General features: G+C 40.5%; 1 pseudogene; it reads right to left on the bottom strand.

Moving 5' to 3' along the window:
• Nucleotides 1–89,540: 89,540 nt before the first annotated feature.
• On the bottom strand, nt 89,541–128,093 carry LOC147420132 (uncharacterized; annotated as a pseudogene).
• Between the last annotated feature and the right edge of the window lie 16,086 nt (nt 128,094–144,179).

Raw genomic sequence — 144,179 nt, 5'->3', positions numbered from 1 at the left:
CAACCATGACAGGTCAAAAGAACAGGACAACAAGTCAAAGCCAAAAAGCTCGACAAATCTGGATACCAAAAGCCTAGATCGGCCAAAAACAGATATGGATCAAGAAGACAAAGATCTCTAATGACAAATCACAAGATCCAACACCAAAACAAAAACAAGGAAAGCGTGCACGAACGGGTAAGAATATCACAAGGTCTCAAGCTTTCACAACTCAGGTTTGGGCTCCCAAGAAGTTGATTCAAGAACAAAAAAGTCAGGAATTCATTTGGATTCCAAAACAACCACAGTATCAACTTTCAAAGCCTAAATCCCGTCACCAACCAAGCGTACAAGGGCCGAAGCAAAGACCAATGTCGACTCACACAACAAAAAGATGGATCCCAAAGAAGTCTCTTCAAACACAAACGAAGCACAGGCAAGTATGGGTTCCCCAACGAGAGCCAACAACAAAACAGCCAATAATCGCGAAGAAATGGGTCCCAAAGAAGAACAACAAAACTGTTGTCAGTGCATCGCCGCTTGAATTCTTACATTATTCCTACGATTATAGTACAATTAGAAGAGAGCAAGTCGCTTCAATCAAGCAACGATACAGGAGCTTCAAAGACCATTACATTGCTTAGAATAGGAAGCCTCGCCAACAAATGCCAATAAGCAAATTGCTTATACCCACATCTTGCACAACATAAATCTTTTCCATGCATTGACTGTGTATGCATAATAGGGCTACATTACAAGGCCTGCATAGGCACAACTTTTAATTGCCCAAGCACAACACATACCCTTTGCGATATCCTGTCGTAAAGGATGACTCCAAATAGGAAGGGGGGAGGCATTCTGAATGCGGACCTAACATTATGACTATTAGAGGGCAATGTTTTTGTGAGATGCATTGAATTTTTGCATTTTATTGTGATAATTTTTTGACGAAATTTAGAGTATATGCCCTCATAGTAGTGTTACAGAGGAGTATGGGGACAAAATCCATATATGAGCCCCTAAGGACATGTGTATAGTGTACATAGCATTTAGATTTCTATTTGAATGATTTTTCTTTTGTTGAGTTGTTTTAAGATTTTCTTTGTTTATTATTAAGAAAAAAAAATCCATAATCCACATGAAGAAAAGACTGACAAGAGGCATGAGCACTACAAAGAGAAGAAGGTACAAGGAAAGGATAAAACTTCACGAAGTATGTCTCAGCAGCCACTACAATAGCCGAAGAACTTGTCACAAAGCAGTGTCAACATGCAACCGACAAGTCATACAAGTCAGAGTCGAGTAGCTAAGCCACAAAATGAGTGAGGTGTTAGTCCCAAAGCTTCAAGTAATATTCTCTGTGGTCTAAGCATCTTAGCTATTTTAGGTACTGCTCAAGCTGGAAGAGTTGAGCATATTTACGTTGTGTAGCTCATGCTGGTATAGGTGAGCAAAAGAGTCGAAGTCTAAGTACTTAAGTCTGGTGAAGTGAAGGAGAAGGTCCAAAAGACACTCACATACTGAGCACAGTGAGATACGAGTGGAGAAACTTCTACATCGAAAAACCTTCTTGGAAAGGTGGAAGCTATTGAGACATCTTTTGATGTCACATGTGCTACATTTATTCCTCGAAACACCCATCATCTCCTTCTTTCACATTGCATGCTTTTGTTGACAAATTTCTCATATGCATATAGAGTGTCCCATAATTGGCACTTGCATCAGGCACTCTTTCCGTGTTTCACCCAAGCACTCACATTTCATGAACATGTACTTCACATTCAACTGCTCAACTCCAATAAGAGCGTATACCAAAGGCATTTTTTTCCACTGGGTTTTTTCCCTTTGGTCATCTAGGTTTTAGACCCTAATCTAAAGACACCTATCACCATCCTCTTGTACATATTCCTTCTACATCAACAATAAGGAAATGCTACTCAAATCAATTGACAAATGAATTGGAGCACCAATTTTTGATCATAGCATACTTCTCTTGAATGGCGAGTTGAAGAATGGCCTACAATGACAAAGCTGCAGACAACACTAACAACATGATTACACAAGAACAAAGAAGTCCTCAATGATATAGAGCAAACATAAGGGTAATCAGAGGATCTCAAAAGTTTGTCCTTGATAATGCGCATCAAATGCTCGGCAGGGTTTTGAACCTCAAATTAGAATAATTAAGTCCTAGATTTGGCCTGACAGACAGACTTTGCATTGGAGTGCAACTTGGCCTAAAGAAGTTAAGGGTTTAGCCATACAATTTCTACAAAATCCTTACAAAGTTGTCACTGGCTCACAAGATTAGAAAGCCAATCACTCAATTCTACAGATTGTAGAAGTTGTTACTGAGAATCACAAATACTTCCGAATTCACAGATTTGCTGGAGCAAATGATGGATGGAGCTTTCTCTATCCATGATGATAAGAGTCAAGTTAAACGACATTGGGTTCTTTTTGAATTTAGATATGGCAGTAGACCTATAATGACAGAAACAGATGCTGCAGCTCGGAGCGTGGATGTGAAAGACATAAAGTTCGTCATCAATTATGATTTTCCTGAATCATGTGAAGACTATGTACATCGGATTAGACGAACAAGACAAGCTACTGCAAAGGCTATAGACTATACTTTCTTGAAAACAACAAAACGACAGCAAAGACCACATTGCCATCGACAATCAGGTCATGTCGGGGACGACATGTACGCGGAAGGGGGGAATGTTGACCATTGGGTCAACAACACAACATAACTTAAGTTTCGTACCAAAGTCTTATCTTTTGCGAGTTATGAAATGATGCGGATTATGGCTATAAACGTCATTTGTAATGAGTAGTTATTCTAGTTTCAGAAGCCGGGGTGCAATGGCACTTCCAGATTGTAAATACAAAGCCATTTGACCCTTTCAACCCCATTTTTGGTTAAACCTAAGGTAGCCTTAGTATATAAGGTACCTAGGTCATTTTGTAAAAAGACTTTTTATCATAATCAAAACTTAGCGCTGCCATCTACTGTGTGTGAGAGAGAAAGAGAGTGAGAGTGAGCTTCATCCTCTCGCTACGCCCGGCTCGCTCAACACATTGGAGATCTGACTGCACCATTGCTGTAGGCTCGAGGAGAGCTACGCGACAATGCCAAGCATTCCACGCGAGACGAAGCGCACACGCCGACGCATCTACGAGCTATTTGTGGCCGTAAGTGTATCAAACGATGTCTGTTTTCTGCATGCTAGTAGTCTATAGAATCGTGGCGACATAAGCTACGCATAAGTACTCATAAATTTCAATTTCGGGCACTTTCAAAATTCAGCTCTGTCATCCTACGCGTTTTCCGCAGATGGGTTTAGAGTGAGGGTTTTGAGTGTAGAAGCTTAGGGACAGGTGTATCCTAGTGAGGAGATGGTGTTCCTTAAGTTTCGTATGAATCTGGCATGATTAGGTGAGTTACCTTCCGTATGTGTGTATGTGGGTAGGTGGTGTAGTTCAGAGTAGTGAGGTTCTTGATTGTGGTATAGTTGGCCTTCCAGAGTGTTGTATGTGTAGGATGGTCTCAGCCTGACAAGCTAAAGAGATTTCCTCCGTGTGCCTATCGTGTCATCTATGCCTCGATTGACATTATGTTGATCTAGGTAGTGTTTGCATACACTTCATGGGTGTGTGAGTCTCTCCCGTCCAACACATATGCATCCTCATCAGGAACCACCTGACTATGCATCACCGTGTCAGCATCCTCTGGCAAAGGCATATCTACTAAGAATGACTGCAAAATCAAAAAATCAGCACCACTGCAATCACACACAGCTTTCTGAAGGACACTGTCGTCCTCAAACGTATCAGACACATCATAGAACAATGCATCGGTCTCTGGCTCAACTGATGTCACCTCAACTGATGACTGACAAAGCTGTGCATTCTCAGAGATACCACTGTCTATGTGAATATCACCACAAGACAAATGCACAACCTGCTCTCCATGCAGCACATCTGCAAAAGAGACACGCCTCATCTCTCGCTCCAAACTTGGCTGCAAATACATAGAGACTACACCGCCTCGTGTGTCAGAAATATGCAAAGGGTATACCAAACCACTCCTAGCACCTTTGGCTATCACCAGTGATCCCCTATGCATCTGAAATGACCACTCTCCAAGTAGTACACAATGTCCACTACTCTGCAAACTGAAGCGCTGAAATGAGACTCTGGCTGAGTCCTGGTATATAACGTACATCTTGTAGCGTAAGCAATGCACCGCTAGGTAAAGACATGCATACATCTCCAGCACCCTCTATGTCATATGTTGAACCATCAGCAAACTACACACAACCAAGTCTCCCACTAGAGAAAGAGCAAAACAAATCACGACGTGGCATCACGTGAAAAACTGCATGCTCGCCGAGTAGAAAACGCGTAGACAATGTGCTATCCCAAGACACAAAGTAGTCTGAAGGCAAGCTAGACTGAAACGTGACATGCCCATCACATGCGTACTCTCTAGCATCTATCCTCATAGTAGCACCATGCATCTGCCTCTTCCGCTGCCTCATACTCCTGAAGCAACGGCGCCTAATATGCCCCTTGTGGCCAGAATACCAACATGTCAGACGCCGTGAACAAAAATCGCCTCTCATGGCCATGCCAAACAATGGCAAACAATGCTCGAGATCACAAAATAATGCCAAACAATGCTCGAGATCACAAAACTCTCCCACCTGAGAGCAAACCACTATCTCAAGCAGACAAATTGAGCAAACCGTTAAGCTCACAAGCCTCTACAATAGGCAAACAAATTTGACAAAATTTTGGTAGAGTCTCCCTTGTAACTAGAGAAAAAACTCAACAGTAAATCGCAAATGGAGACAACACAAAATGCCCAAATGGCCAAATCCGGGAATGCAGTCGTCCGGAATCATCTCACAAAGTCATATAAAGAGCAAGCACGCTCTAGTCGGAGTACCACTCAACGGAATATTGACAAAACCTGTCAACTTGTTTGCATAAACAAGCTTCAATGGATGCACATAAACAAGTGCTCAATTGCGAGCATCAACCATGCATCCAAAATACTTAGCCATGATGGCTCCACATCTCACATATGTTCCCACATAGAGTATACATCAACACAAAACCATGTGCAAAGAAACTGTATACGGATGTGCCTTAGTACAAGAATCACATCCCAAATCAACAATGGCAAGTTAAATCAGCACTCAATGGACTCCACAATGTGACGTACATATCCCCAGACACAATCTACAAAATGATTTGCAGTATACAAGCCCTTAACTGTCAAATCTTTTGTGTCTAAAAAAAACGCAGGTTGCTGTAGAAAATTCAGAGATCAGAATTTCAAAAGTTGATATTACCATTGCATCCATAACGTTGACAAACCCTGGGGTAGACCCCTAGATCATATAGATCTGAGTCCGAGTGTGCAAGATATGCCAAAAAACACAGTTTTTTGAACCAAAAACGCAGCAAAAACTTGCTACTATTGCAGAAATTTCAGAAGTCAAATTCAGCTCAAATGGACATCACCATTGCATTTGGAGCGTGCCAAAACCCCATGTTACACCCTGACCTTGCATAAATCGCATTTCGTATGCAAAAGTTATGCAAAAAACACTGTTTTTGGGGCTCAAAAAATGACCTACGGAAATGAAAATCTGCATTCTTCCTGCAAATATGATTGCAAAAAAGCATACACACTTGCAATACACTCTTCCCTCAAGCTTAGGAATGTCCCTCAAGCTTCCATGAGCACAGATTTGATGGTTGCTCACCGATCTCAAGCTTCCACCGACAGCGAGCTCACCATAGACGAAAGCTCACTTCTTTGTAGCACTCCATCTGTGGCGAAGCCAAAGCTCTGATACCAATTGTGAGTGCGCGGATGCGATGCGCGTGCATAGAGAGTGCGAAGGGGAGAGAGGGAGAGCACGACACAGGATGTGGGGTGGAGCTCCCAAATCTCACTGTGTGAGCATCATGTGAGAGAGCTCCTTATTCTTTGTGTGTATAAAGAATAAGGAGATAAATGTGGGCAGCCGAACACTGACCGACGGACACGAGCAAAGCACGGTGAGGCACACCGCCTTTACCTAACAATGTAATGGTCCTGCTATTTGAGAAATTTAGCTATGACGCGTCTATAGTATGCACACATACCAATAAAGCTTCTTAGCTCATGTAGATTCCTTGGATTAGGCCATGCTTTTATTACCTTTAACTTTGAAGGATCCATACGGATACCACCTTGAGACAGTATATGACCTAAGTATTGAATCTCTTGAAGGAAAAATTCACTTTTCTTTTGGTTGAGAAAAAGCTTCTTCTCCCTCAATGCTTGAAAAATCACTTGGAGATGTTGCTTGTGTTCCTCCAAGGACTTGGAGTAGATGATGATATCATCAACCAGTGAGTTTGCGGTACGGTCTAAAGATTAATCAATTGAACGTGGCTGGTGCATTAGTAAAGCCAAAAGGCATGACTATATTATCATAAAGACCAAACGTTGTACGAAACGCGGTCTTTAGGATATCTTCATCCACTTTCCTTATTTGATGATAGCCACTTTTAAGGTCAATACTATTGAAGTAGGTAGAGCCTTGTAACTTATCAAACAGATCTTCTATCCGAGGTAGGGGAAATCTGTTTTTGATAGTGATATGGTTTAGTGCTCGATAGTCCACACACATACGGTATGTACCATCTTTCTTTTGCACTGAAAGGACTGGAGAACAGAAGGGAGAGGAGCTAGGCCTCACCATCCTTTTTTCAATCAATCCTTGGACTTGCCTCACGATCTCCTCTTGTTGAGCTTGACAAACTCAATAAGGAGGCTTGTTAGGCGGTGAGCTTCCTGGCAGAAGCTCAATGCAATGGTCATCATCCCCTCGTTTTGGAGGTAAGTTTATAGGGATATCATCAATGAACAGATCTTGGAATCCTTTTAGAAATTTAGACAATTCTAACTCTTCTTGATTCCTACCATTTACATATGATGAAACATTAGGATCTTTTAGGGACTCTTTGACAAAAATTATGTACACAGAAACTGAGCTCTTCACTGATTTATCAAAACAAGAAGGGTTTACAAGTGTTATAGTACAACCAGACTCACTAACATCTATATACATCTTCTTTTGCCTATAGGTGAAGTAGATTCTCCTTTTAGGGAACTTCATGTTGGCAGCCATGCGGTTGAACCATGGTGCCCCTAGGATAGCATCCTCATGTTGGAGAGGAGAGATGAAAAAGTATTCTTTGTTGACATAGATTTGGACATGAAGCCTCAACTCCCCAATCAAGGGAGTAATGGAGGCTTGCTGTCCCTTGAAAGTTGTGTTGGCCGTTACAATATCACCCATCTCGAAAGGTTGAATGCCCAACTTGGTGGCTAACTCCGTTGATATGAAGTTGTGAGTAGAGCTAGGGTCAAACAAGATGAAGGCATCATGCTCCCTTACCTTTTCCCGAGCATAGGAGAGTGGTGAACCTTTGCAATGAGCATCCTCTTGTGGAGCTTCGATGGTGGAAGCTCTAGGAGTCTCATTGCGAGCATTTCTCTTGGGGCAAGAACGATATGGTCCTTGCAAAAAGCTTCAAGTTCTTCGGGAGAGATTTTGTTTTCACCTCTGTAAACTCCCTTCTCCTTGGACTAATTGTTGTTGTTGGAATTGCCTTGGGAAGAATTCTGGGCATTGAATTTCCTCTTTGCATCATTTTTGTCTTTGTTTTCCATGGGCTTGACATTCCGTCTAGCCCCTTGTTGGAAATTGATGCGTGAAGCAACCATGGTGTGGTGGATTACTTCGATGATAGAATCAGGCCGTTGGGAGTTGACATGCTCAGCCTTCTCTTCAGGTAATCCCACACAAAACTGTTGCTTTTGCTCAGCAAAATCTATCTTTTGGAAGACAGTAGCCTTGAGATGTAAGTCGCAATACTTGTCTACATATTTCTGAATAGACTCATGGGAGAGGCGTTAAATTGCGCCATTCGGTAAGCACTTTTTTCTTTTCTTCACTTGCAAGGAATTGCTACATGATGGAAACTCCTAGAGTTTTCCATGTCTTTGGGGCTTCATCATTGCCACAGGCTAGCCCACCATTGACGAGCCAATTTATGGAAGTGCATAGCTACATGGCATAGCTCGGACGACTTCGTGAAGCCCTCATCTCCAAAGGCCGCATCAAATTGCTGGATGAAGGCCAACACTTTGTTGGTAGCACCAAAGGTGCTGTAATAGGTGAGAAAAGATATACTCTTTCCTCCGTCTTTGAACTTCTTGAGCTTTTGTGACCTTTGCCATGCAGGGTATGATTTACGATGTCCTCCCCTCTTGTATTCTCTAGGAGAATAGGCATAGCTTTTGTCGGAAGAGGAGGAAGGTGAAGAAGAAGGAGAAGAGGGTGACCTCTTTCTTGCCCTTTTTTTCCTTTGTTTCTTCTCTTCCCTTTTAGAGTGACAAGGATTGTGGGTTGATCGTTTCCTCTTGGGAGGAGTTGGCGATGGTCTAGACCGTCGTCTTCGTGGAGCCACATCTTTAGAGGAACTTAAAGTTTCATTACTTTCTTGCTCTTTGGATTCCTCCTTTCGTATGGGAGAGAGTCTTCTTTTGGGGGCCTCTTCGAGAGGCCTCCTAAGCTCTCTCTCATTTTGGAGAGGAAGGGTAATCCCATAAGCGTGACTTTGTTAACTTCAGCTTGCAAAGTAGGGTTGCCCATAGCTTGCTGCTGTAACCTAGTAAGACAAACATGGGGGCATCATCATTAGCACCTTCATGTGCAAAATCAAAGTTATCAATGTTCATTCTACTCTCTTGGTTATTGTTAATTTTGTGTACTTACTTAGTGCATGCTTTGGCAATTCAAAACCTTAGTTGCTACTCCTCTTAGCCTTTGAAAATCAGCACTTAAGTATCTACATCCACGGCTGGAATTGTTTAATTATAGAGAGTAGTGGAGTGGGTCTAATATTGCAGAGTTGTCGAGGGATAGCTCCTTTCAGACTTCTTATGGGTCAATAATGGTAAATCCGTAGGCAAGTCTAAAAAGACTCCATTATTAAGACCAAAGCTCCTGAGGTGTGCACCATATCCCACATAGTAGGCTCAACAAAATCGAATAGATCCCAGTCCCACTTACCCTAATATAATTAACAAAATCAACCATTAACAGGTTACTTAACGACCTCTCTTCTTAAGCAAGAAAAGAGAAACCAAATACTATGATACCAATGTAATGGAAATGGCCTATGAACTTTGAGAGTAGCGGAATTAGAAATTAAAGGAAGCACTTTTGTGAGAATACTTTGCGAGCATAGAAGGTGAACTTAATTGATGGTAGCAACATAAACATAGTATTTAGTTAACTTGGCATGCACAATACTTTTGCAAGAGAGAGAGTTTAGAGAATATGACAACAATTGAGGACCGGATTTATGTGGAGCCGGTACCCCCTCCAATAGGCGTTTGTATATAGTTTCTCACATCAAGAAAGACTTGGTACAATACAATCTTTGTGTTCCTTGTGACCTAGGTGATGCTATGAAGATGGAAAGCTTCATGCATCATGGGCATAACATGAAATTTGCAAAAAGCATTATCCCAAGCCTCAGTCCCAAGGCCTCAAACACCTTCGAAGGTGGAGAGAGCTAGTGGGGAATGAGGGTAGGGAAGAGGAAGAAGAAACATTTCATAGGAGAAATAAATAACTCCTCACTTATCATCACTCTTCTTGCTAGTAGACATAATAGCATAGCAATGAAGATGGAGAAGATGGAAAGCGTAAGCATTGAAGCATGGCTCTTGGTTGGATTTGCATTCCATAGCCAAGAGTGTTGGTGTAGGCTCTCGATTTCTCTACTATCTTGGAGAACGAGATGGAGCTCTTGCACTTTGCACTTCACACAATGAGAGTGTGTGTGAGAGTATATCCCCCAAGCTAACCCCCTTCTTGCTTTGGTCGGACCCCCCTTGTAGCTCAAGCTTGAGGCTCATTGGACCCTTGCAAGACTGGCCAATCACATGAAGGATGCATTACAAGTAACAAGGGCAGTCTTGGGACAAGTGTCCCCCTTTCCCCTTTGAGAGACAAGACTTGATAAATGCAAAAACAATAAATTAAATCAGCTAAATTATCATTGGACCTCTTGGGAGGCTAACCAATAGGCTTTAGGAACACCATGAGGGCAACATGAGGAGGAACTTGACAAGTGTCCTATATGCTTTCTTTGTACCAAGCTTGCCTTGTGTGAGTGTGTGTGTGTTCTCTCTCATCCCCCAAGCTTTAGGGATCGCCACCTTTCTTGTAGGGATGAGATTTGACTTTTGGACACCTTACTTTCAAGCACCTTAGTCAGCAAACATGACAAAGCACCTCAAGTTTGGGTAGTGTTCCCACAAGCACCTCAAGCTCCCTAGTCCGCAAGCATGACAAGTACCTTAGTTAGCAAGCACGACAAGCACCTTAGTCATCAAGCACAACAAGCACCTCAAGCTTGGGCTGGGGTTCCCACCTCAAGCTCATCAGCCCTAGCTTACCTAAGGTCGAAGGACTTTTTAACACTAACCTTTGGAGGTCTTCAATGAAGCTAACCCTGAGGTCTTTTAAGCTCCATTGTGTAGCCTTGCTCTTTGACATACCATATCTCATTTGAACCCCTTTACCATTGGCCCCATGGTGAGATAGATCTGTAAGCACATGTCTATATTCTAACCCTTGTTCCTGTTTATTCTCCCACATTAAATGATCAGTTTAATACGAGAAACTCATTTGGGTTGATTAGATATTAGATTTTATGACACCCATCATCTCCATGCAATGTGCAAACCGGTTTAAGGGTAGGCTCTTTGTTAGAGCATTTGCAGGGTTGTCATCCGTATGAACCTTAACTAGCTCAATGCGCTTGCTAGCCAATATGTTGCGTATCAATGATAACAAACCTCTGTGTGTTTCGACTTGGAGTCTAGGCTGTTTTACCCAGATGCAAAGTGAGGGTTTCTTGCCCACTCAAAGGCTGGTTGAGGAAGCGATGAACTATTTTTATGGGATGTAATACAACTAGGCACCTCCTCAATTGCAATAAATTTTCTTAGTTCTCTTGCCATACAAAGTCTCTTGGAATGCTCTTATAGGAGGATATGCTCAATAGAGCTTGCTGAGGAAGCTCTAAACTATCTTTCCTCATCATGGTATTCATGTCTACTTGTGTAGTAGACATTACTTCTTCCCTATATTTTTCAATGGATTTGCTATTGCTCTATGGACACAAAACAGGTCACACTCCCAGGAGATTTTGTGAACCACACAAATTGAGAAAACAAACTATGTCATCAATCACCACACTAGTTTGTTTGACCGGATGGTGAGGGAAGGCCTCTCTCTAGATGTAGTCACCTATGCTTGCAAGGGCTATTGGCTAAATATGTCATACTTGGTGGTGCTTTGGTCAATATGTATGCCCAGATGCGGTGCTCTCATGAAAGCACATAAAGTTCTTGATGTGAATTATCTCTGAAATGTCATCACCTCGAACACGTTGGATTGTAGGATATGCATAACATGGCTATGGTAAGGAAGCTCTGATTTGTTTTAACATGATGTGAAGGGAAGGCTTTTCTCCTCCAAATGCAGTCATTTTCGCTTGCACTTTGAAGGCCAATGGCCTTACACAAGCCATTGACATGGGAGATTTCTAGTCGAGGGATGTTGGCTAACGATGTCATGGTTGGTGGTTTTTTGGCCAATATGTATGCCAAATGTGGTACTATCACAAAAGCATGACAAGTTCTTGATGGGCATTCTCTCCAGAATTTCATCACCTGCAACGCGTTCATTGCACAATATGCACAACATGCTTGTCATAAGTAAGCTTGCCTATTTTTGCCGGATGCGAAGGAAAGGTCTTTCTCCAAGTGCATTCACCTATGCTTGCACCTTGAAGGCCTATGGCCTCATGATTCCGCTCCCCTAGTTAATAAATTTCTTAGACATGGAAATAGCATCGATTAATTTAAAAAATTTGGTCTTATTTTGTTTGAGAAGTGTTGAAATGGCACATACATTTTCCACTACTTTGCTCAAATTTAATTCTTTGCAAACATTGCTAAACGAAGCACTCTAGTTCTCTTCTTAAGAGACACACCATTTGCTTTGTGTGTGTGTGTGTGTGTGTGTGTGTGTGTGTGTGTGTGTGTGTGTGAGAGAGAGAGAGAGAGAGAGAGAGAGAGAGAGAGAGAGAGAGAGAGAGTTTTACCAAACACTGAGCAAATTTTTTTGAGAAAATAAAATAATGAGCGAGCCATACATCTAATTAAGGAAAAGATTGATTAAAAAAGGTGACTTGTCCACTTGTTTACAAAAGGAAGATAGTGTATATAACAAAATATTAATTTATACTCATACTGCCATTGAATAGATATTGAGAAATCATGACATGAAACCCAATCATCAAGGTTGCTTTGGGGAGAGTAGAGAGTACTCGTACTAACTAATGTGCACATTGACATTGAAAAGATTCCTTTGCATAATGATTTATAAGCCATCTCTCTAGAAACAATTAGACTGCAATAAAGTATATTTTAAACATATACTTTGCTTCAATTTTAAGTGAAATATAAACTAAAATTAGAAAATCACGACTTTAATTTTGCTTTTATATTTTGTGGACACACTTTGTTCTAACACTTTACGAAAGAGACGTGGACGTGACCTAAAACCTTACAAGGTATTTTGTGTCAAATCATAGAGTTTTTATTATTATAATATGTTGTGAAAGAGATGAATATGGATAATTTTGATGTGTCAATGTGCTTGAAATTCCCGTAGATCCTAGAAAAGACTAGGACCCTTTCGAGCAATTTTCAAATTGAATTTCAAAATTTTGACCAAATAATTGCGTCCAAAATAGCCTAAAACCCTAGAAACAACTATCCATACGTAATGGCCATCCATTGCGTATGGATAGTTGTTTCTAGGGTTTTAGGCCATTCTAGATGCAATCATGTGGCCAAAATTGTGCCATTCCATTTGGAAATTTCCCGGTGTCAAGAAGTGCACATTGCGGAAAAATCAAGCAAGTCGCAAAATGATTCGAAGCAAAAAACACACTTGAAATGAACAAAACTCTAGCCATGAAATCTTCACTCTAAAAAAGAACCAAGATCAACTTAAAACTCTTATGTGTGTGATGATTTGGTGTCGCTTCCAATTGCACAGGTACAATGCTTGTTTGCACTTTCAAAAACACTTACTTATGCCCTAGGTTCTTCGTTGAGGCCATTTTATGGAAACTTCACCACTTCCACAGACAAGCTCACACACCTTTTTGAGGAGAGAAAACCCTAATTGGATCCCCCACACACTCGAATACAGGGTAGGAACAATGCAGGACTGCACTAGCACGCCATGGAAGAAGACTGTGTATCCCTTCATAGAGAGGCTCAAAGTGTTGATCTCCCTCTTCTAAAATGTTCCTGCAGCACTAATAGTCATGACACTGAAAGTGATGTGGCATTTTGAGCCATTTTTGACCATTTTTGGTCATTTTTAGACTAAAAATGTCCTTTTTTGCCTGTGAAAAGCCCAACGAGCTGAAAAAAAATCTTAAAATTGTGGAAAAATCCTCTTGGGCTCAAACTACGTGTTGAAACTCATTTTCCCACTTTGAAACCTGCTATTTTTGGTTGAAATCGCCCGCACTGAAATTTCTAGACAAAAGGAGTATGCCATCTCCATGCAATTGACGTGTACATTTTGCATATTTTGATGTGATAAAACACACTATAATGCCACGTTTAGGACCTCACCGCCCCGATAAGGTATGTACATGACTCTAGCCATGGCAACATTTGATATTATGTACATTGTCACATTTGGTACCTCATATCAAAAAGCATAAAGACAGAGGTGAACATTTAAATTCACATTGTAAATGTGTCACACCACGACATCCACCCCTCTAAACCTGCACATCCTCTTGCATGTGCCACACATATCTCTTTGCAAGTCCAGTATTCATTTAAGTCAACATACATATGAATTTCATCATCACTTTCAGGGAATTCTAGTGCATCATCCTCTCTTTCTTCATTCTCATCCACAATATCTTCATCAGAGCCTTCATTTTGACTTTCTTGTGAAACAAAGGGATTTGTATCGCCTCTTCTTTTGAATAGTTTGATTCCTTCCCTGCAAGGGGAATCTTCATTTTTGTCCCATCCAACTCATGTAAGGTGTAAGTTGCATTTCCATGTACATGCTTGACCACATAAGGACCAAACCATATTTTTGAAAGCTTTCTCATTGTTGAATGTTGGTTGGTAAGAATATTGTCATACACTAACACCCAATCACCTTCCTCAACAGCTTTAGGTATGAGCCTATGCCTCTTATCAACTATGTCCTTATTCTCTAACGTGGCATCTTTTAATCGTGTTGCTGTAATCTCAATATCTTGAGGCCTTCTTTCTAGTTGTTGTATACGCAAAGCAAGAAAGTATTCCCTATTCATTCCATCTTCTTAAGGTTATACTCTATGTGGGAATTACATCCTCAATTGGCATTATAGTTTTTTGACCATACATCAACTCGAAAGGCATATAACCAGTAACTGAGCTATGAGTTGTACGATCAACCCATAAAGCATAAGGCAATAGCTTAGGCTACTCGCCTAGTTTTCCTTTGCAAGTCTTATCTGAAGCTTTGATGATAGGAGGATGTCCATGTTCTGATTTATCATTCCCTTCAGGGTTGTATGCAGTAGTGAGAGCAAGTTTAATACCTAACATATAGAGAAAAATTTCCTAGCTTTGGCGGCATCAAACTCACCCATGTTTGCTGTTATTTTCCCAACACTGCCATAATAGCTAATCACATAATTCAAGAGGAACTTACATATCCTTCCGTGCCTTTTGTTCTTAGAGCACGACCTTCAACCTGATTAGTCAAGTCTACTCGTGCAAGCACATGTATCTCATTTTCCATAAGCCCAACACCATTGTCACTAGATACAACCTACTTATAATGCATGGCAAATGGGTAAGTAGGGTGAAACCCATCACAATGACGTACATTTGAATACATTTAAAGGTTTCACAAGACTCCATAAAGTGAGATACATCTTTATACATACCTTTCCACACCAATACTTCTCTTTGATTATAGTAAATGTGGCGCATACACCTTTGTGTCCAACATAAAGACTCATGAAACTTTTTGATAAGCTCCTTTTGAGTGCCCTTATCATTCATAACTCTCAACGGCATTCCATTTCTTTGTTTTCGATGCTTCCACAAGTATCCATCTTTCAAAAAGTATCAATAGTCTTTTTTGCGTATTCTTTTGAACTCTTGATTAGTCCATTCTTTTTGCCTTGTCAAAGTTCTCAAACAACGTCCAATGAGCAACCAATTACCTTGATATAGGTCCTTTGTAAATGACTCAAGTGCATTTGATAGGCAAATATGATCACTAGTGGCATGAGAGCTACTATAAAACCTCGTGCCAACATCATCACTCTCGACAACCATTTTCTCTCCTTTTTCATATCCTTCTCTAGAAATCATGTCTGCAAACTGAATTTTCTTTACCCGCAATATGCTTAAATTCTGGGTTCAAAGACTTTATATAAGCAATCTATCTTAACATAGCAATGTCGGGAGTCGAGTAGCTTGTGATCATAGATTTGCACCTATCAAATACTCTTTATCACATTTCAATGTTGCGACTGCTCCCCATAATTCCCCTTTAACCTATGGATAATTGCATTGATGACCACTTAGGACCAATTCTCCAAATCTTACCACATATCGCTTACCATCTTCATCGTCTTGCCTAATCGCCCATTCGATTCCAGTGGGGGTAGTATCCACTATCACAATCACATGTTTTTCGCATTCATAGTTTACTTTCCTCAAAGTTGAAGACATAAGGAATGAATTCTTTAACTTCCTCATGGCATGTGTATGCATTTCTCTTTTTGGTTCTTTCTCAAGAGTTGATACAAAGGTTTTGCTACATGCACGTAATGTGGAAACTAAAATAACATAAAACACACATGCACCCAAGAACCTTCAAACCTCAATTACATTATACATGTCTTTTTCATTCTTTGAATTATATCAATCTTTCCTAGACAAGGTCTTCTACCATATGTCCGGCACATATGTCCCACTATAAGAACTTTATTCATACCAAACACTGACTTTTGACCAAACAAGGTAAGGTTCAATTTTTCCAACCTTTACAAGATCTTATCACAATCAATGATATGATTTTTTGCATACTTGCGGCACCCCTTGGGTCCAGAGGTACATGTATATCACTTGCATCACATCCTTTGATTTGCACATCATCAAGAAAGGGCATTGTAGTTTGAGGTATGAAGTCACATAGTACTTTCTTTGTACCATTCGTCATATGTGCAACTAAATTAGTTTCTCACTGAGGTAAGATTCACATCCTTACCAAACCCAAAGGTGCCCTCATGGTAGTCAAGTCCCTGCTTTCCATTGCTAGTTGGAATTTATGATACCCTGAGTACAAATCCCCCATAAAATATATCGCCCTTCCTACAAATGCCTCTGCAAACTCATCTACAATTGTTCTTGTACCCACATTTCTAATTGTAGCCTTATTCACAAGTTGCATATCGTGGATAAAGCATAAAGAACCATTTTTATTTGGAACCCTGAACCACTTGTTTGAATATAGAGCACAAGAAGGCTCCAAAATACCCATCTTGATCTTTTCATTAAGCAACTTAATGAGTTTTGGAAAATGAGCCTTTGAGACTGGAATAGGCCGCAAGTTCCAAGGTACATGAGGGATAGTAAAAATTACCATAAGATCAATAATGGAAGGATCAACACACCCTATCTCATGCGGCTCAAATGAAAAAGCCTTTCCATGTTTGGCAAGCATCTCTTCAAAGCATGCCTTTTCAGCTTCTGACAAACTATTCTTGCAACCAACCTTTAACTCCTTTAAAGAACCCTATGTAAACTTGTGCCCAATCTTGCTTGGGTCACGAAGACTAGGTTGCAAAGTAGCTTGCTCCATCTTTTCCTTGGTCTTTTCACAGAGGTAATGTCACTAACTTCACTTTCTTTGCCACAATCTTAGACGCAGTCTCCACTTGTACATCAACACCTTGAGCATTTTTGAAATCCTCAATGATTTTGTACATTTCTATAGAGCATACTTTCACAAACTCATTTCCTATATAAAAATTGCAATCCACTAAAGACTTCAAGTCTTGCATGGTATCCACAAATGAACACTCATCAAGCACACCTACAATACATTCATCATCTTCTATAAAACCATTGGTCCTAAAACCTTTTTGTACACTATTGACATGTTGTCTTTCACCGCACTACAAGTCCTCACACTTTGTAAAGGTGATAGATCCATAGTCTATCAATCCTACAAAGCCTATAGAAAACACCTCCTTTTCATATACATCATGCGAGAACTTTTCACTTATAGTACCACTGCAATCCCACTCTACAATGGTACATGGCCAGAACCCCTCATATCCCTATAGTCCTTGACTTCTTTATTTGTTTTTGGCAAGTGTTGGTCTCTTAAAGTGTCTTAATCCCTTTCATGATCCACACAAACAATAAGTAATTGAACTGCATGCTTCGCATCCCCTGCTCCTTATCCTAGCATAAGCTGATCCATCATCGATCATGTTTGTTTCCATACAAGTAGCAATGATGTATGGTTGCCCAAGTATAAGAGGATATGTAGGCATTTCTTGTACAAAGAAGTTTTGGTCATCTTTCACATTTCCTATAGTCACCCTTACATTTGGACAAGCTCCATTTAGCTCCCTTGATGAGTTATTTGCTGCATGGATCATCCATCCATGATTTATATCAATTGGCCATTTTCCTTCTTGATAAAGACTCTTGGACATGAGGTTGATCTCTGACCAATGGCTCTTCTAAGTCTCCCACTTTTACTAGGGTCTCAATAGTTGCTCTTGCCCAATGACTCTTGGAGTAATAACTCTTGTGAGTTTCCTCAACTTCATCTTCATCATCCAAGAAGTGAACCTGTTTTACTCCTCCTCTAGACTTGTAACATCCAACAATGGTTTCACTCACCATAAACCTATACTCCTTGTGCATTTACAGTCTCTCCTTCACCATGTACATGGATAGATTTAGTAAGAGGCTATTGCTTTCTCTTGATTATGTCAATGATCTCTTCATGGAACTCCTTTTTTGCTATTCCAAGGACCCCACCCAAGGTAAATTCAACCTTACTGTTCAAAATCCTCTCCTCCAAAATGTTTTTGAGATCTGTTGCTTCCTCTATATCGGATTGGAGCTTGTAGGCCACAGACCCTTTGCTATAGCTTTCATTGCTTCCTTCTTCTTTTCTTTAGAAGCTTCCTACATAGGCACTTCAAGTATAGGCATCTCTTGTGGAGAAGCTGCTTTAGGAGGCATTGTGTCATTTCTACCTCCACTCCTCATGGTCCATTTTGAAGGTTCTTCATCCCCATTCTCATGCATGCATTTCTCTTCAACAACGGTCTCATTGGATTGACATTTGGCAATGTATACATGCACTGACAAAGAGTCTACATGGTCATACCAACTTGTTTCTAGCCAAATGCAATCTCTAGCTTCATGGAAAACGTCTTTAGTCATTTTACCCTTCGTAGCAGATTCAATTTAACAATATCATCTAGGATAGATTTGTCACTCTTTGGAACCACAATAACATGCTTTGGGACTCTCAAGAATGCTTGGGGCTTGAGTTGCATTGACTATCATTTTGTCTCTTTGTCATTGTCGCGTAGCTAGCAGTGAAACTGCATCTTCAACCTCATTCCAATCGATCTTTAAGCCATGTTCAACATCCTTATCCTCAAGTAGTAACTCTAACTTCTCTTGAATCTCTTTACCTGCAACGTGCAAAAAGAGCTTTGTCTTCTCTAAGTTTATGGTAGCCTTTTCAATCCTTGATAGTTGATCATAGCATCGTTCAAATTCCCTTAGCAGTTCGGTAGGCGGAATTCCCTCTTTTGGCCGAACTACCCACTCTAGTAATGTTCTCCTTGTCACCCTTTCAGAGTCCTCCATAAAACAATATTCCTTCTAAGCTAATTTATATGCTTACGAAGTTCCCCCATGTTCCCTTACATGCTCTCTAATCTCAGAAACCACAACCGTGTCAGAACTTTGAACCATTTCTACTTTAGGCACTCAATGCAACTCCATCTCCTTTACATACAAAGATACTTTCTTACATCTTAACATAAAACTGATCCATTTTCTTTACCATTGATTGAAGGGATTTTTTTGAATAAAGCTCCCTTCTTTAAGCAGCTTGTTGTTGTTGCATAAGCACCGCAAAGGCTTGAAACAATTGCATTGTGACCGGATCAAACCACACCCCTTGTTGCTCCATATCTTTAAAGGTTTTATTTAAGGTCTTAATGTAAGATTTTGAACCCTTGCCCTAGCATGCTTTGCATCGGGTCACCAAATTTGTGTCAAGAAGTGCGTAGTGCGTAGTGCGGTTAGGAAAGCGCCAGGCTAGCCTTGAACTATGAGAGTTCGCAACAAAATCAAGTGAGTTGCAACTGATTTGAAGTGAAAAATAGACTTAGAATGAACAAAAATCCAGCCATGAAAGCTCCAGTCTAAAAAGGAACCAAGATCAACTCATCTGTGTGATGATTTGGTGTAGCCTCGCTCCAATTATACAGGTACAGTGCATGTTTGCACTTTCAAAAACACTTTCTTATGCCTTCGATTCTTCGTCGAGGCCATTTCATGGAAACTTCAACACTTCCATAGACAAGGTCACACACATTTTGGAGGAGAGAAAACCCTAATTGGACCCCCCACACACTTAAATACAAGTTAGGAACAGTGCGGGATTGCACTAGCACACCAGGGAAGAAGACTGTGCGGGATTGCACTAGCACACCATGATAGAGAGTCTCAAAGTGCTAATCTCCCTCTTTTGAAATGTTCCTTCAGCTCTAATAGTCATGGCACCATGAGTGATGTGGCATTTTGAGCCATTTTGACCAATTTTGGATCATTTTTAACCATTTTTAGTCCAAAGATGTCTTTTTTAGCCCGTGAAGAGCTCATACGAGCTGAGAAAAATCTCTAAAATTATGGAAAATCCTCTTGGGCTCAAATAAAATTTTGACTATCCTTAGATGCATCATTTAGACTGTGCACGAATCCTGTTATTTTTGTATGAAATCGCCCGCACTGAACTTTCTAGGCGAAACGAGTGTGCCATCTCCATGCCCTTGACATATGTACATTTCTAAAGCAAATTGGGCATATTTTAATGTGATAAATATGCTATAGTGCCACGTCCAGGGCCTCGCTGACGTATGTACATGACTACAATCGTGGCAACCGTTCTCACACATATGATATTATGTACATTGTCACATTTGGTCCTTCATATGAAAGAGCATAAAGTGAGAGGTAAAGATTTAAATTCACATTGTAAACGTGCCCCAGTATGACACCGAAAGGGTCTCGCATTGGTGCAAGACCTTTTCGGGTAGTTTCGCGAGCTTTTTTGGTCTAAACCCTAGTCTTAGGGTGTTAGAATGAAACATATAGACAATCGTTTCTAGAATTTTTGGGCGTTCAAGACGCAACAGTGTGTTCAAAATTATCAAATTTAAAAAACTATAAAAATTTAGATTGGTCAAATCCTTTTGAAGCTTTTACTTCATTTTGAGGTCAAAACTCTATCTCTAAACTCATAATGAGATGTATGGATATTTACTTTTAAAATTTTGAGACATTTTAAATACAATGAAATGATTAAATTTTATATTTGTTATATTTTCATCTATAGAAATGCTCAATGAATTACTTTGTATAAATATAAATATTTTAGGAGGAGATTAGATCATTTTTAAGTCGAACATCTCTTACTTAGGTGATATATGAGGCACATGGATGCTTCGTTTTAAAATTATTTGATTTTTTGCTTAGACTTATGTTTTCTAAACGTGCTCTTTTAATAAAACCATGTAACACCATCAAGACAATGTTCTCTATTGGTGTTTGTAATATCCTCTTATTTGTAGAAATCAAGAATAGATAGCTGCTAAAAGTAATTCAACTTTTGTCCTTTGTGTGGGCACTTTATAGGAATCTTGTGGTGAATAACAATTTTGTGATGAAACTACTTTTTTTTGCACGGTCTCTCATCTCTCTGGATGTTTTAACCATACGTTGTGTGGATGTCTTTATTTCTTTTATGATGGTACAATATCAGAGTTTTGGTAATCTTCGTTCAAAATTTTATTTTGCTTGCTTTTTTGTGTGTGTTGGAATTAGGGTTGTAGGGAAACACACACAGCTTGGCGAAGATGAAGAAGCTCAAGGCACACAACAGAGAGAATATAGCTTAGTGCACAATGGAAAGATAAGTTAGCCCTAGAATTATGGGCATATATAAAATGCACAAGGAAAAGGATCTCCTAGCGAGGGAAAAAATGCATGAGGGAGAGGATCTCCTAGTGAGGGAAAAAATGCCACGGTGGTCCTAAGTTTGTTCACACACATCACTACCTCATATATGGTAACAAATTCCCCCCTGAGAGTGATGTGGTGAATGAGAGATGGCACATAGTGCGTACGGAAGTGCCATGCCCTGAGGTAGGATCAATCCACAAAGGGGAGTAATCCTAGAGCTTTGTGGAAAGCTTCAAAATTCTCATGAGGAAATACCTTTGTGAACAGATATTCAAGGTTGTCCTATGTTGGAACATAACCCATGCTAATCTCTCTTGTTGAGAGTCTCTCTCTGACATAGTGATAATGCACCTTGTGCTTTCTGCGAGCATGACAAACTGGGTTCCTCACAACTACCAATGCACTTTGGTTGTCATTGTAGATGATGTTGATAGTGTCTTGTCCAACACCCAAGTTAGCCATAAGGCATTTGAACCATACCCACTCAATCGTAGCTATGAAGACTGCCTTTACTTAGCTTCATAATTGGAAGTGGCCATTGGAGGTTTCTTTTTCCTCAATCATGATATGCATAAATTGCCGAGCATGAAACAAAAACCACTTGTGGACACTTGCATGTCATAACAGCCAGCCCAATCTGATCCTGAGCCCGAAAAAGCATGTAATCTGGCAGCAATGATCCCCCCTTGGGATAAAACAAGCTAGGATGTAAAGTGCCACTCAAGTAGCAAAAAATACTCTTGACAGCCTGCCAATGCTTAGACCATGGGATGTGCATAAATTTGTTGACTTGTGAGACTACAAACTCAATATCTGGCCTCATACTGCATACATAAATAAGGCATCCAATACCGATACAGAGTGACATCGACAGGATCACCAACATCATGAAGACTCAATTTTAGACCTATTTCCATTGGAGTAGTAATAGGTTTGCAGTCTTCAAGTCCAAACTTAGATAGTAATGTCTCCATGTAGCTTGTTTGACACAAGGAAATACTAGAATCACACTACTTAAATTGTATGCACAAGTAGTGATGCAAAAGCCCCAAGTCTTTCATCTTGAAAGTAGCATTCAAATTAGCCTTCAATTCAGCAATATGTGTCTCATTTGGGCCAATAATCAGCAAATCATCTACATATAGAATGACAATGAGAAATACATCAACCTCACGCTTGACATACAAAGTGCTTTCAATTGGACTGTTACAAAAGCCCCGTTTAACCAAATGAGTGTGAGATTTCTCATATCAAGCACGAGGAGATTGCTTCAACCCGTACAAAGCTTTCTTACATTTGCACACTTTATATTCTTGTCCTTTCTTGACAAAAATCAAGAGGCTGCGTTACATAAACTTCCTCAAATATATCACCATTCAATAAAGCAATAACAATGTCTAATTGATGTACATCCTATCCAAAGTGATCTTCCAATGCACATAGAAAATCAATAGTAGTCATACAATAAGTGGGAGTAAAAGTCTTTTCATATTCTATGGCTTTCTGTTGTGGGTAACCTTTTGCAACAAGTCAAGCTTTGTAGCGATCAATATCACCATCTGGATTACGTTTCAACTTGTAAACACACTTCATACCAATGGCCTTTTTTCGAGGGGATGTAAAAAACATAAAGTCCACGTGTCATTTTCTATAAGTGCATCATATTTTGATTGCATGGTAGCCATCCAATTTTTTTTTAAAAAATTTGTGCTTCATCAAAAAGGTTCTTTCTCATCACATAAATTAGAAATAGCCAAAGGATAACAATCTGATGCATAAGATGCATGGTGAGAACCTGAACGAGTACGAGTATGACTAGAAGTAATAACATTGCAAAACTTGCAGTGACACAACATAACTAGTCTTGCTTGGTTGGCCTTGCCCTAGAAAGTCGATGTTGGACATTGCAAAGTATTGATGTGTTATCAAATCTTGTGAGATAGACACGATCTCTTTACATGTATTGGAGTGTAGTGTAGAAAGATAGGCATTGAAACGGCCATAGATAATTGAGATACAATTTAAGAGAGCTAAAGAAATAAATTTCAAAAGAAAGAGGAACAATTTAAGAGAGATACAATTAAATGAAGACATTCTCTCAAAGTAGAATACCACAAAAGTGACCACAAGCAGAACAATATCATGTTGTGTGGCCCAATCTCTATGCAACGCATTTACTTCAAACCACGACTTAGTGTATGGGCATTGAGCTAGTTTCAATGTGGTCTTAACTCAGTCCCTAGCTTTATGGCACTTGGATCGTAGCCTTGTGTGGATTGAGATCCTCATCTTTAGACTTGGCACAAGACACAATAGTGACTACCAAAAGTGCGATGCAGAAGTATAGTGGAGAGTTGGCACTCTATGTCCCAAAAGTAATAAGGAATGGAAGGTGTGCCTTGCCTTGTAATTTAGTGATGCATCCCAAGCAAATGTATACACAATGGGTCAGAATAGCTGAGAGATAACTAGATGGATAACCAATTTTCAGACTTTTTAGAACATGAAAGGAATGCCTCTTCTTGACTTTTTGTGAAAGTGACATGTTGACGTTTCTCATCAGCATACTTCTTGAATCTACCTTGTGCTTTTCAATCATTTGGATGAGGAACCTTCAATAAATCCATATGATCGTGGATAAAGTCCTAGACATGTTGAATTTTCTCAATAGCCAACCCCATCATAACCGGTGACTTAGGTTAAAAACCATACATAAGCATGAAAGGACTAAAATAAGTAATAACATGCTTTACACTATTATAAGAAAACTCCAAAATAGGGAGATAATCTTTCCCAATAGATTTCTTTTTGCTAACATATGGTCTTAGCATATTCTTTTGCACCTGGTGAACTTGTTTATTCTGCCCATCCATCTCTGGATGATTTGCAGTACTGAGATTGATTTGTACCCAAACCATTGTGAAACAGACCCCAAAAGTGACTATTAAGCTTCGGATCATGATCACTTACAATATTGTTACGCAATCTGTACATCCTTTGAATATTTCCAATGGTAAGTGGGAGGGTATGTCTATGGATAATATTGCACTTGTTGTGACTAAAAAGCTTCTTAATCTATCATAGCATGAATTTGCTTGCCACTGCAAATATGCGTTTGCTAAACACTAGGACCCACAACACCTATTTTGCATGTATTAGCTAAAACTTATCTGAGCCTACATTTCCATGATTAGAGTGTTTTGTGCTTACCAATGCTAATGGCTTAGTTTATGCTCATAGCATACATGAAAGCTGAGGGTATAAATGTGTAAATAGGTCTTTTGAAGAAACTAAACACTTCCCACCATAAATCGTAATAATTCATGATATACTAGGTGAAAAAATAAAACATTTTCATCAACATGAAATAGCCTTTGCTACCTAGGTATTCATAACTGCAACCGAAAAATTATTAGCAACCATTCGTAAATGTTGGTGACACTACTTGTTACATTAACAAGTCTTTCTAGATATCCCATAATTTATGGCTCTTAAAATCGTTCCCGATATTGCATGCTTGAAATGGTCTAATAAACAAATTTGACCAACACATAGGGACTCTGTCATGACACAAAATTAAATAAAAAGGCACCTGTGTTAGTCCCAGAGGCTCATTTACTCCACATATGAAATATATCTCATATAGTGATGTCTATAAATGTGACATCCATCAAGTACAGAAATACTTGTGTGACCCTCATAAACCTTGCTCGCATTGGCTAAACTTGAACTCCTTGAGTTTTTAGACCATGTTGTACACCATGTGGCTAACAACATGTGCAAAAGAATGAACCCCACCTTGTAGGCTTATGATCGTTTTAAGAGAGTAGACCACAAAAAGAGTGGGTAATACCCACAGTGGATACTCGATGGCATCATAACAAAATTATCAGGGATAAAGAAAAATTATCAAAGAAGGTACATGGTACAGTAACCTCTAATCCTTCCCATCACTACTACCCTTTAGCTATGAAGGACCATGTCACTTGCATCAAGAAAAGGTGTCAACACTGTTGCACAACCTAAAAAGATATTTGGGTTTATATCGTGCCCAAGAACCCTTGGTCTTGGCTTGGCAACTTGAAACCCTTGGTTGGCTTTGCCCATGTTGTAGGCGAGTAGAAGGTCACACACATACAGAATGGCACTACTTAAACCACTAGGTAGAGGGAACCATCATAGGCTACCATGCTACCATTAGTGATTGTAAGTAAATTGAGAAAGCACAAGTGTGAAGGGTCAAATAAATGACCATTAAAACTTATGAAGTGATTTTTCATTCACAAGTTGGGTCGTACCCAAAAATGCTGCTTCTACATACACATTTGGTGCTATAGATTCAACAATAGATCCTCTCAAGTTAAAATATGCACAACTGGATTGTTAAATTAGTCATATCTTCCTAGTAAAATAAGAAAAAGATTCTTAAAACCCAAAATAAATCAATCATACTAGGTACTATTTGGTTTTTGTTTAAGATATGCCTTGCATGGATGTAAGAGATATGCTTGAGAAACATAACTTAATCATGAATGTGTGGTTGCAACTCCATAGTGATGTAATGGAAACAAGAGATTGGTTGCCTTGAGTCTCTCACAAAAGATTCATGTTATTGCATGAACAAGGTTCTTGATAGCCAAGTCATGCCTGTCAACTGTAGAAGAACTCAATGTGTAGCACACTGTGCATACATACACAGGTCAAAGAATGTCCTTGATAGAGTATCTTGCACTTTAGAGGAAGCGTAAAATTTATTGGGTGGAATTAATGCCACCTACTAGCATGCCTTGCATGCAACTCATAAAAATAAGCCCTTGGCTACAACAACGACCTTAATGGTGTTAGCCAATCGATACTCTTAAGTGCCTCACACTATTGAGAACTAGCCTAGATACAATCAAGTACCTCAACCTTGTCATATGTTAAATATGAATTTGCATCCTAAGAATGAAGCCTTGCTTCCCATTATGGCCTTCAAAGCACCATGATTTTCAAGTCATGACTCTTTCCAAAATAAAGGGTAAAAACACATAAAAAATAGTAAAAACTTGAAAATTTCTAACCTTGTCGCCCATCCTGTGCAAGTTGTCTCAAATTCCAAAAGAAAATGCTTACTCAAGAATACATTTTGAATGGATTTGTAGTCATTACAATGTAGTAACAAGTACCAACTTCAGCTGGATAAACCTTTCTCTTTGTGCTTTGCCCTCCTAGCTTGAATGTCAAAGCTTTGTATCCAGCTCGTAGAGCTGTGGATTTTGAAATATTTGACTTTGGATTTGGCTCATAGACCCGGATTTTGATATGCTAGGAGCTCGTCCTATGTACATTGTAAGCCCCTTGGCTTGGTTCACGATGGCATCCATTGGATAACTATTCAACAAGCCCCCCCAAGTCTGTATGCTTATATCATATGTCAAACTTTGGAAGCTACCATTCCATATTCATAACAGTAAAGACTTGCTGCAGATTATGGCACATCGATAATGAAAGTTTATTGAGATGCTATGCTTGAAGTCTTGTGGAGAAAAATCTCAACTTGGGGCAAGCCGTGATAGCCATATTTCATGCAAACGTACCTTGCATCTTCACATGTTGTGGAACCTTGTAAAGTTCTAGTTTGTCCTACAAAACTCAAAATTTCAAAAAAAAAAAGAGCAAAATAATGTGATGTACCTTGTTTACTAAGGTCTCTACCAACTTGTCCCCACTCTTGCCTTTGAAATGACAAGGAAGGAGCATGCTTGCCACAATGGAAAAGCCCTTGATAGCACAAAGAGGATGCATCAATGACTGAGAAGGAATTCCAAAGCTTTACTGGCATGCAATTAAAATTAGACTTTTGAGGATCCAAGTAGATACACACAATAATGATCAATTGTATATCCCTTGGAGAGATTTGGCCCTTGGACCCCTCCTGCATGATCTCAGAAGAGAAAAATGTACCCCTTGACTTCAAAAAAGACATTTGGCCATTAATTTGGAGTCCATGCTTTCTTATAGATAGAGGCATTATGATTGAAGTGAAAATAGAATTACGCTTTGAGTAATGATTTCATCAAAAACTAAATCTCCAAATCTCTTCATGACTTCCTAGCTTCCGTTGGCTTCTAAGCTTGAAAATATTTTTTCCTTCTTGATTTTGATCCAATTGCATGCATTGAAATTGAAAATGCATCAATTATCTACAATTTTTACAAATTTGCAATGGATCTTGCTTCAACACCGCAAACCAATCTGGGAACATTGCATAGGGGCGGCCTCTTAGGCTACCCATGGGGCACCCTTGGGCACCTATTGCAAAAAGTAAGAAGAGAAGCCAAGAAAATTACATCAGAGCAGCGAGAGAGAGAGAGAGAGAGAGAGAGAGAGAGAGAGAGAGAGAGAGAGAGAGAGAGAGAGAGAGAGAGAGAGAGAGAGAGAGAGAGAGAGAGAGAGAGAGAGAGAGATGCAAAACCATGCAAAGCTTGTTTTTCTCCATGCCTTCTCCATGCCTCCCTTTCCCCTTGGCTCTGATGTTAGTGAAAGGCAAATGGGAACTAGGGCATGCTGTGATTCACCCAGCCACTCTCCTTAATAGGCTCCGAGCCTGCTTGATGGAGACCCCCTAAACTATACATGCTTAGCTAGACTTGCTTAGGGATGTGCCCCGTGGCCCTACCCTTGGTTTGACACTACTCTCATAATAGTCAGGAAAGACCATCCAAGGGCACCTTATATGATGAGGTGGTGTCCAATTTTGAGGAAATCACTTGTGCAACACTATTTTAATGGCTTCTATGATCAAAACTCTAAAAGTGTTTAGGCATATATGCTATGAGTGCATATTGTACTCCCATACCAATGTTTCTAGTGATGATATTTACACAACCGATGATAAGGTGAAGGCAATAAGGTTACGGGGATGTACCATTTGTCATGCCCAGGGCCAATCTAAATCAAGCTCAAGGGTTTGCCTATATAAGGGGCAAGAAGCTGGGAGGTGAGGTAGGTTACAACCTCCCTGGTCTCATAGTGGTATCAGAGCTATTGTAAGAAAATCAAGGCGTGGTACTAATTTTAGCAAGGGTTGCATGTGGAAGCTGTGGAGGAGAAGGCTAGGTGTCTTCATTGTGATGCAAGGCAAGAACACTATTCTCATAGGGCAAGGATAAGGGCTTGGAGGAAAAGGTAGGGAGGATTGACCTGCACCAACCTGCACCAAACTCGGCAAGATCACCCACGCTGGGAGTGTGCTGTGATCTAAGCATTTTTTGATTCATCATCCTTCTCTTTCAAGATATGTAATGTGCACCACAACCTTCTATCTCTCTCTCTCTCTCTCTCTCTCTCTCTCTCTCTCTCTCTCTCTCTCTCTCTCTCTCTCTCTCTCTCTCTCTCTCTCTCTCTCTCTCTCTCTCTCTCTCTCTCCACACACACGCCCCCTTGCGTTGCTCAATAGTTTTTTCATAGCTTGTTGGTGCCCAAGGTCAAAGGGGGAGCCACCCTTTTTACAAAAAAATCCCTCTATGGGAGGGTGCCCACCTGGAACACACCTTCCCCATAGTCAGTGGAGCAAGATGAATACGGTGGAGAGCAGAAAGATTTCAACAAAGGGTTGTAAAGGGTGGAAAGCAACCACGAAGGAGTGCTACAAAATTTTTGTCATTTCAAAGAATTTAAAAGAAAAATTTCCACCTTTGTTTCCCTCTTTTTCAACAAAATTTTGTACTAAGCTAAAGCCGACCATACCCAGCAAGCAAGATCTTCTTGCTATATTTTAATTGAAAGTCTTTTCTTCATGGGAATTGACACGGTCTTTTCCGAAGAGATTTAAAGCTTCTTGAAAAGATTTTTGATTGGACAAAGACTTTTGATGTTTGAAAGCAACATACAATTGATTATGAATTGACGCTATTGAATTAGCAAGGCTAGTCAATTTCTTCTATGATTGATTATAACCGGTTCCTTTTTGGTTTCTTCAGGCAACTTTTACCACAAGGTACTTATTTTCTCTTGCTAGCACATCACATTATGCCATGGATTCATATATTGACATGTATTGATTTTGAGAACCCTACCCAGTTTCGCCTACAATTGCTACCCCACAGTCGGCCACTATCATGGAGGGTATGAACGCAGCAACTAGGCTAGCTGATAGCATCAATTTGCTTGACATCCAAGAGTTTAGAGCATTGCAAACACGTATGACAATTTTAGAGTCTAATTTTGCACATTTGAATGTGAATGTCAATAAGATGTCTGAGATGGTTGTGCGATTTATGCAATAGTCCACCAAGGGCCACATTAATGAGGAGACCAGGGTTTTTGCAACACTCCTGCAATCTAGAGGGGCTACACCTTCTCTCTAAAAAAGAGGTGGATGACTTGTTAAAGAATACCAAGCCACAAATTTTTTGAGGAGAGGAAAAGAAGTGCAACAAAGATACTACTAATTTATTCCTGAGAAAATGGGATGGTATTCACAATTTGAGACGCACTCCAGATCTATTCAAGGCATTGCAAACAAGTCTAACACTAGAGGGTAAGGCCTACAGATGGTGGATGCTGCTCAAGGAAAAGGGCATCATACCACAGACTTGAGCAGCCATCGAGGATGCGTTAGAAAAGATTTTTTGCCCATAAAAAATGAAGCAAACAAAAATTGGTATGCATGGATCAAGTGCTCCATGTATCAATATAAGACACTTTTGGAGTATATCTCGCACTATCATGATGCGATTCTCAAGTTGAAGGGTCTAGACACCTTTTAACAAGTGTATAGGTTCATTCGTGGGTCACCACTAGATCTTAAGAAGCATGTTAAAACCCAGGACCCCAAGAAAATTGAGGAAGCTATAATGCAAGAACATATACATGACAATCACATATAGTCCACAAAGGGGAGTAAGCCCAAAGCTTTGTGAAAAGCTTTGAACTTATCACGAGACAATGCCTTTGTGAAAAGATCACAAGTTGATATCTCTTACTAAGAGTCTCTCTCTGACATAGTGGTAATGCACCTCAATGTGGTTTGTGCGAGCATGAAAAATTGGGTTCCTTGCAACTACCAATGTGCTCTGATTGTTATTGTAGATGATGTTGGCAATGTCCTGTCCAACACCCAAATCAACATAAGGCGTCTGAACCATACACAATCAACCGTAGCTGTGAAGACTGCCATGTACTCAACCTCGCAACTGGAAGTGGCCACAATAGGTTGCTTCTTGCTCAACCATGATATGCATGAACTACCGAGCATGAAACAAAAACCACTCGTAGATACTCCTGTGTCATAACGACCATCCCAATATGAGTCCAAAAAGGCAAGTAAATTTGGTGGCAATGATCCCCCCTTGGGATAAAATAGGCAAAGATGTAAAGTGCTACTCAACTAGCAAAAATCCTCTTGACAGCCTACTAATGCTTAGACCCTGGGCTATGCATAAATCTACTGACTTGTGAGACTGCAAACTGAATATCCAACCTCGTATTGCATACATAAATAAGGCATCCAACAAAATTTTGATACATAATGACATCGACAGGATCACCAACATCATGAAGACTCAACATCAAATTGGTTTCTATGGGAGTGGCAATAGGCTTGCAATCCTCAAGTCCAAACTTACATAGAAATGTCTCTATGTAACATGTTTGAGACAAGGCAATACCACCATCACACTGCTTAAACTATATGTCCAAGAAATGATGCAATGGCCACAAATATTTCATCTTTAAGTAGCATTCAAATCAGCCTTAAATTCAGCAATATGTATCTCATTCCGACTAGTGATTAGCAAATCATCCACATATAGAACAACAATGAGAAGTAAATTGCCCTCATGCTTTACATACAAAGTGATTTTTGTTGGACTGTTACAAAATCCTCGTTTAACCAAATGAGTGCTAGCTTTCTCATACCAAGCATGAGGAGACTGCTTCAACCCATACAAAGCTTTCTTACATTTGCACACTTTATCCTCTTGTCCTTTCTTAACAAAATCGTGAGGTTGCATTACTTAAAATTCCTCAAATATGTCGCCATTCAAGAAAGCAATAACAAGGTTGGATTGATGTACATCCCATCCAAAATGAGCTGCCAATGCACATAGAAAACACACAGTAGTCATACAATAAGTGGGAGCAAAAGTCTCTTCATAATCTATGCCCTTTTGTTGTGCATAACCTTTTGCAAAAACTCGAGCCTTATAGCGATCAATCTCACCATCCAGCTTACGTTTCAACTTGTAAACTAATGGCCTTTTTGCCAGGAGGTAAATCACATAAAGTTCATGTGTCATTTTCTATAAGTGCATCATATTTTGATTGCATGTCAGCCATCCAATTTTTAAAATTCTATGCTTTATCAAAAGATAGAGGTTCCTCCACATCACATAAACTAGAAACAACCAAAGCATACCAAGCTTATGCATTAGACGCATGGCAAGAGCATCCAATTTATTGTCATGCAAAGTATCCACACCAACCATTTTGGCATACCTCTAGCTTGCTAATTCTCACCCCTTTCCACATCCAGTACATCATGTACATCCGCATGAAAAATAGGCCGATCCGTAGCATTTCAAAACCCCCCATAGGCTGTATATTTGCCTCATTGGAATTTACATTTAAGTTTCCACCACTGAAAAGAGGCAACAAACTGCCAAAAATGTCCTGTGAGCTTACGTCACTGTCTTTAATACATGACAACAAGGGCTGAATAGAATCCTCCACAAACACAACATCTTGTGACACCAAGATACGTTTCATTTGTGCATGATATAACACATAACCTTTGCTCTTAGCATTGCAACAAAAAAAACAAGCATTTAACAACCTTATCATCCATTTTTTTGCGCTGCATTTGTGGCACCAAAGCATCAAATAAACAACCAAAAACGTGCATGTGATTAATAGATGGCTTCCTATCATGCCATGCTTCATAAGAGTCATAGATTGCAACGATTTTGTAGGACATCTCTTAAGTACATAAGTAGCACACATGATGGCATCAAGCCAAAAAGGAATGTGGCAAAGCTTGACTCTTGACCATATAACGTGCCATCTCCATAAGTGACCTGTATTTCCTTTCAACAACACCATTTTGCTGAGGTGTATATGGCACTATACATTGGTGTTTTACCCCATGACTAGCCAAAAATGCATTAAACTCATGTTACATATAATCCCCTCCTCGATCTGAACGGAGGGTGCCCATAATTCATCTAGAGACATTTTCAGCCATAGCCATATATTTTGGAAGCACATAAACACTTTGGACTTAGCTTTGAGCGGATACACCCATGCATTCTTGGAGTAATCATCAATGAAAATCACAAAGTACAGGTACTTGCCTAAGGACAGAGTTTGCACAGGCCCACAAACATCACTATGCACAAACTGCAACCTCCATGTATCCCTTATTGAATGATCATTTGGAAACTTTGAATGTTGCATCTTACCCAAAATATAGCCTTCATAAACATGCTTCAGGTGCTTCAAAATGCGATAAAGAAGCAACCATATTAGGTTTCTACAAATGTAGCAAACTGGAAAAATTCAAATGCCCAAAACTTGCATGCCAAATTTTTGCATCTAAAACAACCTTTGAATCCACAACTACATTTGCAAATTCTTGCCGACACTTGTCTTACAAAGTGAGCTTATATATCCCACACCACAAAATACCAGGTGCACTAATTTCATCATCAAACCTGAGATCATGAAGTGTACATTTTTCATCCACAAATTTGACATCAAGACCAAATTTAGCAAGTGCAAATACAAACAAAAAGGTCTTCTTGATCCTAGGTACATAAAGTGCATCAGCAAGTATGAAAGAACTGCCATTCATAGCAGTCATCACAATCTTTCCAACTCCCTTGATTGGATAAGAGGCATTGTTAGCACAAGTGACCATATTTCCATGAGGAACAGCCTCAAGAGAGGTAAACAAGTCACGATGAGAGGTGATGTGCTTTGTAGCGCTACTATCAAAGTACCACACACGTGAATTTGTAGAATTCGACATACATGCATCATGGACAAAAGGATCATAAGTGCACTCTACAGTAAATGCCCACTTTGCATCTACATTAGCATCATAGTCTCCTTTCACAAAAGATTCTACATTTGCTGCACTTGTAGTGGAACCAGCCTCTTTCTTCTTAGCCTCTTTTGCCTTCAAATTTGGGCATGCTTGATCAAGTGATCATTAGCTTTACAATAATGGAAACACATCTTCTTCTTGGCTTTTTCACCAAATTTCCCAGATGAAGTGCTGCCAACAGAAGCATTAGGAACATGTGATTTACCACTTGTAGAAGAACCATGAGAAGTGGCTACATTGCTGTTATCAATTTTTCTTTCAGCAACAATAAAGGCCTGTTCAATTGCACACTGTTTAGCCTTGTTTCTTCTTGAAAGTGACTCTTGTAACAATAATGTGCATAATGCTTCAAACTTGACAACATAAGGATTTCCTTGGGTCATAAGTCTCCAAGTACTAGCAAAAGTTTGGTAAGAATTTGGCAAAGCATCAAGAATAATCTGGACAAGGGAACTGTAAAAAAATGACTTCTCCTGCAGAAATAAGTTGCTCATTAATGTCCTTGATACTAGCAAGGAGATTGTTCATTTCATCTTCCTTATGCATAATCTTCAAAATGGATCAATTTTCCCTAGACTCCTAATTCCCACCGCTACAAGGTAACGATGATTAACGGCCATGATACCGAGATATGGGATACACAAGTAAAGGATGTACCATTGGTAGAGACTCAAGGGGAATCACACATTCTTGAATTTCCAAGTCATGAATATGGATTGAGAAGATGAGGTTCTCAGTCAGGAGTGGTTATATGGGTCAGGGTCATCATTAAAATGTAGCTATGAGCATATTAGTTTGATGTTTGAATCTAATGGCATGCAAGTGCTCTTGTTGGGGAGAAGGATGTTCCTTCCTCACCACTTATTTGTACAATGAAGCTAACGAAGCTCTTCTCAAGATGAAATAGAAAAACTCCTTTTGTGTTACTCACTATGTCATTTTTTGTCAAATGTTGATAATGTTTTAAATGATTGTTCCTCAATGCCACATTTTTCTCTCTCTTCTCTTCCATCTATGGCTACTTCTCTCTCAATAGAACAAGAAATTTTTTCTAGTAAATTAAAAGAATTATTAATGGAATACAAGAATGTGTTTCCAAATGATTTGTCATTATGGTTATCGCCAACATATGCTATGCAACACGGCATTGACGTGGCCCAAATGTGGTTACAAGCAGTAAGGTAAGCCCATAAGTAAACCACCCTATAGAATGAGTCATTCTGAGGATACTGAGGTGGAATGTCATCTTACTGACTACCTTAGTAGAGGGTTTGTACAACCTAGTTTTTCACCATGGGCCTCTCCCAACTTGTTTGTGAAGGAAAAGGATGATAGTATGCACATGTGCATAGATTACCATGGCCTGAATGCGATAAATATTAAGAATAAGTATCCTTCTGGGAGTGGATGCGTTATTTGATAAACTCATCCATTCTCATATTTTTACAAAGATAGATTTGCAGTCAGGGTATCATGAAGTACACATTAAGCTTGTTGATATACCCAAAACTGCTTTCCAAACAAGGTTTAGATACTATGAGTCTTTGTTTATGCCCTTTGGGTGGACCAATGTGCCAGCTACTTTCCTGATGCTCATGGATAGTGTCTTGAAACCATAATTGGGCAAGTTTGTTATCATTTTCCTCAATGATATTCTTGCGTATAGTGAGCACTTACAACATCTGAAGCAGGTGTTTGAGTTGTACGACAAAACAAGTTATATGCCAAGGAGTCCAATTGTGATTTCCTTAAGGAGAAAATGCACTATGTGGGATAACGCTCAAGCTCTTCAGGAGAGAGTTTATTCTTTCCTTTGTAAACTCCCTTCTCTTTAGCTTTGTTGGAATTGCCCTTAGGAGACTTTTGGACATTGTCCTTCCCCTTAGGCTCATTGGAACCCTTGTTTTCCGGGGGCTTATTATTTCTTTTACCCCCCGTTTGGAAATTGATTCGAGAGGCCACCATAGTATGGTGTATTACCGCCGATATGGTACGTGGCCTTTGGGAGTTGACATACTCCGCCATTTCTTCGGTTAAGCCCGCACAAAATTGTTACTTTTTGAAGACAGTGGCTTTGAGTTGTAGGTCCCAAAACTTGTCTACATATTTGTGGATGGATTCATTGGGAGAGAGCTTTAAGCTTCGCCATTCGGTGAGTACTTTGTCTTTGGCATCGGTGGCCAAAAACTGCTTCATAATGGAAGCTCTTAAAGCCTTCCATGTTCATGGAGCTTCACCGTTGGCTCGTAGGCTAGACCACCATTGTCTGGCGGACTTTTGAAAGTGCATAGCTACATGGCGTAGCTTAGAGGACTCCGTGAAGCCCTCATCTCCAAACACCGCATCGAATTGCTGGATAAAGGCCAAGACTTTGTCCGTAGCACCGAAGGTGCCATCATAGGTAAGGAAAGAGATGCTCTTCCCTCCCTCTTTGAATTTCTTCAGCTTGGACGACCTCTTCCATGCGGCATAGGATTTCCTATGGCCTCTTCTTTTTGATGGTTCAAAAGTTGCACCATCACTTTCTTCAGAAGGTGAAGAATTTGAAGAAGGTGGAGAAGAGGGTGACCTCTTTCTCGCCTTTTTCTTGTCTTGATCTTTGTCGTCTTCACCATAGCTTTCATAAGAGGAAGAGGATGAAGAAGATGGAGAAGAGGGTGTCCTCTTTCTCGCCTTTTTCTTCTCTTGCTTTTTATCATCCCTCTTTGAATTGTGGTGAGGAGAGGAATACGATGGTCTTCTCCGCTTTGGTGGTGATGGAGAGCGTTTAGCCCACCGTCTTCGTGGAGCCATCTCCGCCGAGGTGGCGGGAGACTCGCTTCTTTCTCGTTCCTTCGGTGGAGGCTCTTGAGTTCTCCTTTGGGAAGGAGATGCATCATCAAGAAGTAAATTCTTGAGCCCTTCATATGGATTCTCTTCTTCTTCCCGAATCGGAGAGAGACCTCTTTTGGTAGTCTCACAAGGAGGCTTCCTAATGTGTTCTCTCGTCATGGTGATGAGCTTGGAGAATCCCGTGAGCACGGAGCTGCCGTTGCACTTCACTTTGGAGAGATGGATTGCCCATGGCTTGTTGAAGCCTAGAAACAAGATAGTTAACAAGCATTGAAGCATCATTAGTAGCTTGCTCATGAGCAAAATCAAAGTTATCAACATTAATTTCACTCTCTTTACTATTGTCAGCCATTCTAACAACTTTTAGGTGTAAACTTTTTAGGTATACTTTGGCACTTCAAGCCCTAGTTGCTACTCCTCTTTACCCCTTTAGAAAAAGCACTCAAGCTACTGTACCCGCGGCTTGAATACCATTAATTGCAAGGAATAGAAGAGAGGGTCTTTTGACACCAAGACAACACCGGCTCCTGTCAAGCTTCTAATAGCTCAATAGTGGTTAAGCCGTAGGCAAGCCCCGTAGGACTCCACTATTAAGACCATAGCTCTCGACGGTGATGCCCCGTTAACTGCACAAAGGCAGGCGCACTGCAAGGCTGAAAAATCCCTATTCTACTTACTCACAGGCAATTAATAATACCAACCATTTGTAGCTAGCTTGAGGACCTCCCTTCTTGAGCAAGAAAAGAGAAACCTTGAGCTCTGATACCAATGTAACATTTAATGGCCTAATAACTTATGTGTAGCGGAAATTAGCATGAACATAGTGGGCATTTCATTAGAATAGATTCCTAATGAGAATTACAAGAGTGCTTGGGTGGAGAGAGCAACAAAAAGCATAACACCTAGTTAGATAGCATCGACAATACTTTCAAAAGAGAGAGCAATTAAGCTATTGACAACAGTTGAGGACCGGATTTTCATGGAGCCGGTCCCCCCTCCAAAAGGCTTTGTATTATGGTTTCTCCCATCAAGAGAGACATTGTACAATACAATTCTTTGTGTTCCTTCAAGACTAGCTAGTGCAATGAAGATGGAAGCTTCATACACCAAGCAAAACACTTAATCAAACACAACTTGAATTATCCCCGTTCTCAGACCCAAGACCTCACACACCTTCGAAGATGGTGAGAGCTAGCAGGGTATGAGAGTAGATTGAGAGGAAGAAGGAGTATCTTACGAGAAAGATGTACATCTCCTCACATAATCACTCATATTAGCATAGCTTAGCTTAGTAATTAGCTTGGTAGAGGAGATGAGCATGCATTGAAGCTTGGCTCTTGGTTGGATTTGCATCCACATGCCAAGAGAGTATTGATGTAGGCTTCTATCTCACAAGCTTGGAGTAGGTGATGAGCTCTCCATTAAAGCTTGGGAGGAGATAGAGTATTCTTCCTTCACACATGGTCAAGTGTGAGTGTGTGTGTGTGTGTCAATGCCAAGCAAAAATCAGCCCCCTCTCTCTCTTGGGCGAGCCTTAGCTGCTAATTTGGTCTGGCTTTTGCCTCATTGGACCTCCCCAAGTCAAGCCAATAGGTATTAAGCAGCATAAGTGATAGCCTTCTGACATGTGTCCCCCTTTCCCCTTTTGTGAGAGCTTTAGGTAATTAAATAATTAAACTAAACTCTCATTGGACCCCTTTGTCTCCTGGCCAATAGAAATCAGGCAAGCCATGGGGCTTCTGAATGCTCATTGGACCCTTTGGGAGACTGCCCAATAGTCTTCTAGGAGACTTAATTCTCATTGGTTTCTTTTATTAAATGTTTTTAAATTAATTAAACTACATTTACTCTAGCTTAATTCTCATTGGTCCACTTCAAGGGTCTTCCAATAGGAATTGGGCACACCTTGTGGGCATCTGGCCTAGGGAGCTGACATGTGTCCCTCATTCCCTTTGTGTAAAGGGATCCTCTGTGTGTGTGTGTGTGTGTGTGTGTGGCTTTCTCTCTCATCCCCTACCTTTGGGGCTCGCCCCCTCCCATGTAGGGATGTGCAAAGACTTTTAGGGCACACACAAAGCATCCAATTTTCCCTAGGGTTGACCTTTGGACACAACCTTTGAATTTTGGAACCTTAGCATTTTGGAAGTCTTAATGGGCTGAACCTTAGGGTCTTTTTAGCCCATTGTTGCACATGGCTCTTTTGCAGATGGCCCCCCCTTTGGATCCCTATTTTCCCTCCTTTGGATCCCTACTGTGGCCGGTCTGCTGGCTTAACCAATATTCTAGCTTTTTCTCCCTTGGCACTTCCCCACATTAAATGATCAGTTTAATATGAGAAAATCATTTAGGAGAATTAGATATTGATTATTATGACATTTGGAGTGAGTTTTTGGAATCTTCAAAGGGAAAATATGAGCATGATGAATCATACTCCAACGTGTGGAGCCATGTGTAAATAAACCCCAAGACCTTGATGCAAGAGTCATACCTTATCTGCTCCTCCCTTCCTACCTTCCCTCTCGCCAAGCACTTTCATGCTCACTCATACCTCTGCTGTCTCTGACCAATTTTTGTGCACAAAGATGAGAGCTACCACCCCCAGGAGGAACACCCCCTCCAGGAAGAGCAAGAGACACTCCAAGGATGCTGACTCTGTCTTGTGGACCCCTTCACCACCTCCAAAGCAAGATGAAGGCTCCCTGACAAAAATGGCACCCTCAATTGCAAAGTTTGATGCTCAGAAAGATATTGTGCTCTTCTTCCATGTCTGCTACATGCACATATTCTTATTACATATTTCATCCATTGGATTTTGTTTACACATTGTTACCCTATTGCTGCATGCATGTCCCCTCGAGAATTGATGTTTGCTTGTTCTCTTTCCTATTGCCAGCATCTTTCAAGTAACCCAAGCTCTCTTGATTTTGCTACTTAGCTGTTAAGCTGCCTGCTTAGTACAACTTGAGCCTGGAGGGAAAGCTAGCCAAAGACCTTACCGACCGAGATTTGCCACTTGAGAAGTGGCTGACCTTCTTCAAATATCTCGAGAAGAAGAACTCAAGAGGTCTTCCTACATATGGTGCAGGATCATTGCTATAACCCTTGCCGTCTTTTGTATTAGAAAGTGTACCAAGCTGCCCCCTCTAATAGGGAGCTAATGGCAAAGTTTGCTAGGGGATTTTCCTATGAGAATTGTGCAGTAACTCAAGCTAAAGCCAAAAGTCACAAGATTGCATGGGCTGCCATGGGTGGTATGGTCCTAGGGAATGTAAAGGCCCAAAGGGGAGGCTTGGATTGCAAGGTGAACAACTTTTTCTCCTATTCCTTGAATGGCGTGCCTTGAATCCTCTTCTCCCTCCCTTTGTATGCCAATCTGCATCGTGTGGCTCTCTCCTTTCCATGTTGGCTAATGCTTTGCTACCTCCTTCTATCTTGCTGGACTAAATATCTATTTGATGTTGCACGTATGTCGGTACCATATAGATTCCTTTATGGGAATGGGTTCTCCTCCTTTTTTTCTACCTATGGGTATGCATGCTAATACTTTTGTCGGTTATGATGATGCGATGGGGACGTACCTACAATGAATTGGATGGATTTTTGTTGAGAAATCCTTGGCCTTTCATGGCAGTGGTTCCCTATGCTGCCACAATGGCCTCGACATCAATTTTGTTGGTCGAATTATGGACAGGGTGTGTTCCACAACTCATTATCTTGGAGTATTATATTTTGGATGTGATCTGTTCACAGTTCATGAATGGGGATTCTTGGATGTAGTGTGGTCTATAGTTCAAAGTTTCTAAAAAGGCAACGGATGCTCAAGATGGAATTCTCAGGTACAAAGTTGAGGGTAGCAAATCCAAGGTGTATCCACCATTATTGATGTTGCTGGTGTGTCCATGATAGCTTCTTCATTGACTTGGTCTCACTTTGATGTCCACTATGAGGGCTGCAAAGAGGGTGTTAGAGTTTTGGCATCTCACGTGAATTGCCCAATGTGATCCCATTATTTCTTTTGGCTTTTAGGTATTATTTTACTTATTTGTCAAAGTCTGGGTAGGGCAATTTTTTGAGGTTGCTATATAAGAAACCCCTTGCCTCCATTGTATACACATTCAATTATTCATTGCCAAGGTTGATTGGTTTAGGAGACTATCTCTCTCTCTCTCTCATGCTCACTCTCCTTGGTCTCTACGCTTCCGCATCGTCATCTTTGACACACTTCTCATTCTCTTTTGACACTAAGACTGGTATTGGCTTTTAGGATTCCTTTAGCTAGAACTACTTGCTTTATTTTGAGCTCATAACCGAGAAAAGTGTGCTGATCTAAGTTTAAAGTATGGGATGCCTTGCTACCCCATTATCACATTGGACTTGTTGGATGCTTCTTAAACCTTATAAATGCCTTAGTCTCACAAAATCAAAGAAAGTGAGCAAGCGTGTGCTGGATTTGCTTGCAACTAAGCTTGGGAGGACGCAACCTGCTCTGGTACCAATTTTTGGAATTAGGGTTGCAAGGAAACACACACAGCTTGGAGAACAAGAAGGAAGCTGAAGGCACACACAGCTTGGAGAACAAGAAGGAAGCTCAAGGCACACAACAAAGAGTGTATTACTTAGTGTGAAATGAAAAGATCGGATAGCCCTAGAGTGGCGTAGTCATTATATCTAAAAGGTAACTTGGTGCTTTAGAGGGACGCTTCAAATTGATGAGTTCTATACAAGGTTCCCCCATGCTTAATAAGCATGTTTTGCCTAGAGCACTACATGTTCTAGATTGGTAGCTCATAAAGACAACAATTTCCAAAGATGATTCACTTGATAGTAGTGGATTTTTTTGTACTCGCTAAGGATGGAAGTCGTCTTTATTATTTGATGCTTCTTCTCTCACTTTTACAAGCTAGAAAGATAAATTGTACATCTAGTTATGGGAATTTTGGCCTCTAGTATGATTTTTGAAAAGGACAATAGTTTGAAAGATTGGTTTCTTTTGAACTTTTTCAAGGCAATCTTCTTAAGAAAAAACTCTCAAAAACCATGTTAGATGCACCATAAACCTTTAAAACAAAAATCCCTTCGAAAAGCATCATAGTCATTGCATCTAGTGCTGCATGCATTTCTTCTTTGATATATGCACTTGATTTTTATGCTGTTTCCTTTCTGTTTTCTAAGTGCTCTTTCCATTCCTTACACTCACTAACTTGTTGATTCTCTTTTATGTACCTGGCCCTTAACTCTAAAAGTTTGCTTTCAAAAAAATATAAGTTGGTTGAATATGGATATAGGGTTCAAAAAAACAAAGTCTCTTTTGCCAATAAAGTGATAATACTAGGAGGGTTTACTAGATGGAAGTATATGAAGGTGTTAGTTGGTTAAAATTCTATTGAAAAATTTAAAAGAACAACCTTTTTTTCCCTACCTACAAAAGGAATAATTACCTTTGCTGGGTTATAATGTTTTAGAAAAAGGTTTCTATTGTTGTCTTGTGTATATGGATGCAAGTGAGAATTCTGTCTTTGCTTAAAGTCGTTTAGCTTACCTACTATTTGACTCTGAAGATGAATACCTATTTTAGCTTCAAATACACCTATAGTTGTAGTCCTAATGATTAGATTAATGGAAAGAATCCTCAATCATTCTTACCATATTGTACAAAATGAATCAAATGATGAGTTGTTTTTGTGCAAACCACCTTCCAATTGTCTAAATCCCACTAGTGGTCTTTGAACTTAATGTTCTTTTTGTGTGTAAGTATTAGCTATAATAAAACGACACACACATCCTAAACACAAGGCCCTCCCACTTTGCTGGGTGGATCGAGATGTTGGTTTTAGTGTACTTCTTGTCTATAGGACTAGATTGACCCACTATTCGTAGTTTCTTGACATGTGTTATGTGGTTAGTCTGTGGCTATAGGCTATGTTTTTGTCTACAACTATAGTAGTCCTTTGGCTTGGTTGGTTTTAGGATGTAGGTTCTCTTAACTATACTAAACCTTGTTAGATGTCTTGTCTTAATTCATTCTCTTGATATTAGTAACAATATGCCCATAAATGGATTGCTCAAATGAGGGTTATCTACGACCTAAAAAACATGCCAAAATCATGGTCAACATCTTACAATATTTAAATCAGTCCCTCATACATAAAAGCCCGACCTCTATGACTAGGCCTGTATTCGGACTAGCTTTTCTTGAAAGGAAGGCCAAATTATGTATTTGGACTAGATTTATCACTTAACTAATCTACCACTTTTTTTGTTATATTATAGTCTTTTGCCCTCTCCCAAGGCCTTGAGCTAGCCTCTTACATGGCTAGCTTTCTTGTACTTTGGTGTGCATGCTTCACAACTAATTTATGACTCCTCTTCATTTCTAGAAAATACATATTCTATTTTACACTTACTCTCCTTCAAGGATTGGGTTAAAATCATCGCTGCTTTGGGAAAGAGAGTCCGAGGAAGGTTGTAAAATGAATTCTTAATTAGCTACCCACCTCCCTATTTTGTTGCAACAATATAACTGAGAGTTGGCCCACTTCTTCTCGTTTAGTGTGCTGATGTTGCCAAATTTTTAAAGAGACTTTGTGGCTTGAATCTTGCCTTCGTCACTACTCTAGACACCCCTATCGTCTTGCAATTTGGTGGCCTCTTATATAGAGATATGACTACCTTGGAAGATATCAAAATAATTCCAAAATAGTCTCCGTACTCTTAATGAAATTGATTTGTTGGAAATGATCCCAAAAGTTTCTAAAGTTTTCCCTTTTCTTTTAATTAGACAAATTCAAGTAGAGTCATTTGGAGTTGACCACCAACGTTGTATTTTACCTAACAAAGCATTTTTGCACCCATCAGTGAAACCTAGGTCTACCTTACTTATCATCATGCTATCACTATTGAGGATTGCTGCCTTAAAATGCTTAAAGGAGGGAAGTTTTTGGATAAAAAAGAACTCATTAAAGCACCTATTAACCTCAATTTCATAAATCCACAGAACAGGTGTCATGAAGTTTACCAAAAGTAACAATGAACACTACACCAAATCTGTTTGAAATGTTTATAGACATCACTTAAAGTGCACGTGTAAATTTCTTGACCCAAAATCATCATGTGATTCAAGTATCACGTGGTTTGACCATGCTATTTGGTTCATTCTAAACCATCTTGAGCTCCTCTTTCTTGACAAGCCGGTGGATTTTCATATCTCCCTCTTCTCTTCTTGGCTTGCAGGACATGCCCATACCCTTTTGATTCCCCAAATTTCCTTTAATACCTTTAGATGCATGATGCTTGACATTCTCAAAGAGTTGAAATTTGATGAACACACCCTCTCTTAAGAGGCCAAACTCTCTCACCACTGCTAATAGTGCTTTTACTTCTTTCCTTACCCTTGGCTCCAATTCTAGCACTTTTAGAGGAAAATCTAGGAGTTTCATTAGAGGCAGAGGGAGGAACATCTCAGTTTGACATGTTCTTAACATGTATTTGATTATGTTTGTAGGTTCTTTTTGGCCCTTGCTATAGGAAGACTTTATACATGAAGGCACATTACATAGGATTGGTCTATTCACATCATCTTTACCTCAAGGAGCTTTTGGATTGGTTCTCCCCTAAATCCATCTTTTGTGAAAAGTTTTGGTTCTCTTTAAGGTCACCATGATATGTTGGAAAATGTCATGATTGGGTGGATGTATCACCATCCTATAAAGAATATGAGTTGCAACACTCATTTCCTACGGAAAGAGTTAAGGAAGAATTCCAAACTTCGAGCGAACTTTCTTGAGCGATGATAAAATTGAGCAAGTTAATGAGAGGAACTTTATCAAAACACACATAGCCAAGAGTTCCAGTAAGTCACTCATTTCTTTACTTGAGAGACTAAATAAATTGACCCTAGACCTCTTAAAGATGGTGGTTAAATTTAAGAATGGCTATGCTAAGCAAGGAACATGCTAGCAAGCTTGACATTGGATAACTCTTGAGCTTGCTTTTTCTTGTGTTTTTTTCTAGCAAGTAAAAGAAACCTCATAGATTTTCCATTGCCCAAAGGAATTTTGTAAGTTTGTGAAGATCGTTTTTCCCAAACACTAGTCTAACATTGCTAACATGCTCTCTGTAGGCCTTCCTATGCATTGATGCTTGACCTTGTAGCCCCGCCCCCCCCCCCCCCCCCCCCCCCCCCTCGATCTCTTACTTTTGCACTATGTTTAAGTATTTTCAACTCTTTGCTTAATTATAGCGGGCTATATTATTCTTCACAACACTTTGCTCATGGGGCAACCTTAGTAGCTGACTATTGTGAATATTTTAGGGTGTTGCAAATTAAGACCATCACCTATTTGTTGATGAGTATCAGTATCCTCATTGAATTTTATTTAGCTTTTATGAGAAATCTACCAAGATCCCAAAAGACAAAGTGATCATCGAATGTAGGCAAGAAGTTTGTGTTGCGTCGACTACTCCCTGCCTCCCTCTCTCTCTCTCTCTCTCTCTCTCTCTCTCTCTCTCTCTCCCTATTATCTTTTGAAGGCTTTTCCCAAAATTGAGAAGCTGACATGCGTAGAATATTTAGGCTCTTTCTGGTAGATGCAATTTGGAGGCCTTCTATAGATGGTGAGGATGCGTAAGAGGGAAGGTGCCTTTGTTTGTACTTAAGGAGGGAGGAAGAAATAAAGAGAAAGAAATCAAACTAGAGTTTGAAGAAAAGATCCCATAATATCTTTGATCCTCAAACTAGAACCGGCAAATTTCAATGCTCTCTGCGCTAGCCCCCTCACAAAACTAGTAGATCTTGATCGTGTCTCTCTTTATTGCCCTATCTACATATATATCTAACCAACAACAACATGTGATCCTAGTGACAATTCTTTATCCATATAAATCAATGTGACGATGAAGCCACTTGTAGAGAGCTAAAGAATGTGAATATGATATCCTTGTTCTAGGGGGAAAAGGGAGCCATTCTCCCCCCCCCCCCCCCTTCTCTCTCTCTCTCAACAAAATCTACTCCCTCCCTAAATTTACTAGACAAATAGTATCATACACATTGCAATAGAAACACATGAAACTACTAAATAGACTATGACACCTGTTTAATCAGGCTCAATGAATGTCCACAATCTTGGACAGAGGGGAAACCCAAGTCGCATGTCTGTCATATAAAAGCACAACCACTCTTCTCATACGTAAGAAACTTGTGAAACAAAAGGGGACCCTAGGGAGAAAGGGCTACCAATGCTGAGGAGGTGGACTGCAAGTAGGTCTATTGCATCCATCCATGCACTTTATTTCCTCAATTCACCTCCTACCTTGTTTTCCCTGCAGACTATTAAACAAAAGAGGCCAATTGGCATTGGCCTTTTTCCTGGTTTTTCCTCTTTCCAACCAAGGAATGAGCCATCTCAAAGAGGATCCCAACTAGTGGACACGATTTTGTGATACTCAAATACGGTAAATTCATAGAGGAACTCAACTTATTCCCCCCCCTCCCCCCCCCCTCTCCCTCTCTCGACCTCCCCAAGCCCCATGCACCAATGCGAGGGCCTGAGGCAAATAATTTTTTAAAAAGGGAGGGTGGGGAGCTTTCCACAAATCCATAGGATAGCTCGCTCTCTCTCTCTCTCTCTCTCTTTGTGTAGTTAAAAAAGGCAGACCCTCTAAAAAAAAAACTACATAGAGAGTATGTAGCCACTATTTTTTTGAGAAAAATTGTGAAAGAGAAAATCTTAATAAAATCCATTAAGAATTTGTTCCCCGCTTTTTCTAATCCCCCCCCCCCCTCTCATCGTGCATGCAATAAACAAAGACTGTAGACTCTCTCTTTGCATCAGAAAACTCTCTCTCTCTCTCTCTCTCTCTCTCTCTCTCTCTCTCTCTCTCTCTCTCAAAATGTGCAACACGTTTTTGATGATTGTGATGTAGCTTACACAAAAAGACCCTGCCCCTTCACAACAAGACTGTTAGCCACCACATCCACATCCAATAGTGCATCACCATCCTCAAGTGTGAAGATTTCTATGGGTGAGGGTTTTTTTTGGAGAGGCAAATCTCTCTCTCTCTCTCTCTCTCTCTCTCTCTCTCTCTCTCTCTTCTTCTTGAAAACCTATGACGAGAAAGTGGTGGAAAGTGTTGCCAACCAATTCTTGCCAACCAATTCTTGATAGTGCATGGTAGTATTAGAGAGGCAAGGTGAAATTTTTGTTTGTGTGCGGCAGATAAGGTGAGCCATCGTTTGCACCTTTCATAGGGCTTGGAGGGGTGGCTTGCAAAGGAAGGCCAAAGAACTTGAGGGGCCAGAGCTACCCGATGGCTCACCCTAAGGCATGCTTCCCTCCAAGCATCTAGTGCCCTTGACCTCCAGTTGGCCCCACCCAAGCTTCACCCTACCGCACAACCCTTCTTTTTCACCTTCGACGATAAGGACTCGCAAGTAGCAGAGCCATCGACAAAGAAACTCCAAAAACCCTAGAGAGAAAGAGATTTTTTTGTTGAAAAAAACACCTCCCTGAAAGGATTTGTGCCGACACAGATATTTTGAGGAAGGTCTTTTTTAAAAGTCTCTCTCTCTCCTCTTTTGTACCAAAGGCAAAAGTGAGTAGGATAGGCTTTTGCTATTGAAAACTCTTTGGGAATTTTTTTTCAAAACACATTGAAGAGTCAATTTGTTAACATCGAAGAGTCAATAACAAATGCCTATTCATTTTTATTGCAAAAACACTACTAATCGTCTCTCTCTCTCTCTCTCTCTCTCTCTACAAGGCTCCCTTAGAAGGGGAAAGGCATTTGTGTGTGTGTGCCTCACTCATACCAGCTCTCACAAACAACCTTCTCTCTCTTCACGATTGCTCAAAGCAGCGGTGCAAATGTAGCCTTTGTCACATGCGAAGCAGAGCCTGTGAGCACACCAATCAATCGGCACACCAAGTATAATGGAGTCCTTACAAAAACTCTTGGTGAGTTTTCTATTGGATTGCTATAATATTTGGATAGGGTGATGGCGATGGGAGAGGGGGAAGGGGACTCACAATGTGTAAATCTTAAAATGGAGACTTCAAAGAATCTCCAAATTATTTGATTTGTTTTAAAGAGTAGCCATGGGTCTTTCTCACTTCCATTAATTAATTTCCAAGGATGATTCGTTTCGAATCATCAATTCAAAAGGCAAAGTCATATTGGGTCTTTCGCACTCATTCCGCTTGCTCCCTGCATCGCGATGGTCGCTGCCATGGCTGCTTGCATCGCGATGATCGCTACCTTTTGCCCTCGCTGATCGTGTAACCCCACCATCTTGCCACATAGAGAGAGAGAGAGAGAGAGAGAGAGAGAGAGAGAGAGAGAGAGAGAGAGAGAGAGAGAGAATCCTGCATCGAAGCAAGGAGAGAGAGAGCATCCTGCATCGAAGCAAGGAGCTATTCCCTCATCCTTCCCCTGTGACGATCAGTTCGACCAACGCGCAGTCTCTGAGTAAACAAACACAAACACAAACACAAACACACACACACACACACACACACACACACACACACACACACACACACAGAGAGAGAGAGAGAGAGAGAGACTCTGCCTCCTACGCGGTTGCCTCCTCCGCCTTGCAAAGTGAAAAGAGATGCGCTCAAGCTCTTGCGTGCTCTTTTGGCCCGAGACATACCTCGTTGCTGACCCGGTCCTGCCTGCCTTCGTGCTTCCTCCTCCCACTACCTTGTTGGAGAGAGAGAGAGAGAGAGAGAGAGAGAGAGAGAGAGAGAGAGAGAGAGAGAGAGAGAGAGACTCTGCCTCCTACGCGGTTGCCTCCTCTGCCTTGCAAAGTGAAAAGAGATGCACTCAGGCTCCTGCGTGCTCTTTTGGCCTGAGACATATCTCGTTGTTGCTGACCCACTCCTGCCTGCCTCCGTGCTTCCTCCTCCCACTGCCTCGTTGTAGAGAGAGAGAGAGAGAGAGAGAGAGAGAGAGAGAGAGAGAGAGAGAGAGAGAGAGAGAGAGAGAGAGACTCTGCCTCCTGCGCAGTTGCCTCCTCCGCCTTGCAAAGTGAAAAGAGATGCGCTCAGGCTCCTGCGTGCTCTTTTGGCCCGAGACATACCTCGTTGCTGACCCACTCTTGCCTGCTTCCGTGCTTCCACCTCCCACTGCCTCGTTGCATCCAGACAGCTCACGCGCGAAGGACAACTATTCATACAGGGACCTCTCTCTCTCTCCGTCCCTCCACTACACGTGTCACGTCCTCCTCTTTTTTCCTCAAAGACTTGACAGCATCTTGCTAGATTCCTGTTGATCTGACCTGCTTGCAAAATTAGAGGGACATACTACGTAGTAGTGTGTTTTTTTGAAAAAACTCCCTCAAAGGATTGCGCCGGCGCAGATCCTTTGGGGGAGTTCTTTTTAAAAGAAAACTCTCTCTCTCTCTCTCATCAACTTAACTCTATCTTCGATTTTCTTTTTCTTCTCATCATCGACGACATGATGTCCTTGCTCAACTTTCATCTGTTTGTGCTCCCGCTGGTCTTGGTGGTATCCCTAATGAGTTCTATGTGAAATGTCATATCATGCTAGTATGCTAGTTCTATACAGGACAAGGTCATCTTAGTAGTTAGCACCAAGATCATATTAGTATACATCAAATAGGACCATGTAATGGATAACCACTGCTTCTCGAATAAAATACAATGCATATCCAACAATATATGTGCACGCCAAGTATGTAGCTAGTTCAAAATGAAACAATATGAGAAAGCATGTATGTTTTGTAGACTTTTTTGTTAGATAAGCAGGATGATATTCCATTCCAGCAAACAAGTACATCTCAGTATGAGCCTCTTGCAGAACTAGTAAAATCCCATGGATGATTATGCCAGTACAAAAGTGTATACACATACAATGAGCTTTACACAAAACTATATATCGAGACAATGATCTTTAATATCCCAACTTAGACGTACATTCTCAACAAGTATTAGCACGATTAATCACCCATTATGAGAATGAATTCCTCATTACCCATGAAAACAAATAGAAACTATCAGCCAATAGGAGCCCAAAACACTCAGTAGATCAACAAAATGATTGTGAAGACGCCATGCTATAGAAGTACCCACGTGAAGTGCTTCAAGTCGAACTGAAGTGGGTGAGCGCCTAATAGTAGACTAGTTTACTTCATCAAAGTGCAACTCGAAAGTATGAGGTGCAGTGCAACCCAAAAATCAAAAGTGTAGTGCAACCCAAAATTTGGAGGTGAAATTCTTAATGATGGTAGTTGCAGGTAAAAGGCTAGAAGGAGACTTGGAGGCAAGTGCAAGGGCATGTGCTCACCCAAGGTGCATGTTTATGCATTCCCCCTCATGACTCATAATGAATAAGATGATATTTGACACCGAATAGCTATAACTCCCAAGTGTATTTCTAGGTAAATATAGATAAGGTCATGTGATCCCAAAATCACTTTCCATATATATATATATATATAGATATAGAAAAGGTCATGTGACCTCAAAAATCACATTCCATAAAAAGAAAATTTCCAATACGACTATAGAAGTAAACACTTATATTGTTAGCTGGGTGTTAAAGAGTTGGGTGAGGCATTCACCATGCATTGCAATCAGAAGTACGTTGGTGCAGCCAAAATGTGTCAACCATAGCAGAGGACACAAGCAGGTATGCATGGGCTAGCAAGCGCAGGCATGGGCAGTGAAACAAGTATGAAGTGCAAGTTTGGCAAGGGAGATCCTGAAGTGTATGGCTGAGGTGCTTGAAGAGTGCATTATGTTGGTCTTTATAGATCGACAATCGGAGTTGTGGTTGCCAAGATATAGGGTTTGAAGTTTTGATGGGGGTTTGTTATGAGCTAGTTTGGTCACGTTGGAGAGCATGCCATTTGAAGTGTTTTGAAGCTTGCCAAGGTTTGCAAAGGTAAAGGACATTGTATGGAGCTAGCCGAAAGAGATAGCACGTCAATTGGTGCTACAGATGCAAAGTTATAACAGGTTGCAGGTTGTTCCAGTTAATGACGAGGCATGACCAGATGGTTTTCCCGAGTAGTTGGATCGATGGTTAGAGGGATTGAAGAAGTAAAAATGTGGCCAAAATGGTGTATTTTGAGGCCGGCAATGTAGGCTTTGATATCTTTTATAAGATATCTCTCTCTCTCTCTCTCTCTCTCGTATATGTTATATGTCTCTCCATTTAGTACATCACTCTAATCGCTTCTTAGTAACCACTTTATTTATCCCTCGTTAATCCTACCAAGTGGTATCATAGCAAGATTTACTAGTAGAGAAATATTCCTTGAACTGAGTTGGAGTGATGATAGAGGAAGGTAAGTTCAAGATTAAGAAATTCAAAAACAAGAATTATCAACATTAGGAGATGCAAATTGAAGATTATCTCTATCGATGGTTGGTGAAATATGCTACTAGACAAGGTACTCTGAAGGAAACAATCATCCCAAGATCGGAAGAAGAATTGTGTTTGCAACAGTTTGCAAATGACACCAACACATCGATGACCAATACTATAGAGTGTGTTGAATTCAGCATTCTAGGAATGTCTAAAACGATTTCGTTTGGCTAGTGGGAGGATGATTAATCACCATAAAACTAGATATAGATTTAGTTTTGACTTCACACCCAAGTGATATTGAAAAGCTAATGGAGAGATTATTCTATTTCCAATGCAATTTAACCCCAAAGGCTCAATGCTAATCTACATGTTCTGGAAATCTCCGTGCTAAACTACATGTTCATTCATCCCCAATGCACATCCTAGATGAGTTTAAAGTGTGGAGAGATTATTCTTTCTCCAATGCAATTTATCCCCAAAGGCTTAATGCTAACCTACATGTTCTAGAAATCTTGGATAAAAATAAAGAATAAAGTTCGGCAGAGTATCCTTTTGAGTTCTATTTGTAAGAATTGGTATGGTTTGGACAACTCACCTCCCAAATTCAACCAACTCAGTTTATTTTAGCCTATAAACCATTCATAGTAGGTATAGTACGTTGGCAAGAGTTATTTTTTAGGGCATGTGGAAGACTTATGAGGTTATCCAACAAGAGGATAGAATATCTGCAAGAGCAGCTTCATTGGTTATAAAAAGAATCGTTATGATAGTGAATAAAGTTGCAGAATGTCTTTCCAAAGGGGTAACATGCAGGTGAAAGAGAGTTCTTTTTTCATATGGAAGTCTTGAACTAGCGTTCAAAGGGAAGACCCCAAATTGTACCACACTATGAACAGAAGATGGTGTCTACAATGGAGTCCCTGATAGTGGAAGTGCATATTTTCTATTCTTTGGCCTTTACCTACTCAAATAAGGAAGCCACCCTACTATAGTTGATACTACATCAACTAGCTTGGACTACTTCCAAGGCCAAAAAATTTGGTTATGGAAATGGGAAGTGCTCAAGATGTCACAACCACGAAGAAACCTTGGAGCATTTGTTCTTTTCTTGTCCAACTAATACCATTGTTCAAGAGTCTATCTTTCCTCTTCACCCTCCTTGGTAGAGAGGTTTTTTTAGGGGAATGCTACAATATGGACATTTTGTTATGGAATGCTATAAAAGGTTAATAATATAACACCATATTAGTGAGTTTGGGAATTTTTCAATTCTCACTTTCAAAACAAGCTTAAGATTTGACCACATGGCCAAATCTTAGCCAAATTTTTGAGAGCATGGCTCGGAAGACCATTTCAAATACTATCTTTTGGAAGGCTTTGATCTTAAAAAAGAGTTTTAGATTTGTCCATATGGCCAAATCTTCAAAACATTTGTGATTCCCAAATTATCTTTAAAGTCTCAAACTCTCTATAGTATGGTGTATATCTTGTGTGGGATATTTGGCTACAAAGGAATGCAACAATTTTTGGAAACCAAAGCATATGTCTTGTCTCTTCTTTCAGATTCTATCATTTATAACCTTCTTTCCCTCATCAAAGATGCAACTAGAAGTTTGGACCAAGATGTATTATGGCGAGATATTCATACACAATACAAATGGCAAATCTGGTTCACAAACGTTGCAAGGTTAAACTCCCTTCTAGTCTTTTTGAACTAGCAAGTATGTATTAAGTTATGTTTAGGCTTGGATCACCTTTTTTAATGAGCTTTTACTGTTACTCTATCATTTATAGTCTTTTTCCAATGAGCTTGTACTGTTACTCTTTCTCAAATCCCATTCTAAAAAAAAAAACAGACCTTAGTGTGACCATACATTTTCATGTTCAAATCCTCATATGGGAACTTGGCTTTCATGGTTTGGACTCTAGTGAAACCTACCTTTTCGTACAAAGCTCCGAGACCCATTACATCCCAACTTCTTGAAAAATTATGATGTGCCTTTGAGTCAAGTCTTTAGCGGTAAAGATCAAGTTTCCTCATAGCTACCAAAAAAACACACACATTGAGGAACCCACAACCACTCACACACACTCCCACGTTTGCATCAATGGGGATATACTCAACTATGATGAAAGAGAGCCTTACTAACTTAGATATTGCCCAAAGATAGTTTGGCACTTGACTATACCTTCATGCCACAATAACCATGATTCATAACAGCGGGGGATTCAATTTTAACTCTTTGTTTAATGCCAAAATCTCTTTGCACTAATTTTGGAAGGCAATAATGTATGATAAATGAGAATCAAGTCACGGTTGACTTTTGGCAGGCACCCTTGTTCTTCCAATTTTTGAGGTTTTACATATATTTCGTTAATTTCGTGTATTCTTTGAAGAGTAGGTCTTTTTTTTTTGGGGGGGGGGGGGACGACGGGGGAGGTTGGTTTTTATTTGCTCAAACTCCACTTGTTGGTGCTCGTACTCTTGAACTCCATTTTTTGCAAGGAGCATCTCGATTCTTTACGCAATTCTAATTCAAAGGGGATGTGTCATCATATCTAGTTCTCCTAAATGATTTTCTCATGTTAAACTGATCATTTAATATGGGGAAGTGCCAAGGGAGAAAAAGCTAGAACATTAGTTTAGCTTGCAGACCTGCCACAGTAGGGATCAGAAGGAGGGCAAATAGGGATCCAAAGGGGGGGCCGTCTGCAAAAGAGCAATGTGCAACAATCGGCTTTAAAGAACCTAAGGTTCAGCCCATTAAGACTTCCAAAATGCTAAGGTTCCAAAATTCAAAGGTTCTGTCCAATGGTCAAAGCTTAGTAAGAATTGGATGCTTTGTGTGTGTACCAAAAGTCTTCATGAATCCTACAAAGGAGGGGGCAAGCCTTGCAGGTAGGGGATGGGAGAGAAACACACACATACACACTCACAAGCCTCCTTTACACAAAGGGAATGAGGGACACATGTCAGCTCCCTAGCCAAGATGCCCACAAGGTGTACTCAAATCCTATTGGATGGCCATGGAGGTGGACAAATGAAAATTAGGCTAGAGTAAATCTAGTTCAATTAATTTAAGAACACTTAAAAGAACCAATAAAAATTAAGCTCTCTAGAAGACTATTGGACAGTCTCCCAAGGGGTCCAATGAGCATTCATCAGCCCAATGGCTTGCCTGATTCCTATTGGCCAGGAGACAAAGGGGTCCAATGAGAGTTTAGTTGCATTAATTAATTACCTAAAGCTCTCACAAAAGGGGAAAGAGGGACACATGCCAGAAGGCTATCACTTATGCTCCTGAAATCCTATTGGCTAAGCTTGGAGAGGTCCAATGGGGTGTCAGCAAGAGGAAATAGCATGAGGGGTCGACCAAGAGAGAGAGAGGGGGCTGATTTTCTCAAGTCATTATCTCACACACTCACACACAAGCTCGTGTGTGAAGCAAGAAAACTCTCCCTCTCTCTCTCTCTCTCTCTCTCTCTCTCTCTCTCTCTCTCCTTCTCTCCTTCTCAAGCTTTAATGGAAAGCTTATCACCTACTCCAAGCTTGTGAGAAGGGAGGCCTACACCAACAACTTCCTGCTTTGTGATGCAAATCCAACCAAGAGCCAAGCTTCAATGCATGCTCATCTCCTCTACCATGCTAATTACTAAGCTATGCTATGCTAATATGATTGATTATGTGAGGAGATGTACATCTTTCTGGTAAGACTACTCCTTCTTCCTCTTAATCTACTCTCATACCCCACTAGCTCTCACCATCTTTGAAGGTGTGTGAGGTCTTGGGTCTGAGACCGTGAGGGAATTGATGTTGTGTTTTATAAGTGTTTTGCTTAGTGTTTGAAGCTTCCATCTTCATTGCACTAGCTAGTATTGAAGGAACACAAAGAATTGTATTGTAAAATGTCTCTATTGATGGGAAAAACCCATAATACAAAGCCTTTTGGAGGGGGGACCGGTTCCATGTAAATCCAGTCCTCAACTGTTGTCAATAGCTTGATTTCTCTCTCTTTTGAAGTATTGTTCATGCTATCTAACTAGTTGTTATGCTTTTTGTTGCTCTCTCCACCCAAACACTCTTGTTATGCTCATTAAGAATCTCTTCTAATGAAATGCTCACTATGTTCATGTTCTTTTCCGCTACACACAAGTTACTAGGCCATTAAATGTTACATCGGTATGAGAGCACAAGGTTTCTCTTTTCTTGCTCAAGAAGGGAGGTCCTCAAGCTAGCTATAAATGGTTGTTATTATTAATTGTAAATGAGTAAGTAGAATAGGGATTTTTCAGCCTTACAGTGCGCCTGCCTTCGAACAGATAGCGGGGCATCACTGTCGAGAGCTATGGTCTTAATAGTAAAGTCCTACGAGGCTTTGCCTACGGCTTAACCACTATTGAGCTATTAGAAGCTTGACAGGAGCCGGTGCTGTTTTGGTGTTGAATGACTCTCTCTTCTATTCCTTGCAATTAATGGTATTCAAGCGACGGGTACAGTAGCTTGAGTGCTTTTTCTAAAGGGGTAAAGAGGAGTAGCAACTAGGGCTTGAAGTGCCAAAGTACACCAAAAAAGGATTACAGCTAAAAGTTGTTAGAGAGTACCTAGGAAGCCTCCTTGTGAGACTCCCAAGAGAGGCCTCTCTCCGATTCGGGAAGAAGAAGAGGATCCATATGAAGGGCTCAAAAATTTGCTTCCTGAAGATGCATCTCCTTCTCAAAGGAGAACTCAAGAGCCCCCACCAAAGGAATGAGAAAGAAGTGAGTCTCCTACCACCTCGGTGGAGATGGCTCCACGAAGACGGCAGCGGGCAAAACGCTTTCCATCACCTCCTAAACGGAGAAGACCATCGCACACTTCTCCACACAATAATTCAAAGAGGGATGACAAAAAGCAAGAGAAGAAAAATGTGAGAAAGAGGACACCCTCTTCTCCATCTTCTTCATCCTCTTCCTCTTATGAAAGTGATGGTGCTGACAAAGAGGATCAAGGCAAGAAAAAGGTCACCCTCTTCTCCATCTTCCTCAAATTCTTCATCTTCTGAAGAAAGCGATGGTGCAACTTTTGAACCATAAAAAAGAAGAGGCCACAAGAAATCCTATGCCGCGTGGAAAAGGTCGTCCAAGCTCAAGAAGTTCAAAGAAGGAGGAAAGAGCATCTCTTTCCTTACCTACGATGGCATCTTTGGTGCTACAGACAAAGTCTTGGCCTTTATCCAACAACTGGATGCGGGGTTTGGAGATGAGGGCTTCACGGAGTCCTCTAAGCTACGCCATGTAGCTATGCACTTCCAAAAGTCTGCCAGGCAATGGTGGTCTAGCCTACGGGCAAACGGTGAAGCTCCACAAACATGGAAAGCTTTAAAAGATTCCATTATGAAGCAGTTTTTGGCCACCGATGCCAAAGACAAAGTACTCACCGAATGGTGAATCTTAAAGCTCTCTCCCTACGAATCCATTCACAAATATGTAGACAAGTTTTGGCATTTACATCTCAAAACCACTGTCTTCAAAAAGATGGATTTTGGAGAGCGAAAGCAACAATTTTGCGCGGACTTAAGTGAAGAAATGGCGGAGTATGTCAAGTCCCAAAGGCCACGCACTATATTCGCAGTTATACACCATACTATGGTGGCTTCTCGAATCAATTTCCAAACAGGGGCTAAGAGAAATTCTAAGCCCATGGAAAACAAGGGTCCCAATGAGCCTAAGGAAAAGGACAATGTCCAAAAGTCTCTTAAGGGCAATTCCAACAAAGCTAAGGAGAAGGGAGCTTACAAAGGCAAAAACAAACTCTCTCCTGAAGAGCTTGAGCGTTATCGCAAGGATAACCACTGTTTCAAGTGCGGCGAGCAAGGGCATGCATACCGTGCTTGTCCCCAAAAGAACACCCTCCATGAGTTTCCTAGAGCTACCTTGGTCAAAATCCAAGAGGAGGAAACTCACCACAAAGGATCTCCTCTATGCCATGCTTGGGGAAAGGCAAGAGAACATGATGCTTTTATTCTCTTTGACCTTGGTTCTACTCACAATTTCATATCCATAGAGTTGGCCACCAAGCTAGGCATACAAGCCTACGAGCTGGGAGATGTACTACCCGCAGATGGTGCTTTCAAGGGGCAAGAAGCTTCAGTCACTCCCTTAATTGTGAAATTGAGGCTCCATGTCCAAAGCTATGTGGACAAGGAGGACTTGTTTATCTCTCCTCTCAAGCAAATGTCTGGGATGTAAAAGATAAAGTTTGATAGAGGGAAGCAACCTAGATTGCTTCAACCTTTGCCAATCCCTAATTCACCATGGGAGAGCATATCCATGGATTGCCTAAGTCTATCCATGGGAATACGGGAATATGGACGATAGTAGACAGGTTCAGTAAACAAGCTCATTTTATACCTGTCAAAAAGAATATCAAATCCCATCAAATGACAACCCTCTTCATTTCACAAATCTTCAAGTACCATGGCTTGCCAGTGTCCATAGTGTCAGATAGAGATCCTAGAATGATCAGTAATTTTTGGAAGGGTCTCTTTGAGAATTTAGGGACAAGGCTAAACATCTCTTCGGCCTATCACCCGCAAACGGATGGCCAAAGTGAAATAGCTAATGCAACAATTCTTGATCTACTAAAAGCCTATGTAACAGAAGTATATCAAAGGTCCCAATGGGAGAAGTACTTACCCTTAGTGGAGTATGCCTACAATAACACTGTACAAGAAAAGCACCTTTTGAGGTAATTGAGGGAAGATCAAAAAGTCCCATGCTACTTAAGGTACATGGGAAGATGTTTGCTGCATATGAGTATAGCCGAGACCTACAAGAATATTTCCAAAAGATTAAGGATGATATCTCTATCTCACTGCAAAGGCAAAAGGTTGCTCCTAATAAGCACATAAGAGCCCAAGCCTTTAAAGAAAATGATTGGGTCTTACTTAAATTTCCCAAGGCTCAATTAAGGCACACGACGGGCAAGAATCCTATGCTACACCGAAAGTACTATGCTAAGTTAGCAAAAAGGTATTATGGTCTTTTCTAGATTCCTAGACCAATCAATGAGATGGCCTATCAACTCAATTTGCCCAGCCATTGGCTCATACACAATGCTTTTGATGTGAGCCTAATAAAGCCTTACAAAGGAGAGCCACCTCAAGAACCAACTATTGAAGACCCACCGGAGATCGAGGACCAAGAAGAGGTGCTGTAGCCTGAGTCCATTCTCCGACATGAAGACAAGGTATTAAGAGACAGTAAGACTATCTGACGATATCTTATTAAGTTTAAGAATTATCCTTTTGAAGATGCTAGATGGATGCAAGGCATACAATTAAAGGATAACCTAAACCTTGTCAATGCTTACAATGCTTTCCTAGAGTAAGCAAATGTACAAATGTTTAAATTGAACAAAGTTTTTGTCTTATAAGACTCTCTTTTTCTTTATTGTGCACAAATGTGAAGTAGTATGCATGCTTAGATCAAGTTTGCGGAGACCACGTCTCCCAAACACCAAGTAGAGCTTGTCACTCTACTATGGAAGATTGATAAGACTAATGTGCAGACATGCTTTCCGCAGCTTAGGCTCTCAAGCACGAAATGGACTAGTCATCCATTTTTGAACGATGTCTTAGGGTAACATAGGGATCCTCTACCCGCTAGAAAAAGGACTAATGAATAGGCTTTACCTTCTCTACCCCATAGTCGAGGACGATAGTCGAGGACGACTATGATTTCAAGAGAGAGGTAATGTTATAATAACTAATATCTAATTCTCCTAAATGATTTTCTCATGTTAAATTGATCATTTAATATGGGGATGTGCCAGGGGAGAAAAAGCTAGAATATTGGTTAAGCTGGCAGACCGGCCACAATAGGAATCCAAAGGAGGAAAAATAGGGATTCAAAGAATGGGCCATCTGCAAAAGAGCAATGTGCAACAATGGGCTTTAAAGAACCTAAGGTTCAGCCCATTAAGACTTTCAAAATGCTAAGGTTCCAAAATTCAAAGGTTCTGTCCAATGGTCAAAGCTTAGTAAGAATTGGATGCTTTGTGTGTGTACCAAAAGTCTTCATGAATCCTACAAAGGAGGGGGCGAGCCTTGCAAGTAGGGGATGGGAGAGAAACACACACATACACACTCACAAGCCTCCTTTACACAAAGGGAATGAGGGACACATGTCAGCTCCCTAGCCCAGATGCCCACAAGGTGTACTCAAATCCTATTGGATGGCCATGGAGGTGGACCAATGAAAATTAGGCTAGAGTAAATCTAGTTCAATTAATTTAAAAACACTTAAAAGAACCAATAAGAATTAAGCTCTCTAGAAGACTATTGGACAGTCTTCCAAGGGGTTCAATGAGCATTCAGTAGCCCAATGGCTTGCCTCATTCCTATTGGCCAGGAGACAAAGGGGTCCAATGCGAGTTTAGTTGCATTAATTAATTACCTAAATCTCTCACAAAAGGGGAAAGGGGGACACATGCTAGAAGGCTATCACTTATGCTTCTGAAATCCTATTGGCTAAGCTTGGAGAGGTCCAATGGGGTGTCAGCAAGAGGAAATAGCATGAGGGGTCGACCAAGAGAGAGAGGGGGCTGATTTTCTCAAGTCATTATCTCACACACTCACACGCAAGCTCATGTGTGAAGCAAGAAGACTCTCTCTTTCTCCTTCTCAAGCTATAATGGAAAGCTTATCACCTATCCAAGCTTGTGAGAAGGGAGGCCTACACCAACAACTCTTGGCTTTGTGATGCAAATCCAACCAAGAGCCAAGCTTCAATGCATGCTCATCTCCTCTACCATGCTAATTACTAAGCTATGTTATGCTAATATGATTGATTATGTGAGGAGATGTACATCTTTCTGATAAGACTACTCCTTCTTCCTCTTAATCTAGTCTCATACCCCACTAGCTCTCACCATCTTTGAAGGTGTGTGAGGTCTTGGGTCTGAGACTGTGAGGGAATTGATGTTGAGTGCTTGAAGCTTCCATCTTCATTGCACTAGCTAGTATTGAAGGAACACAAAGCATTGTACTGTAAAATGTCTCTCTTGATGGGAGAAACCTATAACACAAAGCCTTTTGGAGGGGGGCCCGACTCCATGTAAATCCGGTCCTCAACTGTTGTCAATAGCTTAATTTCTCTCTTTTTTGAAGTATTGTTCATGTTATCTAACTAGGTGTTATGGTTTTTGTTGATCTCTCCACCCAAGCACTCTTGTTATGCTCGTTAGGAATCTATTCTAATGAAATGCTCACTATGTTCATGTTATTTTCCGCTACACACAAGCTACTAGGCCATTAAATGTTACATGATGGAGGGGAGATAAAGATGAGATCATCATTTTGATTGGTCTTTCGCATGTAAAAGCTATGCAATCTATGAGAAACAATGTTAGGAGGCACGAAGGCTTGATAAATGAAAGGGGAGATGAGAGTTATGGAGAGTAAGTCTACTTGAGTGCTTACAATCACATGGCATTTTTTTCGTGTTTCAATATAGAATTGTATTATCCATTATACATACATATTCACAAACTATTTATAGATACAAAGAGCCCCATGTAAACAACACTGTGAGCAGGCACAAACACGTGCTAAGTTAAGGGTGGATGAGATTTATGGAGAGTAAGTTTTGAATCAGTGCCTACAATCACATGAAATTTTTGTTGTGTTTTAATATAAAACTATATTATCCATTATACATATATAATCACAAATGGTTCATATATTAGGAAAGGCCGCACTTAAATAATAAGGTGAAAGGTGCACATTGCACATTATCATTTGAAAGCAAAATAAAATGAAAATAAAAAAATAAAAAATATACATTATATTATTCCTTATACATACATAGGCTGGGTTCACAAGAGTCGGTGGTAGAAATCTCACACTCTTTGTTCCACCTCTCCCTTCGTTCACAAGGGACGGAGGCAGCTCTATATAATTTATTCTGCAAGATTTTGACATCCAATGAGCAGTAGTGTAGTGGTAGTGCTGCTAAGTGCATAGCCACTAGATTCAGTTCAATCAGGTTGATCCATGTTTTGTGCTGAAAAGTGGATGATAGAATTGCTCTTTCAAGGGGAAGGGGGGGGGTGGCTAGCTTAATTTTTGTGTGGTTTCGAAGAAGTGCAATTTCCTTTTGTGCAAATCGGCACCTCCATAGTGGAGGCAAACTATTTTTTGAATGTCTTCTAGTGGCTCTTGTATATCCACCATAAGTAACTAATTAGGATTAATTATTTATCATGTAGGATTACCATAAAATAAGTAAACACTTTTCAAAACATAGAGTTATTGTGAATTTGCAAAACTGATGGGAGCCATTTGCAGCAAATTAAAGTTAATGATTGCATAACAAACTTGAAGCCTCTTATACTACATAAGAAATTGAATAAACAAGGCCACAAAAAATTTGTGCTTACCATACATTTCAATCTACAAATGTACCTTAAAAAAATATAGGTATGATTGAGATTGATACAAGCTTGGATTCTGACCTCATAAGCTACATCTATCATGTAGAGTCTTAAAGTATATTTTGGTCTTTTTGTTATCAAACCCTTGAGTTAAAAATCATGTCAAACTAATGCTCACATATCTCGCTAATACCACAACCTTCGAACGAGTAGCGGAAGCTTGATGTACAAGATTCATGGGCAGTTAGGGCAGCAATGTTGTGTTACACTGCAAAAGGTTCTCTATCTTGATCATCTACAAAGGGAATGTAGTACTCGGCTCTAGCAATTAGTTATTGCACTAGATGTTGAACATAAATTCATAGAAATGTACATAGCAAAGAAAAATTATAAATGATGAGAAAAAATCATAATAAGTTTTAAACAAAGTTGTCCACTCACACAAACAACAACAAAGGATCACACTTTGTGCATGAAAGAAAAATACTTTCCGGAGTGCAGCAGCTTGTTGCATGTGTTAGAAAAGATGTAGATATGACATTTGCAATACATGACTTGTTTGCAACAACATCAAAGATGCCACACTTCATTTACATGCCTTACAGAGTGAATTGGTAATAAAGTCATTTGATTCTAAACATTATACAAGAAAATGTAAAAATTTGCCTTCACGCAAAAGTTGGGTTTCATGTTCTTAAATCCATGCTTAGAATAAACATATTTCGTGGTGCACTAGGTGACTACAAGTACCAATCGGCCCACTAGCATGGTGAGATGACTCAAGACAACCATAATGTGCATACATGTGGATGAGCGAGCTGTAGACACAGAGTTGAGGAAGGTCCACAACATTCTCTGCAATCTGAGGTTCTAGCCCTGAAGCATGTTGAAGAAAAGGTGGGGGACATGGTGAGGGTAGCCAAGCTTGGAGAGGGACATGTTGTTGGCGTGCCACGCCACTATAGGCAGTAGTTCTAGAATGGCATGAAAGAAAATCAAATCACCTTAGTCTTGAATGCGGTGTCAGAAAAAGGGCGAGAGGCGGAGGAGGTAGATGTGTACCTAAATGGAGGTAGTGATGGGCCGGAATTGACTGTAGTGATGGGCCCGAATTGATTGAGAAGTTCTTGGAGACGTAGGCCAATGAACTATTAAGGGATGATAAACTCTATTCTATTCCAGCTTGCTTGGCTTGATTCTCATGCTGCAGTACTGCACTACCTTCCCATCACATAGAGAAAGAAGGGGAAAAGAGACAGACGGAAACTAGTATACAGGAAGAAAATCTAGACTAGTGGGCATCAAGAAAAATCCATGGAGAACAAGAATATGCTCTCACACATTCAGATGGAGAGACGCAAGCAAATGGCTGCTCTTTATTTTGAAAGTTAATGCAACCCTCTCACCGTGGCATTCAGTAAATGCTGAGCGTGCTTACAAAGCTAGTTTCCAGAAGCCCAAAACATGCCGGTTTTTGCCTTTGAGTGCCCTCCCATCAAATATTGAATGTGTAGCATCGCGTAAAAGACAACCGTTTTTGGCTTTGAGTAGACTCCCATCACGCATTCAATGCTCTACAAGGTGGAACATAGAGATACGTCATGGCCCATGTGAGAGAAAAGCAAGCGATGTCCCCTTAGTACCCTTACCATACCTCCCGTCTATGAAGCAAAAGTTGTGAAACAAGGCGTGCATGACCATAGCAGCACGCGGAACAACACACAAAAAAAGACAGTTTCACCCTCGTTCACAAAAGGGGTGCTTGCCTTCAGTTGTAGAGGATTCGTACATGTTGCACCTGCCTTCGTTCATGCATTGCAAAGCAACACTTGCCTTCATTCACGCGCTGTAGAGGAGTCATACTTGCACCGACCTGCCTTGAAAAAGACGTGCAATAATAAAACCCTAACCTTAACGCCACTGCATCGACGTGCCACTCATCCTAGCCATCGAAAATCAACGGTTGCAAAAATACGCGATTTCTCCACCAGCCCCTATGGCCTCTGCAGGACAAAAAACTAAGACAAAAGAATATTTTAATGCCTTTATAAACAAGGTGAAAGCTTACTATGGCCTACATATAATGCTATTGAGAAGAATATAATAATAAGAGGCTTTTTGGTGAGAGGAAAAATGAGAAAGTGACACTATTATTTAGACTTTTTTTTTTGTCACAATAGAGTATTACACTTTTTGGAAACAAGTGTAACAATGACTTATTTAAATTACAATATATTCCAAAGCATAAAAAATAATGACTAAACCAACATTCAATGGCTCTCTTTAAAGAAAGAGGTACACTAATATCAACACCTCTCACAAAGACCTAGAAGAAATATTAAAAAATAATGTTTTTTTGCCATGTGGCATTGAGCTATAAGCTTTATCCGATGGTCCACAATTGTACATACTTCATCAGATTTTGTGTCCGCTTCATTCTAAAATTAAAAGGAATCTAGGTTCGCTTGTGTGTGTGTGTGTGTGTGTGAGATAGCTGTGCTGGTCTTTTCCACAAAAAAATATTTTGGTGCTTTTTTCATAAGAAAATGTAGATTTAATAAACATAAAAAATAATAAAATAAATTAGTGAAATAAATATTTATGAAGTCCTTAAATCAAAGGACCCTTTATCAATGTATTACATCATGGGATCAAACTCCTGCAAATACACTTTTTAATCCAAAAAGTTGAATGCAACTTAAACAAGTGATAAAATCACAAGCCCTGCCTTCTTGAAATAAATCTCTAAAAGAGACTCGTTAATCTTTAAGAAAAAAGATGTGCTCAATTTTTTCCCTATCTCAACCAAGAATTTTACACTGCAAACGTGGTGAAGTCTTCGAATATTACACAATAGCATGAGAGATGTGCATGCAAGAGGTTGAAGAAAATATAGGAAGTGGTCTAGTGGTGGATTTGGTATGGTTGAGAGGTTGGGTAGTAGTATTGCCTCTAGCAATGGCCAACACCTAAGAATGGTAGCACATAACTAGTGATATGGCCAGGTCCTCCAAGTGATGGACTGCACAAGTGGGCCACACAGGAGTCGTTGATCAATGGAAATAAATATTCAAGGAAGTGGAGGTAGTTGGTGTAAAACTCGAAGTAAGAAGGTTCAAGTCGGCACAAGTCACAAATGACTTGCTCGGTTGTGACATTGGGCACATGGCACAAATCAAGGTACCAGGAGAAGAACTTGGTTGGTCTATGCAAGGCCAAGGAAATATTGGGCTATGGCTGGTGGAGAAATGGCTATGGAAAGCATGGCTTGATTGGGACAACACACCACACGTGCCAAAAAGTGGCATATGGATGTAGCTACATTGTCTCTCGGTGGCATGAAGACAGAGACCTATGACATAGGAGGTGCAAGCTAGGAGTGGGAGGCACAATGCAACCCCACATGCCATGCTACCCATTCCATTGTCATCCAACAAGTGCTTTTTCTTCCTAGGCCATTGGTTGTCCGATTTCATCTACCCCAATGTGGGCCCTATAGCAATGATGATCCTTGCATAGTGCACAAGACAAGCTCCATGACTCCCTTGCTGAATCTTGCACCTCATTGTCGATCACTCGAGCAAGGTACTCACATGGGGAGATGGTGGTGGGGGATAGGGTTGAAATAGACAGACTAGTTCGGAGATGCCACCTGAAGAGAGAGAGAGAGAGAGAGAGAGAGAGAGAGAGAGAGAGAGAGAGAGAGAGAGAGAGAGAGAGAGAGAGCCCGGAGACTGGAGGGAGAAGAGCATTAACTCTTTGCTCTTCTTTACATCATGATGCATTCAGGCACGTAATTTTTCCACGAGAAGCATGCATACAGTGTCAAGCATTTTTTGGATGAGCATAAAGTCACTAAGCCATGCCAAAAAGCTTGCCCACTAGCCTCATATATATATGTGTACATAGCCCTGCAAGCTTTTGAAGTGGCCTTGTAAAAATTCATGTACAAAGGTGTAATTTTTCCAAGATTTGGGTGCTGATTTTTTGGGTTGTTCGAGTCCCCAAAACATGGTTTTTAATAATTATTTTCAGCCGTGCTTTATAGCTCATGAATTGGACTTGTACATCATGAATTATGAGCATCTGAATCGGATGGTCTCAAATTAGAAGGTGATTGTGGGTGCATGCAACAAGGACAACTAGGACAACTGGAACAACTTGGGGGTCTAAGATTAGAAATGCTGAAATTTTACATTTGTGGAGATAGCCGAGGTGATGGGCTTCGAGGCGTGTGTTATGGTGCGTCATTCGGTGACCGAAGCAGCAAGTTATGCTACGGGGAAAGTTGTCTGAGAAGTTCTTATGCTTGGGGAGAGAGCTGGAATGTTTTGGGCTTGGGAGGAATGAGGAGGATGTTGCCATGTGGTGGGGAGACTACCCCACATGAGAAGAGGAAAAGGGAAAGGGGGGGGTATATAGGGCACACTGGGTGCCCACTATAGGTGTATCAAAGGGAGAGGAGCTCTTTCAAGGCTTGGCTATGGGGGCTCGTGGGCTCATGGGGAGGGAGATGGTGCATTTTGGGAGTTCACACTACCTAGACAGGTGCCTGACCACTTATTTTGGTCCCCGGCCACTTGCCCCCACCTAATTCCTTGGTCAAAGGATCACCGACAGCTCATTTTTTGCCCAAAAAGGCCCAAAACGAAGCCAATTAAAAGATTCATGAGGAGAGAACCTTGTTGGCTAAGAAGAGAGAGAAAAATCTTGGGGATAAAAGATAAGAAATCCCCCATTTTAATAGCTGTAACACCTGCACAACTTCCAGAGAGCTCATTTTTGAGCAAGAGAGAGAACAACCCCAGTTTCAGGCGGCCATAACTTCTCCATCTTTCATCTGTTTTTTGCCTATGGATACTCTATGGACATCTCCACAAGACAAGCTTTGTCATGATGTCCTTGGTTTCTTTTAATTTCAAGTGTGTCTCATGCTTGGAGGATTTTTCATAAATTCCCACAGGTGGTTACCACAGGTGTTTCCGACCGTGCAATAGTTTTTCCTTCCGATGGTGTGGCTCATGCAAGGCTATATGGGCATTCATTTTCCTTCTTGTTTGCACGCTAACATCATTTTGGTACCCCCACTGAGGAGCAAGTGCTCCTATGCTCCAATTCCTGTGAAATATGTTTATTCTGCAGGCAGAGAATGTAAAAGGGATGTGGATCCCTATGGACAACCGCCTATGTATGTGAAAATTGTGGACAACACTTGAGGCGGTTGTACAATTGGGATTGCAACCTTTGGAGGGTCATGAGGTTTTTTGAAGGCAAGCATTGGGGGCCGGGTTACCCAATGTGAGGTGGATTGGGTACTGGAGTGATCCATCGACATCCCTTGAGCTTTCGACGTCACATGTAAGTGTTTTGTGGCAATTAAACATGGCGGACAAGCTCCCACAATTTCATGGATTTCCTAATGAGAATGCACATACTTTTATTAAAAAATTGGAAGTCAATTACTTACTGTGAAATATACTAGACCAAGCTATATTGTTGCGGCAGATGCAATTTAGTTTATAGGATGAGGCAAAAGTATGGTTACACAATCATGAAGAGTTGATGCAGGCACAAACTCTAGGTGTAGTTTTGGACTACAATCGTGTGAAGCAAGCTTTCCTGGCACAGTTTAGATCCATTGAAGTACTTGATGAAGTTTGATATGAAATTTTTGGGTACACTCAGAAGGCTAATCAAAGTGTTGATGATTTTGTCATGCAGTTCATCCGTTTATGGGATAAATGGGCGCGGGCTTTGGGAAATGAAATCCCTCCATCCATGTTAAAGAAGGACCATTTTGTGACCAACTTAATAGAAAGCCTAAAGTTTAAAGTTGAGCTGAAAAGGCCCACTACCTTTGAGGAAGCGGTCGCTATTGCCAGGGAGAGAAAGAATGGAAGGCTCAAAGACTTAGTGAGTATGGGAAAGCGGTCCTTGTGCAAAGTATGGTGGCCAAAAGGAGGAAATCAGGAAAAAGCCTATTCAAAGGGATGCTAATAATAAACAGTTACAATGAACCATGCAAGACATGATGACCATGATGCAGGAATTGCGACTTAGTGTTCTTGGAGGTGGAGGCGGTCGTGGTCATGGACGTGGTAGAGGAATGGCCCAGGAATGTGAAGCTCACCCTAATGCTAATGCGGGTTGTGGACAAGGTGTCTTTCAGCCACAGAGGAGGTTCATTCCTACTTGTTATAATTGTGGTGAACTTGGTCACATTAGCACTTATTGTTCAAAGCCAACAAGGATGGGAGGTGATATGTTTCCACTCCCCCAGTAGATTCCTAACAGAGCTAATGATTATGCAGTGGATATACGGGGAGATCAAGGTACTGAAGAAGAAAATCAGACCTCAACCTCTGGTGGTCATGTGGGTAATGTGCGAGTTGAAAAGAAAGAAGCAGATGTGCTGCTCGTGGGAAAAAGAGAAAGGGAAGGCTATGCGGCACCAAGTCCTAGAAAAAAGAAAGGGAAAGAGAAAGAGGTTGAAGATGCAAAATCCAAGAGGAAGAGAAGATCTCGTAGATGGTTTGAAGTGGCAGATTTACCTTTGGGAGAAGGCCAAACAACTTAGAGTTTTAAGGAAGACCTGATTGTGAGGAAAGTGATTTGTACCTTTGGACAATTGATGAATATGGTGCCCAAAATCAAGAGGCAGTGGAAGTCATTAGTGAATCCAGAGAAAGAGCCAAAGCATGGACAAGTCAGAGTGTTGGCTGTGGGAGAGTTACCCGACATTTGTCCTGTGGTGAACGCTTGGCACAAAGGTGTGGGCATGGGAGAGGCCTACATTGACGGAGGTGCTCAAGTTTGTGTGATCATACAGTTATGTGTCAAGAGACTGGGTCTCATTACATACGGAAGCTCTGGGTTTTGGATTTGACTAGCAAACCATGCCAAACTGAAGTGTTTGGGGATGATTAAGAATTTGGAAGTTGTAGTCTTTAACGTGAAGGTTATAGTAAAATTTCATGTTATACCAGTTGGCCTAGGAGATTTTCCTCTCATTTTGGGATGCCCTTGGTTGAGAGTTGTTGGTGCCGTGCAAGATTGGCGCAAGGGTACAATTGGGGTGCATGATATGGGACACATGTCTAACCTCACCATCCTATCTTATTGCAGTATTAGCGAGAACCACGATTAATTTGTCAAACCATGGGACGAAGCTGACTCAACTAGTGCATAGAGGCTACAAGAGGTTGTCAATCTCTTGGAAAACAACTAACAACTCGCATCTAACTCATGCTACACTCAAGTGACTGAAATCACCAAAAGCCAATCGTTCATCGACAAGCAAATCACATCCGTTACAGCATCAAATGACATTTAAACGTAACGAAGTTTTTATGACAAGTTTATAAGACCTAAGCACACACGCCTATGGCCTCAAATCCCACTTTATGTCAAGTTCCAAAATTGCGATTATTAACAGCAGTGGATTTTTGACCTAGTCATTTTCGACCCAAAATGCATCTAAATGCTTAGCAATGATGCCACAATACCGCACCTATGCTTAGTTTTCGATTTGAAAGTGGAAATTCCTAGTTATGATGAAATTAGGCCGTGGGTCGGCGACGCCAAAAGCTATGAAATATTGTGAATGGCTTACGTCAATGCGTAGAGCTCTTACATGCGGTTGCAATGCAGCAAATGCATTCGCAATGTGACAACCGGGGAGGGAGTAGGAAGCGTGAGAAGGAGAGAAGTGAGCGTCGTTAGCTCACGCTGTGTATTTCTTATCCAAAAACTTAATAAAATCTTTACAAAGTTGGCTTTTATACCTTAGCAAAGATCTAAAATGTGTAATGTCCGGCGCCGAAGACCTTTGAGATTCCACACTTATTGTATCTGCAACCTAGGTATAGTAACTGACCTGTTCTTTACAACTTGGAACTCGCATTGAGCCCGTAACACATTAAAATTTTACAATGGCTTGAAATAAATCGGGAATTTACAATACGTGACCATTTTGGGAGAATATTTAACTCCAATCTTTACTGCTTCTTCACTTTGATCTTCGATGTGCATCCGTACTACGTCTTCAGTCTTTAGCAGCTTCTCTTAACTGACGTTGACTCAGATAACATTCCCCCCTTCCTATTTTAGTGCCCGTCCTCGGGCACTGTTGAAAAAGTGTCCTTGGAGGTTGTGGAAGGTTTTGATTGGTTGTTGATGGGCTGATCTTCATTTTGTCGTCGGATTTTTTGATGAGGTTCAATTTGCTGCAACATCTTCATTGATCCGAGTAGTTGATTTTGAGAGATGATGTTGCATTTGTCCGTTGTAATAGCATCATGATGAGGTTGCTGTTTATTTATGAAAAATATGTACAAGGAAAGTAGAATGATGAGGTTCTAAATTAGGGTCTTATACCTGGATGACCAAAGGGAAAAAACCTAGTGAGAAAAAAGTGCCTTTGGTATACGCGCATTATTGGAGTACTTATTAGCATAGCGAATATTGGTAAAGTACTCAAGGGATTATTTGCTGATAGATATGGAATTAAAAAGGTAGCAAATATGAAAGGTTAGCATGATGAAACATTGGTTTTCCTGTTGTAGTACACTCAAGGTGCATAGGTGGAAGCAAAAAAGAGTGTCTAATGCATATGTCCAATGGTGGGACATCCTATTTATGCATACACAAAAATGCATGGAAAACAATATGCTGTGCAAGAAAGATTTTGAGGGGTTCTTCAGAAAGACGGTGTAGCTATAAAATCATATGACATGACTTTGCAAGCTGGCACCCCTTTAAGAACGGTTTTCATTGACAAGGATATGTGCTCTCATCTTACTGTGCACTGTGCGTGAGTGTTGGACTCTACGACACTCCACCGCTTGTAAGTTAATAGACTTTGACTCTTATGCTCACCTCATCTAGCATGAGCAACATGACTTTAGATATGCTCAACTCTTTCAGCTTGAGCATAAGCCTAATAACTACAAATCTTAACACATAGTGTAATATGACTTGAACCTTTGGGACTAATGCTTTGCTCATTTTATGGCTCAGCAGCCCGATTCTGACTATGCCAAAGAGTGTTTTTTGCACTTGCGACTTGAATTTTTACATTCTTGTGCTTACTACAAACATTTATTCATGTAAAAGTAAACTTGAATCCTCAAAAAGAGGATTAGTGAAGAACCAAGCTGGCAATGAAGGTTTGTTTTGCCATACCGGTTTTATCATCTTTGAATCTGCATTCACATTGGTTGGGTTGTCCTTCTTTGATTGTGAAGACACCATTGGTTGTTTGATTCTCCAATTAGGCATGTTCATAGAAGTCTTTGATGTTGTTGGGGGCCTTTGTTCACTTTTGGTATCTGGCTTTTGACTAGGAGCATTGGAAGACTTAGGAATCCAAACCTCTTGATGACCTTTGTAACTCCTTTGTTGACTTTGTTGAGCTTTAGGTCCTGCTCAGATATTGAGATCTTCATGCAAGCCTGGTGTAGTTGCACTTGGCTTGTGGTTGACTGGTAGCCAAATTTTTGTATACCCTGTGTAGAATCCTTGTCCAAGAAGAACATTCTTTGAGATCCATCTTTGTTCTGTATCTTCTTGTGAGTTGTGGTAGGCTTTAGCCTCTTGTGAGTTGTGGTAGACTTTAGCCTCTTTCGATGTTGTTATGTTGTATACCTGCTTCTTAGGTATCCTAGGATATTGTCGAGGTTGATACCTTGTGGGCCTTCTTTCTTGGGAGGGACTTGAAGTTACTTCATATGCTCTAACCTGTGGTTTTGGCACCCATATCTGTCGGTTACCTCCATAGTACTCCTGTTCCTTTAAGCTCCATTGTGATGCTATCCATCCCATGTGTTTGTCTTTCTGTGTTGATGTCTCATCCTGAATCCAAACCGGATCATTGACTTTGACTAAATTTCTCGGAACAAACACTTGCTTGACTTTCCTTTGCTTTCTTGAGTACTTTGGCCGATATATCTTTTCTTTTCTTGGTGTCTCCTTAGAGGTTTTAGTTGGGTCAGCAATTGACTTGAAGTTTTGAAAGCCTGACTTTCTTGAAGAAGCTGATCCATGAGGGTTCTTTTATGTAGAGGCATATGCTTTCACATCTTCTTTGCTAATCGGTGGAAGTTCCACTTTAGCTTTACCTTTGTCTGCAATTTTGATCTTCATTCCTTCTAGCTTTGGTGGCATATTTTGCTTCATAGCTATCGTGGTTGCTATTGCCTAATTTGCTTTAAGCTCTTCTGAAGTTCTGTTTGATGGAGATGAATCATCTTCAATAAGATCTGCTTTAATATCAGTCTCCATTTTAACTGTGCTTGAGGACTTTGTACTGTCGTCTGCGGGTAACCAATCTTGGTCTTCATTCTTTTTTGCCTTTGAAGACTGCATCTTCATTGAATTCTATATCTCCAACATCTTCTGGGCCATTGGCATTCCCATTATGATGTCTTCTGGCATATCCTTTGCTGTGATTACGTGGAATTGGGCTTTGATGATCCGTGAACTTACTTCAATGGTGTTGGAGATGATTCCCCATCATTTTGCTCGTTTGTCTCCTGATATGCTCACAAATTCAGGAGCATCTTCCAGTTGTGGTGGACCACATTTTTTCCAAGTGCGAAAGGACATGAGGTTCTTCTCTAACTGAAAATCTAGCTTTACTTCGCTTGAGAGTTTTTCTTTGTTTTCACCAACAATGTTGCACTTGATTGAACTTGGTTGAACTTTATCTGCATTTTCTTTGCTTTGACCACCTACTTCCATGGATGTTGGCTCGTTTTGTTGTAATACTGCACCTTTTTCTTGCAACTGTTGAGCATTGTGTTCCTGCATTTGAGTAACTTTTGATCTTAGAAGATCCATTGTGCTTTCTGGCAGAATCTGTCTCTTCAAAGGAGATTTTGATGGTGACCTTTGTGTGGCCTTTTGGACTTTAGCTTTCATTGATTTTATCTTTTTTTATCACCTGTTTGGTATCTTGAGGCTTTGCATCATATTCAACTAGTCCTTGACTTCAGGTTTAGCATCCATAGGCGCTTGTACAAGGTCATGAATCTGCTGAGAATCATTGCCATTTGCATCTCAATATGCATATGCGAGCTTGGTCTCATGCAATTGCTTGAACACTATGGGATTTATCGGTTTTTGACTCTAACTTGTGGAGATCAACTGAAATTTTTGTCCCTGATGATCTTCATAGAAGAATTTTTGTGTAGATTCTGATGGAATCTTGGTCAATTGAAAACTTCCAACAACCATATGATCTTCCAATGGTTTTTGCTTTGAAGGGGTTTGCTGGCTAGAAGTTCTTGGGCTTCTAATTGGTGTAGCATTTTCTTGTACTAGAGTTGAGCTTGATGAATTTGTAGCTCCCCCCTTCCTAGGGTGATCACTATAGCCTGTTTCATTGTGAGAGCTCAAAACTGTTTGGCTCTAGTTGAGTCTCACCTTTTGGGACTGTGAAGGTACACTTTGTGTAGCACTGTTGATGTTTGGCAACTGTAAACCATTTGCATAGTTTCCTATGTATCTCCTTGGAACATGACAAATTATTCCCCAAGTTAAGCTATAGATAGCATTATCTTTGCCCTGATATTGTCTATCCCATGGGTCTCCTATGATATGAGCTTCTGTGGTTTCAGGACCCAAGGCATCATAGATGCTAGACTCCCGTCTACATCTACGACTATTTTGGTCAAAGTATATACTCTTTTGGTCATGTCGAAGCTTGATTTTCGATGGAGGAGAGTTTGGCTCTGAACAAATTTTTGAGTTCACTCGGGTAATATCCTTCAACTCTAAAGAGGATGGGCTATAATAGATTATTTCCTCTGAAATGAACCATCCTTTTTTATCTATCACTGGACGCACTTCTATGAACTGGTATGTGGGCTGTTCAAACATTGGTTGATCCTTTTTGTACAGTTGCCCTTTTTGGTCCACATAGTGTGCATATGAATTATGTGTACCATATTATGCTAACATCATTCTGTTTGATATGTCCCTTAGACTTGTGAATGATTGCACACTTGTGTAAGTGGATGCAAAATCATTTGCAAACCTAACAGTCTTTTCAACCTTCGGTGATATCTCAACACCTTTACCAAATTCATGCAAGAATTTGTTGTTCAGAGAATCAATTTTAAGCTTTTCACGTGCCTGTGCATCTTATGCTGATTTTGAACTTGTACTATTTTTACTGGTGCTTTTAATGGTAATGCAAAATCATCCAATTGCATTATAAGTGACGGGTTTGATGCACTTACATCGAGATTCGCAATTTTAATTTTCTCTATACCTTGCTTGGCGGTTGATATGTCCCTGTTGTCAGGATTTCTTGGACAATCTTCAGCAAAATGTCCACCTTTTCTTCCACAATCTGAGCAATACGCCATGACTGGTGGTATTTCAATTGGCTCTTTTATGTCAAGCTCATGCTGAGAAGTTTCTGCTTCTATGCTTGCCAAGTTGTCGGCATCTTCTTTCAGAACACTGAGCATCAAGCTGTAGAATGCTCCATTTTGACCTTTGTATTGTCTTTGGCTCGATTCTCCAATTAGACTGGCTTCAATTGGTTGATCCATTGGATCTTTCATTTCTGGTTCTCGATTATAGATCTGACCACCGTAGTCCATGTACAATGACCGTGATTGCATATGCACTAACTGTATGTTTTGCTGGCTTGTGCAGATTTCTGGATAAACTCGGGTTGACTTTCTGAACTTCTATCTACACTTTATCTTTGAGCTTGCAATACCTGGCTCCACTGAAGTCTGTGAACATCTGGGAGTTCTCTAAATCTGGCTTTACTCTGATCAATAGGATCTTTGCTCTTGTGCTGCTTTTGTTATTCATCAAGTATCTATGGCTTTTTGAATATGTAAGCAAGACTTTGTCTCCATTGTAGCCATATAGCTGTAAAATTTGCTCTGTTGCAGTTGTGCATGTGTTGCCACTGCTACTAGCTTGCTCTGTTGTACTTGAACTCTCGGCTCGATTTGAGTCCATGTTGACTAGTTCTGTAAAAACAGTCTCCTAGCAGATTTTGGTATTGATTAGCAAACAATTTTTGCTCAAGTTTGATAAGACTGCTTTTGCCAAAGTACTTTTGGCAGTTGATTCCTCTTAGACTCACAAGAGTTGATTAACTCTAGCTCGAAAGTGTCAGAATTGATTGCAACCTTTGAAATGATGAAAATCTAGGCCTTGAATAACCTAACCTGTAGATTAGATTATTATCCATTTTTTCCCACTTGACTTGAATTCAACTCTTGTCAAGCTCCCAATTCTTTGTCTGCAACCTGGTTCTTCAATCTGAGCTAAGTGAGTCAGCAATTGGGATTTCCAAATTCTACCCTTGCAAGGAGCTAAAGGACTAATTTGTAACTTGAAACTGAGTTAACATGTACCAATTTTGGATCCGATGGAACCCAAAATTGACCAGTGGCCTTGTATTATGTTGTTCTAGCACTATACAAGCTCAAAAGTCCAAAATCTTGTTTCTGGGGCTCAAAAGTAAATAATCTCGATTATTTACTTTTCTCATTTTTTACACTTTTTAGGCTTGTTTTGCCAAGTAATTACCTTGTTGTGGTCTCTGGACAAGTTTGGTTGAGTTTGATCTAGATTTGTCCAAGTTATCAACTGTTTAGTGTCCGTCGCAAACTCTGATTCCAAGAATTTGGCTTAAGTCTTAAATTTGTGATCCAAATTTCACCAAATTTGATTTGTGGAGTCTAATTGATGTGCTTATTTTTCAACTCTATGGTATCAACCTTGGTCAGTTTTGAGCCAAAAGTTAATAATCGCGATTATTAACTTTTGACCTAAAATGACAACTTTTTTCAACTTTTTCAGAGAAGAGTCTTTTTATGATCTATTTTGAGCCTATGAATCAAGTTAAAACTTAATTTGAACAAGATTCACCAAGTCAGACTCAAGTTCTCGACAATCAATACAGATTGAAGGTTTTACCAAGTTTTTAGACTGTTTTGTTGTTTGTACACATGCAATGAATCAATGGTATGAACCTTGGCCAATTTAGAGCAAAATGTTAATAATGGCAATTATTAACTTGAGGCTTGAAATGAGCATTTTTTTTGCAATTTTCTCACAAATAGTCTTTTTATGATGTTTTTTAAGCCTATAAATCAAGTCAAAACTTAATTTGGCTTAGAATGTTAAGAAAAAGTAAATAATCTGAGTTTTGGTCAACTTCTTGAAATTTTTACATCGAAGTGTCTTTGAGCTTACCCATTGGTTCGTACAACTCTTAGGCTTACTGTCCAGTCGGATTGAGCGAATTCGAGTCTTTTCAAGCTATTTCTAGCTGTAGACCTGAAATTCTGCAACTTGACATAACAACTCACACTTGATTCCTTTAGAGAGAGCAATGTTCTGAAATCCACCTTAGATCCTACTTACCCGACTCCTAGTTTCTACTGCAATTGGGTTGTGGAAAGTGTCCACAAACACTCGTTTTCTTGTTTTTTTACGGTTTTCAGAGCGTTGATCTTAAGACTTATCTCGCCTTTCAATCAGTCTCCAAATCCTAATCTAAATCTACAATCCTACCGCATAAAGGCACTCAGTAAGTACGATTACTTCCAAGCTACCACTACACAGCAAAAGACAACAATCTTAAGCTATGCGGTTTCTAAAAGAAAGTTAACCTAGAGGAAGTTAATGGACAAAGCTACACAAGACGCTCGTGTTTTCCCTAGTTTAGGTCTATTCGTCTCCGACAGCGGCGCCAAATGTGGGACGCATGTCTAACCTCAACATCCTATCTTATTGCAATATTAGCGAGAACCATGATTAATTTGTCAAACCTATGAATCAAGTTAAAACTTAATTTGAACAAGATTCACCAAGTTAGACTCAAGTTCTCGACAATTAGTTAGATTTTAGTTTTTGTCGAGTTTCTCGTCTGTTTTGTGATCCAAACTCTATGAACCTTCACAAAAGATGTTTGTAATCATGCATAGAGTCTATGGTATCAACCTTGATCACTTTTGAGCCAAAAGTTAATAATCACGATTATTAACTTTTGACCTAAAATGACAACTTTTTTCAACTTTTTTCCTAAGCAGTCTTTTTATGATCGCTTTTGAGCCTATGAATCAAGTTAAAACTCAATTTGGACAAGATTCATCAAGTTTATCAACTGTTTTGTGTCCGCAGACTCTGATTTCAAGAATCTAGCTTAAGTCTCACTTTTGTGATCCAAATTTCACCAAAATTGATTTGTGGGGTATACTTGCTATGCTTGACCTTGTGGTATGCCCAAATATGCAAGATTGTCAATTTTTGGAGCAGATGTAAATAATCGCGATTATTTACTATGGCAATTTTTTTGCAAGTTTGTGTCCCAATCTTGATACAGATCTGTTAAGGAACTCAACTTAAGGTCCCTAGCCAAGTTTCATCAAGTTTGGACAATTTTTGGTCAAATGGTCATCAGTTTTCTGTCCGCAGACTGACTTTGCAAATTTGGTCACAATTTTCAATCCAATGATCCAAATCTTACCAAATTTGGTTTGTGGGCTTATTACAACATGGTAAAACTAGTGGTATGCTGACTTTGTCAAAAAAGTTGAAAAATAGGACATATGTAAATAATCACGATTATTTACAACTGACAAATTTTTCATCTTTTTGATCAATTGAGCATGTACACATGTTTATCACATCAATATAAAACTATGTATCAAGTTTCATCAAGTTTGGACAATTTTTTTCCCAATCCCACTCAAGATTCAAAAAGTCAGTACAAACTTTAGTTTTTACCTAGTTTTTGGTCAGTTTAGTGATCCAAATCTTTTGGGCCTTTACAAAAGTTATTTGTACACATGCAAGGAGTCAATGGTATGAACCTTGGTCAATTTAGAGCAAAAAGTTAATAATCACGATTATTAACTTGAGGCTTGAAATGAGCACTTTTTTGCAATTTTCTCACAGAGAGTCTTTTTATGATGTTTTTTAAGCCTATAAATCCAATCAAAACTTAATTTGGCTTAAAATGTCAAGAAAAAGTAAATAATCTGAGTTTTGACCAACTTCTTGAAATTTTTACCTCGAAGTGTCTTTGAGCTTACCCACTGGTTCGGACAACTCTTAGGCTTACTATCCAGTCGGATTGAGTGAATTCGAGTCTTTTCAAGCTATTTCTAGCCATAGACCTGAAATTTTGCAACTTGACATAACAACTCACACTTGATTCCTTCAGAGAGAGCATTGTTTTGAAATCCACCTTGGATCCTACTTACTCTACTCTTAGTTTCTACTGCAATTAGGTTGTGGAAAGTGTCCACAAACACTAGTTTTCTTGTTTTTTACGGTTTTCAGAGTGTTGATCTTAAGACTTGTCTCGCCTTTCAATCAGTCTCCAAATCCTAATCTAAATCTACAATCCTACCGCCTAAAGGCACTCACCAAGTACGATTACTTCCAAGCTATCTCTACACAGCAAAAGAAGACAATCTTAAGCTATGCGGTTTCTAAAAGAAAGTTTTATTCTAGGTGAACCTAGAGGAAGTTAATGGACAAAGTTACACAAGACGCTCGTGTTTTCCCTAGTTTAGGTCTATTCGTCCCCGACAACGGCGCCAAATGTGGGACGCATGTCTAACCTCACCATTCTATCTTATTGTAGTATTAGCGAGAACCACGATTAATTTGTCAAACCATGGGACGAACTCAATCAACTAGTGCATAGAGGCTACAAGAGGTTGTCAATCTCTCGAAAAACAACTAACAAATCGCATCTAACTCAGGCTACACTCAAGTGACTGAAATCACCAAAAGCCAATCGCTCATCGGCAAGCAAATCACATCCTTTACAGCATCAAATAACATCCAAATGTAACGAAACTTTTAGAACAAGTTTATAAGACCTAAGCACACATGACTATGGCCTCAAACCCCACTTTAGGTCAAGTTTTAAAATCGTGATTATTAACAGCAGTGTATTTTTGACCTAGTCGTTTTCGACCCATAATGCATCTAAATGCTTAGCAATGATGTCCCAATACCCCGCCTATGCTTAGTTTTCGATTTGAAAGTGTAAATTCCTAGTTATGATGAAATTAGGCCGCGGGTCCGGCGACGCCAAAAGCTACGAAATGCTGTGAATGGCTTAGATCAATGCGTAGAGCTCTTACCTGTGGTTGCAATGCAACAAACACATTAGCAATGTGACAACCGGGGAGGGAGTAGAAAGTGCGAGAAGGAGAGAAGTGAGCGTCCTTAGCTCACGCTGTGTATTTCTTATCCAAAAACTTAATAAAATATTTACAAAGTTGGCTTTTATACCTTAGCCAAGGTCTAAAATGTGTAATGTCCGACGCCGAAGACCTTTGAGACTCCACACGTATTGTATCTGCAACCTAGATACAGTAACTGAGCTGTTCTTTATAACTTGGATCTCCCATTGAGCCCGTAACACATTAAAATATTACAATGGCTTGAAATAAATCAGGAATTTACAAGACGTGATCATTTTGGGAAAATGTGGAAAATGTGTAACTCCAATCTTTACTGCTTCTTCACTTTGATCTTTGATGTGCATCCGTATGTCTTCAGTCTTTAGCAGCTTCTGTTAACTGACATTGATTCAGTTAACACATGACAAGAAGGGTGAAAAGAGAGTGTTTGATATGACTACCAAACAACCTATGGCACTTGAAGATGTGAGTGAGAATGAGGAGTCCGAAACTACCAGTGATGATAGTTCTGAAAACTCAGAAAGTAGCACTGCTTCGAGTTCCAGTGATGAGGGTGAAGTGTCATTCTTGTTGTTGGATGAGGAAAAGAGATAAGTTAGTAAAGTGTTACAAATATTAGAGAATATAAATGATTCAAGCCATTTAGAGCAACCTTAAGAGTTGATGCAACCTAAATAGGAATTGCCAATGAAGAAAGAGTTGATTCAAAATATGATGAGTACTGATTCGACACAAGGATAAAGAAGGGAGTACTTAGTAATGTTGGACATGTTTCCAAATCTTTTCATCACCTCATACCAGGAAATAAAGGGTTTTGTTGGGGTTCCTGTGAAGATCGAGCTAGTTGAAGGGGCAAAGCCAATATAATAGAAATAAAGAAGGATGATAAGGAGCAGATGAATTCTTTACAGGAAGAAGTGGATAAACTTTTGGATGCAGGGATCATTATGCCAATTGTTGATAATGATGAATGGGTGAGCCCTGTGGTGGTCTATGGGCTTCTACCGCACGTATTGAAGCAAGGGACTTGCCTAACACTGTGTGTGAGCCACAGACGGCTCTAAGCACGCAACTAGCCTAAACTAGTAAGCTCAAAGATGACAATGGTGTGTCACTCACCGCTCTACGTGTTGGGGTATAGGCGCCTGTGCCTTGCCCGGCCGCCCAGAGTCTGGGCGCCCACTGACTTGTATACCTTATACATAGCATAAGTGTATAGGGGGCTGCTCACTCTTTTGAGTCTCCCCACCCACATCGTGTGTGTCTCTCCTTCTCTCTCTCTCACTCTCCGTCTGTGGTGCTCCCCGATCCCCTGCAATTGGTATCAGAGCGTAGGTGCGGAGGGAGCGCGTGTGTGCACAGTCACGACGATAGCGGAGAGCCAGTTTCATTCCCGAAATCGCGTCCGCGTGCACGCACACTTTCAAGAGTGCAAACAGGGTTTCGACTTCGGCATCGGCAAATTCAGCTTTCCGAGAGCGTTTCCACCAAATGTCCTGGCGTTTTACCCCCCTTTCGAAGCCATTCGAGCCATCAGAAACCTCATTCGAGCTATGGTTGAGGAGCTGCATTTTTCAGCCCTCTTTTGGCAGTTTATGTTGCGTTTTTGGGTCGAAACGGAGGTTTTTGGCATAGCTTTCACACCCGGACTCAGATACATGTGATCCAGGAGTCTACCTAGGGGTTTTGGCACGCTCCGGACGCGCTCATTATATCAGAATTTTAAAATTCTGAACGCTGAATTTTCTACAGCAGCAGCAGTTGTTTATTGTGTGTCGAGGATTCCACACATGGTTTGCTCTCAGATGTGAGAGTGATATTTGCTGCAAGTTTCCTCACAGGTGGGAGGATACGATGTATGCCTTATGTGGTTTGATGCTCAGGGAGACTAATGTGATTGCATTTTGAGCTCGGCAATGTATGCCTCGAGCATGTTTTTTGGCAGTCACAAGTAGAGCAGATATTTGTGTACTAGATTTGCAGGTGTTTGCAATGATGTATGCAAAGTGTGGAGATTGGTGCATGCATTTGGAGTGCGGTTTGATGTGCTTTGGTTGCTCATGATTTTGAGCGTGCAGTCAGTTTGGTTACTGGTTTTGTGGCCGTTTTACTGATGAAACTCTGGCGAAATTTTCCCAGGAGTTTTATGCGCATCATTTATGCAATCTAGGTAGAGATTGCGGGTTGCACTCAGCATTTGTGTGCGGTGTTCTCTGCAGGTGGGAGATTTGTGCGTGTGTATGCATCGATACCGCACAGTGTGGGCTTGGTGATTAGCTCACGGGTTTGACAGGCGTACACTTATCTTGGCACACTCACAGGAGTGAGTATTGTGATGTATGCTTGTGTGGCTAAGAGCTAGGTAGCCGGATTCGAGCACTAATGGCTTGAGGTTTTTCAACAGGTTTCAACTACAGGTTTACAAGTTTACAGGCAAGTTTGAGGGCTTATTTGGGTGCTGAATTTTCAACCATTGTTTCCTCTTTGCAGGTGTCCATGTATGGCTCAGTTGTAGGCTGATTTGGGACACATTTGTGACTTGTTTATGCAGCTGTTTAAGAGCTGAATTTTGGGGCTGTTTTGGGGCTGATTTGCAGCCATATCTTACAGCCATATTTGCAGACTTTTGTTGATGCGATTCGAGCCAGTTTAGGGCTGATTTGGTTGACATTGCGGGAGCTCTATTTTGGAGTGTGTCTCACAGGTTTTACATTGTGTTTCTGGCCATATTTGTAGACAGTTTCCAGGTGTTGTTGGTGAGGTGGTTTTGCTTTCTAGTTTGCTACATTGTGCTCATGGCAGAGACAGGTGATCGCTCAGGTTATGATCTCTCCGAAATGTGCATGTTTGATGGGTCAGACTTTGCAGCATGGAGAGAGTGTATGCTTGATGCATTGACACAATGAGGGTTGCATCGACCATTGAGTGGTGATGCACGTAGACCTTCAAACATGTCTGACGATCAGTGGCAAGAGCTAGAGGAGATGGCACTATCTACACTCTCTTTGCAGCTTGCGGAATCTGTATATGCTCTTGTTATATATGAGACTACTTCGAGAGCACTTTGGAGTAGATTACATGATATGTATGATAGATCTGAGTCATCACGGACTCGTGTGAGACATGTACATTCACGAGTACGCCGACAGGTGATATGTTGGTATTGTGGTCATTTTGGACACGTTAGACGGCGTTGTTTTCATCGTATGTGACATCGTAGGAGACATGGCAGTCTCAGAGATGTATGTTGTGATGCCATAGACTCATTTGCTTTGACAGTTGAGGCAGATGTAGTGTCAAAGTATACTAGTGACGGGGATGTGACTTTTACCTCGAGCTATGCACGAGATGCTATACATGTGGATAGTCCACTCCCTTCGCAGTGGTTGCTAGAAGCAGATGCTATGTTTCATGTCACGTCACATCGTGAATGGTTGTGTAGCTATTCTAGCGGGATGCTTGGCACTGTACGTTTGACCGATGGATCGGTGCATGCGATAGCAGGTGCAGGAGATGTGAGACTGTCATTACTGAGTGGTGCATCTTACTTGTTACGACATGTGCGCTATGTACCAGATTTGACAGTGAGTTTGATCTCGATTGGTCAGCTTAGAGATTGTGGATGTCAGATTTCGCTACGAGAGCGAGATTTTGTGATGCGTTTGGATTCGCTAGTGATTGCGAGAGGTGCCAGGAGTGGTACAGGTTACCCATTGCATGTGGATCACGAGAGAGACGGTGTTGTCTCTGTGATCATGCAGCCAGGTAGAGAGCGAGAGAGCAGGCGAGTCTCTTTTGCTCATGGGTTGCAGGGTACTTTGCATGGAGTGCAGAGTAGTGAGCTCGTTGTGCACACAGTTGGGGCACGACTTGAGCAGTCACATAGAGAGGTGACAGAGTCAGACATGCATGCTTTGCTAGTGACTGAGCAAAGCAGAGACTCAGTTGTGCTAGATACTTCTATGCAGGATAGACAGGTAGAGCGGTATTGCTCTAGTGAGTCACGACAGGAGGACGTTGTGCAAGAGTCTATGCATACGGAGTTAGAGCATGAGAGCTCTAGTGAGTTACAGCAGATTGAGTGGTCATGTTTGCAGTGGATGATTGCAGAGGAGGCTGAGACGTCAGCAATTATGCAATCATTCCTTTCTATGCTCGACAGTGAGCATGGGGATATTGTTGTGCAGGATATGTCTTCCAGCAGACACCTATAGCAACTAGTTTGCTCTGAGGTTGCACGACAGGTTGATGCGTCTTTTGTAGACAGTCAGGAGATGCATGTGGCTGACACGCCTTGTCAGTCAGAGATTCCTATTTCCAGGGATATATATGTTGATGCATGCTCTGTAGAGCTAGCAGGGCCCGCTAGCATTGCATCGGCATTCGGTGGTCTCATGTATGAGATGTTGATCTTGAGACCGGATATCGCAGCTGCAGTGGGAGCATTTGCAGTTGGGGTTGTCAGTCATTTGTTGACTGATGATGGCATAGTGCACGAGGGAGATATGCAGGTATTGCGTACATACTTGCAGTACGTGTGCGGTTCGTCTGGTTGTGTATGGACTTACACGGGAGTAGGACAGCCGGATGCACACGATCACAGCCAGCCAGTGGGCATCGATTGAGAGCGGTTTTCTCTCGCCTTTTGTAGTCTTTAGACTAGGTTCTCTTGCTTAAAGGCACAGTCGCCTTTAAGTGGGAGGTTGTTGGGGTATAGGCGCCTGTGCCTTGCCCGGCCGCCCAGAGTCTGAGCGCCCATTGACTTGTATACCTTATACATAGCATAAGTGTATAGGGGGCTGCTCACTCTTTTGAGTCTCCCCACCCACATCGTGTGTGTCTCTCCTTCTCTCTCTCTCACTCTCCGTCTGTGGTGCTCCCCGATAACCTTCACTATGCTTACTGTCATGGAGGATTACTCGTTGCAAAGAAGAGGGAGCCGTTGCTGTGCCGCGCTCAACCGCCTTGCTATCGCCGTGCCGCCGCAATGCTCGATCACTCTCTCTCTCTCTCTCTCTCTCTCTCTCTCTCTCTCTCTCTCTCTCTCTCTCTCTCTCTCTCTCTCTCTCTCACAAGCGCACACACACACACACACACACACTAGTACACAAAGGAAACGGAGAGAGAGATGGAGCAAGAGCACAAATGAGAGAATGAGTTATTTAGGTTTAGATGGACTTTTATATGGGCTTGCCCGTTCACATTTGGGCGCCCACACTTAGCCAATCTTACCCAAACATTATAGGTTCCAGTTTTAGAGTGCGCCTCTCATCGGCGATGACTTTTAACCATTCCTACCTGACCAACAAGCCCGACCAATAGCATAATACACTACTAGCGGGTCCGACAAGCCCGGCCCATGGCTACATAAAAGGTGGTCGCTTGGTGGTAACATGCCCCCCTTCGTGATGCAGATTTCTCCCTCGAAAGCTAGTGAGAGGAAGCAGAGCATCTGGAATTTAATCTGCAAGGCAAAGTCACTGTTTTATGCAAGCAGAATTATATGGCAATAAATCATGAGAGGAATGTAAATTACATGTGGAAATGAGTAAATGCAAGATTTATGAAATGCTAGACTGTCATTAAGGACAAATAAATTGCACTTGATGAAATTAATTAATCAAGAGTTTTGGGCTTATGGGTGAGTTTATGACTAAGGTTAAAGCAACCACTCTAGTACTAGCTAAGCTAATAAGATTATCTAAATACAAGATTCCCTAATTGTGCTTTTCAGCTTTGATTAGCCAACTAGCTCTCACAATTCCAAACAAAAGCTTGAAATTTTAACTGTAAGCTCGATGGAAGTCTTTTAAATGTCATTTTTTTTCCTTTTTCTTTTACTTTGGTTCACAATCATTTCACGTGTGTGCTTATTTTGTATCTCCGGGGCTTTTTGCTTCTCAAGGAAAAGCACCCACAATGGGAACCTCTAGGGCTCTAGTACCATAGACAATACATGTGAGTGAAGTACAAAATCAAGCCAGGATTTCTCTTCTAGTGTAAGATTTTTCATTTGTGGCACTTGTGTTTTTTGCTTCCATTTTCTTGGTATTCTCACTAGCGTCTTTTGTTGTTTAAGTGAGCAAGCTTCTCTATGCCTAAAACATTCCTAAGGTCTCAAACACTCAGATAATTTTATCAACTAGGACTAGTGGTCAAGTAAATGAGTTAACCTAAAGTCATAGTCTCCTAATCTCAAGGCTCATCTATAAGATTAAATTCTAGTTCAATCAACTTAAGCAAAGACAAATTTATACATCTATAATGGCAGATAACAAATATAACTATTGCACTCAAACAAATCAAGAAAAACCACAATTAGCAATTATACATATCCACCAGCATGAATCATGGAAAGTAGTACACCTCGAGGTATGGAGTTGCTCATTTCGTCGAAGCAATGTCCTCAGCCATGTGGATGGAAATCCATATAAGTCCTACATAACAATATCAAACAACTAGTTTTCCTTGATTGCTTTATTGTGCACATGGTAAGAATTCAAAAAGTGATAATGGTGTGGCTCTTACCTCATGGGTTTGTGGTGATGGCTCGTTAGCATATCTCCTCGAAGCTTTCACCAGAAGCTCTATGACCTCGCATCATAAATGAGATTTTGCCTTAAAAGATGAATGGAGTTGAAAATTAACACAATATAATAAAGATGGAGAGGTGAATTTCATGCATTGTGATGCTTGTGCCCATTAAAAAAAAGAAAAAACCATACGTATGTATGGTGTGGAGTTGGCACTATTCTCCACATTTATAATAAAACTGTAGGGAATGTGCCCTTCTCCTGCCACTTTTATCCCCTCCAATGTTGAAGGGGGACTTATGCTTCTCTTCCAGTGTTGGAGGGACTTTTTTATCTATAAAAATACTCAATTGTACAAGGAAGAACTCGTTACCGATGTTTTATGAAGACATGTGTAATTCCACATTGCCATACTGTGGTGTATTGTCCATGTATCCCTTTGTTGGCAAAACAAAATTCTGCAAACCTTGTTATCTTCATGTACAAATGCGATCAACACATCCAAGTGACAACATTTCAAAGAAGAAGCCCATGAAGAACTTCCTGTCCTTTCATGACCACACCACATTTGGCATACATATCAACCAAAGCACTAGCAAGCAAATCTTTCTCCAATAGCCTCTAACGAACAATGCTATCATGAATTTTCTCAACCATGTCAACATCTTGCGTAAGGTCACAAGCCTTCAAGATGCAACCTGTCCTTTGACTTCGCGTGTTTAAGCCATGTTCATGCGGCATGGAACCTTGTCCTCACCCTCACTGCTCAGTCAATTTCCTAATGGCTGTTGACATTCCTACTTCCCTTTGTAGTAACCACAACCAACACATTGTAAGAGACCACTTTTTATGTAAGAAGCTGATCCAAAACATTTTGAGCTTTTGTGAGAGTGCTAGATTCGGTATACGTACCAACCAAAGCACCTCTGAGCACAACATGTTTCGTCGAAATCCCCTGATTAGTGATTTCAAGATGCAACTTGTCCTTCGACTTCACGTGTTTAAGCCATGTGCATGCGGCATGGAGCTTGGTCCTCACCCTCATTGTTCAACCGATTTCCTAATGTCTATTGACATTCCTACTTCCCTTTGTAGCAACCACAACCAACAGATTGTAAGAGACCACTTTCTATGTAAGAAGCTGATCCAAAGCATTTTCATGAGCTTTTTTGAGAGTGCTAGATTTGGTATACATACCAACCAAAGCACCTCTGAGCACAACATGTTTCACCAAAATCCCATGATTAGAGATTCCTATCTTTTAGTTTAGCCTTTCATCTGACTTCTTTCGTTTTTGCACCCAGAGATTGGATTACATCCACAAAGATTGTATTGGTTTGGTCTCATAGGTCATTCTAGCTCTTTGGAAACGGATTTCAATTTGAGGATTTCTGTCTTCTAGTTTAGACTTTCATCTTACTTCTTATTTTTTTCACCCAAACATTGGGTTACATTCACAAAGATTGTATTAGCTTGGTCTCATAAAAGTCATTTTGGCTCTTTGAAAACGTTTAATATAGTATTTCATGTGCAGAGCTTTAAGCTCCTGCCCGTTGCCCGTTCGTAGAGTTTTAAGCTCTCTCTCTCTCTCTCTCTCTCTCTCTCTCTCTCTCTCTCTCTCTCTCTCTCTGTGTGTGTGTGTGACAAAGTAAAAATAATCAAGGTAGAAATTACCTATGTATGTGCTCTTTGTTTGCCGGAATAGTTGTTCTCTCTCTCTCTCTCTCTCTCTCTCTCTCTCTCTCTCTCTCTCTCTCTCTCTCTCTCTCTCTCTCTCTCTCTCTCTCTCTCTTCTTCTCTCACAAACACACACACAATCTCTGCGTAGTCGAGTTCTACGAATGCTACATGCTTCACTAAGCTATTTCCGGCCACTACTTTTACTACCTTCTTTTCCGGTGCTTACCCACACGCTCTTTTTCAAAACAATAGCTTCCATAGCTTTTCTCACTATATTTCTGCACCATCCCTTTTCCAACTTCTCTGTCCAATGAAAAGTAGCCAAAATGGAGTGCCTCTCCTTGCAGCGATTCCAAAATCGCTCTTAGATAATCAAGGTAACAAGGCACTATACCTCTAGGAGGCATGTCAGTGTGAAAAATTAAAACTCCTAGAAAAAAAACTCAAAACACAATCGAGACCCCTAACCTACCTATCTGTCATCCCTTTTAGAATCAAGGAAAGAGGATATTATATAAACCGGGTGGCATCCCTAAGGATAGGCCTCTATCCTCATCATCTAGATAAACAAAATCATTTTCTGTGAGGCCATAGTCTTCCTTGGTCTTTATTATTGCTTCTTCATCATCCTCTTGCACAAGCGTGTTAATCAAGAACCTCGCTATGCGTGGATACTCATCTTGTGCAAAACAATAAGCATGTGCCACTGGAGAAACATTCACTACTGGGTAGGGATCACTAGTTATCCATAGACGTATCAGCCGTTCTAACTCCTCAAAATTTCTCTCACGTGCAAGTCTCTCTACCAAATCCCATTCGCAAGAAAGTACAGGGTAGTAGATGTGAAACACTTGAGAAAAATAAAAAGGGTACCTTTCATAAAAAATAGAAGCGCATGCCTTTGGTGAACTAGCCATCTCTAAGAATACATATAGATTTGGTTAGGTCTTTAAAACATAAGAGTTGTTTTCGTGTGCTGCTTGATGTGACATGGTGAATTTGGACTTATGTGTAGGATTTGATAGGGTTTCTCTCATTGCTAGTCGCTCTTGCTCTTTTACTATTTCTTTTTTTCTTTTTTGTTTTGTTTGCTAGAACTAGTATAAGGTTATGTATATACAGTCCCTCAATTGCACAAATTTTTTTTTGTTTTATTTGCTAGAACTAGTATAAGGCTATGTATATACAGTCCCTCAATTACATGGTCGGTAGCCACAATGATATATCGTGATTGCGTGTTACGCACAGCCGGACTAATCGGTCCTACAAAGTGTAAGCTCCACTTTTCAAATGGTTGGGTTACCTTGATGGGATGTAGAGGCATCCTATCCTTTCTTTGTGGCTTCTTGAAGCGTTGGCATTCATCACATCCCTTTGCAAAAATTGATGCATCCTTAAACAGAGTGGGCCACCAATAGCCTGATTGTAATATCTTTTGGGAAGTCAACTCTTCTAAAAAGTGACCACCCGCTACGCCCATGTGTGCCTCTTGTAGAATATACAAATACTCATCCTCACGGGCACATCGTCTAAGAACATCATCCTTTCCTCTATTATAGAGAGTTCCAACCATTAAGCAATAGGGTTCGCATTCCTTAATTAACTTTTGAGCTATATCTTTTCATAGCTCTTTGGGTGGAAAACCATTAACTAAGACGTTAACAATCTTTTCACTCCATTTAGGCATTGTCTCAACAATGAACAAAGGAGTATTAGGCAATTCATCATCAACCCCCGTAGGAGCTTCACCATTAGGGATACAAGATAAATGATCAGCCATGACATGTTTCCTCCCACACCTCACAACAACGGTGAAGTCAAACTCAAGAAGAATTAACAATTGTTGTGTAATGCGACCTGTGGAACACGACTTGTTTACCAAATATAGCAACGCTTGATGACCAACGTAAAACACAAACTTGGTAGCAAGAAGGTAATAATGAAATTTCTTTACTACATAAATCATAGCTAGACCTTCTTGCTCTGTAGTAGTGTAGTTCATCTCGGAATCATTTAATTGTCGACTTGCAAAGCTAATAGGGTAGTCCAATTTATGTTCTCCTGGTTGAGTTAGAACACACCCAATAGCAAAGTTTGATGCATCAATATGCACATGGGGAAAGTACATTCCAATCAAGCATTCACAGGATTGGAGCACTTGTCAGGGCCTTCTTTAATAACTCATAAGAATGATCACACTCTTCGGTCCAATGAAACTCAATAAGAAGCTTGTAAAATGGACGCGCTATCTCGACAAAGTTTAAAATCAACCGTCGATAATAACCAGCATGCCCATGAATCTTTGAAGTCCTTTATAGTTTGTAGGTGATGGCAAATTGGCAATGGATTTAATCTTGCCTTTGTCTGTGGAAATCCCGTTCTTGGACACTATGCCCTAGAATGACTCCATGCTTAACCCAAAATTGGATTTGAAAGGGTTCAATGAGATGCGATAAAATCTGCACCTTTCAAATATTTTTTGTAGACATAATAAATGCTTCTCCCAAGAAGAATAAACACAGAGGTCGTCTAGGAAAGCTTCACAAAACTCCCTTAGAAATTCTTTAAACGCTGTGTTTATTAACCGTTGGAATGTAGTAGGTGCATTTGTTAAGTCAAAAGCCATAACATGAAATGCAAACACTCCAAACTCTGTGATAAAAGTAGTTTTAGCTTGGTCCTCTAATGCAATCGTGATTTGATTGTAACCAGAGTATCCATCTAAAAATCTATAAGCTTCCTTGCCCGCAACTCTTTTAAGCACATGTTCTGAATATGGCAAGGGGTAATGATCTCTCCTAGTGGCTGCATTAACCTTCTTGAGGTCCACACACACTCTTAGTTTCCCATTCTTTTTTGGCACAATGACTATTAAAGAAACCCATTCTGAGTGCTCAATAGGGTATATGAATCCACATTGAATAAGTTTTTCAATCTCCTCTTGTACAATTTTTGCATACTTAGGATTCATTGGATAGGGTCGTTGCTAGTGGATGGGTTTAGCAATGCTGATCATGGGAATTATATGTTGCACCACAGAAGGTGGAACGCCCTTGATGTCATGATATGTCCAAGCAAAGATATCCTTGTAGTCCTTGAGGAGCTCCTTAAGTACAGCCTCTTCAGTTTCAGTAAGGTCTTGAGAAATAAAGACTGGTTTAGACTCCTCAGCTAGTTCTGCTAATTCTATGTCTTTAACTACCACTGGACCATCACAGACTCCACTGCTTCCATCAGTAGGCATTCGTTGAGCTTTGGCGTACAAAAATTTTCGCTCCCCCGTGGTGTAAGATTTAAAATGTTTAGGAGCCGGATGTAAGTCAGTTCTAATAGGGACCTTTCCTTTAAGTGTGTCTCCTTTTGTTGTTGTGCTAACTCTTGGTTTTGACACCTTCTTACCGTTCGACTCAATTTTGGCTCGGTAATCTCCAATTGGGCAAGGTCAATGGGTTGCAGGCTGCACCACATGACACTCTGGAGATGTTCACCCCAATTGTGTACTAGCTTTCGATGAGCATCACATACCCCTACATAGCTAAGCCATTATGCATTAGATCTTTCTTTGTTTATCTTGGCTCTCATATTTGCTCGATATCATCACCTCTTATATGACCTTTGTTTCTTGTTGAGGTTTTCATTTTGGTAAACGTTTGAACCCGACTCGCCTGATAGGTCTTCGCTTGTATCCTCTTCACTCTCCAATAAATTACCATAGACGGTTGTACTAGGCCTTGAGTATTTAGTTCCTAGACTTGGTTCAGTGGTTTGTTCCTCTGTCTCTGAATCAATTTCTCCCTAAGATTCCGTTTTTGAGGTGTATTGGTCTGAATCCCCACGAGAAAGGGACTCCTTTTTGTGTCAAGATATGCGCTGAATTACCCCAGATTGCCTGCTCCAGAAAAGGGACTAGCGACTGAAGAATACATGGTGAAAACCCTAAAGGGTGCCATGTCATTCTTTAAAAATCTACCAGATTTGTCATGTGCTATGCTATACAAAATCAACCGAATGCTGCTCACCTGCATCGAAGTCTTCAATGAGCCAGAGCAAGCAGGTGCCCCTTGGATGTCATTCCTTGAGGGTAACAAAGGGTTGTGCTATGATCTCAATGATCAACCTTTTGAAGAAGTCCTCTATGGCTTCTACGCCAGGTGCATGTTTCTACCTTCTCACAATATGCTGGCGTTTAAAGAAGCGTTCTACACAGGATTCTTCACTTGGCGAACGAAGATATTTGCACCAGTGATCAGCAACCTGACCTCAGGGTTTGTAGGCTACTCAGCAGTGGAGCTGAAAAACAGAGTAACTATGCAGTTCTTGCAAGTGCTAGATAAGGAATGGAAAATCATATATCAAAAGGCTCTAGCAACGCTTAAAGACCGCCTCTCTCGCAGCCAGCCCGAAGACTACTTCAGCCCATAAAGCTGTGTCAAGGGATGACACAAGCGAGGAGGGGGGAATGTTAGCAGCAAGCTAACACAGATACCACGGATATCATTTTTGGAGTTCTCATTGTAAAAACACTTATTATTTTGATAAATCTGGAATACTGTAACTCCTATTTTTTGAATAAACCTTGTAATTGATGAGCTGGGGCTACAAGCTTCCAGATTGTATCAACCTGTCATTACCCATCTTTGGTAGAACTCCCAAATTATTAGTTTTGACAACCAAAAACCTTGGCTAAGGTATAAAAGCCAATTTTTGTAAGTTATTATTAAGTTTTGGATAATGAAATACACAGCGTGAGCTAACGGTGCTCACCTCTCTCCTTCTCGTGCTTCCTACTCCCTCCCCGGTTGTCACATTGCAGTCGTGTTTGTTGCATTGCAACCGTAGATAAGAGCTTCATGCATTGACGTAAGCACTTCACAGTATTTCATAGCTTTCGACGTCGCCGACCTGCGGCCTAATTTCATCATAATTAGGCATTTGCACTTGCAAATCAAAACCTGAGCATAGGCGGGGTATTGGGGCATCATTGCTAAGCATTTAGATGCATTCTGGGTCGAAAATGACTAGGTCAAAAATCCACTGCTGTTAATAATCGCGATTTTGGCACTTGACCTAAAGTGGGGTTTGAGACCATAAGCATGTGTGCTTAGGTCTTATAAACATGTCCTAGAATTTTTGTTACGTTTGGATGTCATTTAATGCTGCAACGGATGTGATTTGTTTGCCGATGAGTGATTGACTTTTAGTGATTTCTGTTACTTGAGTGTAGCTTGAGTTAGATGAGAGTTGTTAGGTGTTTTCCAAGAGATTGACACCCTCTTGTAGCCTCTATGCACTAGTCGAGTCAGATTCATCCCATGGATTGACAATTTAATAGTGGTTCTCGCTAATATTGCAATAAGATAGGATAGTGAGGTTAGACATGTGTCCCACAGTCATCTTCAGGGTCATTCATATACACGGAATCCTCTCCTGTCCCTATGTTAGTCTTTGAGCTAGGTTTTGAGCTAGAAGCATTAAGGGATCTCTTTCTTCGTGTTTTCTTATTCCTCGCTCGACCAATAGATGCATCATCTCTCTCCTCGAGGATGTAATTTTGCTTTTGGAGCATCGACCGTGTGAGTGCATTCACTGGTGCTATGTTTGTAGTTTGTGGTGTCCCATCGACAATCTCTATTAAGTTTAACGGTGTGATCTTTGGTGCATTTGGATTGTTAGGACACTGTGCAATCAAATGATCTATGCCACAACTATTACAAGTGAGCATTGGCATTGCCAATGCACTCCCTTGACTTGTTTGCATTATTGCACTATTCTTTTGCATTCTAATAGGGCACGCAGCTACTCGATGTGGTCCACCCCATTCGCAGCACTGAAGAGGTTGTCTCCTGGTAAAATTATTGATGTTCTGGTCTCTTACTGCTAAAGCAATAGCTTGATATACAGGTTTGATTTGTTCCCAATGGTCTTCCATGTAGTACATGGGACACTCCTCAAGCATGTCGACTCCATAGGTGATACTAGAGTCTATGTCCTCTTTGAAATCTAAATAAGTACTAGATGACTTGCAACATATTGGTTCATAGGTGTAACTCTTGGATGAGGGGGTTGCGGTCCTAGCACTAGAGGTGGCAACAGTGTGGTTTGGACCACATTTTGGGTTCTAGGGACCATGTGTTGTAATGACAAGTGTTGCTCAACTGGTGGGGTAGGCATCAATCCAGGAACTCTAGGTGAGTCTGTCCAGGCTACAGGTGGTCTATTTTACATGATGCGTTTAAGCATTAGACAATCCTTAGATTGATGGCCATACCTACCAAACGTGTTACAAGTCCCGTTAAACTTCACTCTGAAAGTAGGGCATTCACTCGTAGTATGTGGGACCAAGAAAATTGAGCACCATTGTTGCTCCCTTCTTGGATACACATGAGTGTTTTGTGGAGCACAATTACCCCTAAGGCTTTCTTGGATAGCCTTGGTGAGATCTACCAAAGTCATCTCAGGTATGGTTTGCTCTTTCACAATTAGCTTTATCTTCATTGGCTCATGCCCTGATGCTTGTGAGCTACTAGACTTTGGCTCGGTAGACACTCTTTCTCCTGCAATCATCAAATTATCTTCTAATTGGATTGCATTCATGGTGACTGCTTCCCAAGTAGTGATACCTCTAATGACTAGGCCATTATAGATACTTTCATGTCGCAATTCCCTAATGAATCTATTGAGTAATTGGTTATTGTTAAATCGCTCGTTTGGATTACATCGAGAATTCAAATTCTTTAAGCGACTAATGAAGTCTCTCACAGATTCACCTTCTTCTCGTTGGGCTTTCTGGATCTGAGATGCTACACCCCAAAGTAATCCCTCTCTTATGTGCTCTTTCAAGAACAATCTCCTAAGAGTAGAGTAGATCGTTTTCTCTTCTATCCTTAAGGTCCTATACCAATCTCCAGCCTTCCCACTTAAGGTTAGGCTTAAAGCATTCCTCTTATGTAGGTCATTGTGTTCTCCTAGATAATTGCATATTTGTTCAAACACCTCGATATGATTTCTCACATCCCCATCTCCACCAAATTTTTGTGTGAGCTTGTCTATTTGTACTGCCTTACTTCTAGGTTCTCTATCAGGCATGTTACGCGTATTCTCAACAATAGATTGATCTCGATAGCTTGAGCAAATGTTGCCAAGTCACCTAAGTGAGTAGGCACCGTGGGTGAAGGCACTCTAGAGACTACATGTGGTCTAGGTATTGGAATTGGGTTGGGCACATAGGAAGCCCTTGGTTTCCATGTTTGGTACGGTGTTGTGCCATGTGGTGGCCCAAAGTTCATATGTGTGGCCCTAGGCATAGCAGACGTCGGATGTGACATGCTAATGCTAGCTGGTATAGTCCCATGGAAATAAGAGCTTGGGTGTTGTGGTTGTGGAACATAGGTTGTTGAAACAATGGGAGGGCTAGGGACTACATGAGTACGAGGACCTATAGGTGTATACGATTGGTGCACACTTGTAGGTACTATTGCAGGCATTGAGCTACCATGTAGCGGTGCTTTACTAACAAATGAGGTCCATGGCATGTTTCTTGGCATGCCCATCATTGGGGTAGGCATGGTAGCCGTGGTGTCATCAAGGGAAAGATGAGCTAGACTTGGAAAGGTAAAGCGATCACTTGTGGGCTTAGATTGCACTGAGACCCCTGGCAAAACAACGTATGGAGGATCCATTGAACTTACCGAGGGAGTCTCCATTTGCGATAAGGTTGTTTGTTTAGCCTTCCCTATATCCAAGAATCTCATAAGACCTGTTGAAGGCATGTGGATCCCCTTGTTCTGTCTCTCTAGCTCAATAACCCTAGGGATGACCTCATAAACTCTTTGTTGTTGATCCTCTACACTAGTAGCACCCGTTGTGGATTGTAGGACATCTAACCAACCCATGTGATAGGTGTGACCTATGTATAGGTCGGTTAGAGTTTTTGTTTGTAGTTCGTACTCCCAATTTTCATTTAGGAACACTCCATCTACGATTGAGGTGCTAGGGGTGTCCTTTGAACTGCAATGTGGCTCTCTATGGGTTGACCCTTAGTGCTCACTAATTCAGGAGCACTCGATTGCTCTCCTAGCAACGATATTGACATAGGGGCTTTTTCTTTTAAATCTCTTCATTGCTCCACCTTGCATAAGCTCTCGATTTCCTTTTCCCTAGCTGCAATGATATACCGCTCAACTTCTGTACTTTGGCAAGGCTTCTACCATCAGGTAATATAACCTCGGAGGGAAATAGCTCTAAAGAGTCAGGGGGTGCAGTGAATGGAGTATTCACGTGCACACTCTCCAAGAGCATGGGGTCTATGTTGGTCATGAATGGAAAATAAACTTCCCCAACCCCCTCATTTATCGTTAGCTCCATGTTCGGAGCGAGTGGCTCTACTAAAGGTTTCCTTCAAGCGTCTAAGCACGCTCGGCCCGGACAGTGGGCCCATGGCATGCATGTCTTAGCTTGGGCTATCAGGATTAGGCATTGGGTAACCCTCCATGACGTCGTAGTCAGAGGAAGAGTCACTAGACGCAATATGCGGGTCCTGAGTGGTACTACCTCGAGTTCCCGCTGAAGCTCCGAAACCTAAGGTAGAGGAATAATGAGTGCCCGCGTAAACAGAGACACTCTCGATGTGCTCGTCCTCTATCACACAACCAGAGTGTAGGTGCATGTGACCTCGACACTCTAGAGGTGTTGGTGAGTGCCTGTGAAGGCCGCTCACCTAGTTTTTAGGTGTTTACAACCCAATTTTTGTATTTTTGGTCCCTTTTTTTTAACCGAGCCACAGAATATGGCATGAAATAGCTCAAAACAAGCATCTTGGCTAGAGGGATGTGTCATGGTTTACAACCCCCGATTGGGTTACGTACAGCTCTCGGAATCCTAAAACTAGTCTTTTCCTAGGTGGGGAGAGGACTAGAATTAGTAAGTCCAAAGGGTTAGTGTGAAGGTAACGGTGGAGGACTTGAGGAACTTGTCCCACATGCCCTCCCTTCACTTGAGATCCTAATCTCTATATATAAGGTAGTGTAAGTAGTATATTGTTAAGGTGGTTACGCCGCTAGTGGAAGCTAAATAGTGAGAACTCAACCAACAACAGAATTTGTCAGACGAGGACGGAGCTTGACCCGCAGGCGCATGGAAACAACTAGGTGGGTGTCAAATCACCTACTCGACCTTCTAATGACAATCACTACTAAGGAAATCAAATCTAAGTTCTAAAATACGCAAGTGACTGAAATCCGTACTACGAACGAATGCTATACGAAACAGGATCTAGAATCATTGAATCGATCTCAAACTCAAGGGGAAGTCTATACACTAGGTAAGAACAACACCCTAAAGACTTGAACTGCAAAATCAGCCTATAACCAGTCCGTGCGGTAAACGCGTATGAAGACAGGCCGAAAAATACAGGTGACCAAAACTTGACCCCGATGGTACTAATGTGTAGCTCTACTCATTGTGGTTCTATAGATATGCTGCACGCTCTATTCCGACACACGAGTTGGAAGAAAACTCACACCGAAGCTCGTAGGAACTTACCACACATAGAAGCCGATAGCGCGCACTCTTGGTATCTGTGCGTAGCTCTCGTCGTTGCGAACACAATGGCGGTGTCGCTTCTCCAATGGCGGCTCCGTAGCTCGCATAGCAAGTAGATAAGACTCTCTCTCTCTCTCTCTCTCTCTCTCTCTCTCTCTCTCTCTCTCTCTCTCTCTCTCTCTCTCTCTCTCTCTCTCTCTCTCTCTCTCTCTCTCTCTCAGACACAGTCACGGCGCTCAAAAACTCACGTTGATTAATAATCTGAATCTTTTTTAGGTTACAAAAACTTTGGCTTATATACCTCAGCCTTGGAGGTGAGAACATCTCTAACTAATTACATCAGCGAGTGAAATTACTTCGGGATTACAAGCTGGAAACTCAATTGAGTCCCGTTACTTAATGAATGGCCCCATTCAAAATCAATGTCGGAAAGACATTTATTACAATCAATGGTTACAAAAATGATGAGTGTGAGCAAAAATGTGGGTGTGATCCTCTGCTGGCTCAACACTCCCCCCCTCCGCGTTCATGTCGTCCCTGACATGACTTTTATGCTTGGTCAATAAAGTCCTGTCGTCTTGAGCATCTGCAAATGTGATTCATATCGTAGGTTGCCGATGGTCAAGGTTGGGCCGAATATTTTACTTTCGTGGGTGAAAAAGCCGGTGTAGAAAGCTTCTTCGAATGTTTGCATGTGGAAGCTAGGCAAAAACATAATCCTCTGGTATAGGAGGTGCAACACTTTTGGAGAAGGCTGCAATGAAAGATCATACATCATATCAGTCACTGTGTCGGCCATCGATAGTAGACTCGAGGTCGTGGCTTTATCTGGCGCGAACACTTCAATGCAAGCTAAGAGAGTCCTGCAAATTTTCTAGAGCATCTGACACGAAAGGTCAGGAGAGCCAGTAAAGAGCTTGATGGTGCCCGTTAGGGTTTTCACCATGTAGGCTTTACCTATTCTCTCTCCTGTCTTTGGTCCTGGCATCCTGGGGTAATTAATCCAATTTGGCTTCTTTTCTGCAATCCTGCCATGCTCTTTCCAGCTTCTGACTCTTGGCACCGGGCAGAAGGTTGCATTCTCCCGAATCTCCTTTGGTGCCTCCACCAAGTAGATGAGGTAGGCTGGGTATTTGTTCAGCCAACCTTTCCTCCATCTAGGTTGTGAATCTACTATCTTCTTTGACTGTTCCTCCTTTGTGATGTCGCCTTCGTAAAGAGCGACATACTGCTCCTCCTCTATTCTCTTTTTCGTTTTTATCACTTCAAACTTCATCAAAGGGAAAGGCAGGCTGGGTTGCATCCACTCTTCATGGAGCACTTTTGTGTCTAATCCCTGAAGTCTAATGGAGATGAGGCCCTCTCCCATTCCATTTCCGCCTTGGCACTCTCCTTTGCTGACTTTTCTATTTGGTCATGGAGCCTTTGTTCTTCTTCTTCAGAGATTCCTGAAGTCGAGGCCACCTCGTGAACTGGGGCTGGATCTTCAATTGTGGTTGCCTCTCCAGTTTCTGGTAGCTCTATGGCGGCTCCACCTGATTCTTCATGTGGTGTCTCTGTCTCTCTTCTTTGTTGCTCTTGTAGATCTTGGAGCTGTTTGCGGAGGGTCTCATTCTCTGTTCTTAGTGTTTGATTTTCTAAAGTGAGCCTCTCCTCTGCTGCCAATGATCCCTCCACAATGTGCAACCTTTGCACTTGCTCTAATCTTAGCTCTCTTTGTAAGCTTCGGACCTGGTCTTCCAGAGCTGGTACAAGAGCTCCCTCTTGTTCGGTCCCTGCTCTGCTAGCTCTAGGAGTAGTCCTGAGTCTAGTGATTGTTCTTTCTTGGAGCTCGACTCTTTCCCTTAGCTCAATGAGCTCATCTTTAGCCGCCTCCAAGTCGTCTTCCATCCGCTCCCTTGCTTCCTGTGACTTGTTACTTCTCTTGAGGCCTCGGCTAGCTGGAGTATCAAGCCGTCTCTCTCGTTTTCCGCGTCGTAGAGTGATGCTTTATGACTTTCAGATTCAGTCATAGCATTCTCTAATTTCCTCTGCAACTCGGCTTCCCTTTGTTTGGCTGTCTCAATCTCCACTTCCTTTGCCTTGAATCTTTCTTTGATCTTGTTGAGCAGTTCATGCACCATGTGCATGTCTTTTTCATCTTCATCTGTCAACTCTAAAGCTTTTTCTGCCACCACCTCCACTGGCTTCGGCTCTTCTAGTACGTTCTGCTCGTCCAGTTTCTCTTTACTCTCTTTTGTACTCTTTATTTTTTCCTCTGTCCCTCTCCAATCATCTTGTTTTTGTAGGGTGATCCCATAAACTGCTTCAAGGGCCTCTGCTTCAGTGTACCCTATCGCTACCAGATCCTCATAATCGTTTTTCTTTTGTTGAATTGGATCTATCTCCTTTTCCTTGGTCCCGGCCTCCGGCTTTTCCATACCAGCCGTGTCCATCTCTACTGTGGTCTCTTCCACAATGATTTCCGTCTTCTTCGGGCTTGGTACATCAGTAAAGGAGGGCTGATTGTCCTCAGTCATCTTGGCTTTCCCTTTGTTTGCTTGCCCGTCTTTCTCTTGAGGTTCAGTGGACTCATCTACTTCCTTCTTCCCCTTGTCGTCCTTTTTCAGCTCAGCTTTTAAAAGCTGTACTTCCTCTTCAGTGTATGGCTCGACAGGTTGCTGCTCCAGTATAGCCTCTGACTCCTCATACGCTCTAATATATTGATCGTATTGATCAACATGTGGCCTGGCTGAGCTAGTTCCGACTTTGGTGGGGTCTGGCACCCACTTTTCTTCAAAGTCCCCCTTTAGAGCTCTTTCCACTCTAAACTGCTCCACCAGTCTTTCCATTCTTGTCGCTTTCTGACTTTTCGTTTGCTTGGGAGCAACCTTCTTCTTTACTTTCTTCATAAGCGGCTCATCCACATCCTCTTCAGGTTCTGAAACTATTTCTAGTTTCCTGCGTGCTCTTGTGGACGCCCTCTTGGATACTTCAGGATATTCTTCCTCCTCATCGGCTTCTCTAAGCCACTCATTCTGGGAGGGAACCTTTGGCCATTGATCTCTGGCTCCAATAGCTTCATAAGCTATTCTTGTCAGAACTTCAGCTCCTCCTATATACTTTGGCTTCTCGTTGTGCATGGCAATTACTTGCTCGTGGATGTGTTGAGCGTAATTCACCTCTTTTGGCATATTGCTCTTCAATGCCCATGTGATGGTAGTTGCAATGGCATGGGGTGGTGTCGTATACTTTTGCGGTCTTTTACTGCAAATATGGAGAAACTGGTTGTACAGTCGGCAAAGGGTTGCCGCTCTTTGGTCTGCCATATCTCCATAGGTTGCATTTTGTTTCTTGGACCCATAAAACTCTATAGCCTCCCTTCTTTCCCTGACAGAGCTCCCTTTGTTGTGCAGCTTCAATGCATCTGCAATGAGCTGTGGAGTGATCTGTACCTCTACTTTCTCTCCATCTATTGCTGTCAATGTGGCTTTCCCATCCTTCTGAATGGAGGTTGCCAACTCATACACTCTTCTTGTATCTACACCTGATGGTCTCGAGGTGAAGAATCTGTGCAAGTCTGCCCTTTCCAGGTACCTGCTGATGTTCTCTGACCTGCTATAATCCACCAATTCTTGTGGGATCATCGGTATATCCACCGCTTGCCCTTGAGGATCTCTGAAACTCCCCTGGTAGATCTTTATTCCCTCTTGTTCCAGTATTGCTTCCTCCACCCAAGTTTTGGTTGGCTTGAGGGTTTCTGCTGGAATGTCAAAGGGTTCTGCTTCTGCAAGAGCATCTTTGATTGTCGGTCTTTTTCTCTTTGTTGCTGATAACTTGGCGGAATCCATGGATCCTGTAACTCCAATTTCAGAAGTTAGCGTCTTTTTAGTACTGAAAGCCGAAATGAAGCTTTTAACTATTCAAATGACTTGAAAATTGAAACATGAGCTATTCAGGGCCTAAGGATGCAGGGTAGGTGAAAAAAATATGCAAACTGGGCTCAAAATCATGCTGGAGACATCATACGCGTATGATGTCTTTTGTGTCAAAATGACTTCATATTGGTTGTGCTTGTATCTGATAGTGTATACATGAGTATCATATGCTTGGATTTGAGTTTGGATACCATTTGGTCAAGTTTTGGCCAGTTTAGTCCAGTTCAGTCTCTTGGCACAATTTTGAAAGGGAATTGGATTTTATGATCCAAATTGGATAAAACTTGGTGGTTCACCTTCAAATGGCATGTAGATCGCTTCTGTTTGGTGGTTGAAGCCCTGAGGTGCCAAAATCACATAGTGAGACATCATACGCGTATGATGTCTTTTAGTGTATTTTTGGACCAAATTTCTCTATAAGCTTGGATTTGGCTTTAGATAGGTTTATTCAGTGGATTTATGAAGTTTGGATAGATTTTGGGCTAAAATTGGCTCTGGAGACATCATACGCGTATGATGTCTTTTTCATCAATTTTTCATGGGATTGGTTCTGTGGACTCCCCATGTACTAGTGAAGGACTATATCTACTCAAATCTTGGTTTGGACTTGAGTATGTTGGATTTGGGCCAAAAATAGGCTTTAGGTGAAGGATTTTCCTTCAATTGGGCTAATGGGGTGATCCACTTGACCAAATGGTTCCAAACTTCATATGTAGCATGTATTAGATATATATAATGGATGTATGATGACAAATGAGCAGTTTTGGCTCTGTAAGTGCAAATAGTCATCATACGCGTATAATGTCTTTTGTGTCAAAATGGTGCTTTTTGGTTCCAGATAGCTTGTAGATGTGTTAATCAACAATCCTACAAAGTTTCATTGAGTTTGGAGTTATTTTGACAAAATTAGGACCAAAAATCAATTTTATGGCCTAATTTGCGTCTTTTTGGTTTTCCTTGGGTTTTCTAACTCCAATTCTCATGATACTTGGTTCATAGGATGTGATTAACATGTGGAATGAGGCTATGCACTCAAATGTTGAAATGGATGTGAAAATCATGCTGTGAGACATCATACGCGTATGATGTCTTTTCTTGAAATGTTGGTCTTTTTGTGCAAAGAATGCTTTGTGCTAGTGCCCTAAGCCCTGCTAACTAGTTTTCAACTTAAAAAGTCATCAGTTTAGCTAAAAAGCCCCCTTATAGGCATTTCAGTCTCCGAAGTCGTCTTTTTGCCTTGGAGTTGAATTTCTTCAACTTTTCTTCTCGAGAGTTGCATTTCCAACTCATTGGATATGTTGTGAAGCCACCTATTTGGTTGAACTTGACTTTGGCTCCCCGTTCTCCATCTTTCTCCATTTGGTTGTCCGAAAGCGTCTTTTTCACCATCGGTAAGTGAATCAGCTTTCTTTTGGGTTTTGCTTACAAACATAAGTCATCCATGTATATTTGAAGCTGCTTGTGAAGTTTCATATCATTTGGTCGTCAATTTTAGCCGTTATGCCAAAATGACGCTTTGTGTGTCCGCAGCCGAATCGGTTGTTCCGACCTACTTTTGGTGATCCAAACCCGGAGATACTCCATGGTTGCATTGCCCTCGATGTTGTTAAGCTTCCTGAGAAGTTTTGTGTCGGTTCGACAACTTTTTCCTGTTTGCCTCTTGCAGGCTATGTTGACCTAGGTTTTTTCAAGTCGTTATTTCTCGAGCTTTGAGTGTTAGAAACCCATCTTCTATGCTAGGGTAACCCACCTCTAAGTTATTGCAAGGTTTGGTTAGGCGGTTGTGCCCCTACCTAGCGTTCTTCCCCATTCCCCGTCTGCTCTTGTTTCTTGGTTTTGGTCAGTTTTCGCGACAAAAGTTAACGATAAGCATCAAAAGATTATGGCAACGAGTCTACCTCTCATGTCTGGTGTCCTCTGAGCTCTCGTAGCAGTCGTAGAAGGCGATAGAAGGTCGGATGCTTCTGTGTGCTCTTTGCTCTCTCCAAGAAGGTAGTAGTGGAAATGAGCTTGAAAGTGATGTGAAAAATACTTAACTTCGGGCTTCCCGGATCACTTGTTACCAAATTTGACATGTGCTCCTATCTCGTCGTGAAATGCACTTTAGGATTTGAAATTTCTCAATTTGGACTCCGTTTGACCTGTTTCTGAGAAATCTGTCCACTTTGCCAAAATTCTGTCATTTCGGGCTTTTCGCAACTTTTTCAGAATTGTACCCAATTTTTACCATGGGTTGCCCTTGTCATTAGGACCATCAACGTCTATTCTTTTCTTTTTTCCGATCTCATTTCACTTGCTTTTTTATTTTTCTTTTACTTTTATCAAGAAAATCATAAAAAATAAAGGAAAATAGCAAATTGAAGCCAAAAAATTCCACACATACACAATAAATAGCTGGTAACCCTATGTATATGAATATACACTTATTTGTGATTTTTGGACTTGGATTACCACTTTTTAGCTCCAAAAACACTTTTATTTAGTGATATTTACACGTGTAGAGACCCAAATTCATCATTTGATCTCTTCTTGTTGCAAAACAAGGTATATAAGGGCATAAATATTATCAATATCCGCAATCAAACATAAAAATTGCAAAATCATGTAAGGCACTGCCCTTGTAATATAATTTTTGTTTTTCTTTGTTTTTGGCGCTTGTAGCTGCTTTGTAACTCCTGTATACCTGTATACCTGTATACCTCCCCCCCTCCTAGTCTGAGTCCTCCCGGACGACTATGAAGTGTCTGTGGACGAAGCATTGTAGTTGTTTTGGTCATAAGTTCCCAATGCAATTGTAGAGCGATGATACAACAGTCTTTCCAATAAAGCTGCTCTTTGTTTGATTGAAGGATTGGTGGTCGGGTTTTGGATTGGTTTTGGCACTTCGGTAGTAGAATCAGTAGATGGATTCTTCTTCACTTTGTTGTTCTTTTTTACAATCCAAATCTGCTTCCGCTTCACTTGTGCTTGCCACAAACTCTTTGCGACCCAAACCTGCTTTGTTCTTTGTGTTGATTTCCTCGACTTGAAATACCTAGGAGTTTCCGTTGATTGTACTGAAGGGAGTTCCTGTTTACAAATCTTTGGGATACAAATTTGCTTGCTATAGCTTTGTGCTGTCATGAACTTCTTTGGAATCCAGATCTGTTTCACTGTCCTTGATTGTCTGGAATCACTCTGTTGTCTGGTATTGAAGACTCTGTTTTCCACCTTTGTGTTCTCTGGCACAACCTTTTTTGGTCTCCATACCAACTTTGACTCCGTTTTTTCCCAAGGTTGAGCTGTTATATTATTGCTCGTCTTCCTTATCCACTGTTGAGAATTCCTCGTCGAAGAGTAATCCGGTTGTATAGAAACTTTTGGTTGCCATTGCTTCTTCTTTTTCTTTGGTTGTTGTTTACCTTTGTCTTTGGATTCGTCCTTTGGAGTTGGCTCTTCTCCTTTGGTGAACTTAACTGATTGACTTTCACCTTCGTATTTGATAAGCACTGATTTAGAACTCCAGTCAATCATTGCATTGTATTGCTTCTGCCATGGTTGTCCTAGCAATAATGGTTGTTGTGTAGCTTGGTCTTCAACCACGTAAAATATATGAGGATACACATACTGGTTAATCTGTATATGTAAAACTGTGCATCCGACAGTTTTGATTGAATTCTCAGAGTAACTCTTTAACTCTTGCTTGGCAGTTTGTAGTTTAGTGTCATTTGTCAATTGTCTATACAAACTGAGTGAAAGTAGGTTATCTTGAGCTCTTGAATCCAATAGTGCTCTGGCTTTGATTTGGTTGGTTCCTACTTTGCATTCAATGATGGGTTCTTCTTTGTCATTATCCATTTCTGTTATACTGACTGTGTTTATTCGTATTGCTCCTTCATTGCGCTGTTTCTGACGCAGTAGTCTTCTTTTCTCCATTCTTTCCTTCGCCTCGGCTTGCGCTTCCTCCACAATCTTTTTCTTTTTCTGGACACGCAGCTTTTCTTGATGTATTTTGAGAAGCATGTCTTGGGTTAGCGGCAAAAGATACTTTTTCACTCTGCATCCACTAATCCAATTGGGCATTTCTTCTCCGTCTAATGTAGCAAGCTTGACGGCTCCACTTGGTGATAGATCTTTAATCACCAGAGGTCCCATCCCTCGCTTTTTAAGCTTCTTAGCATGTTGTTTCAGAGTGTAAACTAGGACATAGTCCCCAACCTTAAACTCTTTAGTCCGTACATGCTTATCAAAAAATTCTTTTTGTCGCCTTTTTTGAGCGTAGATAGAAGCTACTGCTTTTAGGCGAAGCTCATCTAGCGTTTCCAGGTCATCTATTCTATCAGAAAGCTCATGCCCTGTCCACTCTAGATCCTTAGCCACCCTTAAGGTTGAAATCAAGAATTCTATTGGTAAGATAGCATTTAGCCCAAAAACCATGTTATATGGGGTCGTTCCTATTGATGTTTTATATGCTACCCTATATGCCCATAATGTTGAATGCAACTTATGGTCCCAGTCAGTTCTCGACTCAGATACAATCTTCGTGAGGACCGTGCATATGGTTTTGTTTGTTGCTTCAGCTTGTCCGTTTGCTTGTGGATGATACGGGGCTGATTTCCTATGGATTACCATGAATTCATCTAGAAGGATCTCTATCACTTCATTTATAAAATGTGTGCCTCGATCACACTCAATTTCTATTGGCAATCCATATCGTACAAAGACGTATTCATATAGAAATTGTGTCGTGGTCCTGGCATCTGCTTTTTGAGTTGCCTTTGCTTCGACCCACTTTGTTAGATAGTCTGTAGCCACAATGATGTATTGTGCATGAGTCTTATATGCAGGAGGTGAAATGGGTCCGACATAATCAATCCCCCATTTTGCAAAAGCTCTTGCCCCCATCATTGGTCTAAGCGGCATATCATCTCTTTTAAGTGGTACTTTGGTCCGCTGACAGTCATCGCACCGTTTAACGTATTCCTCAGCGTCCATATGTAATGTTGGCCACCATATTCCTACGGCTAAGACAAGTTTTGCTGTCTTATCACCTGAGAAATGGCCTCCACCTACTCCTCCATGAGCTTGCTCTAGGATTATCACATACTCAGACTCTGATGCGCAAATCCTAAGCTGGTTGTCTTTACCTCTCTTATAGAGTTGATCTCCTATTAAAGCGTAATCTCTAGCTTCTGTCTCTACAGATTTCTGACGAGCTTTTGACGTTCCTTCTGGGAAAGTTCTATTTGTGAGATATTCAACAATATACTGACTCCAATCTGGAGCGATCATTATCTGATATAATGTCGAATACTCTGCTGGCGGTTTTGATGAACATACAATACATACAGTGACATATTCATGTACGCTTTCTTTCATTCCTGGCCAATAGACTCCCAATTGTAACAAATTCCTATATGTGTTCCTTCTTGAACAATGAAATGCACATTCCTGAACATGTGCTTCGCACAGACATATATTATATTCCTCAGGATTGATGCATAGTCGTAAAATATGATCATTTCCCAATTGATACAACCTTCCTGCAACCAATTGAAGATTCTTGGATTGCTGAATAGCAATATGTTTCTGGTTGTATTCTCTTCTATCAAACTCTCCTCCATAGGTTAATAGGCTAACGACATTTTGAGACCACTTCGGTATCATTTCTATGTTGAACAAGTACGCGTCTGGCATGTCGTCATCTACTCCTATAGGGTCTTCTCTATTCGTCAATCGCGAAAGATGATCAGCTCTAAGATGTGTTTTTCCTTTCTTTACTACTACCGTGAAGTCGAATTCCAGTAAGATAATGAACCATCTCACTATTCTCCCGGTATTGCATGGTTTATTCACTAGGTAGAGCAAGGCTTGGTGATCCGTAAAAAACACAAACTTGTTGGCTAGAAGATAATGCCGAAATTTCTTCACAGCATATATCATTCCTAATCCTTCTCGCTCTGTTGTGGTGTAATTCTTCTCTGCATTGTTGAGCTGTCGACTGGCGTAACAGATAGGAAAATCCATGTTTCCTTCTTCTGGCTGAGCCAGAATGCATCCTATTGCATATGCCGAAGCATCTATATGCACATGGAATATCTTCTCCCAATCTGGTGATTTCAAGACTGGAGCAGTAATGAGTGCCTCTTTCAATTTCTTGAACGATTCCTCACACTCCTCTGTCCATTCAAAGTTCACTATTAGCCTGTAAAGTGGTTGGCCTATTATAGCGTACATGTAAATAAATCGTCTATAATATCCGCAATGTCCCATAAAGCTCTGTACTTGTTTCGCATTGGTTGGTCTAGGCATATCCACTATAACTTTTATCTTCTCTAAATCCGTGGATATTACTTTTTGTGAGACAATATGTCCCAGAATTCTGCCCTGTCAGACCATAAACACACATTTCTCAGGATTGAGACAAATGCGATATGTCCTACATTTCTCAAATACTTTTCTTAGGTGTTCTAGATGCTCATCTCTCAGAAGAGAATGTACACATAAGTCATCCATGTATATTTCTAGAAACAACCTTAAGTATTCTTTGAAAGCATGCGTCATCAGCCTCTGGAAGGTTGCGGGAGCATTGGTTAGACCAAAAGGCATAACCCTATAAGCATAGATTCCCCACTCAGTTGCAAAAGCTGTTTTATGTTGATCTTCCAGTGCTATGGCTAGCTGGTTATATCCTGAAAAACCATCAAGAAAGGAGTAGGCTGTTATCCCTGATACACGCTCTAGAACATGATCGATTATCGGCAGGGGATAATTGTCCCTGATTGTTGCAGCATTCACTTTCTTTAAGTTGACACACATTCGGAGTTTTCCGTTCTTCTTGGGTACTACCACAATTGGAGATACCCAATCGGTGTGTTCAATCTTGTATATGAATTCAGCTTCCATTAGCTTATCTATCTCTTCTTTGATTCGCTTAGCAAGCATATCATTATATGTGTATGGTCTCTGTCTGCTAGGCTTTGCGTCTTGTTTCAGTGGGATTGTGTGTTGGCATATCGATGGGTCAACTCCCTTTAAGTCCTTATAAGACCATGCAAACACATCCCTATACTCTCTGAGAAGACTCAAAAGTCTCTCTTCCTCACCTGGAGACAAATCTGTGGCTATGTACACCGGTCTAGGTGTCTCACCTGGAGCTGCTAAATCAACTTTTTTTGCATCCTCCGGTCCGTCATAAGATTCGTTCTCCTTTCTCTCTCGAATAGGTGGGGTTAATACCACCTTCCTATCCTCTATTGTGAATTTCCTATAGTGAGAGGGAACATCCATGTTTTCCTTGATTTTGGCGTTTTCGTCCTCTCCACTCTCAATTTCTGTCGTCCAAACTTCTTTCAGAGTTTTCTTGAGCTCTCTGTACTTGTTTCTACGTCCTAGCTTGGACTCCGTGTGTTCTCTGTTGCGCTTGTTCTTTTCTGATTTTTCAGTTTCAGTTTTCGTTCCATTCCTTTGAACTCGATTTCTTGAGCCTCTTTTGTTTTTTCGTAAGCTCTTTTGATCATTGCCTCTCATTCTTCCAGAAACCTTGTCCTTAACACAATCTTCCGCCTTTACTAGCATTAGGAATTGATTTTTTCCTCTTATTTTAGGCATCGGATTGGTTCTAACCCCCATTGTTTTTCTCTTTGCTCTATAGCGTTTCTGGCGTTGTTTAGTTTGGTTCGGAAAATCATAAAATCGGACATCTGTTATAGTTTGTTCGTTTCCGCTTAAATTGTCCGTTGACTCGTTGTCTGCTTCATTTCCCCACTCAGGATGATCGGGAATGTCGTGAAACACCTCCTCTTCATCTTCCTTTTCCAGTGTATCGTTCTTTTCAGTTTCTTTTTCGAGTACAGTTCTCAACATGAAGTACGGAACCACATCGTACCCGTCCTTGTCGCAAAATTTCGTTGTGGGACCATCCGGAATTGCACAAACATCTAGGGTTGCTAGAATGTGTGTCCATTCTAATGGTTCAAGCGTGTCCTCTGGAAAGGGTTCTCCTATATAAGTTTCGTCTTCGATAGCCCTTTCTAAAACACCTTCTTCTCGTTTTAGACTTCCACATTTCGAAGCTCCACACATCCATAACTCCTTGGGTTTACCTAACCAAGCTGGAAATTCGGATCCCGCCAAAGTAGCTGAATCAAACTCCTCCACCGGTGTTCGGTTCACATCTTTGTAGCTATGGTCTCTCAGGTTCACACGTGTAGTGGTTTCCATATTTCTCAGGTATATGTGATCGTAGCCCCAATCTTGGACCATTTTCAACTGTCTCATGAATGGTCTTCCCAATATGATATCATAGTTATTCTCCTTGCCAAAATCGACAATAGCAAAAGTATGTTCGTATTCAATGCCGCAAGAAGTCACTACGACTTTCTCTAATAACCCCATAGGTTTCTCCATGTGTCCATCTGCTAATTGGAGTTTCAACCTAGTCTTCCTTATTGCTGGTTTCCCCCATTTTTTCCAGATTTCTTTTGTAGCAATGGCTACCCCAGCTCCGCTGTTTAGTATTGCCATCGTGTTTACTCCTTGGAATTCAACTGGTAAGGTTGTATTCCCCTCTTCACCTTCGCAATACTCTCCGACCTTGTTTAAGGGTACAGGCTTATCATTCTTTTGTGGTTTGCTCAGCTCTTGTATACCCTCTTTCAGTCTCGATGTTGGGTCTTTTATCTCGAATTTCTCCAAGCATTTTCCTACAGTGGTCCACATATGTGGTCTTAGCCTCAAAAGCTCAGCTAGAGTGATAGTGCATGTCACTGGTGTTGACAAGATCTCTATCAATCCTTGTGAGTCCATGACTTTTTCTGATGAGATTCTTCGTGAGGGAAGTGCTCTAATCTCGGATTTTGCTTCATACTCTCCTAAGTATGAAGGTAAGGTTTTCAGTGAGTGAGGTTTGCTCTCCATTGTTCTAACAGAGCCCCCATCTCCCCAGTAAGATTGCAGATCCAAGTCCACTTGAGATCCTGCCTCAAATTCCACTATGGGAGGGTTCCTGATGTCCTTTTCCCAATTTTTCTGATTAGCTTGGCAACTTAGCTCGTTTGCAAAGTTTGCCTCTCTCACTTGTTTCCAAAATTCATTGTAATCCTCATCTTTTCCGTAAGACCTCTGTATGACTGGATGAAAACTCTCTATCTCCTGATCGGTTGTGTTCAACACTATGCGGTCATCCTTGTGTGTATTTTCAGGCTTTTGTGCACTGGGAGTCTTTTCAGCTACCCGTGAAATGATAGTCTCTTGCTGAATTGGGTTTTCCGTTCCACAATTCATTGTTTCTTTTGGTGGTTCTAATAAGGCTTGTGCAGTCTCGATCATTCTCTGGCACATTTCAAGTCTTTGCTTTTCCGATTCCGCGTTTGGGTATGTCATCCACCTCTGTTCTTGTGTTTGGTTGTTCTTTAACCTAGCTTCATAAGCTCTCATCAGTGCGTCCAATGGTTCGTGTACTTTGTCGACTAGCACTGATCCCCCTGAGCTTAAGCTCGTTGTTTCTTTGATACTCTTTTGTTTCGTTCTTTCCGGGCTCATCTCTCGTTTCCCGTTTTGACTCTCAAGTTTTTCTAATCTTTCTTTCGTTTGCTTTAGTTCCTCAGCTAGAATAGCGTCTTCACGTTCTTTTCTCAACTTCATGCGTGCTTTTCTAGCTTTCCATGTGTTTCTCTGACTCCGCGGTTCTTGACTAGCCACTTCAGTCGCTAACTTTCCATTCTCAGGTTCTCTCGTGGTTTTCTTAGCTTGAGCTCTAGTAACAACTTGCGTTGGTATCAGAGTTTCATTTTCAGACCCACTGCTGGTAGGAATAGTTTCTAGCATATTCAATGTCGTCTTTTGCACTTTGTTTGGATTCTTTGAACAATCCTCAATGAAGTGAGTAACCCCACACTCAGTGCAATAAGCGTTAATTCTAATGATTTCCGTATGTGGACAAACATTCATCAGATGGTCACCTCCACACTTGTAACAGGGTCCTAGTGTTGGTCTTGGTCCCATTTGATTCGTCCTTTGTGGATAGGATGGTCTTTGTCCTGTTAACCCTCCATGAGCTATGAACATCAATGTTCTTGCGTCCAAATTGTATCTCTCTTCATCAGTAGCACTTGTAACAGTTGGGGTTCCAACATTCCCCGTCATGCCCCATGGTTCTGGTTGTTTGGGTTCTTCTGGTGGGTAATACACAGTTGGAGACATGTGTGCACTAGATTCTTCATAATAGGCTTGAACAGGCACTAAGGCTTGTTCTTCTTGATTCTCTAAGGTTGGTGCATATCTAATGCCCACTGGTCTTGCTCCTGGTAAAGGTGGTTGTTGTCCCAATACCGGTTGCGGTCTTTCTATCCCCATAGGTCCTGGTACATTTCCCGTTGGGTATCGAGGTACTGGATGTACCTGAGGTGGTGCTAATTAAGCAGGAGGTGCATACTGACGCTCCCTTACATACCCTTTGTTGTAATAGCACTCCTCTGTTGGATGATTTGTCCATTTTTGCTCAATAGCACACCATTTCAGCGGTTTTGGCAATGGTTTTTGGTATGGTGCCATCCTTTTTAGAGCCTCTTCTATCATTTGCTCTACATTTGGCATGGTTGTTGTTTGAACATTCTTTTTAGTGGTAGTCTCGCTCGCTACGGAGGAGGAGCTACTGGATGCAAAATCTGTATCCGCTGACACCTCTCCATAAACCGTACAGTTATCCACTAAGTACAATGCCTCTCTCGTTACTTGCTCGAAGCTTGTACAAGCTTTCAAGTGCAAGTCCTTCTTGAGAGTGTCGTTTCTCAGTCCCTCAATAAAGAGAACAGATAGTCTGTCATCTTGTGGTCGTTCACGTACTGGACATCTCTCAATGTATTGTTTGAAGCGAAGTGAAGCTTCCTTCACTTTTTCGTGTTCTCTCTGTTTAAAAGCAAATATTTGTGAGACCGTATTGTGCTTAATCCCTCGTTTTGAGAATTCCTCAGCAAACTCTCTTAGCAAATGGTCAATGTCATGGAATCCCCCTATGTTCAGTGGTTGAAACCATGTCAATGCCGTACCTTCTAGAGTAAGACCAAATCCCTCGTATTGTGTATGGAAATCGGTTATCTGCTCAGCTCTTAAGACTTGCTTAAAGAGTGACACATGTGCATACGGATCTCCTGAACCACCATACTTCTTTGGCATACACTTGGCTACTTGAGATGGTCTCATACGTCTATGGTCTGCTACCAATCTCATTGCTCCTGTGTCCCGGCTAAAGCTTTCTCTAGCATCATGGATCTCATGGGTTACCCTTGTCGTTTCCCCTGCCCTGAATCTACTACTAGGAGGTAAATGTGATGGTTCCGCTTCGAACCTTGGACCTGGAGTGGTATATGTGGGGATTGGAACTGCACTACCTCGATTCGTATCCATTGACTCTCTGGAATGTAATGATCCCATTGGTCCAAGCTTCGAGTACGGAGGTTGGCTGAAAGAGTCAGCAACCTAAGTTCTTTGTCCTCTTGTTGTCATTGGGTTTTGCACTCCATTTGTTGGTGCTGGTCTTTGTGAGCTAGAAGTAACATAATACTGATGTAGTGGTCCCCCAAAGTATGTATATCCTTCTAATTCTTTCTTGCCCATTGTTGAGTATTGCCTCCCATACTTGTCGTAAGCAGCAATTTTCACTTCCGATCCCTCTGTGTAGGTAAAGACATAAAGTCTTTTTTGGTCTGTCAACTCTCCGGTGTAGGGTTCTTCACATCTATAATAGAGATCTTGCTCCCCATTATTATATTTGTATAGCCCCACATAGATGTTATCAGTGTTGATCCTTGTAGTTTCATTCTCTCTTCTTAACCTTGCATCAGGGAAGTTCATTATTGGTGCCTTCTCCTCAAGTTCTTCATCTACTTTGGCTTTGGTGCCCATCAATCCCCACTTGTCCACAATGTTAGGGTTTAGGACTACCAAGTACATGGTACCCTCGTCATCTAGATATCTATCTCCGCTATAGCTCACAGGCACTAAGTCCTTGAACTCACTAGGTCTCTCCTCTATCTTTACACAATAGCGGTCCATTCCATCTTTGTAGATCTTGGCACCTTGCTCATTGTCGTACTGGTATTTTATGAACAATAGCTTCATTGTGGCGGAAGGGTTTGATGATCCTGCTGTCATATTTTCTCTGTTGTTCAGGTTCAAGTGTTCCAAGTGTTCGGTGAAAATCTCGTAAGATCTCTCCGAAGAAGTATCAGAGACACTTCCTTCAAAGATCGGCTCTAATGGTTGCACCCAACTTTGGTTTACACTTCCCTCGGTTGATATGACACTTGCTTGTTCCCCTTGTTTTGGTTGGTTATTCTGGAGATTCCTGCCCGATCTCAAATTCATCAATTCCCCTAAAGGACTTTAACTTTTCCGTCTCGGCAATTTGTTTTCCCCAAGTTTTTGTGGTCAGAATTGATCCAAACTGATTGATACTTTGTCAATTGTTTAATCTTGTCAGTTGGACAACTTCTGTTTCATCAAGTGAGAATTTTGTTGCAGTTATGCTGAAAAAGACATTATACGCGTATGATGTCTTTTTTTCACAGATTTAGACTATTTTGGTTATGCTCACTCTCAGTAGCCCCCTTATGCTCTGTCCACTCACAAAATTTAGTTTGAACTATGTTTGAGCAAGTTATGGCTAATTTAGGCTTTTCTTGGCAATTTTCTGCTTTTGACTTGTTTTGGGTCAATTGTGATCCAAATGGGATGAAACTTGAAATATAACCTCTAGACAGCTATTACAATGGATCTGTGTTGGCAAAGTATCAAAATATGTCCAAAATTAGGTCAAAGACATCATACGCGTATGATGTCTTTTTCATCAATTTGGGTCAAGACTTGATATTTATGCTTCCTACAGTGCTTGTAACAATCTTGTCAGGTCAGATATCAAAAATAAACAGTGGATGTGCCAAAAGACATTATACGCGTATGATGTCTTTTGTCCCAGATTTTGACTATTCTTGGTTTTAAGCCTTCTCCAATGTTTATAATTGAGTTTCAAGTGTTTTTGTCAGGTTTGAATGTAAAAACAAGATCTGAATCCAAAATTTCCTATTCTTTGCGTTTCTAGGACTCCGACTTGTCTTTTTGGGTTTCTTTGAGTGTTAATGCTCTTGTTTTAAGTTGAAATTAGGGTATAACCCCCCTTTTGAACACTTTGGTAAAGTCAAAATTTTTGTTTTGGTCTCTGTTTGGTCATTTACACATCATACGCGTATGATGTCTTAAGTTGCAAATTTCCAGTTTTTTGGCACAGAATCCTTCCTAAAGCTTTCTCTAGTGCTCAGCAACTCCCAGATACACAGAAAATTTCTCTGACTTTTGTTTATTGCAAGTTTCACTACCAACTCGACGGTTTAGTGATCTAACATGCAATCAACCATATCAAGCAAATACTCCAATGATTACTAGCTCTAGATCAGGATCAAATGAAGTCCTACCTAAGCTATTCCTAATCATAAAATGGGTTTGGTAATTGTGATTTTAAAGAGATCCACTGCCACTCACGGACTAGCAAATTCTTCTTCTATCAACAACTACTCAACACCAACAAAACAACAAACAAATCTAAGCTAAACTAAAAATACTGTCAACACGGAAGACCCAGGAATACCCCACTTCCTAGAATCTCTCGAGATCTTCGAAGTCCACCACTCCTAGATCTTTTCTAACTAAAGTATACAAAGTAGTTTATACGACTCACCTCGTAGGATTAGTCTAAGGTCACCTACTTAGGGCTCTCGTCCCCGGCAGCGGCGCCAAATGTTAAGGCGGTTACGCCGCTAGCGGAAGCTAAATAGCGAGAACTCAACCAACAACAGAATTTGTCAGACGAGGACGGAGCTTGACCCGCAGGCGCATGGAAACAACTAGGTGGGTGTCAAATCACCTACTCGACCTTCTAATGACAATCACTACTAAGGAAATCAAATCTAAGTTCTAAAATACGCAAGTGACTGAAATCCGTACTACGAACGAATGCTATACGAAACAGGATCTAGAATCATTGAATCGATCTCAAACTCAAGGGGAAGTCTATACACTAGGTAAGAACAACACCCTAAAGACTTGAACTGCAAAATCAGCCTATAACCAGTCCGTGCGGTAAACGCGTATGAAGATAGGCCGAAAAATACAGGTGACCGAAACTTGACCCCGATGGTACTAATGTGTAGCTCTACTCGTTGTGGTTCTATAGATATGCTGCACGCTCTATTCCGACACACGAGTTGGAAGAAAACTCACACCGAAGCTCGTAGGAACTTACCACACATAGAAGCCGATAGCGCGCACTCTTGGTATCTGTGCGTAGCTCTCGTCGTTGCGAACATAATGGCGGTGTCGCTTCTCCAATGGCGGCTCCGTAGCTCGCGTAGCAAGTAGATAAGACTCTCTCTCTCTCTCTCTCTCTCTCTCTCTCTCTCTCTCTCTCTCTCTCTCTCTCTCTCTCTCTCTCTCTCTCTCTCTCTCTCTCTCTCTCTCTCTCTCTCTCTCTCTCTCAGACACAGTCACGGCGCTCAAAAACTCACTTTGATTAATAATCTGAATCTTTTTTAGGTTACAAAAACTTTGGCTTATATACCTTAGCCTTGGAGGTGAGAACATCTCTAACTAATTACATCAGCGAGTGAAATTACTTCGGGATTACAAGCTGGAAACTCAATTGAGTCCCGTTACTTAATGAATGGCTCCATTCAAAATCAATGTCGAAAAAACATTTATTACAATCAATGGTTACAAAAATGATGAGTGTGGAGCAAAAATGTGGGTGTGATCCTCTGCTGGCTCAAAAGATATCATAGGACTGAGGACTAAGGCATGGGGCCTGGGCCTGGACTTGGGGAATGATCCCGATCCCTTCCTTTTAGGATAATGTTTTTTATTTTAATTCCCAAGTTTCTTTTTGGTCCCAAATATCCCGAGCGTGTTTTATTTATTTATTTATTTATTATAATATATATATATATATATATATATATAAAGTTAGGCGATTACCGCACACAGTTTTGGTGGCCTTTTTGGGGCCACACACACACTAAACCTTTACCTACTCTCCTAACTAACCTAACCTTATCTCCTCTACAGCTAACTACTCTGCTAACTAAGCTTAACTAATCTGCTAACTACTAACTGACAGTGAAGCTACCTACTTTGCTAACTGCTTACTCATTCACTAGCTAACACACTAACTATTAACTTTGCAAATAAAGAAGACTGTGTAAAAGCAGACATTGGCAGAAAACAAGCTAACTGTCTTATCTACTTACTCATTCACTACTAAGACACTAACTACTAATTGTGCAAAAGATTATGTGCAAGCAGAAATTGGCAAAAAACAGAGATTATGTAGGAAATAAAAACTTGCAGAAAATAACTTCTTCTTGTTCCTCTTCCTTCCTAACACAAACACTCACAGAAGAAGCACACAATGCCTCTTGAGCTTAGTGCAGGGTGATTCCTCGGCAACGGCGACAAAAATGTGGGCTTCTGTTGCACGTATTGAAGCAAGGGACTTGCCTAACACTGTGTGCGAGCCACAAATGGCTCCAAGCACGCAACTAGCCTAAACTAGTAAGCTCAAAGATGACAATGGTGTGTCACTCACCACTCTATGCTTGCTGTCGTGGAGGATTCCTCGTTGCAAAGAAGAGGGAGCCGCCGCTGTACTGCGCTCAACCACCTCGCCGCTGTCATGCCGCCACAATGCTCAATCACACACGCACTCTTTCTTTGTCTCTCTCTCTCTCTCTCTCTCTCTCTCTCTCTCTCTCTCTCTCTCTCTCTCTCTCTCTCTCTCTCTCTCTCTCTCTCTCTCTCTCTCTCTCAAGCACACGCAGACACTAGTACACAAAGGAGACCGAGAAGGAGATGGAGCAAGATCACTCTTCTTGCATTGCACAAATTGGAGAATGAGGTATTTTAGTTTTAGATTGACTTTTATATGGGCTTGTCCGTCCACATTTGGACGCCCACACTTAGCCAATCTTACCCAAACATTATAGGTTTCAATTTTAGAGTGCACCTCTCATCGGCGATCACTCTTAACCATTCCTACCTGACCAACAAGCCCGGCCAATAACATAATACACTACTAGTGGGTCCGACAAGCCCGACCCATGGCTACAGAAAAGGTGGTTGCTTGGTGGTAACATGGTCACTCCAAAAAAAGAGGGTGTTGGAGAGTCTATGTTGATTACAAGCCATTGCAGTTACCAAGAAAGATCCTTATCCTTTGCCTTTCATTGATCAACTTTTAGATGCAGCGGCGGCTGGCTTTGAAGATATAATGTCTGTGATGGTTATTCAGGATATTTCCAGCTTATCCTTGATCCTAAAGACCGAAAAAAGACTACTCTTATCACGCCATGGGGTTGTGTGAGGATGTTTTTGATAGAGTCAAAGAGGTTTTGATTACGCTGCCAATTATGCAAGCTCTTGACTGGGTAAATGAGTTTTATGTTAACCCATCAGTAGGAGATGATTCCATTGGGGCCATGTTATTGCAAAAGGGGAAGGAATCTCAATATATGAAGCCTGTTCATTATGTTAGCAGAGTGAATACTCCTCATGAAAGAGATTTCTCTGAAATTGAATTGGTGATGACCAGTATGGTTTATGCTTGTAGACGATTCAGACACTACTTGCTGCAAAAGTCATTCACCTTTCTCACTAGTTATTCATTGCTTCCCCAACTGTTCAATAATTCAAATATATAAAAAACAATGATGAGATGGGTTATTGAACTTCAAGAGTTTCAGTTCACCTTTTTGGTGGAGCAGAGTACTCGGGCTACCCTGGTAGATTTACTCACTTATAAAGACGCTCTTGTTTTGGTTAAAGAAGAAGTGGTGCAAAAGAAGAAAGTCGAGACTCTTGCTATTTTTGATGCTTCACTATTATTCTTTTATGGTTCTTATCAAAGAAATCATGATGCTGCTTCTGGAGGGGTCGTCATTTATGATGCACAAGGAAAACTTGTAAGGAAGCAAGGGCTAAAACTTGATGCAAAGAGTAACAATGAAGCAGAGTCCATGGCTCTTGAGAATGGTTTGCACATTTGCTTACAATTGGGAATTAGATGCTTACATATCAAAGGAGATTCCTTATTGGTCGTGAAGCAAGTATTGGGAGTATGGAAGAATAAGAATCCCAAATTGAAGAATTTATGCTTCAAGGTGAAATCATTGCTCAAAAAGTTTGAAGCATGGAGTTTGCAACATATCGAGAGGTCTCAAAATGAAGAAGCTCATGATGCTGCCCAAGAAATGATCACTTGTGTGTTTGTGCTGAAGACAAATTCCCCTTTATATCATGGGAGAGAAGTCTTATCAAAGGAGATGGATTTTTTGTTGACAGGTATCCTACCTGAAGGTTTACCATCTTCCAAAAAGTATGCATTTATAAGAAAAACCAAGAAATACAAAATGCTTGATGATGTGTTGTACATGAAAGGAAGTGATTTAGTTTTGCGTTGTGTGCCACCCTGGAAAGGGGAAACTTACAAGATCTTGGAAGAAAATCATGAGGGATCTTGTGGAGGCCATTTTGCCATGAAGATCATGTTGCATAAAATTTTGCAAGAAGGTTATGTATGGCCAAGCATTCAACAGGGTGTTAATCAATTGTGCAAGTCATGTTTGCCTTGCCAGAAGATGGGAAAGAGATTTTGAAGCCCAAATTGTGACAGAAAATTCTAGCTTTTGATGTGTTTGAAAAATGGGGTCTTGATGCTATTGGACCCTTACCTATGACTAGCAAAAGAAATGCTTACATTTTAACAGCAGTGGATTACTTGTCACGATGGGCAAAAGCCAAGGTTGTCAAAGAGACTACCAATAAGGAGATGGGGAAATTTGTTTATGAGCATATATGCTGCAAATTTGGTGTACCCCTAGAGCTACTTTCTGATAGAGGACTAGGATTTAGAGGAGAACTGTTTGATTTCTTATGCGAGAAGCTCAATATATAGCATAGGTACATTTCTCCTTATTATACACAATGCAATGGTCTCAATGAGAGATTCAATGGAGAGTTGGTAAAGATCTTGACAAAGATGATCCAGAAACATGGGAAGACTTGGAATTTAGAGTTGCCCTGTTCATTATGGGCCTACAAAACTGCTATCAAAAAGAGCACAGGATTTTCTCCTTATCACTTGGTTTATGGAAACGAAGCTTTATTGACAATTGAAGTGGAGATTCCTGCACTCAAGTTATTGTCATTAGGAAATGAAGAGCAAACAAATGCCTGGCAAAAAAGGCTGTTGGATTTACAATGTTTGTAATTGGACAGAGTTTTAACTTTGAGCTACTATGAGGAAGTATCAAAGAAGGCTCACCTAAAAGCCAATGAATATGTGGAGGATAAGAAAAATGAAAAGGGTGATTTGGTTTTGCGATACAATAGTAAGTTGGACAATACCTTTCAGAAGAAGTTTCAAATCAAATGGGAAGGTCCTTTTACTGTTATGAACAAATTTGATAATCGCACATATCAGTTGGCTGATTTGAGTTGTGCACAACATAAATATCGTGTTAATGGTTATAGACCAAATAAATACTTGGCATGTTTGATGAAAATTGTGACAGATGAGATGCTATCAATAAAGGAAGAGAGTGTGGAAACATCTGAGGATGTAGATGAGGTTTCTGCGATGAGATGCAGTAATTGTTCACCCTAGGAACCTCTGCTTGTTACGAATGATCAAGCAGGAAAGGGGGGGTTGAAAAGCTATGTCAGGCATTGTTTGGATGAGCAAAAAGTCACTAAGTCATGCCAAAAATCTTGCCCACTAGCCTCATCTATATATGTGTACTTAGCCCTGCAAGTTTTGGAAGTGGCCGTGTAGAAATTCATGTACTAAGGTGTGATTTTGCCAAGCTTGGGTGCTGATGTTTTGGGTTGTTTGAGTCCCCAAAACATGGTTTTTAATAAGTATTTTCAGCCATGCTTTACAGCTCGTGAATTGGACTTGTACATCATGAATTATGAGCATCCGAAGTGGGCGGTCTCAACTTAGAAGGTGATTGTGAGTGCATGCGACAAGGGAAGGCTGCAACACCTGCACAACTTCCAGAGAGCTCATTTTTGAGCAAGAGAGAGAACACCCCCAGTTTCGGGCGAACATAACTTCTTCATCTTTCATCTGTTTTTTGCTTATGGATACTCTATGGACATCTCCATGAGACGAGCTTTGTCATGATGTCCTAGATTTTTTTAAATTTCAAGTGTGTCTCATGCTTGGAGGATTTTTCATAAATTCCCACAGGTGGTTACCACCACAGATGTTTTTGACCGTGCAATAGTTCTTCCTTCCGACGGTGTGACTCGTGCAAGGCTATTGGGGCATTCATTTTCCTTCTCATTTGCATGCTAACAATGGCATGGTGCTTTTCACGGTGATTTTCACTCTCATGTATGTGGAGTGTATATGTAGATGCATATCCATTTGAAATATACGACCCCCATGACCAAAATCCAAGGTGGGTCATCGTGGGTTTTTAAAGCTAGATTCCAAAAAAAAGTAGGAAGCAAACTATAGAAATGGAATATGGTATAGCTAACAAATGAAATTTCTGGAATTTATGGTTGTTTATCTCTCTCTCTCTCTCTCTCTCTCACACACACACACACACACACACACACACACACACACAAACACACGCACACGCACACGCACATGCACACACACACACAAACAAACACACACACACTCATAACATTGGTGTGTTCTGGTGACTTAACAGAGGAGCAACTTTGTGCATAGTCAGTTTACATATTCTAGCAAGGCTTGGACCCTAAAAATACAAACATGATTCAAACACACACACACACACACACACACACACACACACATTCACACACACCCTCATAATATTTTGTAGAATTTTGATTATCTACAGGAATCACAAATAAGTACACAGTAAATACCATACATGTTTTGACGTGAAAAACCAAATACAAGTTATTATATTGGAATATTTTGGATATCTTATATCTAACATGATTAATTAATTGCAGAAACAAGCAAACATTGCCTCAGGGAGTACTGGGTCCATGGGAAATCCGTTGGGCAACATATGATTGGACAGTTACCGGGATTGGAGAAATGATAAATCTCAAGAAGTGCTTATTTGGTTAACCACACTACCTTGTAAATGGAATTGAAAATATGCAGTCCAATAAATGTTCTTTTTACACCCCTAGATCAATGATTCCTATTTGGGTTGTTACTTATAACCGAGATGGTTTTGGATACTTTTGTTGGCCTACCCTTGTGCAAGTTGTCTCCAACTGAATATAGCTCTGATTAGTTATGGCTTACCATACTCCTTGTGTTTTCTCATTATTCGGGGCTTGCAACGGAAAATGGAACCCTACTTAAAAATGGTATGTGTACTTAATACTACCCAATTGGTAGATACTTCCATCGCATGCTCTGTTCTTATTATTTATACACATGAAAAACAGGAGCACTCGACCTTGTGCCTTGCGAAGTCTGTACATGCATAAACCCTCTATTGCAGAGCATCTGCGCATCCGGTAGTGATAATCTCATACTTCTTCATGCCTATTCTCTCTCTCTCTCTCTCTCTCTCTCTCTCTCTCTCTCTCTCTCTCTCTCTCTCTCTCTCTCTCTCTCTCTCTCTCTCTCTCTCTCTCTCTCTCTCTCTCTCACACACACACACACACACACACACTTGCAAGAGAGTACACACACACACACACACACCCGGGTGGTCTCATCGCTATCTACATCAAAACTAACCTCTCAAGCTCTGGTTACCCTTGTACTTCCGGCGTGGAAGGCTTTTTACTCCGGTTACGTACATTCGCATACATACAAATGGCCACTGTTTCGAATCAACAGGTAGGTTTCTTACATGCTAGGATCGTTTGGAAAGTAGTTTGCTCACACACACATGGTTTGGAAAGTAGTTTTCTCTCACACACACACATGGTGGTTTCCATAGATTTCTGCCTCTCTAAGTCTAACTAGCATAAAAGTCGACTAATACTTAGATTCTACATGTTATATTGCATACGGTTTTTTTTTGTTCTTAATGTATACGTGGTTTCATAAACACACACTCAATAAGCTAAATGAGAGAATTTTTTATAACTAAATACACTTCATTAATCTTTGTGGATCTTTAAAATACTGCTGGTTTTTTTCATAAGGAGGATTGCCGTACTGACTGCTTATGGGATTTAATTACTAGCCTTTGTCTAGCATATTACATACACACACTCATTGTTTTTTTCATAGATTTCTTCCTTTCAAACTCATAAGCCTAGCTAGCAAGAAAGGCCAAATAAATCTGCATGTAAAGCTGCATACGATTTTTGCTCGTTCTTAATGTATACTTTGTTTCACAAACGCATACTCATCACTTTCCCTAAATAAGACATTTTGGGATTTGTGTGTAATCGGGTTAAGAAATATGTAACTATTTGGAGTACACATCTTTAATGTGGGTGGATCTCAAAAGTATAGCTGGGTTTTCATAAAGAGGATGGCCATTCTGGCTGCTTCCGGGATCTATTTAGTGGTCGTTTTTTGGCACTTTACTTGAAAATATGCTTGTATATTTATATGGTAATTGGGCATGAAAGCATGGTATAGAAGAGGGTATATTACAAATTGACAAAAAAGAGCAAATGGCTGGAATTCTTACTTTAATATGGGTTACACCATACATGGGTATAATTGAGGTTGCCGATGTGGATTGAACACAACACATGAAGTGTCATATTGTTGATATATGGTTTTTTTTATAGAATTTATACTAATTACAAACAAAGTGCTGTAATTTTTTTTATACAGATATGGTAATGTTAATGTATGATAATATAATTAACCCTTATACTGGTTCACATAGAGTAACATACTCTCAGCTTGGAGTGTGAGGCATATGACTATTCTTGGTCTGTAATGGAAGAAAACATTATGCTGGAAGTATTTGTCATAAATAGAGAGTCCTTTGTTAGACATAGAAGTTAATTTGCTTATATTTTATTGAAGTTCTGCAATGAACATAGGATATATTTCTAATTTCTGCCTGTATAACACATTACAGTGGTTGCCAATATCTCATGAATAGATGTGTTTTTTAGGAAAAAGCTAGTACCATGGATTTTACTCACAAACTTACAACTAGGATGCATACTTGTACAAACCCAGCCAAAATGGCAACTATCAATAGGAAAATGGTCTTAGAGCGTAAAAACAAGGAACATGTTTACCTTGTAACTAATCATAAAATACCAATTTTGAGAACTAGACCATATCTTGCCCGACTGGCCAAGAAAGTTGTACAATATCCAGAATGAAATGTACTGACATTTAGTGTGCGGGTTTTTTTTTTTGGGATTAACAGCGATAACAAGCGGCTGAAGTTGCATTGTACCTATCTTCTTGCAATGTCAGAGTGTGTTCTTTTACATCTGTGTTGTTGGATGGTGGCATGTATAATATTCAGTATTGTTCTTTAAAGGATTCATCACCACAACCTTGTTACCAAATTGTTGTATCTGGATCATTATTAATAAAAATGGTTTGCCGTACATCACAAATGGTTTGTACTTTGTTGGTGTTTAATACTGTCAGAGTGTGTTCTAATACATCTGTCTTGTTGGATGGTGGCAGGTTAATCTTTAGTATTGTTGTTTAAAGGATTCATTGCCACAACCTTGTTACCATATTGTTGTATTTGGATCATTATTAATAAAAATGGTTTGTAGTATATCACAAATGTTTTGTACTTTGTTGGTGTTTAATATAATTTAATTATACAGTTTGTATATCAAAGGGAATTTTGATAATAAACACACACACCATATTGTCTCCCTGATCACTCTTGGTCGAGTGATCCTGTAAGTACCTAAATTTTAACTAAATGCATACTAATATGAGTTTCATCATAGCAGGCAAGATGGATCTCCTCTCTACCAAAACTGGGCTTTACTTGAAAATAGAGGTTCCAATTCCACCTACTACCACACAGTGTATTCTCTCTTGTTTCAAAGCACCCGAGTTCCATAAAAGACTTTTAGATTTTGAATCAAAAGCCGTATCTAGTGGTTCTTTATCAACGCTCCACCTCTCTTCCCACATCACCACTCTATCTCATAGGACTTTGCCTATGTGGTGCATTGCTTGACACAATTCATGATAGTAGACATGATTTTGGAAGGCCTACATGGACCATTAATTACTTGTTGGCAAGCTATGGTCCAGCAACTAAGTTTTGGTTCTGAGTAGCTTTGTGTAATACAGTTCATTGGTTTGATTAAAGGTGCTCCTTAAATATTGGGGTGTGGCATAATGGTTGTTGCCACTTGACTTGATAAAAATCTGATTTTTTATTACTCTGCGTAAACTGTCCATTGATTTAAATTAAAACTATTGGGGTATGTTATAGTGATTCCTACCGCTTCAAGCTTGACTTGACAATACAATACTCTGTTGATGGTCACCTGACGTACTGATGGTGCATACTGTTCAAAAAAATCTTTTAGGATGAGGGGGTATACCCCTGGTGTTTACTGGTTTTGGACTTGTTACTGGTAGTAGTTACAGGGCACGCAAAATACTGGCTAGTTGAATATTGGGGTTTGGCCTAGCTGCGTACTAATGTTGGATTTTTTTCATATAGTTTTTGGGGTTTTTTTGGGGGTATGCCCCGGTTGCATACTCATGTTGGACTTGTTCATTACTGGTTGTTTTAATGAGATGATACAATACATTTTTTTACATTCACATGGACGGGTATAGTTTGGAAAAAAAAACCATAAAGGCATCTATTCCTTTTACTTCATGGTTTGACATTCGGTCCGAATGGATATCACAAGGGTTTTCTGCCACTTGGCTTGCTAAGAGATGTGTAATTAATGTAAGTGACATACAAACTTGGGAAGGATTGGATTTCATGAACCCTAATGGGCATAAACTCTATCTGTCCTAAATAAACAAAGACAAGTTTGATATTCTTGAACTATTAAGGGAATTTTTTTAGGCTTATGTTATGACTTCATGTGATGGGGCTTCACTAATCTGGCAAAGGAAAAAACAAAAAAACTGATGAAGATGTTGATGAGGGGATAAGACACTTGAATTAGAAGGGGTTATGGACTTCTAGTCAAAATAATATTTATGCTAAAATATAAACTTTGGGGTAATAAAAATTTATATATATATATGGAGCACATGAATACTTTGGACAAGCTTGTAAGTTAGAAAAGTTGTAAGATGGACATGGATAACAATTGGTATAGTCCATTGATACCTGTAAAACACATCCAAGGCTAACATATCTGTTGTCTTGTTTTGATGGATGCAGGTAACAACTCTATCTTATCTTGGAAGTTTTTTTGGCTTAAAGTAGTTGTCTACACATGATTACACTTACACCTACTGCGAGGGAAGTACTTATGATATCTGTATACTGGAATGAGGCTTCATTCTTATAAACATTGTACAAAGATAATTCTAAGACTGAGTTGTTTTTTTCTTATCATTTTCCTTTCTCTAGAGCCAGCTGTCTTTTGAATGTAAAAGTTCAAATATGTCTTATTATTTATGTTAAAACAGCTGCACACATGTCCTAAACATAAGGTTTTTCCATTCTTATGGAGAAATGGCTTTAGAAACTAGTTTTGAAACTTAGTTCTAAGTTGGACCCACAGTCTATAATCCCTTTACTGGTTGGCTGGTGCTAGGTGGTCCCTCATAGACTATTTTTTTGGTTTGCTGCTCATGGCTATTATAGTCTCTGACTTTGCCGGTTTAAGGATTGCAGGACCAATCTACAAGACTTATCATATTTATGTTTATATTTCCTTTCAGGATCACAAACACTTTAGAATGACAGCCCGCATAAAAGTAAAATACAACCCAAATAATCATAGAAGGATTCTAGAGCAAATTAAGTTTTACCTAAAAGACCATACTCCAAAAAATGCCTTCGCAGTTAGAACTTGACCTTTCTTGGCAAGAAAGGCCAAATGTTGTGTTACTTACTGCCATAAGTAGTCATAGCCTTACTAACTATTTTGTATATTGTAGACCCTTGCTCTCTCACAAGGCTTGGAATTATCGTCTGAACCCCTCTCTATGGCAACATCTCTTGTCCTCAGATGTATTGGCAACTTGGATACTTCTCGATTAATATATGATTCGGCTCTTACCATAGACAAAAAGATGTCTATCTTGCACATGTTATCTTTTAATGATTGGGTCAAGATTTTGGCTACCTTGGACAAGGATTCAAAAGATGGTGTTAATTTGATTTTCCAGTACATAGCCCAACTTCCTATACTCTATGTACAATATCAGCATGAGCTTGCCCTATTTTCATCTTCTAGGCTTAATAACATACCTAACTTTCCCAAAAACCCATATCTCGCTTTATCAGCTTTACTTAGCTGCTTATCTGACCTTGTCAGTTCTCTCCGACTGGAGAAGACAATCCTAGTGGACTTGACCAAAGTTGTGGAAGAATGTTTTTTCAAAAAAATCACACACGTACCTAGAAAATGGTTATCTACAGATAGCTCTGGGATAACACCACAACTGGCTCATGAATTTCAAAGATTATCAAAAAATTGGTTCATAGTAGGTCTGGATAAAAGCTCTAATTGTCCCACTCTGATTTGCAAAAACTTAGCTTGGAAAGCAGCACATTCTCGGGTATCTGGGAAGGAATTCATAAAAATTAACACATCCCTACAAGAGGTTACCAATAACATCTCAAGACACTTAGAAAATCTGGGTTATTCTCTTCAGGATACTAAACTACCCATACTTTTTCCCACCTATAAAATTCATAAACATAAATTCAGATGGATATCTGATGCCTCGAATGGCATCTTTACAGATGTCACCAAAGATATCACTCTTTGTATGGACCTTATATTAGCAGAGTTTGAACTAGTCTGTGCTTCTAAACAAAAAATCTGCTATAACTTTCTATAGATACACTATAACCCCTTATAGATAACAAAGAACTCTACAGAGGTTTCTCTTTAACCTCCCTTAATAGATTTTTCATCTTTTTATAGCAGATATTACTCAGCGTTATGAGAATATTCCCATAGAAGGAGATCTTGGGATTAAAGATGTACTATCATAGGTTATCAAACTAGCTTATATTAATGCTAGGAAGAAGGGTTTCTTTTACATTTCTCTTTCCAAAAAACCTAGTTGGATTAAAAAGACACACTCATCCCACCCTTTGGACTTTAATGAAGAGAAGCTGTGTCTAAACATATCATGGTTACTTGATAACTGCACCATTCTCTCTAGAAAGGAGAGATCTTGAGCTATTGCAAGCACACACACTCACAAAGATGGAGGCAAAAGACTATACTTCTTCTTCTTCACTAACTCAAGATAAGAGGTCTACAAAACATAAGGAAAATAAAACCTAAAATGAAACTAGTACAAAAGTCTAGTGTAAATCGCTAGTGAGTGAGGTGAGTACATAAGTGTGCCATCACTCTGGCAGGTAGACCACCTTGGTGTAGTACAACTGTAGTATGATTGACAAAGATATCCGTACCCACCAAGACGCGCCCGTGATGATCATTGTTGGTGGTAGTCATCCAGGTGTCATACATGTTGAGCTTGACATCTCAACATTACCCCTCAAGCTCAATGCCATCTCCCGTATGCCAAGCATCACTCAAAATTTTCGTAGCTTCACCACTCCAATGGCATTTCTGAAGATATCTGCAACATGCTCATCCGTTGCCACATACTCAAGGGTGATGTCGCTTGCCAAGACCCTCTCTCTGATGATGTGGTCGTGCACCTCCATGTGCTTTTCCTAGCATGAAACATTGGGTTTTGTGCCAACTGTATGTTGCTTTGATTGTCACAATAGATGACAATCGGCCTTTGTACCTGTACTCCAAATTCATAAAGTAGCAATCCCAACCATGCTGCCTCAGATGCCGCCACTACAGAATCCCTTTACTCTACCTATGTACTTGAAAGATAAATCATAGCTTGCTTCTTGTTGCTCCATGTGATAACAACACTCCCAAGTGAAAACATGAATCCAATGGTAGACCTACGATGTATGTATTACCAACCCAATTCGCATTTGTGTAGCCATAGAGATGCAACTCCACATCAACCCTATAAAAGAGTACATAATCCAAAGTAGCACTCACATAGCGCAAAGTTCACCTCAACGCATTGAAGCATGGTTTCCTGGGAGACTGCATAAACTAACTCACCAATCCAATTGTATAGCTCAAGTCTGGACGTGAGATAGTCAAGTAGGTCAAGCTGCCTGTGACAATCTTTCTATACATGGTAGCATTCTCTAGCACTTGACCTGCATCATTTCCCAACTTCAAATTCTGATCTAAGGGCATTGCAAGTTTGGCTTACAATGAGCCATAACATACTTTTTCAACATGTCTAAGGCATATTGCCTTTGTGACAGCCATACATCCTCTGTTGTGCGAATAATTTCAATGCCCAAGAAATACCGCAAATCTTCTAGGTCTTTCCAACAATCAAATCATCCACATGAATGCATATCATCACAATTCCTGCCTCATTCTTTCACACATACAATGAGTGATGTGCATCAAACATCTCAAAGCCCAATGAGACGAGGTATGCCACAATCCTCTCATACCAAGCTCTAGGTGCTTACTTCAGCCCATACAACACTTTCTTTAGCATGCATACAAGGTCAGTAGCCTCATATTTGCATACCTTGTGGCTGCTCCATATACACAACGTCCTCCAAGTCTCTATTACAAAATCAATTCTTTACATCCATTTGCTTCAACACCCATTTCAATGTGGAAACCACTATAATAAACACATGAATGGTAGCCATCTTGGCTACGGGGATGAATGTCTCCTCATAACCAATCCCGTAAATTTGTGCATAACCTTTGGCTACAAGACTTGCCTTGTACCTGCTCACACTACCATCAACATTATGCTTTATTTTGTAAACCCATTTACATCCAATTTCCTTTTTACCTGTCGATAAAGGAGCCAATTCCCATGTTCCATTTGCATCAAGTGCAGCCATCTCTTCATCCATTTTTTTAGATCTTTGATAACATTCTCAAAACATGTGTGTTCTACCTCCACTGTAATCTTTGCCATACATGCACAATGATGAGCCACATAACTGTCATAAGTCAATCTTTGCACATGGTTTCTTACTCTTTGTTAGCAGCGAGCTAACTCAAATACCATTTTTCGGAGCTCTCTTTGTAAATTTTTTTATTATTTTGCTGAATCGAGAATATTGTAACTCCTATTTTTGGATAAACTTTGTAATCGATGAGCCGGGGCTACAAGCTTCCAGATTGTATCAACCTGTCTTTAGTTAGAGCTCCCAGATTATTAGTTTTGACCACCAAAAACCTTGGCTAAGGTATAAAAGCCAATTTTGTAAAGTTATTATTAAGTTTTTGGATAATGAAATAAATAGTGTGAGCTAACGGTGCTCACTTCTCTCCTTCTCACGTCTTCCTACTCCCTCCCCGGTTGTCACATTACAGTCGTATCTGTTGCATTGCAATCGTAGGTAAGAGCTCTACGCATTGACGTAAGCAATCCACGGTATTTTGTAGCTTTTGGCATCGCCCGACCCGCGGCCTAATTTCATCATAAGTAGGAATTCACACTTCAAAATAAAAAACTAAGCATAGGCGAGGTATTGGGGCATCATTGTTAAGCATTTAGATGCATTCTGGGTAAAAAACGATTAGGTCAAAAATCCACTACTATTAATAATCATGATTTTTTCACTTGACCTAAAGTGGGATTTGAGACCATAAGCATGTGTGCTTAGGTCTTATAAACATGTCTCAAAAGTTTTGTCACGTTTGGATGTCATTTGATGTTGTAACAGATGTGATTTGTTTATCGATGAGCGATTGGCTTTTGGTGATTTTGGTCATTTGAGTGTAGCATGAGTTAGATGCGAGTTGTTTGTTGTTTTCCAAGAGATTGACAAGCTCTTGTAGTCTCTATGCACTAGTTGAGTCAGCTTCGTCCCATGGATTGACAATTTTTGTGTGGTTCTCGCTACATCTGCAATAAGATAGGAGTGAGGCTAGACACCCGTCCCACATTTGGCGCCGCTCTCAAGGACGAATAGACCTAAACTAGGAAAAAACACGAGCGTCTTATGAAGTTATCCTTTAACTTCCTCTAGGATCTCCTAGAGTAGAAACCTTCTTTCTACTCTAGGATCTCCTAGAGTAGAAACCTTCTTTTTAAAATCGCATAGCTTAAGATTGTCGTCTTTTGCTGTGTAGAGATAGCTTGGAAGTAATCGTATATGCTGAGTGCCTTTAGTATTGTAGGATTGTAGAATTAGATTAGGGTTTTGAGAATGATTGATGGACGAGACAAGTCTTAAGATCAAGGCTTGGAAAACCATAAAAAACAAGAAAACCAGTGTTGTGGACACTTTGCACAACCCCATTGCAGTAGAATCTAGGAGTAGGGTAAGTAGGATCGGAGGTGGGTTTCAGAATATTGCTCTCTTCAAAAGAATCAATTGTGAGTTGTTATGTGAAGTTGCAAAATTTCAGGTCTACGACTAGAAATAGCACGAAAAGATTGCCAACCACTCAATCGACTGGAGAGTATGCTTTAAAAGTTGTATGAACTAGTGGGTAAGCTCAAGGACACATTGAAGTAAAAAGTTTAAGCGTTTGTAAAAACTCAAATTATTTACTTTTTCTTGACATTTTAGGCCAAATTAAGTTTTGACTTGACTCAGAGGCTTAAAATAGCTCATGAAAAGTCTGTCCAGTGAAAAAGCTCAAAAAGTGTCCATTTTGGGCTTAAAAGTAAATAATTGTGATTATTTACTTCTGGCTCAAAATTGACCAAGGTTGATACCACAGACTCTATGCATGTGTACAAACAACTTTTGTAAAGGCACATACGATTTGGATCACCAAATTGACCAAAAACTGGGTAAAAACTAAAGTCTGTACAGACTTTCGAGAACTTGAGTGTAAATTGGGAAAAAAATTGTTCAAACTCAATGAAGCTTGATACATAGGCTTATATTGATGTGATAGACATGTGTACATGCTCAGTTGACGAAAAAGATGCAAAAATTTTCTAGAAGTAAATAATCATGATTATTTACATCTGTCCCATTTTTCAACTTTTTTGACCAAGTTAGTATACCACTAGCTTTATTAAGCCCACAAGATAAATTTGGTAAGATTTGGATCATTCGATTGAAAATTGTGGCCAAATTTGCAAAGTAAGTCTGCAGATATAAAACTGATGACCATTTGAACAAAAATTGTCCAAACTTGATGAAACTTGGCTAGGAAGCTTAAGTTGAGATACTTAACAGATCTGTGTCAAGATTGGGACAAAAACTTGCAAAAAAATAGTTGGTGTAAATAATCACGATTATTTACATCTGCTACAAAAATTGATAATCTTGCACATTTGAGTATACCACAAGGTCAAGCTTATCAAGTAGACCACACAAATCAATTTTGATGAAATTTGGATCACAAAAGTGAGACTTAAGCCAGATCTTGAAAACTGAGTCTACGGACAAGAAACAGTTAATAACTTGAACAAATTTTGTCCAAACTTAGTAAAACTTGTCCAGGACCTTAACAGGTTGTATACTTGGTAGACCAAGCCAAAAAGTGCAAAAAACTGAGAAAAATTAATAATCACGATTATTTACTACTGCTACACAGAGACACCATTTTTGACTTTTGAACTTGTACAGTGTTAAACCAACATAATACAAGGTTTACTCAATTTCCAAGTTGTAGATTAGTCCTTTGACTTTTTGCAAAAGAGGAATCTAAAAGTCTCAACTGCTAACTCACTTAGCTCAATTTGAAGTGATACACATAGACCAGTTAGAATAGTTAGCAAGAAGTATACGATATTTGTGAAAGAATAGCTAACTTGATCAAAATTGATACAGGAATCAGTTTGCAGACAAGGAATTCAAAGCTTGCAAGAAGTTGCAATCAAATCAAGTGGAAGAAATTGACAACAAGTCAATCAGACGGTAAATACTCTATCCAAGGCTTCACAAGTCTTTATGAACCTTAGATCTGGTCGTATACTAGGAAACCATGGCATATTTGGAGAGACTACTAGTAGAGTATCCACCGAAGAAAGTGTGAATCAAGGCAATTCCTTGCACACTATCCTTGAAGAAGTCTCACACTTTTTCAGATTCAACATCTGAAATGTCGTCCTATTCGACTTATTCAAAAACCGGAATGACAGCGTGCTATAAGCATATACTCTCTTTTTACAAGACTAATCATCATGGAGCTCAGGTTTACCTGGATCCTAATGAAGAGTATGCTATTCGCATTGATGACCATGGTATTGAGTCTGATGAGGAAATCAGGGCAAACAAACAAGGAAAAATGTACATGAATAGAAACGGAACTCAGTATTTTCAAGTCGAAAACTCTAACGTGATAGACAAATGGGGGTTAGAAGTAAATACCATAATTCCAGATATGGCAGCAAAATAAGGATCATCAACTTTAGAATTTGAAAGATATGATCAAGTTGACCTGAAGCCCTTGAAACGGCTTAGTACGGATAATCCTAGGATTGGAGTCTATTGTTGGGAGGATAGAAACGTAAAAGATCTCCTATGGACTTCTCATGCCAAATCAGAACAGCTAACACCCATGAAGATCATTTATATCTTCAAAATCAAAGATAAGGATTCAGCAGATCTACCGACCTACCTATTTAGGGATTGTAATAACAATAACTTTGTTGACTCCTGAGGAGGTGGAACAAACCAAAATACCAAGAGTACTTCGTAAGGGATTGGATATTGAGCCAAGGACCAGAAACTATTTCAAGAGATGAACACCGTGAGAGATCTTCTGAGAGTGATGTTAAGAAACTAGAAACCACCTCATCACGAAGAAAACCAAGTGACACTAAAGCGAGTCCAGGGCTACATGAGTCACTATTTCCAATAAACTTGTTTGAAGGACTCGAAACAGGACCAACTACTAAGAGACCGAGAGTTGAACCAAATAGATGTGTGAGATGATCTGGGGATCCATACGACCACTTAGCTAGCTTTAAACAAGTGCTAAAAGCAAAACGCATATTTGATTTCCATACTCAATTCGAGGGGTTTAGAATGACATTAGAAGGAAAAGCATTGACATGGTTCCAAAACATTCCACCGGATCGGAGTCTATTGTCAAGAGCATAGAAACGTAAAAGATCTCCTATGGACTTCTCATGCCAAATCAAGATAGCTAACACCCATGAAGATCATTTATATCTTCAAAATCAAAGATAAGGGTTCAACAGATATACCGACTTTCCTGTTTAAGGATTGTTATAACAATAACTTTGTTATGATGACTCTTGAGGAGGTGGAACAAACCAAATACCAAGGGTACTCCATACGGGATTGGATATTGTGCCAAGGACCAAAAACTATTCCAAGAGAGGAGCACCGTGAGAGATCTTCTGAGAGTAATGTTAAGAAACCAGAAACCATCTCATCACGAATAAAACCGAGTGACAGTAAAGCCAGTCCAGGGCTACATGAGTCACTATTTCCAATAGACTTGTTTGAAGGACTTGGAACAGGACCAGTTGATTTTTAGAAATGGGTCAAAAAATGCAGTGGATCTGGGGATCCATACGACCACTTAGCAAACCTTAAAAAAGTGCTAAAAGCAGAACGCATATTTGATTTCCATCTCAATTTGAGGGGTTTGGAATGACATTAGAAGGAAAAACATTGACATGGTTCCAAAATAGTCCACCGAAGTCAATCATGGACTTGAATATATTACCTCAAGGATTTGTAGCTGCATGCTCCAAAACGGGGATCAAACAGAATATGGTTGCTAAATCTATAGCTTCAAACAGAAACAAGGTGAGTCTATTAGGGATTGTGCAACTAGAATTAAGCAATACATTGCAAGATGCCCAGAGCTAGAGATACCGGCAGAAGAACGACTAGTATCATTGTTTCTAGAGGGACTACTAAACAAAGAACTTCATGCTATACTGTATAGTAAGAAGCATACGACCCTAGAAGAGTGTGTGTTAGATGCTATTGAATTAGGAGACAATTGTGATATTTTCAACGAAGAAGATATCCCTAAGGATAACCAAAACAAGAAAACAACATCCACCAAACCAGCACAAGTGGGAACAAGTGCTACAGCACCACTTTTAGCAATAGAAGACATGCTCAAAAGGATGAATGACATGATGAACATGCAAAAACCACCTATGAGGGAACTAGGACAAGGGATACCTCAACAGGGACAACCAATTAAGCTGCAAAAATGGTGTGCAATCGAGGGAAAATGGACCAACCATGAGACCAATGAGTGTTATTACCAACCAAAGTATGATGGGATTGTTCAATACGTGCCTATGAGGCCACAAGGACAACCCATGTACATATATCAGCCTAATATGGCCCAAGCTCATAGACCACCGATGGGACCTAAACCTATATTCGGTCAACAACCTCCATATCCAGGACATAATGCAGTGCCTATAAAGTACATGCATCCAGAGGGAGTCATAGATGAACAAGCACTAGTGCTTGTTACACCTATGCTGAGCCTAGTCCATCTACAGTAATGGTAGAAGGAGAGTGGTATAATTCACATCCACCACCAATGGAAGAACCTGTGACTTATGCTACACCAGAGCTTGCACCAATGTACTATGTAGCTAATCAAGGTGCTAGACCTCCTATGGTAAGACCCATGATCAAGCCAAGAACTGGAAACTGTCATAACTGTGGTGCATATGATCATTGGAAAAATGATTGCCGAGAGCCTGATAAGAAGCTCCAGCCAGTTGAAGCTTATTGCATACAATGTTGCAAAAAGTTAGGACACTTCCCTGAAGATTGTCCAAAAAATCCTATGAACAAGGAAAAAACAGTAGTGAACATAGTCCAAGTGATACCTAATAGCTCATCTGAGAGCAAACCGATTGTTCCAATCAAGGTAATCACCAGAGCCCAAGCTAAGGAAAAGAAACATAACTCCTCTGATGATTCGAAGAATACAAAAATTTCCTCTCAAAAGACCAAAAGAAGCAGAATATGAGATGAGAAAATAGAAACAAAGGGCTGAAATCGAGGAGAAAGCAAAGAAATTATTTTGGGAAAAGGTGAAAGAAACTGGAAGCGAAATCAAAGAAACCACCATGAAATCTGGAGGATTAATTTTGGTAGACAAAATTTTTGAGCCAATTAATGCAGCCTTGGAAGCTTATCAAGCGGGACTTAAAGCACGCCAAAACATGGAAAACAAATGGAAAAACTATCCTTCTCCTTACATGGAAGAAACTAAGCTTGAAGCTTATCAAAATTTGGTAAGAATCATGCAAGAGATGCTGAAAAGACAAAAATCCAAGCTCAAGAGTATGGCAAAACCTGAAGAGCTTGTGGTAAGAACTAGTAAAGACCAATCCAAAGTGGTTCTAGAACCCCACCTTGAAACAAAAGATCCATAACTTATAGTGCCGGACAACGAAGATGCCTTAGATGGAATTCCATTCGTAGAAGAAGACTGGCTAGGACACTTATGGAAAAAAGTTAGAGAGATTAATGACGGGAGCTTAACTATGGAGTCATCTCCTATAGAGGAAGTTTGGTTAGACAACCTACCTCCTGATATGGACATGGATATACAATCCTTGTACGGGGATTGCGGATCTGCAGCTTCAGGAATGTCTAAGCCATTGGCATTGAGAACATTACCCTCTTACTTGGGAGATAACAAAGATGAATCCATAGTGTGTAAAACCACCCAGGTAAAGAGAGTGGAACAGACCCTAGAAGTAGACAACATCCATTCAATCATATCTACACCCATCCAATGCACTTTTACCTTAGGAGAACTGTTGAAAATCAGACCATATTTATGGAATGATCTACAGAAAACTCTAGAGAAGGTGGAAATAACATAGCTAATCGTAAAGAATTTGGAAAAATTAAAACACAAAATGGACAACAAAGAGATTAGGTCCGTTCCAATGAACAAATTCGAAGAATACTACAAAGGAGAAGAAGGAAACACAACCCTTCCAATGAAATATAATGACATAGAAACCATGGAAATAATGGATAGTGGGGCAGGCATAGCCATAGCCATGAAAGCAGTATGAGAATCTTGGGGACAACCAGCCATTAGACAAACTCGAATGAAATTGCAATTGGCTTATGGACACTTCGAAAGACCCTTAGGACTTCTTGAAAAACTGATGGTTAATTCCTGTGGGATTGAATATCAACACACTTTTTCCATAGTGGACTTTGGAAAGAAACTCAATTACAAAATCATATTGGGAAAACCTTTCATGCGACAAGTAAAACTCATCCAGGATTGAGGAAACAATTATCCGTACTTGAAGAAAGTGGGATCAATAACAAGGGTTTATCTAAAAGATCACACTTATAGAGATGTCATGAAAAGGCCCATATATAGAAATTTGATTCAGTCTCTTCGGCTGAAACTAAGCTTCCATCTTGGTTGAACGAAGACACTCCTATTTGGACGTGTGGAGCCTCAAAACAAGGAAACTCAAAACGAGAAAAATGTATCTTAGAAAGGATTGCACAGATGAAGCCTATGTACCTGAACCCTTTCTAGAGCATTTGTTTGAGCCATTTGAGTGGACTCAAATTTTAGCAACAATGGATGTATGTGTAATTGCGTCTATGACTACTCAATTTTGCAATGAGGACAACTATGACATACTTCCCATACAAATGATCTCAACCCTTCACATTGAAGATGAAATTCACGAAGATGAAAGCTCAACAAGTCTTTTCAGACCTCTACTATGATGCAATAGACGAGTTAGAAGAACATTTAGCTACCTCAGATGATTCGGGGTTAGAGAAAGAATATGTGAGGGCTAAGCTACTCATGAAAGGAGGGGAGGAAAAGTTTTTTGACTTTCCAAATCAAAAACTGAGAAGACAGATCTGGTATAGATGAAAAAGAGACACCAGACACGTGAAAGCTAGACCTATTCCATCAGTCTCCAGTAGAACACAGTTCCTGATGCAGATAGATGTACATGATTGTGTCAAGGACAAATCACTGGAAGATATCCTTTAAACAAAAATCCAAAAATGTCAAAAACATTGAGAAAAACAAGAAAGGGAACTCACATAGAACCTAAACACCAGGACAAGAACTTGACCATGACACAAGCTGAACGGAAAAAGAAATATCAAGAGTTGAAAAAAGCTCTAAAGGAGATATATACAACGAAAATGGAAACCACTAAAGAGGATAGTAAGGATGTAATGAGTGTTCCATCCCATTACAAGAAATATACTCTCCAAGAACAAAAAATCATAGTCAAACAATCTGTCAGGGAACTACGAAAAGAGGGCGAGTCCTATGAAGGACTTGAAAACGCAAAAAAGATAGATCTAGCTTAACCAGGAGAAGAGCCTAGACCTGCCTACATATTAAATGACCTTACAAAAGAAGAAGAAGAGCTTTTAAGAAGCTTACTGAAAGAATACCGAGATATCTTTGCTTGGTCTTATAAGGATCTCACGGGTGTTGATCCATAAATCTGTCAACATACCATACCCATGGGAGATGATGCGAAACCAAGTAGACAAAGGCCATACACATATAATGAAACATTTTCCAGAAAGATCAAAGAAGAGATTGAAAAGCTAAAGAAATCCAAATTCATTTATGAAATTGAACACAAAGATTGGGTTTCTCCAATTGTGATAGTACCCAAGAAGAATGGAAAATTATGGGTGTGTGTCAATTTCAAGAAAGTGAATGCAACTACCATTAGAGACAACTTTCCTCTTCCAATCACTGAGCATGTTTTATAACGAGTTGCAGGAAAAGAAGCTTCCAGCTTTTTAGATGGCTTTTTGGGATAAAATCAACTTTTGGTTGACCCCAAAGATTAGCATAAAACTGCCTTTGCAACAGAATGGGGTATTTTTGCCTATCGGGTTATGCCTTTTAGGTTAACTAATGCTCCTGCCACCTTTCAAAGATTGATGAGCCATGCTTTTAAAGAATATCTTTGTAATTTCTTGGAAGTATATATGGGTGATCTATGTGTACATTCATCAATCCGGGTTGATCATTTTGAACACCTCAAAAGGGTATTCAAAAAATGTAGACTTTATAGGATTTGCTTAAATCGTGAAAAGTGTACATTTATGGGTAGACAAGGTAAAATTCTTGGACATATAGTGTCTAAAAATGGCATAGCTACTAATATGGATAAAATTCATGTTATTACTGATTTGCCTAGGCCGACAACAGTCAAGGGGGTTCAAGCCTTCATGGGACATTGTGGATATTACAGACGGTTCATTTACATGTACGCTATAATTGCAAAACCCATGTACAGTTTGATCACACACTTTGAATGGACTGATGAGTGTGAAGAATCCTTCATGAAGCTTAAGCAAGCTCTCACTTCAGCTCCAATATTGAAAGCACCAGATTGGAATAAGATATTCCATATACATGTAGATGCTTCCAATTTCGCCATAGGATGTATACTAGCTCAACCAAGAGACGGAAAAATTGATTTTCCTATTTCTTATGCTAGTCGACAGTTGAACATGGCAGAAAAGAACTATACCACCACCAAAAGGGAAGGACTAGGAACGATCTATGCCGTTAAAAAGTATAGACATTACCTATTAGCAAACAAATTTGCGTTCTTTGTGGACCACCAAGCCTTATTGTACTTGGTCGACAAGCCATGCAACACAGGAAGAATATTGAGATGGTTCATCATTCTTCTGGAATTTGATTTCACTGTAGTTGTGAAAAAGGGAACCACTCATCAAAGAGCAGATCATTTATCTAAGATTGTTTCTAGAGAACCACTTAAGGGAGTAGATGATGATCTACCAGATGCATATTTGTTCTCCATAGAAATGATACCTCGATGGTTGGAAAACATGATATTATTGATGAGCATAGCTCAAGTGGACTCGCAAATATCACTTCCTATTACAATTGGATTAATTGAGAAATTGGCTATGTATCAATTACTAGGTGGAAGGTTATACAAAAGAAATCGAGTTGGAATGTTGATTTTATGCATTAATACTGAGGAGAAAACCCAAGTCAAGCACATATTATCGTAGTAGGACTTCACTTTGTGGAAGACCAAACTATGCAAAGGACCTTGAGACTTGGAGTATTTTTGGCCAACTATGAGGAGTGATGCTCATTCTTTTGTGAAAAATTATCCTCAATGTCAAAAAAAAATACCCATATCTCATGTAACTTTTTTCCAAATGTCACCTGTTCCTAAGTGGAGTAACTATTTAGTTACTTACTTATCAAGCCGAACATTTCATGAGAATATGAGTAAACGCCGTCAAAGAGCAATTGAAAAGGAAGCAAGAGACTATGCTCTTATCGGAAACCAATTGTATCGGAGAGGTAAAGATCAACACTTGCGTCTCTGTGCAAATGAAAATGAATATATTCCCAGGCAATCTTTCAGGCAATCTTCTTGCGACAGATAAGAGAAAATCCCGCAATATATTTCATGCAATCTTCTTGCGAACATATAAGAGAAAATCCCGCAATTTCCTCAATCAAAGGTACAGACGAAGTGTATAAAGCACTGGAAAAGAAGAATAAATATCTCAAGCTCGAGCTAAAGCTAGAGCAATCACAACCCAGAGACCTTGCATTAATGTGGGTACAAAGAGAAGAAGAGCTGCTCTAGGAGATAGCAGAGCTCAAGAGAGTTAATTAGCTATTGCGAGACGGACAACAAGAGATGCAAGAGGAAGCAGGTACTTCAGAATAACCCCACATTGAAATTCCCTCAGTCTCTTTCGCTGAGATGGAAACACAGTCGACAGAAAGGCCATGAAGAGAAGAAGACTTTCAGGTGCCAATCGCAGATGCCGATCAAGTGCCAATGGTCCAACTGTCAAAAGCTGAAGAAGATGCACTTAAGGAGCAGGTCGCTCAAGAAATGGATGAGCAGTGGAAAGCAGCGATGGATTGGGAGTAGAGAGTTCTCCATTTGCCCTTGTCTTGTGTATATCAAGCTTCCATACCAAACGACTAGAAAATGTGTGTGTGAAATACCATGTTAAAATTGAAAACAAACATGCACAAGAAGAGATTTTAAAGGCTTTTTTTAAACCTTTCTTCAAGTTTCCAACACAAAGCCACTAGAACTACGTCTTTCTCTGGTGCCTTACACATGGTATGGTCCATGTGCTAAAACTGATTCAAATGTACCATCTTCCATGTTGATTGTACAAGAATAAAGTACGTTCCTCGAATGTAAGCCTCAAATAAAAGGAAAAAAACCAAGCTAATCAAAGGCATAGAACTAGCTCCGTTATAAGACTTTCAAGATGCATTGCAGATTGCTTGTGATTGCGAGAGGAGCTAGATATGACTCTTCACTCCATTAGATATATTTGAGGTTTGAGATAGTTTGGTCTTGATTGCATCATTTACATGTGCTATGCAAGAGACAAGACATCTCTCATTCATAAGTGAGCTCCAATATGCTCATGAGACAGAGCATGAAGGTGTGCATGGCATGTCGATAGACGTTGCAAAGGCATAGGTGGAGCACAATTTCTCTAGTGAATCACAACACATGTCATTATAGTTTGTGTAGATAGAGGTAGAGCGAGTCTTCTCCCTAGAGACACACACATAAATGGTAGAAATGGAGTTCCCCCGAGGACAGATGTTCGGTGTCTGGCTACCCATTGACTTCACTTACCACTGACCTTATTATTTGGTGTTGTTACTCCTTGGCTCGTCATGCTTAGTGAAAGAAGCTTTGGCTCTTAGCAGTGGGGGAAGGCACATTTACGTGTTGGCAACAAAATTTTAGCAAGTTGGTTAAGTTTGTTGCCTCCCATTACTTCCCTTTTGTCCTTGAATCTAGTTACATATATTGGAAGTTCCATTTTTTTGTCTTGATCATAATTGCTCAAAGATTTGAATTAATTGGACCCAACTAAACTTTATTGATTTGTTTAGCATTGATCATGCTTAGATGTCTAGTCATCCATTATAGAATCAAGGTTGTTTGATGTTTCTAATACGTGGTTGCTTTTATGCTTGCAAGCAAGTAGGATCCACTAGCCAAGAAGGCACATGTGGGCATTGACACTAGAAGTTTTCCAAGCTCACTTGACTTTACCTTTGAATTTTTCTCTAGCTCTATGACTATGTGGTGCAACCAACATTATCCTTTCGTAGCCATGTCTTCAATGGATAAGTTATCCATCATTTGACGATGCAAGCATCTTCTTAGGCTTGCCATCCGGGCACCATATTAGCATGGATTCCTTAAGTCCTCTTTAGACCTTTGCAAGGGCAGTTTAGAGAAGGCTACATAGATTAATAGGCATGGATGATGCTACTCTGAGAGGAGATCATGTGTGTGGAGGTGTTGGGAGTCCTAAAGAATATGGCATTAGTAGACGATTTGGGTATGTTGATTAATGTTTCCTACTATTAAAGGCATCCTACATATCTTCACATAAATAATGTAAAAGTGGAGCTAAATTGTCAAAGCTATGGAGAAGATTAGAAGGCAATGGATATTGGGTTATCATCCTTGGGCCTAAGGCCCCTGTCACACTGGGACATGCAAAATGCAACCCATATGAGATGGCGATTCCTCATTGGCTATGCGAAAAGCAAAAGGTGGTCACCTCACCTTGTTAGAGTGTCAGCCTTACTAGCACGACCAACTTTTTCCTTGCGTGGCCACCTTCCCAAAGTGAAGGAGTGAACGCAGCTCACGGGGCTCGAGCTCTGACAGCCAGCTACAAACATGGATGGCTTACCATCTGGCCACAAACGATTTGTTGATAGAAAAGGCTATTATTTAATCTTTAGTCCAGTGTGACACTGTGAGTCCGCCTGCCATCCAAAGGGAAAGTGGGCACGTGTCCCAGTGTGACAAGGGCCTAAGAAAGAGGTCGATGTTTGATTGACCTCTTTCGGCCACTTGAAGTCCTTTTTGGGGTGTGTTTGATTTAGTTCGACTGCTTTAGATCAAAGAATGTAAGTGAATTTACCAACATCTACCATTAATCTCACCCACATGTATTCTCCAAATATCTAACCTTCTAATCTCTATAAACAATTTTAAGAGAGGTTGTATCTCACACCCCCCCTCCCCTGACCCTTGACCTACGTGCTCATATATAGTTCTCATTCTGCATGTAGTCTCCCATTTGTAACTAGTCACATGTGGTAGAAGCTGTCACAATGCCTGATGTGTCTCTGAATAGAAGACAATGTCTCTCCCATTAAAGCTATCCTCAAATGCCCCTACATCAAGGCAAGGTGACCCATTACAATTCCAAACTGCTATCCTTAATGTGGTTCCATAGGTCGCACACCATCATGTGGAGTGTTACTCCACTATCACCACCCTCCCATCTCTATAAGAAGCAATCTTCCCCTTTCCCCTTTGCCACTCTAATCTCTGGCATAACCTCCTTCCCAATCTGCGAGAGTGTGAGGTCATCTCTAAGGAAAATACTTGTCTTCTTAAGGGTGGGTCTTTTCTTCAAAAAGTCCTTCTTTGCTTCCATGGACGGGACACAAAGGATAAGTTCTCTTTCATTTGAAGTTTCCCCCATTCTTTTGCTTTTATTGTTTGTTACCCACTCTCCAAGCCCTCATATGTGCCTTATAACCCCCATCATAAACATGAGTTCTTTGACCTCTTCATCAACATTATCTTAGTCTTTGAAGCCAAAAATTCTCACTTGTAAGGCATGCATATGCCTCCTTTTGCTCCTGTGCTAGTGTCAAGTTAATCATGGTGGGTGTGGGGGTTGTTCTTTACCTTTTCCTTTTTTGGTAACCTAAATCCATTTCTAGGCATCATCTACTTTCTTTTGGGTCTTTGTAATTATATTCAACCAAGAGGTCATCATTTCTTTGTTTTGTTCTTTTTGGTAACCTAAATCTATTTCTAGGCATCATCTACTTTCTTTTGGGTCTTTGTAATTATATTCAACCAAGAGGTCATCTTTTCTTTGTTTTGTTCCTCCCCTTCTTTGATGACCCATACTTGTTCTTTTATAGTGTTGAGCTCTTTCAATACCGAAAGTTGGAGTTCTCCTTCTTTAAGTGTATTTTGTGAGCATACCTCTTCAAGCTCCTTTTTGAGTTGTGAAATCTCCTCATCCTAGTTGATCCTCAAGTCTTTATCATGCCTAGGAGGCTGCAATTGGTTTTGTTGATAGCCGCTTACATTTCTGTTTGCATCTTTGGATGACATCTTCAAGGGGGTCGTCCTTGTCATTTTTCTTCTTCATAATTGAAAATTTCCCCTTTATTTGTATACTTACTCAGTAGTTTCAACAATTTATCTCCACAATATACATACATTAGCAATTACCACACTATGCATACATCCCCCCCCCCCCCCCCCCCTCTTTGCTATTGTGTGTCACCAGTTTGTTGCACTATGTGTGTGGCTTGAGATCCTTGCCCTTCGTGACCTACACAACTTTGAAACCTGCTCTTGTGAATTTGGTTCCCTGACCTGCACCTTTGAACAGCTTGCGCGTGGACATGATCTCCCTACCCTACTGATTTGTGAGTACCCTATGCAACCTATACGCTAAGCCACAAAGAGAGAGAGAGAGAGAGAGAGAGAGAGAGAGATGAGATAGATAGATAGATAGATTGATTGAATTATCATCTGCGAAGGTTAGATATGACCTATGGGACATGCTGACAAAACATTACAATGCTTGCTTTCCAATGAAGCATAGATACATATCAGTTAAGGACTGAGGGTCCATCAAAAGGGTAATGAAAATGAAAATGAGGATGAGGGATGAAACCTAAGGGAGCTCCAATGGAGGGGAGGCTGGTTTGGGAGTTTGAAACTCCTGGATGATGGCTTTACCACCTCGGTAGACTGACCATTTGCCTTGTTTGCGAGCTTCGTGAATCTTCTTGAGTCACACTTTCTTTGACCTTGAATTGATTCGGGGTCAACTCTTCGGTGATCCAAAGCTTTTCTCCCTTCAGGAGGTAAGACTAGCGTAGTAGCTTCCGCCGCTCTTCTCTATCCTTGAAAGTAAGGAATCCTTGGGTGGCATATTTCTATGTGTGTCGTTGATCCAAGAGATGGTTTCTAGATTGATAGTTATTGGTTGGAAAATATTGTTAAGCTTGGTGATTGCATATTCAAGAGTATCCTCGTCTGTGCACCATGGCGGATGGAGTCCGCCAATCCGAACCTTCATGCCAATGGATTCTTGTAATCGATTTTCTTGTAATGCTGCTTGTACTCTCATGAAAATCTTTTTATGTGTTTCTTCATGAGCTTCTTCCTGGGCTGCTTTGATTTCCGCCTCATGTGCTTTTGCAGTCAGAGCTTGGCTCTCGATGTCCTTCATTTCCTTAAGCTTGCTCAAACGCTCCTTGAGATGAGCATTCTCCTCAATAAGCTCCTGAACCTGGGCCTCTAGAGTTTTCTCTGTGTGTGTGTGTGTGTGTGTGTGTGTGTGTGTGAGAGAGAGAGAGAGAGACTCTGTGTGTGTGTGTGTGTGTGTGTGTGTGTGTGTGAGAGAGAGAGAGAGGGAGTGAGGGAGAGCACTACTGCATGATTTGGTATTTCTTGCAATAGATTGACGCATGAATTAGCGTTTCCAATTGGCGACTAACATGCTCTATTATTGTGTGCTAATGAAACCCTAATGTAATTGTCACAATCAAGCTCATGCATACCTATCTATTGTTCATTTTTTCACAATCAGTGTTTCCACTTGCACCTACACGCCTCTGCACCCATTCAACCCTGCATAACGTGTGTTGCCCTATGCATGCACAGCCTTGCACCTACACGCCTAGCTACACACACACTCACATGCAAGTGCACGTGTGCGTACACACACACACACACATTTATTTTTTGTAATGTCACACACACACACACACACACACAGGCACACTACTTTGCTGTCTTTTGTTGTCATTAAGGCAAGTGGGTTGGGTCCATAAAAATGCAAAGATGCGCTTAAATAATGGAGATAATGTCAGGTACAATGAATTGAAATGGTGACAAGATCTAGACTTTACACTTCCATAAACCTTTACTTATTTCCTTTCTT

This window comes from Adiantum capillus-veneris, chromosome 28 (assembly GCF_014529385.1).
Source record: "Adiantum capillus-veneris isolate H3 chromosome 28, ASM1452938v2, whole genome shotgun sequence".
Taxonomy (NCBI): domain Eukaryota; kingdom Viridiplantae; phylum Streptophyta; class Polypodiopsida; order Polypodiales; family Pteridaceae; genus Adiantum; species Adiantum capillus-veneris.
This window is presented reverse-complemented; position numbering and strand designations above follow the sequence as displayed.